The 144,179-nt window shown below is 39.7% G+C and overlaps 1 protein-coding gene across 1 annotated transcript; it reads left to right on the top strand.

Annotated features, from left to right (window-relative positions):
- The first annotated feature begins 52,100 nt into the window (after nt 1-52,100).
- Nucleotides 52,101-133,452, top strand: FRMD6 (FERM domain containing 6). The gene is made up of 14 exons (XM_068964873.1): nt 52,101-52,207; nt 96,293-96,537; nt 102,494-102,584; nt 106,445-106,524; nt 107,490-107,566; nt 109,942-110,128; nt 113,382-113,537; nt 117,403-117,468; nt 118,357-118,425; nt 121,019-121,193; nt 125,317-125,652; nt 126,380-126,511; nt 130,667-130,758; nt 132,144-133,452. Exons 2-14 carry the CDS (start codon nt 96,439-96,441, stop codon nt 132,426-132,428), a joined length of 1,845 nt encoding a protein of 614 aa, XP_068820974.1. The 5' UTR covers nt 52,101-52,207; nt 96,293-96,438; the 3' UTR covers nt 132,429-133,452.
- Nucleotides 133,453-144,179: the final 10,727 nt, after the last annotated feature.

Here is a 144,179-nt window from a genome sequence, read left to right as displayed (position 1 = left end):
GGTTCAGAAAAGCCCTGGGTTTTGTACTTTGGTCAGGAGGCTTCCATTTACACCTATAGTAGTTGGGGACAGCTAGCTCACTGAGGGGAGAGAGGGTGGATGTTGGCAAAATGTAGGCATGTGTGTGATGGATCAGATCTTGGAGGATAATTGTTCCAACAGTTCACCGTGGAGCCTGAGTGTTTTGAATGTCCATTAGAAGGAAAGTGCTAGGCATCCTGGACTTCAGAGCAAGTTACAGTCCCTCATGGTGGATTGAGAGAGGGGACTCTGGGGAGAGATTTTGGGCAATTGATCACTTGTGCATTCACCACATTTTCTAGTTCAAGTAAATGGCATTCCAAGGAGGGCTTTCACACTCAGGCTTTGCAAAAACAAAGATTGTTACAACAATAGACAGATAGATAGATATAGATACAGGTATATGACATGGCCACACCACGTGACATGTGGCATCCCCTGACTGGGGATTGGACCCATGACACCTGCGGTGGAAGTTCAGAGTCTTAACCGTGCCACTAGACCACTAGGGGAGTCATACAACAATATTCTTAAAATAACCTTGTTTTGAGGAAGTGATTGAGTCAGGGATTAAAGAGTCACTAAAAAATCTAAAGATAAATTAGGCTGCTAGATGTCAAGAGCTTAAGAGAATGGGAAAAGGTGAAGAGAAGATTAAACATCAAGGAGCAACCCTTGGGTGGGATAATGCCAAGTAGAAACTACAGTGTGCCATGTTCTTATTTGCCCTGTCCTTCTTCTTTCACAGGGAAAAGCTCACTTTCCACCTTTCCTCTCTCCTGGGCCCTCTCCATATCCATTTGTTCCCAACCTCCTAGACTGGTGCTTACTCTTAACACTGACATGTGAATATGGCCCAGTCCTTGAGATTCTATCCTTGACATGACAATGGCCTGTATGAGTGGTGATCTTGAGATACCTGAGGGGTGAAACAAAAGAAAACTAGGCAAAAACACAACCATTTTTCATAAACTTCACTTTCTCTCTCCTTGCCCTGCATGGCCACTCATATAATATATTACTCAGTCATTTTTTTCTATGCTATATACTTCTCTGGAGGTTTCTTTACATATATTTATAAATAATATGTTTCTTTATAGATATTATTCTAATTTTAGGATGGGTCAGGCAGGCCTTTGCTATATCAAAGAAGAGAAATAAATTATCTTCTCTTGATGCATTCATGTCTGAAGTAGAGTCTCTGTTGCTCATGTCTTACTCCAAAAGATGCCTGGTCTTCTTAAATATTTATTCTCTCTCTATATCTCTTGAGGATACAGAGAGAGAATATATATCATGTTGCAAAAGGCACCCCAGTGAGGTGCCATACCCCCATGTGCAGGAAAGGTACCCAGTAAACCAAGACTGTAGGCTTTACTTATTTTCTACAGGATCCAGGAGAAGGCTCTTTCTATAGCCAGGCCCCTCTATGATTGGAGGTGGTATGTAGAGCTTACAAGAATTGGTAATGAGACAGAGATTGTATTATATACTCAGAAACCTGTCGAAAAGGAAGGTACCTAGAGTCACAACTGTTAATCCATCTGTAAAGGGGATGAAGGTGGGTGTGTCAGGAGGAGCTAGACCATCTGGCCCCAGAACTTGTGTCCTTCCCGCTGCTGAAGCTGGATAATCTGAGCCCCTCCAGGGTGACTATAAATTACCGTTTCCATGCTTTTGTCTCCAGAGGGTCAGAGAAAGTGGTGTCTTCATGAAATACTGACAGTATGAAGTATGTCATACTGGAGTATGATGGGTCAGTTACCAGAAGCAAGTGTAAAGTAAAGACTATTGTCAGTCATATCGCTGAGTCACAGCTGGGTACCTGGGAGACCTCTGCAGAGGAGTCAGGAATGTGTTGAGGTCTTCAGGCACCTTGTCACATCTCTTTAGGCTTCTGGCTCAGAGAAAGAGAGATCCTCCATTCCACACACACACTTACACATACACACATAGATTCATACATTCAGTAACAGACATATAAACATTCACAAACACACATATACACACGGACTCACATATTCAGTAATAGCCATATAAACATTCACAAACACACTCACACATACACACACAGACTCACATATTCAGTAATAGACATATAAACATTCAGAAACACACACACACACCCTCACACATATACATAGTTACCCACATAAACACACACACAAACATTCAAACACAGACATGCTTACGCACACACATCCAGACACCAGCTGGGTACAGTGCAGACCCTCTTCATAGAACTATTTCTAACCCCCAGCCTTCACCCACCTCCTCTGCTCTAATGATACACTGCCCTTGAGGGAGCATCCGAGTGATCTGACCCTCCTGGGTTCACTCTGTAGCTCTAGGGTTAAGTCGCTGAAACCAGAGCTGAAGAGCAAAAAGGTGGAAGTCAGAAAAACCACAAGGGCAGAGGAAGGCACTGTCTTCCCTCCATTTAACTATAGAAATGTTGGCCCCAATGATCTCTTTAATGTCAATGTTCGGTAGGCATGGGAGGTGTACTATGCATCCTGTTTAAAGTTGAGGGGACAGCTGGAATGTTTGTCATGACAATCGAAGAAGGAATTGGCAGTATCGCTGAAGTACAAATTCTGACTGACAAAGAGACAACAGGGGTCATCTCTGACTTTCTTTTTCTCTTTTTTAAACCTACTTGGTTTTGCTTATTTTTCATTACCCAATAATACATGATTATCACAGTATTGTGAAAACTTCCAAAAAATAAGGGTTAAGCCAACATCTCTCCAGTACCTGGCCCCCTCCGCTGAGACAGTTCGCAGACAGTGTATGGTTGTCTAGACTGTAGACTGTCTGGTGGCATTTTTTCCTGACACAAATGGTACCTAATGCACAAACTGTCTTACAATTTGCCTTCCTCCCCCTTAATTACATGTCTTAAAGGTCTTTTTATTAACTGTTTTATTAAGTGATATTTTTATACGAAACAAGTCAGTGAACTCCTAGGGGTGGGGGCTATCCTCATCTCTGCCAAATGCCACGCTGTGCTTGCGGTTCTGTCTGAAATTCCCGATTCTGGGCTCCTGCTTTTTCCCATCAGATGGTTACAACACTCACTTTGCAGCGTCTCTGGGCTCCTGCCTGTCTGCTGTGGCCGTGTGAAGGAAGCAGAGTCGTCTTACTGTAATTATTTGAGGTTCTGGGCAGTTTTCTGTGCATCAAATCCAGTAACACAAAACAGAAGAAAACCATTATGCCCCAAACCCAGCTATTTACTCTCCCACACAGCGTTTTCTGGGAAAGGGAGACTGCAGCCATTTGGGAAAGCCTCAGCATCTTCAGCGGGGTCCCCTAGCTGTGATACCCAGCAAGAGCCAACCTCTGGCAGATGGGACTTTTTTCCAGGAACACTAACCCAGTGATTAGAGCCACACAGATCCCAAATCCATTTTACTAGTTCTAGAACTGTGGGTTAGATACTTATGTGGACACCTCATCTTTTCATTTAGAAAATGGATGCAGTAAAAATTGTAGCTATTTTTGTGGGGGCCTTATGAAGGGTAAGTGAGGGGATGCATGACAAGTCCTTAATGCAGGGCCTGGCACATAGTAATTCCTCACAAAATATTAACTGCTGGCTGAGCTCTCCCCTCCCCTTTCTTCTCTTCCGGTTCTTCTCAGTGGATCCACCCACTTGTGTCTGCCCTGTTTATCACCCCTTCCCTGCTCAGGCAAGCTCACGATAGCTGGGAAGCTGCTTCCTGCTCCAGTCTGGCCCTTTCCCTAGAGGAGTACCCCTGGGATCTGCAGTCACTCCACTTTTCTACAGACCCCAGATCTAGTTACTACAGAACCTCGCTCAAGCCCGAGCCCAGCTGAAGCTTGTCTTCACTCCCTCATGTGTTCATTGTTCTTTCTTTAAATATATGTGTGTGTTAGCACCTACTCTGTGCCAAGCACTGTGAGAGGTGATGGGGCGGAAAGAGACACAGTCCCAGCTCTGACAGAAGCGCAGCCTACTGGGGGTTAAAGATCCATCAACTGGCCATTACAATGCAGGGTGACAGATATATGCTCTGGTGGGAAGGCATGTCCAGGATGCATCAGGGAAAGATATGCATACCAGCCTTGGGTGCCTTCTCCACTTTCTAAGAGTTCCTCTAACTCTCCCTTCCAGATCTCCTACTGAATTTTTTTTGTCATCAATTACATTTTTAATTTCCAAGTCTCCTTCCTTGTTCTGATTATTCTTTTGTCACAGTTGTTCTTTAAAAATGAGTAGGAATCAGCCAGAAATGTGCAGTTGGACCAGGTCAGATTCTAATAACCTGAGCAAGGAGCCTGTTTATGAAGATCCAGTCTCTCAAGGTCAGGTTCTCTGTAAGATCCAAGGAGACAAATGGCCAAGTTGATAAATGCAGTCATTCCCTCCCATGCATTCCACCCAGTCAATTCACTGCTCCAGTGTCATCATAGTCTTCTGTTCCGGTTATGGTTTGGGTGGTGAGGGCATGGTCTGTGCTTTCAAGAGTTCACTGATGAATGGAAGAGCACAGGAAGAGTTGCAACACGAAAGCTTAAGTGCTATGTCCACAGGTGAATGGAACTGATCAGGAAAACATGGAGGAGGAGACTGGGCCAGCGAAGGGAGCAGTGGGCACAGCAGAAAAGATGATTTTATTGCGAGTCTTAAAGGATAAGAAGTATGCACCATTTAGAGCAGGGCCTGAGGAAGTGGCAAAGGGGGAATAGCATTCTTGGCAGAGAGAAAGGCGTGTATTAAATCAAAGTTGTAGTTAAGAGCTTATGGCTCTTGAGACTGGTCAGAAGGTCTCTGACTGGAACCCAGGGTTCAGTGAGTGCAGGAGGATGGATGGGAGAGGACACTGGGAGGAGATGAGGCTCTGGAGAGGTCGCTGGGTCTGGACATGCAGAACCTCACCTGTCATGTTAAGGGACTTGTTGTTTGTGGTTCTTAAGCACTTATCACGGACCCTTTTGAAAACATGACGAAAATTATAGACTTTCTCACCCCTGAAAAATTCACACGCACACACACACACACACGAGCTTAAAGGATCTGAAAATCATTCTTATCCCTCAAATTTGGCTGTGGGGAAGTCCCAGACAATTTTAAGCAGGAATGTCCTATTCAGATTCATGATTGGGTTCTGACTCTTCCATATCCAGCTGTGTCCGTGGCTATTGTGTCATCTCTGGTGCCAGCTGCCCATCCCTGCAGCCCACCTCGAATTGCAGCAGCAGTTGAGATGGATGGTTCTGTACAAGCTCAGACATATCCTCACAATGGCAGTGGTGCCCCCAGTGACCTATACAAGGCAGATCTTGACCTAGGGACCTAGGGGAGAGGGGTATTCTTGCATAAATGCCCCAGCTTCCCTTTGTCCTGGTCACCATCCTTCCAACCACTTTCTGTCTTCCAGAAAATTCCAGAGTATCTCATAAGCTAATTTAATACATCCATCCCATTCTCTTTATACCTCAAAAAAACACTTTAATGTGTTGTGGTTATCAAGAGGGAAAAGAAGTAAGTGCTCGTACTCAGTTGGCAACGACTGATGAGACATCTGTTTAAAATATTTTGTACTACTTAGAGTAGAAAGTTTAAAATATAAGCTTTTAAAATAAATGTTTAAATTTAAAATAAATATCAAATTGAAGTTAAACATTGAAATAAATTCTGGAGAAGGAAACAGCAACCCAGTTTGGTCTTCTTGTCTGGAAAATCCCATGGACAGAGGAGCCTGGCATGCTATAGACCCATGGGGCTGAAAAAGAGTTGGACATGACTCAGCAACTAACAACAACAAATTGCAATTAATTAGAACCAAAATGGCTAAAATCAATAAAACTGGAATTAAAGATGAAAACATTTAAAAATCACTTTTCATTGACCAAATAATAATGCCATGTGTCCAGTGTTCCATTATAACATTCTCTACTAAAGGTGAAATATTCAGAGTATGTGCTATGATTCTAGTTTATGTAAAAAGGGGAAAAGTGCTGAGTCCTAGTTTTGAAAAAGTGTATCCTCCTCCTCCTGGTCCCAGTATTCAGGATGGTTCAACACTCTGCAGGACTAGAGGGCCAATGGCTTCCAAGTTAGCTCAGGTGTTTGTTTTTTTAGTGGTCAAGTCATTGAAAAGAAAACTGAGGAAAACAGCTCATGGCTGTGACCTTGACTTTCCTGTTAACCTAAAAGAAAGTTGTGCCATTGTGTAGGAAGAAGTTCCCAAATCCTCTGGCTTGCCTAAATACAGACATATAGGAGAAATTGGATTTGGGGATTGAAGGTTGGAGAAGGTACCGGAACAAATCAACTTAAGGAGAAGAATTCAAGTATTCTTTCTGCTGCTTCTTGGTTCTGTGATATAGGAAACTTGCTTTTTGTGGTTTCTGAGCAGGATCTCCAGAGTCTGTCATAGACAGGAATCTCTTGGGAGAGGACCAAGAGGAAGAAGGAGGCTAGGGAGGGCCAAAAAGAAAACCTAAATGGGACATTTAAAGAACTTTTAAAATTTAAATTTTCTTAAAAGCACTGTGAGGTCTTTGTTTCCATTGTTGTTCTTTCTCTCTCTCTTTTTTGCTTTGTCTAGTTTTACCAGAATTTCCCATACAAATATATAGGATGACCCTGTAAAAGGAACTCCAGCACTAGGGAGAGGGAGCTGCTGAAACATCTCATCAGTTTATGGTAGGGTCTCAGTGCCTTCTTCTGTGGCTTTCGAGCAGGTTGAAATCACCAGGGTAGCATTAAAAAAGACAGATGCTTTGGTTCCCCTGCCAGAGAGTCTGATTTAGGCTTGAGTGTGACCAGGACATCAGTATCTTGAAGATCTTTCCATGTGATCTAAAGTGCAGCCAAGGTTGAGAACTCCTGTTTTCACTTACTATCTAATACATATTATGTAAACACAGATCACCTGGGTTTCTAGTTTAAATGCAGATTTGAATTCACTAGGTCTGGGGTAGGGTTTAAGAGTCTGTTTTGCTAACAAGCTCCCAGGTGATATAGATATTGCTGCTCTGAAGACAATACTTTGAGAAAGATGGACTAGAGATCTCTGAGGTCCTATTGAGCTATTATTCTACCAAGTTGCTGGATTTCATGCTTTTAAATATCACTCAGTTAGGACTCAAACAACTCTGATTATTATGGTATAATCAGTTGATGGACTGTTATGCAGCCTTGAAAAGTTATGATTATATAGTAATAATGAAGGAATGTTTCTGTCATAGTGGAAATGAAAAAATTATGGCAGGTTAACATTTTATATGCTTGCAAATATGTCAAACAAATAAAAATTGCATCATTGTCATAATGTAGTCCTTCCCACTAAAACATTCTGTTTCTCAGTGAAAATATCATCTTCATGTCTGTTGAATAACTCAGAGAGCATCTCAGATTGTAAGTAGTCATGTGAGACAGGAGAACGATGACTCAGGAAAGTACAAGGACAAATTTATGTGTAGTCTCACCAGGTGACTAGCTATCTATGTGACCCTGGGCACATTGCTTAAATGCAGTGAGGCTTCATTTTTCTCTTTTGTAAAATGGGTATTAATAGAAAAACCTACTTCATGGAGTATCATGAAGATGAAATGAGATAGCAGGCACTCAGTAAGTGATGACTCCTGTCTAAGCGTCTTGATTTGCTCATCAGGGGATGAGAGAGTAGACTAGAAAATCTCTAAGATTCCTCAAACTCTGACTTGTGAGAGTAGAGAACTTTACTTTTGGAAGATTTATAGAAACAAGATTACTTGGAACTGCTCTGGATATCCAATAAGTTCTTATAGTTTTTAGCACTGTACTAGGCAGAGCAGACAAAAAGTGAATAACTTGGAGGAGCTCACAGTGAAACGATTCAATACAATATGATGCATGCCCTCACAGAGGCATGTACAGAGCGCTTTGAGCATCTCAAAGTGGATACAGAAAAGATGATGATAATGTAGGTCTTGAGAGGCAAAGGGAGGAAAAAGCATTCAAGCAGAGAGAAGCACATGTTCAAAGACTTGGAGGCATGACAGAAGATTGTATGTCTGGCGTGGCTGGCGTGTATATGGGTGGAGTGGGGGTTGGGATATAAAGATGAAACCTGGATTAACACAGTTTATGGAGCACACTTGTAGCTACAGTGATGACTTTGTGACTTACTCTTTGAACCAGGAAGTAATATAGTCAGATTTCTGATTTTAAAATGAACTCTGCATTGAGGAAGATGATCTTGAAAAATGGAGGCAGATGGGAGATTATGACAATAATCCAGGCAAAGGTGACAAAAAAACACAAAAAGGCATTTTAGAAAGATCGACAGGCCTTAATAGTTGCTTGCAGTGCTGGTGTGGGCAGGCTGCTGCTGCTAAGTCGCTTCAGTCATGTTGAGAAGAATTCAAAGATACCTGTGACCCAGGTAGAAAATCAAGAGGGCAAGGTTGATGTGAAAAGTGCTACAATAGACATTTTTAGTTGGAGAATCCAGGAAGACAATGCAGATTTGTGGATATGTGTCCCTCTAAGACTGGAGGAAGAGAGATTACAGAATCTGTGTGCCGATGGTGATGTGATAGGTGCATCAATGTTTGTTTCTGGAAACATCATCAGTGTTAGAGGTTTCCACAGCAGCCTGTCTCCAGTGTGAGCCAAGGAGACCCTCACAAACATCAGAGCACCCAGTGCTGGGCTGTTTGCTGAGACAGAATCTGCAGGATGAGAGATAAGCATTTATATCTCAACAAGTCTCTCTTTGCTCTAAGAAAAAGAGGTCTTTAAAAACTGATGAAATGTATAAGCACATTACCATCCAATAGAAATATAAAGTGAGCTAGTAGGTAGTCTTGGTCTTTCTAGTGACTATCTTAAAAATTATAAACATAAGCAGATTAAGATTAATTTTTTTTATTTAATGGGATACATACAAATATTATAATTTCAACATTAACCAATAAAATAGTTATTGGTGAAATATTTTACATTCTTTTTATAACTCTACCTCTTCAAAACCAAGTAAGGATTTTTCTTGAGTTATTTACTTTATTTCTTTCTTTATGCCTGTGCTGGGTCTTCACCGCTGCATAGACTTTTCTCTAGTTGCAGCCAGAGCAGGGGCTGCTCTGTAGTTGTGGTGTGCAAGCTGTTCATTGTGGTGACTTCTCTTGTTGCTGAGCATGGGCTCTAGGGCACAACGGCTTCAGTAGCTGTGGCACGTGGGCTCAGTAGTTGTAGCTCCCAGGCTCTAGAGCACAGGCTTGATAGTTATGATGCATGGGCTTAGTTGCTCTGTGGTGTGTGGGATCTTCCCCGACCAGGGATCAAACCTATGTCTCCTGCATTGATAGGTGGATTCTTTACCAATGAGCCACTAGGGAGGCCCTCCAGTAGGGATCTGAACACAGCATATTTCAATTGAAGCTGTAATATATCAGGGACTCAAAAGCTATGCAGTAGTGGCTACTACATTAGACTGTGTAATTAAAAATACCTCCCACTCCTTTGCTCTGAAAAAAATACATACACACAAAATTTTTCTAGAATTTCTAAGGATGCTTATATCTCGTGAAGCATATCTATATTTGATTAAGAACTCATGTTTTTCAGGTCTTTGGGCTTTTTGAGACTGATTTTGAAAATAGATGGTTTTCTTCAATATTGTGGGGTTGATTTTAAATATTCTAGTCATGTAGAATATAAAGAAAGGTACAGTGAAAAGTGAAAGTGAAAGTCACTCAGTAGTGTCTGACTCTTTGTGACCCCATGGACTATACAGTCCATAGAAGTCTCCAGGCCAGAATACTGGAATGGGTAGCCTTTCCCTTCTCTAGGGGATCTTCCCAACCCAAGGACTGAACCCAGGTCTCCCGCATTGCAGGCAGGTTCTTTACCGACTGAGCCACAGGGGAAGCCAGTACAGAGTGATAAGAATTCATTCTTGCACATTAGAAAGGATTAGACAAAGCTTTTTGTTTTATAGTTCTATAGTGGACTATCTACTCTAAAAGGTGGGCTTTTCATTTTCACAGGAGACACTGTTGGTTACAGTCTTCACTTGTTTACTCTGTGGATACTGTTTCTAGGCTGGACAGAAACAAAAGGTTAAATGCAGCATTTTCTAGGTGGATCATTTTAAACACTTTCTAATTCAGTGAATTTAAAAAATTGGTTTAGGTGGTTTCCTTTCCACTCGTCATGGTTATAGACATATCTCAGAGAAATGGCCTGAGGCATCGCTCCTTTTCTAAATTCATATGTACCATTGCTTTAAAGCAGCACTCTTATAAAGACTTCTTTCTGAGTCTCTTCTCAGGCAGAAGTATTTTTAGAGAAATCATCACATTGTATTTGAAAGAATGACCCTTCCTGTAATTGGCCTGTTGGGATGATTTGGTTGTGGTCTCACATAATTACAGACCCGTGCCAACGATCTGAGGGCCATCAGCATATTTCCAAGGCCTCTAAATCGAGGGTATTTGGTTAATTGCTCACAGGTGTTTTCCTGTGCTTATGAATACACACAGTCTATGAATTTTACAAAACTTGGCAGAAGGAAGGGCCATGCAGCCAAGGAGTTTCTTAGATTTACTCAGCTAATTACTCAGGCAGGGTAGGGATTGTTGAGGGAGCTAAGCGTTCAGAGTCCGACTGAGGAGCAACCTGTACTTTTGAAGGAGAGTTTAAGAGGAAAACAAACGGAGATAGGAAACCTTCAGTAAGCGGCTACCGGCAGGAGCTCAGCATGGTAGCGCACCCTGCTCTGGCAGTTTTGCACAGCAGGGTCAGCTCTGCCTCTGCAAAGAAATGGTGCCGGCTTCTAAAATCAAGCAACTGTGTCAGGGTGTGAATTTTAACTTCTAAAACTGCATCTAAAGTACAAGCCACTGTGTTGACTCTTCTTTCTTCTGGTTACCCAAGATCATTATTGCTTGGGCAATGGCCTTGAAAAGTGTGGAAGTTCTGAGCAGAGCATTCCTATATCATATTTGTTTAGAAATTCATCCTGAACAAGTAAATATGACAGTATTCTGTGGCATAATGTGAAATCCAAAAGAATGTCTCAATGATTTCTGTAAGTCCTTTCTGTGACAGTCATTCATGGGAAAAAAGTGTGGGGTCCTGATTAGAGGAAATTCATCTCCAGCCAGCCAGACCACTCATCATTCTGCCAAAGAAACTACATAGAAAGTAGTTTTGCAATTCACTTCAACAATCATAGGTGAATTGCTACAAAAAAGCCAGGAAAGCCAGATACTGATGTTAACAAAGATGAAAAGGACATGGTTTCTGTCCTCAAGGCAGTTACATTCGAGGGGAAAGGAGAGAAAAATGTTTCAGAGGGTAAATTGAATGTATTACATGCTATGGAAGAATCTTTACCCGGCAAGCGAATCTGGGACCCTTTTGGGGAGGATGTAGCAACTGTGTCCAATTATGAAAGATTAATAAGAGGACAGCTGAGAAAGTTTGGTATTCAGGGAGAATATTACAATAAAACAAAGAACGCACCTCATACCAGAATGGTCAGAATGGCCATCATCAAAAAATCTACAAACAAAAAATGTTGGAGAGGGTGTGGAGACCCTCTTGCACTGTTGGTAGGAATGCAAATTAATACAGCCACTATGGAGAACAGAAGGGAGATTCCTTTAAAAACTAGGATTAAAACTACCATATGATCTAATAATCCCACCACTGGGCATATACCCTAAGGAAACCATAATTGAAAGAGACATGTCCCCACTGTTCACTGTAGCACTATTTACAATAGCTAGGGCATGGAAGCAACCTAGATGGCCATTCACAAATGAATGGATAAAGAAGTCGTGGTACATATACACAATGAAACACTATTCAGTCATAAAAAGAAATGAATTTGACTCAGTTCTAGTAAGGTGGATGAACCTAGAGCCTATTATTACACCGAGTGAAGTAAATAAGAAAGAGAAAGACAACTATCATACATTAACATATATATATATATGAAATCTCTAAAGATGGTGCTGATGAACCTATTTGCAGGGCAGCAATGGAGACTCACACATAGGGAACAGACTGTTGACACTTGCAGGGAGGGGAGGAGAAGGTGGGACAAATTGAGAGAGTAGCATTGAAACATATACATTGCCATATGTAAAATTAGGTATCCAATGAAAATTCACTGTGTGACACAGGGAGCTCAAATCTGGTGCTCTGTGATAACCTAGAGGATGGGGTGGGAGGTGGGAGGGAGGTTCAGGTGGGAGGAGACATATGTATACCTATGGCTGATTCATGTTCATATATGGCAGAAGTCAACAAAATATTATAAAGCAATCATCCTCCAAGTAAAAATTAATTAATTAAAGACTACAAAGAACTTAGTGGAGAGTAGATAGATGTGAGGCTGAAAACAGAGATGACAAGCTCCATGGATACCTTTTCAAAGATGTGGTGGACTTAATCTTGCTTATAATCCAAAGGGGAAGATCCAGTGGAGAGGACGAGATTAGAGATACAAGCAGGTCTTGGAAGTTCTTGGAAGATACGGGTATAAAGGACAAAGTTGTCCTGAAGTAGAGGGGTGGCTCAACTACTAAGACCAGAGAGAAAGACAGCAGGGTGGAGATGCATGTAGAAAAGCTTGTGAGCAGATAAGGAATTTGAGATGTTGGTGCTTTACTGCCTCAATTTTCTGATGAAATTGGAAAGTTCTCTACTTTTAAGCAATGGTTCTAATCCTTGGTTGTACACTGGAATCATCTGGGGAGCTTTAAAAGCAAAACCAAGCAAAACTGATGCTTAAATCCCCTGCCAGAGAATCTAATATAGTTGGCCTGAGATGCAGCATAGGCACCAGAATTTTTAAAAGGTCCTGGGGTGATTTTAATGGGTTGCCAAAATTGAGAACTCCTGGCTTAGATTAGAGTAAGGCGCAAGGAGTGTAGTGAAGAGTTCTAGAACAGGTGTTAATGTCTGGAAAAGGGAGTGGAGGAGGAGCAAAATAATTGTGAGGCAACCTTAAAGCCAGGTGAAACTTAATACCTTACCTTGTGAGAGTCCCACTCTTCACCAGCTGATTCTTCCCCCAGTGGCAGAGTTATGCTAGCCAATTAGGCTGGTTGTGGGGCTGGTCCTGAGGTGGGCTTTACACAGGCTCCGGGCAACAGAGAAAGGGATCAGGTCATTTTCTGTGGTCTAGGATGGGCTTGGGGAAAAGTGAGGCAGAGAACAGCCCAGCCCAATTCCACCATACTCCTCTATTTCTACTGGTTGACCTTCTTATGAGCAGGAATTTGGATCAAAAAATTAAAAACCAAGTAAACAACTCCACTGGGAGAAGCCAGGGGACCAGACACTCCAGCACATATATAACTAATTGCTGAATAACCTAGAGGTGAGTGTACACACTGACTATAAATATGTATGCAATTGCATGTCAGGAACTCATTTCATGCCCATCATTCTTTGAAAATCACCTTTCATGCCCATGAAATAAAAAGTCAGGATGTGGGTGCTGGTGGATAAGGCTCTCCCATTTGTCATCGAAAGCTTATCCCAGGTCACAGGAGAGCTGTGTGCCAGTCCCCTTACTTCCCCTGGGGATGAGCAGCGTTGCTCTCACAAGGGCAGTGACCTATTATTGAACTGTTTTGCATGTACACAGTGAGTCATTGTTCTGGCAGAATTCCCCGCTCTCCACACACATTTTTACCCACCTTTGGAATGTGGGAACACTGACCATGTATATAATAGCCTGGCAGAAAAGTGGCTCTGTCAGAGGTTTTCCTACTAAACAGCCGGAGGGGAAGCCAGGAACAGGAGAAGGGATGACAAGAGGTGGGTAGAGAGAGCCAGGGCAAGAGGTATAGAAAGAAAGAAATTTCAAGAGAAACCAGAAATCATGCTCCCTGCAGTGTTCCTCACCATAGGAACACACTGACTGGGTAAAACTCAATGTCAGCAAGATAACCAACATGATTATGTATGTAGACAGCATTTATGTATATATTTAAGATCCTGGGCGAGTTACCTAACATCTAGTTTCTCAAAAAAAAGAATATTACCTACCTAACACAGTTGTTATAGGGATTAAATTAGTTAATATTATTGGAACAGTCCTGGAACATTGTAAGAGAGCAAAAAAATGCAATCATTGCTGTTGTTATTATGATTTTCTATGTATTAGGCAGCTCTGAACTTGAGGACATTGTTACCCTTCGTAAGTTATTTTTTTCTTTAAATCTATTTTACTATCTGTAAAAGGGGGAGAAAATCATCTGGTTAACAGGTATATAAATTTAAGGGGATTAGAACATGTATCCCCCTAAAACTAAAATAAAACATGCAATGTACAAATTCATTACAATGACAATCCATTTATCCACAAGTAGTTATTAAACATTTATTGTATGCCTGCACTGACCCAAGACATGCATGGTGTCTGCCCACATAGGGCTTATAGTCAGCAGGAGAAGCTAGAGTCTACATACAATAGAATAATAAAATGTGTATTATATTATATTATATTATAAATGTAAAAGTTTATAATTGTGATAAGGTTTTGAAAGAAGAACCAGTTGTTTTGTTTGAGCATTATAACAGGAACTGCATTAGTTTGGGTATAAAACTTTTCTTAGTATGATATTTAGTTAAGACATGCTTGATAAAGAAAGTAGATAGAGGTGGGGATGGAGAGGAGGAGGAGGAAATGTCCCGATCAGTTTCACCAAAAAAGGACGAAAGGCAGCTAGGGTTTAAGGAGCCAAGTAGCAAGAGATCTAGGCTTACATTAAGGAATTTGAAATAAGAGCACAACTTGCTCCTGGTTTTTTTTTTTCTCCGAAGGTCACCCTGGTTGTTTTGAGGAGAATAGATTGGAGAGAGAAGAGGGTGGAGGAGAGAAACCAGGTTGGGGAAAAGAAATGATGGTGGTCTGGGAAAGCTGGAGTAGATGGAAATGAGGAGCAGCACCAGTTCAGTTCAGTTCAGCCGCTCAGGCGTGTCCGACTCTTTGCGACCCCGTGAATCGCAGCACGCCAGGCCTCCCTGTCCATCACCAACTCCCGGAGTTCACTCAGACTCATGTCCATCGAGTCAGTGATGCCATCCAGCCATCTCATCCTCTGTCGTCCCCTTCTCCTCCTGCCCCCAATCCCTCCCAGCATCACAGTCTTTTCCAATGAGTCAACTCTTCACATGACGTGGCCAAAGTACTGGAGTTTCAGCTTTAGCATCATTCCTTCCAAAGGGCTGATCTCCTTCAGAATGGACTGGTTGGATCTCCTTGCAGTCCAAGGGACTCTCCAGAGTCTTCTCCAACACCACAGTTCAAAAACATCAATTCTTCGGCGCTCAGCCTTCTTCACAGTCCAACTCTTACATCCATACATGACTACTGGAAAAACCATAGCCTTGACTAGATGGACCTTAGTCGGCAAAGTAATGTCTCTGCTTTTGAATATGCTATCTAGGTTGGTCATAACTTTTCTTCCAAGGAGTAAGCATAGGCAGAGTCAAAACATATTGTGGAGGTGAAATTGGCAGGACTTAGTGATAGACTGAGTATGAAGGGTGAGCGCTGAGAGGTGCTAAGAATGGCTACCAGATTTCTACCCTGAGATGTTGAGAAGATGGTACAACCAGCAACGGAAATGAGGAAGTCTCCTGGAGGAACAGGTTTGGTGAGGAATATGATTAGTACGTGTCATTTGTTTTCAAAATCATTTCATTGAAATGCAAACTATTTTAATCCATTGCAATCAGTAAAGAATTATTATAGTACAATTATTATGTTTTAGAAGTTGTAATATAAATGTTATAACTTTTAGTATATAAAGTTGTAATATTAAGGAAATCTGGATGATTCTGGGACTCCATTTGTATGAAGAACTTCAAGTAATTAGTTGTGAGGTGAAAAACAGAATCAATCATCTGGTGACTTAGTATCCCTTGACTATTGTTTTGGTATCATTTAAACTTAACGATTATAGCTCTGCAAATAAAACCAAAATTTCTCATGACAGGAGTTCTGTACTAAAACCTCCTAACCTTGATAATTTAGAAAATGAAGAGTCTTCCTATATTTATATTAAAAGATGAATATTCATAATATCAATATGAAATCTGGACAAAATGAAGGAGCCCTTAAATTTCATCTATGCACATGAGTCCAAGGCTCAACAAGTGAACAACAGATAACAGTATCTCTTCCATAAGCTGTGGCTGTAGGTGACTGTTTATTAAATCACAGTTGAGCTTTGAGGTACAAGGAGGAAAAGGAGGAGGAGGAAGAGAAAAGAAAGAGAAAAATAAGGAAGATAAGTAGGAGGGAAGGGAGAGGGAGAAACGAAGGGTGGTAGTAAGTAAGGAGAGAGAAGGAGGAAGGAAGAAGGAATGAATGAAGGAAAGAAAATGAAGGGGGGAAAGGAATGAATGAAAAAAAGAAGAGAAAATCCCAACTTTTACTTCTAATGACTCTAAGGCCAATACATAAAGCAAAAAAATACCATTTGGAAGAGTTGTCATAAATATGACAAGAAAGATTTCTTCCCCAATACTCCATAAAACAAACCTCCCTACCATCCACCACCTTCAGTAACTACTCTTAAAGCACCAATGACAGATGGGGAGTCAGAGAATATTCCAGACTCAGAGCATAAAGGTTTACAGCTAAAGGACAATTTATAACTGGAACTTAGGACACAGATCAGTCCAGATGTTTGGGGAGTTTATAGTTTCCAACAGCTGGTCCCCTTACCTACCAACATTACACCATCGACTTTGTATACTTTTTGGAATATCTGAAATATCTCATCAGCTGGATTCCACATGTTCTCTTCAGGGATGTAACATTACTCCATGAAAACAAGTTAAAAGGTGAAAAGAAAGATGAAGCTGAGAAAAATAGACCAAGCTTTTGCTTATGACAGCTGTACTTAATTTGCCCGAGAAGATAAGCAGGTATTTTCCCTGTAGTCAACAGTGTTGCCTATGCCCTTTTCACTTTCAGGGGTGACTGGTGATCAGGCAGATTAATTCACCTTTACGAGCCTCAGGTCCATCGTTGTAAAACAAAGTGACTGAATGAAATGGGCTCCATGAGATCTCTTCCAGGTCTGTCCTTCAACTTTGACTAGCCTTCCTGGGAGCACTGTGTTTAAATCTCATGGGAATTGGCTTGACTTCTCTGTGGAGGTCATCCAAACCTTATTTCCACTTAGCTTGTCCTGTGACTTCTAGTTTTAAGTTGGCCTGGGAATTTCTCCTCTAAAATTTACAACTGGATGAAATAAATCCATCAAGGGCGGCTAATTAGAATGAATATCATTGCCAGCACTAACTTATGAAGGAAGTTCTGTGAGGATAAAGGGAAATGATTCTCCCCAGACACAAGGAAAGTTCCACTGATCTGGCACAAGGGTAGGGATCAGGTGCCAGGACGTGGGGCAGAGGGGTGATTACTAGGTCATTTTTCCCTGAGAAAGGCACAATTCCAAAGAGGATAGGGATAAAAGAGGCCCTGTGTCCTTGTATTTAGGATGCAGTTAAACTTCAGCAGTCGGATATTTGCCTGGACCCCTAAAGGCAGGGCTTCCGCAGCCAGCGGCAAAGAGCCATCATCTTTACTTCCAGGGATGTCATCCTTCCCAGGAAGCGTTGCCCACATCACCAGTCTTTCTCAGGCTGAATTTCTCCAATGTGCTGAGCAGTGACTGTGCAGCCTCAGCAGAATCCAACAAGACAAGGTAAGACACAGACTCAGGCCACTTCCACTCCCATCAGCCTCAGCTATTTTCCAAAGGCTCCCACTGAACATGAGTGACCACAGCTACTATCAGCCAACGTCCACAAGCCATGTCTCCGACATATTGTTGTTGGTTTTTACTTTTCCAGAGACAGTTCCCAAGTAAAAGGCAGTAAATTCAGGGAGAAGCAGGATCTGGGCCAACTGACTTGCCAGTTTGCTGATAGAATCAACTTTGCTGCCATGGGCTTTCATATCACCACATTCCAGTGCTATAGTATAATTACTTTAAACACAGAGTGGCATCTAACCACGCCACTGTTTACGTGCCCAAATCAGCACTCAGAGGACACTTTTTGCTGTTACCTCGACATTGCATGTGACCTTGGCAGGGAAAATAAGCCTGGTTTTTTGTGCTTGGCATCTGATTCAGAGGCTCTGAAGCGGTGTGTTGGATCCAGTAGCCTGCCCACCACAGAGCTGTGCTGTCGTCCTCACTAGTTCAGCCTGCAAACCAGCTCCATGTGGGGGCGGAGCTTTCCTGCCTGGCTTTCCTGCTTGTCTTTCTCTAATAGCGACAAACTGACACAGCGTGACCCACCAAGGCCAAGCTATTTCCGGATAACACTTCCTCAACTCCACCAGTACATTCAGATGCAGTGTTTCACCCAAAGGCCAGACACCCAGCTGGTCCTCTTAACTAGGCCTGACTGTCTTACTGCTCCACCCTGTAGGTTGTTGAACACGGGTGGATCCTCATGAAAGCATAACAGAGAGAAGTAAAGCTACTGGATTAGATAGTATTACTTACAGATTCTTGGATATTGAAATGAAAGAGGGCTTACAGATCTTTGACAAATTTGTTTAAGTCTTAATTTATATAATACCAAAGCAATGGCTTTTAAGAAGATAGAAAATACACAATAGGAACCTTCCTTACAACTCACAATAAGTAGGTCAATGTGATTGTCATTGCTTAGTTGCTAAGTCATGTCTGACCATTTTGCAATTGTGTCTGACCCTTTTGCAACCCCATGGACTGTAGCCCACCAGGATCCCATATCCATGGGATTTCCCAGGCAAGAATACTGGAATGGGTTGTCATTTCCTTCTCCAGGGGGTCTTCCCAATTCAGGGATCCAACCAACATCTCCTGCATTGCAGGAGGTTCTTTACCTCTGAGCCCTGGGAAGCCCAGGTCAATGTGATTACCCCCACTTTGAGATTAGGAAACAGAGATTCTACCAGACCCACTTGGGGCAGAAAGGCGATGAAGATGCTAAAGTTAGAATTGAAAGCCCCCACCTGGGACCAGTTTATGTGGTCACAGAGGTGCCCAACATAAATCAGGTGACCATACACTTTATCAGGCAAACCAGGACTGTTTTTTTCAGAATAAAAAGGAAGTTATCAAAATTTAAACATGGACCCATGTCTTATACCACTCACAGAAATTAACTTGAAATGGATTAAAAACTTAAATGTAAGATCTAAAACCAGGACACTCCTAGAAGGAAACACAGGAGCAAGACTCCTCAACATGTATCTTGATGATGACGTTTTGGATTTGACACCTGAAACATAGGCAATAAAATCTAAAATAAACAAATGGGACCACATCAAACTAAACAGTTTCTGCACAGCCATCAATAAAATGAAAACACAACCTAAAAAATGGGGAAAATATTTGAAGACCATATATCTGATAAAAGGTTAATATCCAATGCATATAAAGAACTCAAAACCCTGAATACCTCAATTAAACAACAGGGAAATGACCTGATTAAACTTTTCTCCAAAGAAAATATATGAAAGGTCAACAGGTGCATGAAAAGATGCTCAACATCAGTGGTCATCAGGGAAATGCAAATTAAAACCACAGGAACATCACCTCACATCTGTTAGAATGATCGTAACCAACAGGACAAGACATAACAAGTGCTGGTGTGGATGTGGAGAAAAGGAACCCCTTGTGCACTGATGTGCACTGTGTAAACTGGGATAGCCACTAGGGAAAACAGCATGGAGGGTCCTGAAAAAACGAGAAACAGCGCTTCCATGTATGAGTCCCTGGTTTCCCTTCTGGGAATATATCTAAATGTATCAAAAACACTAACTCAAAAGTGTATCTGCACCACCATGTTCACAGCAGCATTGCTTACAGTAGCCAAGACACGAAAGCAACCTAAGTGTCCGTTGACAGATGAATAGCTAAAGAAGTTGTGATGTATGTATATACAATGGTATATTATTCAGCTATAAAAATTGAAGAAAACCTAACACTTGTGACAACATGGAAGGACCTTGAAGGCCTTATGCTAAGTGAAATAAGTCATACAGAGAAAGACAAACACTGTATGATCTCACTTGTATGTCGAATCTGAAAATGGCAACAATAACAACAGATCAGACTTGTGGTTACTAAAGGTAAGAGGGGGATCGGGAGAGGGGGAATTGGAGGAAGGTGGTCAAAAGATACAAAGGTCCATTTATAACATGAGAGAGTTTAATACTTAGGATGTAATGTACAACATGACTATCGGTGACGCCACTGCCCGATGTTTAAGAAAGTTGTTATAAGAAGATCCTAAGAGTTCTCATCACAAGAAGGTTTTTTTTTTTCCTTTATTCTTTTCTTACTGCTTTTTATTGTAGCTAGAGAAGGTGGATGTTAGCTGAACCTCTTGTGGTAATCATTTCACAACTTATGTAAATCAAACTATTGTCCTGTAAGCCTTATACAGAAAAATATGTCAATTATTTCTCAATGAAACTGGGAAAAATACTTAAACAAGAATAACAGGCATAACCTGGGACTTTCTGGCAAACCAGGACATACATCCAAATCATCCTCCGGCATCTTCTGTCAGTGGTACTGCATCTGGGTGAACCATGAATCCAATGAAGCCCAAGTTTCAGGCTGCTCGCTTGCTCTGGAGGAAAGCAGGCTTGCGGTGTTATAGGCTGAAGGGAAAGCCAAACACAAGCAGGAAGCATCTGTATGGAAGCAATGTTGGTAACTCTCCTTCAGATATTTTAGGAAAAGTCCCAGATCCCCAAGGCTTCAGGTACCTATTAGGATTTCTTTCCTAAATAATTATGTATTTCTGTATTTAATATTTGGCTTCCCTGATAGCTTAGTTGGTAAAGAATCTGCCTGCAATGCAGGACCCCAGTTCAATTCCTGGGTTGGGAAGATCCACAGGAGAAGTGATAGGCTACCCACTCCAATATTCTTGGGCTTCCCTTGTGGATCAGCTGGTAAAGAATCTGCCAGCAATGCAGGAAACCTGGGTTCGATCTCTGGGTTGGGAAGATCCCCTGGAGAAGGGAAAAGCTACTCACTCCAGTATTCTGGCCTGGAGAATTCCATGGACTGTATAGTCCATGGGGTCTCAAAGAGTTGGACACGACTGAATGACTTTCATGCATAATTTTTTTTCTTCCTGAGTATCCTCCTTTCCACCCGTCACCTCTACCCAAGTTATCTAAGCCTCAGGTTTCATATTTAGTGCCAAGAGAACCTGCTAAGGTGGTGCAGTCTTGGGAGAGAAGTAGGGATCAACAGCATCCCACAGGGTACAATCCCCTGAATAATATTCCATTGTGTATATATATACACACACACCACAACCTCTTTATCTGTTCATCTATCAATGGATACTTAGGTTTGTTTCCATGTCTTAGCTGCTATAATCATGCTACTATGAACGTGGTGGTATAGATGTATTTTTGAATTAGTGTTTTTGTTACTTATAGATGTATTCCCAGGCTGTTTCTTACTCTCACCATGCTTATACCAATGAAATTAGGATAAAATGACCACTAAGGACTGCTCAAGAGAAGAAAATCTCCCAGCTGGAGCTGAGGGTCATAGATGACAGAAAAGGGAGAGCAGTCCTGACTCCTAATCCTTAGTTGTAGGAAGAAATACAGAAGAAAATGGTTTATTGTATGGTTGTGAGCTTCAAGTCCTTCTGTAGTCCCTCTGATAGAGTTACTTTCTGCGTTAGTGCTTCACTCAGAATCAGTCCCTGATCCAGCTTCTGCTGCTGCCCAAACCTCCGCTCTAACAAGCTCTCTTCCTGTCAGGGTATCGGCTCATATTCATAGTATTCTAGTGGTTCATCCAGTAAAGAATCTACCTGAATGCAGGAGACCCAGGTTCTATCGCTAGGTCAGAAAGATCCCCTGGAGAAGGAAATGGCAACTCACTCCAGTATTCTTGCCTGGAGAATTCCATGGACAGAAGAGCCTGGGCTGCAGCCCATGGGGTCCCAGAGTTGGACACGACTGAGTGACTAAGCACACACACTCTATCCTAAAGAGTCATCCCCAACCAAGTTTTGAGAACCCTTCAATCTAATCCTTTCCCTGCAGTGACTCATTTTGTGGCTTTGTCATTTGTCATACAATCCTCAGTTTTCTTGAATGTGCAATGAAAATAAATAATGCCAGCAGCTCCCTGAAAAAAAAAAAAAGATCACAATTTAAAATCAGCTGATCTTCATGCATTAAAGCAACACCTTAGGTACATGGAATATGAGAAAAGAATATGTGATTGTCTTGCCAGACTTCCTGATCATACTTCAAGAAATGAGGTAAGATACTCTTGTTTTGTCACCAGCTGGATACTTTGCAGTATCTTTGCCTCAGGGAGTTATGCATTTTTAGCCATGCTGCCAGCATGTTTCCTGACTGCCAGTCAAGGAAATGTCCTTTTAATCAGTCTGGGGAATGCCATAGATCCAAACACTCAAATTGATTAGATTGTGAAAACTGACTGGTGACTCTGAAAGCTATGATTCTGCAAATCCCTCACATCTCTTCCAGTTCTGCTGTCTTTCATATTTTTGCGAAGATCATGCATGTTTTCTCATGCCTCTGGACATGTTGTTTCTCCAGTTAGAATGCTTCTTTATATCTTCTCCACTTGGACCGCTCCTCGTTATCCTTCACAGTTTTCCCAGCTATCATAGTTTCCAGAAAGTTTTCCTGAGCACTGCTGCTCTCCACCTATCACCATTAGCACCTAGTTCCTGATCACATCACCAGACTCTGCACTGTCTGTTATCTGTCTCCTCCGCTGGACTAGAAACAATCAGAGAGTATGGGACAGTGTTCACTATAGTATTGAATAGTCAAAAAATGTTGAATAAATGAACAAGTGAATGAAAGCAAGAAAGTATTGTAGCTCATTAATAAGACATGAACTCTGGCTTAGTGGCTCTAGAAATAGATTCAAAGAATTTCCTTTGAAACTTACTTTGATTTTTCCCCTTTTAGAGAATGTAGCCCTTATTGGGAACAACATAAGGACAAACTATTCACAGATTCAAATAAAATCTCAATGGTCTGGGAGACTCTGAATGATATATAAACAAGTAAATTGGACTCTCATTTCTGGTTTTTAATAGTATTGTCCTCCTAAAAGCAAGATGGATCTGTAGGGTGAGTTTGGATGGGTATGTTATCCCTTGATGGTCTCTTTCTCTCTCTCTCCCCCAATGCTCTTTTAATTTATTTTACTTTTTGAGATTAATTTCTCAAAAATTTCAAAATTTCAAAACTTTCAAAATAATTCATTTTTATTCTTTTGTTTATTTATAATTTTTTAGTTTTTAAATAAAATAAAAATGATTTTTTAATGATAAAAAGCACAATTCACAAAGAAGACAGACATCATAAACCATTAGACACCTAACAACAAAGTAACAAAATTACATAACGCAAAAATCAGAAGAAACATAGGGAAAATAAATATATATATAATCATAGTGAGACATATTAACATTTCTCTGAGAATATTTTATCAAGTACAGAAAAAATAAGAATAGGAGCATCTTGGATAATGTCATTAATAATTTAAATATAATAGATTTCTATTTACATTGATTTATATTATTCTTATATCCTACACAAATATATTTAAAATTTTGTATCTCATATGTTGTTAGTGGATGTCCATAAGACATTTAGAAAAATAAATGGCAAAAAGATAAAGAGCTCTGTGTTTTTAAAACAGTCTCTGCTCGGCACTGCTTAGCCAGTGAGTGCAAGCAGAGTCCGAGGCTTCTTCCATCTAGCCCCAAGAGCCCAGAGGGATGTTTTTCACTTGCCCTTCTAAACTGTAGCACTGAGATAGCTAAACATTAGCACCAAATATTTTATCCTTAACAAGTTAGTAAAATGAATTTTTTAAGTCCAGATTAGAGCCAAGGGGGCTTGGGAAAATTTGTCTGGAAGGCTAACTTGCTTTGTCAAAGCTAACTTACAGAATTGTTCACCCTAATCTTGCACAAATTAAAAACTGTAATTAAACACATTAGAAAGTTTTCAAGTTGTCCAGGTAGCAGGAAAATCATAATGACAATAATTATATTGTATCTAGAAACTGTGCTTGAAGACTATAAAGACAGTTAATGCTATGTCTTCCTGTTACACTAAAAGATGTCAACATTGCCATAATTTAAAAACTACATTATTTACTGCCCACCCTAAGTCCAGAATAGCATGAGCTGTAAAATAGGTATAGGAATGCAGCAGTGAAGCAGGGCAGTCTAGGGGCACTTTCATTACTAAAATCAGTAACAGGAAAATCTCTTATCTCCAACAATCTACATACTTAAAATGGGGTAAGTTTGCTTGTGTGTTGAGAGAAGTGGTGATACACTTTTTTCCCATTTAGCAGAAACTGATTCAGAAGAGGTTCAGTAATTTCTACTGTTGCATTTCAGAGAAGAAATGACTGAAAATGAAAACAGAACCCAGAAATTCTGACTTCTAAACCTATATTTGTCCCACAACCCTTCTGGGATTCCCCTTACTTCTTTTTTTTTTTTTCTGAATGGGGGCAAAAAATAGACATATTTCTACTTATGACAGAAAGCTGTACCTTGGATAACTATTCCCTTGACCCAGACTAGAATGTAACTTCAGTTTTATAACAAGCTGTCACAGGATAAATCACTATAGTGTTAGAATCCTTTTGCTCCCTAGCACAAATTCCATCACACCAACCAGGCTGGTGTCCTTGCTCTTCTGGGACTCGGCATGCTCATTCCTTGTTCTCTGCTCATCTAAACTGTATCTTCTATCAGATTCACCAAGGCCTCACTTCATTTAGGGAGGGTACTCCCCTTCTCATCAGCTCGTAACTGGGCCCCTCTCTGAATTCCTCTAGCACTTACTCTCTAAATCATTCTTCTTAGAACTTCATTCTCTTCTCTTTTTCTCTTCACTAAACTGTGAACCCCATGCCTTACTTTGGAATATTGTCCTTCCCTCTATTCATTAGGCATTAAATAGGCAACTTACAAATGGTTGTTCAAACAGCCCCCAGAATCATCTTATCCTTAGTGGTACTCCAAAGCTTGATGAAGAGTGAGAGAGCATGATGGGAAGCACATGAATTTTGAGTCAGACAGAATTTTTAAATCTCTCTTGGTCCTAGTTTTGTCTCTCTCTCTCTCTCTCTCTTTTTTTTTTTTTTTTTTTGCTGTAAATAGGAATAAGAAGACCTAACTTGCCAAGTTGTCCAGATTAGAAATAATGTGAAATGTCAATTACAGTGTCATCTGTATAGTAGGCTGTTAATAAATGGAAGCTTTTATTGGTTATATAATAAGACCTGGAAAAAAATGATTTTATTTTGCATTCATTTGCCAAACAGATGAATTTTGAGATTACTCTCATCAAAGGAAAATAAAAATTATTTGGCAATATTATTTGAACTCATGATTAGAGAAGTGTGGAGGGAAAATGGGAAAGATTTTGGGCTGTGTGAATGTTTTTTTACTTGTCAACATCAGGCTCAGAACTGGGGTTTTCTGCATTGAACATACCAGCAGTCACATCTTCAGAATGAAAAGTTTTAAAACATATTCCTCTGCAAATCATTTCATTCTCTTCTCAGGATTTGTCAGGCTTCTCTGCTACTCTTGCCTGATGTCAGATTAAGAAGATAAACAATTTTAAAACGTACCAAAGGAATATTTTGAAGGAATTTTGTATATAATGATTTCTCTTTAGCCAAATGAATAGTTTTAATTACTTAAAATATGTGCATAGATCACCATGTGAGAATGTTCTTGATCCATAATCTCCTGTCTTTTCCTCAGTGGAACAGATGCCAAAATCTTTGCATTGACTGTAAACCAAATGAAGTTGCTATTTAACTAGCTCTAGTGACCTGGTAGCCTGAACACAAATGGTCCTTTTATTTTCAGCCACTCCAGTGATTTCCAGCAAATGGAGAGCCTGAAACATTCTGGCTGTCTAGAAAACCTATAACTGAAAGTCAGGTGAGTACCCTCTGAAAGAAGAGAGTCCTATTCAAGAGAGTCTTATAACCTGATGAACAATTTATAAAACACTGAAGAGGAGGCCCACAAGCCTCAAAGACAGAAATCTATGAAAAACTGATTTGATGCCCATTCTTGGGTGAGTCATATGCCCTTGTCCCCTTGTGGCTCCTCCATTTGTAAGAATGAGGGTGATGTTTTTATGAGATATTGTCATGAGGTCTATTTAGACATGTAGCATAGTGACTGAGGACACTGGCTTGGAGTCGGAAAGACCTGAACTTAAATCTTTGATTTGTTACTTATCAGTGGTCACTTTGAGCAGAAAACCTCTTTATATCTTACTTTTGTTGTTTGTAAAATTGGGGTAGTTATTGTTCCTATCTCATAGGGTCATTATGAAGATTAAATAATATGCCTGGAATATCACAATAACTCAATAATTATTAGCTATTATTTATAGAGTACTCTATGCTTCTTCTAGAAAAAACCCATATAATTCAAAATCCAAAGTATTCAATTGGCAGATAGATTTGGGAAGGCATTTTCAGTTTTCAGTAGATTTAAATAGGCTTCCACTTTCAACGAGCACTATATGCCAAATTACCTCAATTTTCTATGTGAAATTCACACATTTTCTGGTCATTTTTTATATGCTTGTAGAATTACAACCATCAGGATTATGTGATTATGCGTCACATTCATCTGCACAACATTTCTCCCTCTCTCGTGAAGATTTCCCTGTGAAACACTAGGCCTAGATGAAGTAAAAGGGAGAATTATTAAATTATCAAGCCCTCAGCTAGTCAAACTTGACTGTTCTTTGGAGATTCTCACCCACATTCATTCTCAATAACGTAATTTCAAATTAATGATCTTAGCTTCTTAGGTATATGTTTGTGAATGAGACCTAGAAAGAACCTTTATAAGTAACTGAAAAGTGATGATTGAAAGATACAGTTTTCCTTGGTTTGAACTGTTTCCTACAGGTGTTAAGACACTTCAGAAAGTCTAGGCAGATGGTACGTGCTGGTGCACAGATGACTGAGAGACAAACAGATGGAGAAGCATAGCCCAGAGGAAGTTGGAAATGAGAAAAAGCAGGACTGGGAGAGGGTGGCGCAAAGAGAGACTGCTGGCCAAGACAGGAAGTGGCTGGATGGGCATATCAGTTTGAAAAAAATCAGTCCATGCAGATGTGTGCTGCCACCTCTGTTTCTGATGTCAATGAGCAGAAGCAGCTCCAGTCTGCTCCTCCTCCCTCTGTGTCCTCTCTTCTGTGGCTGACATCACCCAATCCTGCTTCCCTCCTCCCCTCATAGCTCCATGCCTTACCCAGCTGGAAAGTTGGAGCATTGGAGTTGTTTACCATTAGAGTCAAAGCATAGTGAATATTTGAGCTGAAAGGCAGATGCATGCCTATTCCAGGAAAACACCCTGATTATCATATTCTCCACAACCCCTGGATGCTACTTTTGATAAGGAGATCACCTCATGAATTGCATATAATAATAAGCTGCTTATTTTTTAAACAGCTTTATTGAAGTTTAATTGACATATCATAAAATCTATTTTAAATGTACAATGTAACGACTTTTTAAAATAAAGTCATAGGGTTGTATAATCATTACCACAATCCAGTTTGAGAACATTTCCAACTCTCCAAAAGATCTCTTATGCTTGTTTTCAGTTATTCCTCATTCCTACCCCTAACACCAGGTGTTCACCAATATGCCTTCTGTCTCTATAGATTTGCCTTTTCTAGACATATACATGAAGTCATCAAATATGTCTTTTGCATCTTTCATTTAGCATAATGTCTTTGAGTTTCATCCTTGTTTTTATCATGCATCACTAGTAGTAGTTTTTTTTTTTTTTTTTTGCTAAAGAGTATTCCATTGTCCAAGCACACCTGACAGACATGTGAATTGTTTCCAGTCTTTTGATACTACAAATAATGCTGCTGTGGACATTTACATATATGTATTTGTATAAATATATGTTTTCATTTCTCTTGGGTAGATTCCTAACAGCAAAATTGCTGATTGAGATGGTAGGTTTAACTTCCTAAGAAACTGCCAAATGATTTTTCAAAGCAAAAAACAAATTTTGCATTTCCACTAGCAATGAAAGAGGGTTCCAGTTTCTCCACATCCTTGGCAACACTTACTATTGTCTGTCTTTTAAGTTATACCCATTCAGTAGGATCGTAAGCATCATAAAATGACCAGACATCACTTATCAACTTGAAACAGGTCCTTTGGTGTCCATTTAAGAAGAAATGGAATGCTTATTTGCTATTTCTTGTTTTAGTCAAACAATTAGAATAAGTGTGTGTGTGTGTGTGCGTGTGTACACACACACACACACACACACACCTCTAGCCCTTGATGTGAGCAAAGGTAGAGGCTCAGCGCTGATTGTCTTCTCCACTCGCCCAAGAGGCCAGCTTCTTCTCCTATACAACTCCTCCTCTGCTTCATAAAATTGAAACAGATCCCTTTAGGCTGAGCCTCTCATACCCCATGGTATTATTTCAAAGAAAACAATCAAAAAAATTCAGGGAAGTCATTTATTGATTTTCTTCCCATAAGGATGGAATTAGATGATAAATAATGCAAGCAGAAGCAAAGAGAAGAAAGTAGAGAACCAAACATTTGTCAATTGCCCATGTACTGAATATGAGATAAGCCTTTTCATATTTTTCACATCATGAAATTCTCATAATCTTTGATATAATTTTATAAATCACCATTTCATGGTCAAGAAGTGAAAGCACAGAGAGATTAGGTCAATTGCATAAGGTTGCACAGTGAGTGAAGTTAGGTTTTAAGCCCAGGTCATTAGTTCTGAGCTGATTTTATTTCATTACGCCAACTGACAATAAATAAACAGGAAAGGAAAATTTAAGGAATAGGAAGCAAAAAGTTCATATAAATGTTAACTACTGAGAGAATGTAACAAGATTTATAACAGTTTATACAACCAACAATTGGTTTGTGGTGCAGGGGTTCTGTTACTTCCATGCTTTGAAGCCTATGACATATACAGAGTTCAAACCCTGGGGACTAGGAATCAAACTCGAAGCTTTAGGAAGGATGGGGAGGTATGGTATCCCTCCTTATTTGATTTTCTCCCAGCTAAGGAAAGATTGTTCATTCTGAGCACTTGCCCAGAGAGTGCAGAGAAAATCCAGAGACATTTTTACCACCCAGGGTGAGAAACGGAGAGATTCCAGAATTAAACCAGTACATTTTTTTGAGTAACAGTTCTGCTTCCCTTGGATAAGCAGAATCTTTGCTGATGTCATCACCACCCACCACCACCTGGCACCCCTGCATGGTGGTGGTCAGAGCAGTGGAGAAATGGGCGGAGCATTTAGAAGAGATTACTTGGAGGAGATGTCTCAAAGAATCACATTTACAGATTCTACAGAGAGGCCTCCTTAATCTCTGTCTTTAGGAATAGTTGATGTGTGTCTCATATACCATCTTTTTCCATAAACATTTATATGATCAGCATGAAAGGAAAAGTGGTAACTCATCATCTTTAGGATGCCTAGTTTCAAGGGAAATGGCACTGCCTCCTTTAGTCCTTCTGTTCCTTAGAGCATCAGGTTAGGGGTCGATCATGCTTAGGTTGGGGATATGTAGAGGGAGGATGAGAGATGTGAATATGAGCAATATTCTGTGAAATTACCTTTTCTCTAACAGCCAATACAGTCTAGTATTTGGGGATTATTTAGATTTTTGCCAATTAAAGTCTTCAAATCTTAGGGCTTTAAATTAAATCCTCACTGACAGCAACTTGTTACTTAGCTCCTATTATCGATATGTACTTAATAGCTCTTATCTTTGAATGGTAATAAAAATACCAGTGTACGCCTCAGGATCTCAGAGTGCGAGAAGAAACTAGCAAAAGCGGTTACAAGGTGCTTTGCCAGAACAAATGTTTATTGATGTACCCAATAAAAACAGTAATAATAGTAGCACAGATCAATGCCACTTCCCAAACTCAGTTCCAAAACATATTAATAGGTGATCTGGGGTGGTGGGAAAACCCAGCTCCATAATCAAAGATATTTGGGAAACACCGAGTAGAATTTGTGCAACACTAAAGAGACTTTAATGTATTAAATGTGCTTTATCAGCCTTCAAAAGGGGGATACCATATGGGATTTTCTGAGCTGCTTGAAAAGACAAACATTTAATCACAGGAACAAGATGTAAAACATTTGGGGTAAAGATAACATGGAAAATTTGCTATTGCTTCAGGGGTATATTTCCTTGTCTTATCCAAAGTTCACATATCCAGACCACTCTTCATTTCACCTACCTTCTGCCTAATATCTCCAGGAAGGACCCAGACTGGTAAACATAGAGCATAGGAAGATGCTGAAAGAGGAATGGTATCTATGATCCTTTCCAAATCTGAATTATCTTCTGAAAGCCAAGAGCCAGCTTGATTGAGGCAGTGGTTAATGATGGTTTCATGTGAAAAGGAAATTCTTCATTAAAAAACAAAACTAAAAAGCAAACAAACAAAAACTAATTTATATAATAACTACATCCAGTGCATGGGACTTGTTTGGATCTGGATTCTAACAAACCAAGTGTAAGAAAATATTTGGGAGATGAGTGCAAAGTTTGAAGGCTAAGGAATTATAATTATCGTGTTAAGCATGATAATGGTATCTGGTGCTCTAAAGACATATGCTTAGTAGTTTAGTGTGGAATATCATGATATTTAGGATTTACTTTAAAATAACCCAGGGAATTCCCTGGCAGTCCAGTGGTTAAGACTCCATGGTTTCACTGCCAAGGGTGCAGTTTCAATCCCTAGTCAGGAGTGAAGATCCTGCAAGCCATAAGGCATGGCCAAAAAAAAAAAAAATAGAGGAAACAAATATGGCAAAATATTAACTGTTCAGTCTAAGTAATGGAATATAGAGAGTTTTTCTATTTTTTTTAGTTTGAATGTTTTAATGATAAATAGTTTTGTTTTTTTTTCTTCTTAATGCAGATTTGTCAGTCCAGATCTTCTAAAATCAAACTCTCTAGAGACTGGGCCTAAAAGTCTGCTATTGTTTCCCTCCTCCTCTCTCTCACTCTCTTTTTAAAAAATCATATGTAGTATCAGCTAACTGAGATGCTAGGTTCCCCTGGACTGTGATAACCTTTGCACATTGCCCCATACTTCACAGCCCAGTACTTGGCAGTGAGGTTGGTGTGTGAGGTGATTTTAACACAGGAGAAAGCCTGTTGCAGTGCTCCTGAGCAGTGCTTGGTATGAAGCTTCAGGTCTTTTCCAGTACTGAGTAGGCAAAGTCTGGCATGGTCCAGTGTGTGGACCCAGAGCCATTTTGAATTACAAGAGCCCAGGTACTGGCAAACAAAATCATTGGCATATAAGCAAACGCTTTTGGTTTTTCAATTTTACAGGAAGTATATTTAGAAAGCAATTTTAAAATGCTCATTTCCTTTAAAATTTTAAGTAAATTTTTTCACAAGTCTGTACATTTGGCTGTTAAGAACTATTCTCTGTAATATACAGTTGCATATCTTTGGATTAAGATTTTAAAAGGAATAATTACTTGTCATAATTAGAAGGTAACTATAAAATTATAATAAAAAGTAATATTATATTGTGCAAGTACAACATTTTAAAGCAAAAAATGTAATAACTCTAATCAATTTCTAACATGGGTACCTAAAAATTAGTTCTTTAAAGAGAATGGCCACTCTGAGTGATTAGCATAATAAAATTATATATTATACTTCACATACTAAATGACTGTCAACCTTCAGAGTTGATGTTTTGATATATCTTTTAAAAGAACACAGTGAAGGACACAGAAATTCATTACCTGCAGAATCCATGCTATTAACCCATACCATCTATACTCTCAAAAACCCATATCGTCATAACTTTCTAAATATTCTGACAGAAGGCTTACAGAACAGCCCTGAGTATCATGCTGTGGTGCATATGGTCTGCAGAAAGTGGATCACCAACATAATTAGCCATGTTCTAAGACATCATATCCATTAAATATAGGTTTGTAAGCTGTTTTCATTTTTCTAAAATAGACTGAGATGGCCTTATAGCTGCCTTTTTAAATGCTTGTCTGTTACCATTTAAAATCATGTAGCATACCAGAAGTGGTACATTTAATACACCTTGGGAAGCATCAATCTAATTTAAGTGCAGCAAAATTATATCAGATCCTTTACTAACAGGAAAGAAAGGGGGAAAATGATTCCTAAAGGGGAAGAAGTATGTCACGTATATTATATTTGTTTGACTTGTATCTAGAACAGTGCCTAAAACAAACAGGCATGCAGTACAAGTCTGAGTACATGAATGAATGCTCATCATGTCTCCAAATTATCTCTAGCCCCTATTCTCAAAACCAATTATTTGTCAAGATAAAGGCTTTGATCAGAGCTCTTAGTCCATGAAAATTAAATTGCTGAACCTGGCCCCTTTGTAGGAAATGTAAAACTCATGAAATTCAAGTACTCTTGGGAAATCCAAACACATTTTCATTTACCAGTGTTTCTAATTGAGGCAAAAATAAATTTAGATAAATTTATTTAAATACATGAATATTAGCTTTTGATATTTCCTAAAACACTGGAAAGGGAAGTAGAAAATTCTCTCTCATGAGAATTTGAAGGCTGCTTATTGTAACTGAAAGAATGTAGACAGAAAGCCTGGGCTCGAATGCTGACTCTGCTACTGGTTAGTAGTGTATAACCTGGTAATGTCATGTAATGTCTCTGAGCTTCAGTACCCTCACTTTATACAATGAGGTGAGATTAAACTGTCTATAAGTTTCCTTCCAGCTCTTCTGTTTTCCAATTCTTCTTCTCCCAGAGACTCCTGAGCAGTACTTGGTATGAAGCTTCAGGTCTTTTCTAGTACTAAATAGGCAGAGTCTGGCATGGCCCAGTGTGTGGACCCAGAGCCATTCTGAATTACATGAGTCTGGGTATTGGTAAACAAAATTATTGGCATATATGTAAAGGCTCTTGTTTTTTCAATTTTGAAGCAAGTATATTTAAAAACACTTTAAAATGCTCTCATTTCCTTTAATATTTAAGTAAAATTTATCACAAATCAATACATTTAGTTGTTAAGAAATATTTTCTGTAATCAGATTGTTTGGGAGTGAATTGTAGCTTTAGAACTTGGACACAGATAGATGTGCTAACTAGTCTTATTGTGGTAGTCATTTCATAATATATGTGTCTACCAAATAATCACCCTCTACACCCTGAACTTTCACAATGTTATATGTCAATCATATCTCAAACCTGGAAGGGACTTCTCCACGGCTCAATTACCTCATCTTTTAAAAGTGATTACAAAAAAAAAAAAAAGCTATCTATCTCCTTAAGGGTTTGTGGGAGGCATAAGAACTAAACGAAAAACGAAACTTGCAAAGCACTTCAGAGAGCACCTGACCTAGTAATCACTCAATAAAGCAGCTACTGCTGCTAAGTCACTTCAGTTGTGCCCGACTCTGTATGACCCCATAGACGGCAGCCCACCAGGCTCCCCCATCCCTGAGATTCTCCAGGCAAGAACACTGGAGTGGGTTGCCATTTCCTTCTCCAATGCATGAAAGTGAAAAGTGAAAGTGAAGTCGCTGAGTCGTGTCCGACTCTCAGCGACCCCACGGACTGCAGCCCACCAGGCTGCTCCTTCCATGGGATTTTCCAGGCAAGAGTACTGGAGTGGGGTGCCATTGCCTTCTCCCAATAAAGCAGCTACAACTGGTCTTTTCCAAATATCCTTTATCTAGGAAACAACTTTTTTATTTTAAAGAACACAATAAAAGTGTTCATTTGGTATGTACCTACCCCTTCACTTTGGAGAAGGAAATGGCAACCCACTGCTGTATTCTTCATGGTCCATAGGGATGCAGAAAATCAAATACAACTGAAATGACTAAGCACGTACCCCTTCACTCGGACCTATTTTTGTTACATCTGCAGAATAAGTAAGGAAGGCTGGCGAGGATCATCACCTGACTGTTCCTGGTCTCTCCGACTCTAGAGTTCTGTTCCTCTCTACAACTAAAAAATAGCTTTAGTCATCAAATTTCAGAGAAGGCAATGGCACCCCACTCCAGTATTCTTGCCTGGAAAATCCCCTGGACGGAGGAGCCTGGTAGGCTGCAGTCCGTGGGGTCGCTAAGTCAGACACAACTGAGCGACTTCACTTTGACTTTTCACTTTCTTTTATTGGAGAAGGAAATGGCAACCCACTCCAGTGTTCTTGCCTGGAGAATCCCAGGGACTGCGGAGCCTGGTGTGCTGCTGTCTATGGGGTCGCACAGAGTCGGACAGCAAATTGCAGCAGCAGCAAATTTGCCTAAAGTTGACGTCTGGTTGCATGCTATTGACCCATTCTGAGCAACTCTACAGAAGTGGCCATGTGAAATGCCAACTTGGGTTGAAAACGATGGTTCAGGAAGCCCGTGTCCTGTTTTCATGAGGCCCATGAGATAATACCTGTGGTTTAAATGCTGCAAAATGCTTTTCAAATGCCACTTATACATAAGGTCCAATTGGAAGATAAAATCTAAAGGGAAAAGGCCAGATGTGGAATGTGACCTCTGGAAGATCTCTCATTATGATGAGGCACAGTGCTCATGTCCCATGGATCCCGGAGTGGTTGTCTCTCTGTACTGATTTGGCATAATGAGAGGGATGACCTGAGGGGGAAGAGGAGAGACCCCGTTCTCCAAGAGCACTGGGAACAAAAAGAGGAAGCAACCATAGGGAAGAAATGGCTAGGTTCATTTTGAACACATTCATAAACATTTTAAGTAATTGTATTTTATATTTAAAAATAAATTTTTTTCTTTAAAATAACTGACAGGAAATTCTTATGAATATGTTTCCTATTAAAGGGAATGAATAAACATTTGAATTACCAGCCAATAAATCAAAATCCTTTAAAAACTGGTTTTACTCTATAACTGATGTTTTAGAGTAAGTGTAGATGAATGATGTTAAATATATGTGTCATTCCTTTATTTTAGAAACACATTTTTGCCATTTTTTTTCTTTTTTAGAAGTAATACGTAAGAGTGATACCACTGGCTGGAAATAGTTGCTGGGGGAAAACTCTGACATCAAGCAAAAGGCATGTAATCAGCCAGAACAGTACAATTAGCAGCAGTATTGTGCCCAACCACACAAACTTGCAGTGCCCTGTACCTAAAAACAAGTTTTGAGGGAATGCAGAACAAGGAAAACGTGTTTGGTGTTTTTTTTCCCCCTGCTAATTAGCATAAGTCACAAAGCTAAAGGATTTTAGTTTGAAATAGGAATTACAGATAATGGGAAAATCTCAAAAACTGAGGATAAAGATTAAATTCACAAGATGAGTTGATGTCTTTATGTCTTCACGAAGGTAATCCATAAATCCATCTAAAACCATTTCTAAAAAATCATTCCAATTTAACTTAACTCTCCCCAAATCTCTTTAAAAAGTTTTAATGCCTGGCTTTTCCTGAAACTCAAGGATGTTTAGGTCTCCAAGTAGCCAAGAGTAACAGAGAAATCTTTGATTTAAGAAATGGAACATTTGCGAAATTCTTTCCATGGGTTTGGAGTGAGATAGGATAGCATGGTGCCTTATCCTCATCTTCAGCATCAGTGGGAATAGTAATTCAGTCCCTACCACCCCATTTAGACGGGGAGCCTCCAGCTGTGGGTGGTTCTGCATTTTTCGCATTCCTCCTAGAGGGCTGACAGTCATTCTGCTAGCCGCAGCTGACAGTAGACTCCTGTCGCATGCTGCCTTTTACTGCTCAGCTCTAGCAATGATAAACGAAACCAGAGGGACTAAAGGCGAAGGTGATTCCAGGACAGCCGTCAGTTCCCCACATGGACCCTGAACTGTCCAGCTCTCTCCTTGATGCTGTGTTTATGGCTCAGATGAAGTAACTGGAAACTTGAAAAGGAAAAGCTAAGCTGCCAATAGAATGTGGGGTAAGTGCAGTTTACCTGAGAGCTTTGTCATTCTTTGTTCAGTTTATTAATTTAAAACCCAGGCAGACTTAAGCTGTTAGAGTAGAAGGGGTGCTATCAACCACTGCCCTATTGACACCTTCTTGTTAAATGACATATAATTCTTTATAAATTCATATAATTCTTTATAATTATTTAAAAACAGATCTATCCATTGGAAACAGGACTGTGAATTTTGTCCCCAGCCTTTCTTCTCTCAAATCTAGGTTTCCATCTGTTTGAGTGGGCACATATCTTGGGTACTTCTCAGTGTTTACTGATACCTACCTTGCTCTTTGAATATTAAATACTTTACTAAAAAAGTGAACCCTGCAGCATCAGGTTTTTAAATTTTTCTTAAATGTAGGTGTTTCCATTATTTTCATGTCACTTTTTCCATTTTGCTTTAAAACATTTTTTTAGAAACTCTAAGGGTCTATTTAAATTGGGGTATGTTATCTGTACTCTGGTTTCCTTATTTATAAAAAAGGAATTATGTTGTTACCTATTTCATAGGGTAACTGTTACGATTAAATAGGATGATAAACAAAAGACCTGACACAGTACCTACAACACAGTAAGTAATCAATAAACAATCAACTGTCATTACTATTTTAAATGCATTCCATTCCCAGAAACCACTCTTTTGAAGTCACTTGTCATTCATAGACAAAATAGTATCTATCCATGCAACCTTGTACTTATCTATGAGGTATCACCTTCCAAAGCCCTGAGTGGGTCAGTTCAGTGGGGATGAAATTTATAGATATTGATTAGACAGCATTAACAGAACAAAGGTATAAAATAGGAAGAAGTAAAAATTGGGATGCTTATATATTCTATTCAATCTATATTCTGTTTCTCAGAGTTACCCTGCAGCATACTTATGGAAATGTTAAGTAAGACTGTGATTCATTTATACACTATTAGATTCCCATGGAAGTTTCTGAGGATTCAGTATTATTGTGATGTTTCTGGGGATGCATTATTCACTTTATTCAATAAGACTAGTGGGTTCCATTGCTTTATCTTTAGTGAATGACTTTGTAAAACTTAATAAACAGAAACCTCAATTAAAATAGAGTTGGGCTACAATGTGCTACAAGGAAAACAGCCCAAAAAGAAGAAGAAAAACTTCCTCTTCTTGCCTGAGGAGAGCTCAGCCAATGAGAGACTCAGCCAATCAAATGCTACTATACTTTGACTTCTCAATTCTTCCAATGGACTCCATTTACGGGAATCCTCCCAACTTCCTTTTACCCTTTATAAAAGAGATATCCTCTTCCAGCTGTGTGGGACTTTCAAGTGCTTGCCATGGTCGCAGACCGCACATTGCAATTCTTTGCTGGTCCTGAGTGAACCCATTTTTGTTGGAGAAATAGCTGGCAGTCTGTTTGTTTAAGGTCAACAGTTTCTTATTGACCAAATTAACTATCACAGTTTTAGTTACTCCATTCTCATCACAAAAAATTAAAAATAGGCAACGCTTCCTGAATTTGAATTGGATGCACTGACATCAATGTCCTTATTGTGAAAAAAAAATTACTAACACATCAACACATTACCTTCCCCTCATAATACACATTTTATTCATTGGAAGAAGATGGTGAAGTAACAGTACCTAAAGTATATGGGGGCTTTAAAATGAAACATTTCAAAAGTATCTTTAATCTGGCCTCTCCATTTAAATCTTACTTTCAGTTCAGTTCAGTTTAGTCGCTCAGTCAAGTCTGACTTTTTGTGACCCCGTGAATCACAGCACGCCAGGCCTCCCTGTCCATCACCAACTCCCGGAGTTCACTCAAACTCCCGCCCATTGAGTCGGTGATGCCATCCAGCCATCTCATCCTCTGTTGTCCCCTTCTCCTGCTCCTAATCCCTCCCAGCATCAGAGTCTTTTCCAATGAGTCAACTCTTCACATGAGGTGGCCAAAGTATTGGAGTTTCAGCTTTAGCATCATTCCTTCCAAAGAACACCCAGAACCAATCTCCTTTAGAATGAACTGGTTGGATCTCCTTACAGTCCAAGGGACTCTCAAGAGTCTTCTCCAACACCACAGTTCAAAAGCATCAATTCTTCGGTGCTTCAGCTTTCCTCACAGCTTTTTCTCACATCCATACATGACCACTGGAAGAACCATAGCCTTGACTAGATGGACCTTTGTTGGCAAAGTAATGTCTCTGCTTTTGAATATGCTGTCTAGGTTGGTCATAACTTTCCTTCCAAGGAGTAAGCATCTTTTAATTTCATGGCATCAGTTTTAATAGAACATCTACCTAAGTGGTCACAAATGGGTGTCAGAATAATTTGGTGAGTTTGCCACTTTTTTTTTAGATTCCCAACTCTTTCACTAGTTCTTAAATGTTTCTGATCTGTTTATAGGTTTGGAAACCATTATCTAAAAGAAATTGGCTAATAAGTCTAAGTGGAAATCAGGCAATATTTGTGAAATGTGCTTAAGTATGTCTTTTTACAGCTATTCTTCTTGGGTTTTGCTTTCATGAGAATTTGAATATACTAGAATTTATACATATATTCTTTATTATAAGTGATAGTGATATAAAGGATAATGGAAGAAAGTAGAGAGATTAGGAAGTTGTTGGAGTATGTGCTTAACACAACTTATGCAAATAATACTTGATAGCCCTAATAATCCTTTCAAAGTTTATTTCTGTATAGTATTTGGTATTAGTTATTTATTCAAAATATACGTTTTCAATGTTTAAGCTAAATACATTTCTACCACACTCAGAGAAGGCAATGGCAACCCACTCCAGTACTCTTGCCTGTAGAATCCCATGGACAAAGGAGCCTGGTAGGCTGCAGTCCATGGGGTCGCTGAGAGTCAGACACGACTGAGCAACTTCACTTTTACTTTTCACTTCCATGCATTGGAGAAGGCAATGGCAACCCACTCCAGTACTCTTACCTGGAGAATTCCAGGGACAGAGGAGCCTGTTGGGTGCCGTCTATGGGGCCACACAGTTGGACAAGACTGACGCGCCTTAGCAGCAGCTACCACACTACTTTAAAATAAAATTTAGCAAATTATTGAATATTTGCTATTGAATATATTGAAATATATTGAATATTGAATAATTACAATCATGATATATTGTATGAGTTAGTAACTAGTCAGGTCTGGTTAGATTATAAAATTATACTTTATTAATGTAATTTTTCCTTAAGACTAATTTTATTTCAGTAAGTTGATTCTTCACTGAAGTGAAAAGCTTTAGTATTTCCAACTTTTAAAAATGTTTATTTATTCATTTGTTTATTTGTTTTTGGCTGTGATAGGTCTTCATTGCTGCATGAAGGCTTTCTCCAATTGCTTAAAGCTGGGGCTACTCTCTGGCTGCGATGCGGGGGCTTCTCATTACAGTGGCTTCTCTTGTTGTAGACCACAGACTCTGGGGCACGCAGGCTTCAGTAGTTGCAGTGAGTAGGCTCAACAGTTAAAGTTCCCAGGTTCTAGAGCACAGGCTTCATAGTTGTGGCACATGGACTTGGTTGCTCCCTGGCCTGTGAGATCTTCCCGGACCAATGATTGAACCTGTGTCTCCTGCATTGGCAAGCAGATTCTTTACCACTGAGCCACCCGGGAAGCCTTTCCAACTTTTTTCATTTCTGACATCACTGTCATTTAATATGAATTAAAATAAATCTTGCCATACCTCTGCTGACAAAGAGGATGTGTTCTACCACCTTAGAAATGTTATTGCCAGAGATAGAAATTACGCTAATACAAACAAAGCTTTCAAGAGATGAAAGTTTATCCTATTTTCTTTCCTCTTCAAAGTCACTGTATACTTAAAGAAGTGATACAAGACAAAATAAAATGTGTATCAAGTCTTGGGGCTAAGAAAGAGATCCAGGTAATGTTAGAAGAGTAAATGGAGAAACTGAGCCCAAAAACCTCTCTCTGTAGGTCCCAAATGATCCCTCATCTCTAGCGGTTCTTTTCAACAGATGTTCAGCAGAATCGGCTAGCATACTTGGATAGTAGCCTCCCCTCAACCCAACTCATGGAGCACTGAAATGTTCCAGTCAAGATCACCCTTTAGATTGGCAGTTCTCAACTGCTGCTGCTGCTAAGTCACTTCAGTCGTGTCCAACTCTGTGCGACTCCATAGATGGCAGTCCACCAGGCTCCCCCGTCCCTGGGATTCTCCAGGCAAGAACACTGGAGTGGGTTGCCATTTCCTTCTGCAGAGCATGAAAGTGAAAAGTGAAAGTGAAGTCGCTCAGTCGTGTCCGACTCTTCGCGACCCCATGGACTATAGCCTACCAGGCTCCTCTGTCCATGGGATTTTCCAGGCAAGAGTACTGGAGTGCAATGTCATCGCCTTCTCTGCAGTTCTCAACTAGGGGCAGTAATTCTTTTTCAAGAGGTGCCCTGCACTGTAGAATGTTTAGCAGCATTTCTAGCCTCTATCCACTAGATACCAGTAGCATTATCCAACTCATTCACTACCATCACATTATGACAACTAAACACGTCTCCAGACACTGCCAAATATTCTTTTAGGGTCAAAATCACCTTCTGATTGAGAAGTGGCAAAATAGGGGTTTGAAAATTGCAAGATCTCACAAATGTGTGTCCATGCTAAGTTGCTTCAGTCACGTCCAATTCTTTGCAACCCTGTGGACTGCAGTCCACCTGGTTCCTCTGTCCATGGGATTCTCCAGGCAAGAATACTAGAGGGGGTTACCATGCCCTCTTCGATCTTAAAAATATCTCTCCTTTTAAAAATGCTGAAATTCCTGTAATAAGGCCTTGTGTCTTTCTTTCCACAGGCACAGAATACAAAGCTTACATGTGTACCTTTTCTTATAGAGGTACCAGTGTGAGGTAACTCAGTGGGAATGGATTTATTTCACTGAAGTGCAACTAGTCAGTGAATAATGAAAAAGGTTGATTTTCAGAACCTTCCCAGTTGTGCTCAGACAGAAAAGTGGTAAGAGCTAGAGGCTCATCTCAAACGAGCCACTTTTCAGAAAAAAAACTAAGAACAAACATCCAAACCTTGATGATCTTACCTGGAATTTTTCATTCACCTATCCAACACACACCTGCTGCCTTGTAAAGGGTGGCGTTGAATGTAGTATGAAATAAACAGCAACTTCAACATTCTGTAAGTGGGAAGAAGGGTCTAGGAGAGGATCCGATTTTGGATATTTAATAGGGAGCATGGATAATTAAAATTTAACTCCAAGGTGGGAGATTAGGTCTTGTTTATCCTCTGTGTCCCCAACACCTAGCCCAGAAAGTAGGGAAAACCACTAGACCATTCAGGTATGACCTAAATCAAATCCCTTATGATTATACAGTGGAAGTGAGAAACAGATTTAAGGGACTAGATCTGATAGATAGAGTGCCTGATGAACTATGGAATGAGGTTCATGACACTGTACAGGAGACAGGGATCAAGACCATCCCCATGGAAAAGAAATGCAAAAAAGCAAAATGGCTGTCTGGGGAGGCCTTACAAATAGCTGTGAAAAGAAGAGAAGCGAAAAGCAAAGGAGAAAAGGAAAGATATAAGCATCTGAATGCAGAGTTCCAGAGAATAGCAAGAAGAGATAAGAAAGCCTTCCTCAGCGATCAATGCAAAGAAATAGAGGAAAAGAAACAGAATGGGAAAGACTAGAGATCTCTTCAAGAAAATTAGAGATACCAAGGGAACATTTCATGCAAAGATGGGCTCGATAAAGGACAGAAATGGTATGGACCTAACAGAAACAAAAGATACTAAGAAGCAGTGGCAAGCATACAAGGAAGAACTGTACAAAAAAGATCTACATGACCAAGATAATCACGATGGTGTGATCACTCACCTAGAGCCAGGCATCCTGGAATGTGAAGTCAGGTGGGCCTTAGTAAGCATCACTATGATCAAAGCTAGTGGAGGTGATGGAATTCCAGGTGAGCTATTTCGAATCCTGAAAGATGATGCTGTGAAAGTGCTGCACTCAATATGCCAGCAAATTTGGAAAACTCAGCAGTGGCCACAGGACTGGAAAAGGTCAGTTTTCATTCCAGTTCCAAAGAAAGGCAATGCAAAAGAATGCTCAAACTACCGCACAGTTGCACTCACCTCACGTGCTAGTAAAGTGATGCTCAAAATTCTCCAAGCCAAGCTTCAGCAATACGTGAACCGTGAACTCCCTGATGTTCAAGCTGGTTTTAGAAAAGGCAGAGGAACCAGAGATCAAATTGCCAACATCTGCTGGATCATGGAAAAAGCAAGAGAGTTCCAAAAAACATCTATTTCTGCTTTATTGACTATGCCAGAGCCTTTGATTGTGTGGATCACAATAAACTGGAAAATTCTGAAAGAGATGGGAATACCAGACCACCTAACGTGCCTCTTGAGAAATCTGTATGCAGGTCAGGAAGCAACAGTTAGAACTGGACATGGAACAACAGACTGATTCCAAATAGGAAAAGGAGTACGTCAAGGCTGTATATTGTCACCCTGCTTATTTAACTTATATGCAGAGTACATCATGAGAAACGCTGGACTGGAAGAAACAGAAGCTGGAATCAAGATTGCTGGGAGAAATATCAATAACCTCAGATATGCAGATGACACCACCCTTATGGCAGAAAGTGAAGAGGCGCTAAAAAGCCTCTTGATGAAAGTGAAAGAGAAGAGTGAAAAAGTTGGCTTAAAGCTCAAGATTCAGAAAACGAAGATCATGGCATCCGGTCCCATCACTTCATGGGAAATAGATGGGGAAACAGTGGAAACAGTGTCAGACTTTATTTTGGGGGGCTCCAAAATCACTGCAGATGGTGATTGCAGCCATGAAATTAAAAGACGCTTCCCCTTTGGAAGGAAAGTCATGACCTACCTAGATAGCATACTGAAAAGCAGAGAAATTACTTTGCCAACAAAGGTCTGTCTAGTCAGGGCTATGGTTTTTCCAGTAGTCATGTATGGATGTGAGAGTTGGACTGTGAAGAAAACTGAGCGCTGAAGTATTGATGCTTTCGAACTGTCGTGTTGGAGAAGACTCTTGAGAGTCCCTTGGACTGCAAGGAGATCCAACCAGTCCAGTCTAAGGGAGATCAGCCCTGGGTGTTCTTTGGAAGGACTGATGCTAAAGCTGAAACTCCAATACTTTGGCCACCTCATGCGAAGAGTTGACTCACTGGAAAAGACTCTGATGCTGGGAGGGATTGGGGGCAGGAGGAAAAGGGGACGACAGAGGATGAGATGGCTGGATGGCATCACTGACTCGATGGATGTGAGTTTGAGTGAACTCCAGGAGATGGTGATGGACAGGGAGGCCTGGCATGTTGCAGTTCATGGTATCACAAAGAGTCAGACACGACTGAGTGACTGAATTGAACTGAACTGAATAATTTGCTAAATGAATAAACAAACGCATGATGGATAAGGCCCTCAAGCAGTGGGGTGACTTGGGATACAGTTTTGGTAGGAGGAGATTGGCTGAGAAGAGTCAAGAACAAATGGCCCAAGAGGGAGATACATGGAAGCTTTAAGGTGGAGAGGACTGAATCCCAAGTGAGAAAATGCCTGATCAACTCTGCACCAGCAGCAAGATAGTTTAGAGGGAAACCGTGAACTTGAATTCAGATTTCCTGAGTTCAGATACAGACATAACCACTTGTTTCCTTTGAGATCTTGGGCATCATAAACCAGGGATAATGACAGTATCTCCATCAAAGGGCTGTCATGAGCATTCAATGAGGTCATACTTATAAACCTTTTAGACTGGTCACCAGCCAAGAGTCAGTCTAGATCGACTGTTGAGAAGTGGCGGTGTTTCAGAGTGGGATGAGGGTCTTGAGAACCATAAAAGTCTAAATGGTTATCATGGTGAAAGGAAAAGGGAGCTACCCAGGAGTGAGTAAAAAGTTGACCAAGCATTTGTGAGTGCTTCAGTGAAGCAACTGTTGTCTTGGTGATGTGACTAATAGACTCATTTATTTGATTTTCTTTAATCTTCCTCAGTGACTTTAAAGTAAAATGGATGATTAACTTGACCTGAATTTGGGGATTGTTAAGACTGCATTAAAAGATCAAGGAGATATGGGGCAATGAAACTAGAGGGAGCATATATTCAAAATTGTGAGCCCAGGCATTAAGCTCAAAGGGAAAGAAGGGAAGCCAAAAACAGCTAACAAACTGAAAGAACTGGGGGCGGGGGGTTGCGGTGACCGAAAGTCTCAAGGTTAAAGAACAGCTCTGGTAGAAGAGGTGGAAGGCAGGACGTGGTAGACAGAGCAGTTTCCAGTATTTCGAGATGGAGCAGGTGACGCAAGGGCCAGTGAAGCTGCACATGGAGTTGAGGGCACTGAGCAAACAGGAGCAAGGCCACGTAGGTTCCCCTCGCTCAGCTCAAACCACTCTGTTCCCAAGTTATCTCATCAGAACGTTTTTGCTAGCAAGGAATCCAATAACTGATCAACTGCTCTAGCAAAATCTTTCTAACATTCTTCTTAGTATTTCAAAAGGCAGGGGGAAGGCTCAATACAATATACAGTATACACTAAGAATACAATGAAATACAATATACATTATTGTATATTATTGTATACAAGAAATACAATATACATTAAGGAATATCAGTAGAGATAAAATACTGATAATTATATGTATATTTTTACCTCAAATATAAACATTAGGTGAACTGGCTGATGTGTGAAGCTACATTCAAGTCAACCAAAAGTCTTCTTAAGGGATTGATCTTTTCTCATCATTATCTGGGATATCTCAAAAAATGTTAATCCTTTCCCATTCTCCTCTCAGTGCCTACTCTCTTTTCTCTACCCTACTCTCAAGGCAGCTGTGTACACACACACACACACACACACACACACACACACACCCTTCTTACACATAGTATATGGGATTCATTCATTCAACAAATAGGTACCAGACACTGTTCTAGATGCTGGGGCCATGATAGTCAGAGAGGCTAGATCTGTGCTCACATGAAGCTTACATTCTAAACAGACAGTTGAGGAACAAGTGAACATATTTACAAAAAATTTCAGATAGTGAAAATGCTACCAAAAAAAGTGATAATAATAAAATATTTTATATTCATTTGTATATTGTCTGTATGTCTATGAAATTATCTTATAGTGGGTATATATCCCCATTATCCTTTAAGAAATTGGAGTTCAAGTGACAAAAATATTATCCAATATAGAACTACTGGCAGAAGAGAAAGTCATTAATTTTCTGATTCTCTTTTTCTGCTCAAGAAATCACATAGAATATCTGGCTTAATGATAAATGAATCACAAATACTTTATTAAAAGTTTTTAACAGAAATCAAGTTTAAGAAAGCCTATTCTCCCCCAACCCCAAAGGATCTTACCTTCAAAGCTAGATCTAGTTAAGAGTGCTGCCTACCAACCAGCGCTTTATTCTCCTGGCCTGTCAAAACTGAACTTCAGAGTCTGAGGTCCTTTGGGAACAATCTAAAATCTGTGATTCCTAATTCTAACTCCACAGTCTAACTACTAGTGTTCCTTCTTCAAAGAACTCGAGCCTAAGAATTCTGTTTAGGCTAATAAAATGATACATTAAGCCACTCTTGAAAAAGAAAAATGGAACCATTGCTTTGCCTGTAGAACTTCTTAAGATTTTTTTTGCATTGAAGTTCCACAGCCAAGCCAAACAAAAGTGAATGTAGGTTTTGTTTCTAAACTAGGATCAGGTGAAAGGGAAACAAGGGCTCTAATGTGGGTATTCACAAATACTTTTTCCTTTTTATCATACCAACTAATGTAACCTTGTGTTATAACCAAAATCCCAGCCACTGCAGATTGGTAGGGTGTCTCTTGGAAACCTTCAACAAAGTTCTTTAGCCTCAGTGAACTTCCTGTGAAATTCCAGAGCAACTACGTCTTATTTGCACCTTTGTCCATCATTACTTTTTAAGCAACTGAAATCAAGCTGAAGAGCATGTTTGTTATGCCTACAATCTACTCAGGGTAACCAAATTAAAACAGACCAGACAGATTTCATAAATCTCCTTCACAAATGGAATTTCTGTCAAGAAGACCAGCATTGACCAGGCTGTAAGTCTGGGTTTGTTTCCCTATTCTAGTTCAGTGTGTTTCATGGGTCTCAGGCACAAATCAGTAAGATGGCATCACTACACATAGAAGAGAATTTCAGTGACATCTGTACTGTTATCATTTCTGCTTGAAAGTGATGCCACCTAGGATGCCACCCAAGATAAAAAATCTTCAGAGTGTGCCTGAGGCATAACTCAGAGTACCCAGTCTGTTGCCAGAGTCCTGCTTGCTTTCCTTTCTCAACTGTCTCCCCCAATAGGGAGTGGAGAGTGTTGCCTCCCACCTCTAAGGGTTAGGAATATTTTCTTTTAGCTTTTCGTAGAGTATTCAAGGAATCAGGCAGTTGAAAAACTGCTCTAGGACCTTTAAGGCCCGTTGCATAAACATATGAGTGACATACATCAGGTTTTATTCTATAGGGAGTCTCCCCCCTTATCTTGTTCTTCCTGCTAGACATTTTTTGTTGTTGTTGTTTAAGGGCCCTTCTGCCTGTCCTTAATCTTCTCTAGAATGTGAAGCCCATGCATAAGGCAGCAGTCAGTGCTCTTTTCATACTTAATTCCTCACCCTGTTTGAGTGGGCAGCTGTATCCCTCAAGCCAGCACTGTCTTTGTCACTGTGCCTTTCAACTAGAAAACCTCAGGGCAGTTCTCCATGCTGGGCTGGCTGTCCTACTTCGTGTAGCTCATGTCTCCTCTGCACCCCTTAGAACAGCCTCTCCTGAAGAGTGAATGGCCTGGCCTGTGAGCCCCCGCACCTCCCCCCATCCCAGTCTTATGGAAACTTTTGTCTGGAGTATTCAAGTATTCAAGCCCTCAAGGAACCGGAATGTGGTGTTTGTGGTGAAACTAAAACCATACTGGAATAGGAAGAAAGTAACTCTTCAAATATGTCTCCTGTAAACTTTTATATACTATATTAAAACCAAACTTTGTCCCAGGATAATCAAGTTAAACTATTTTAAAATAGTGTCTCAAAACTTGATGGCCAAGAGAATAGAATTTAATGAATTTAAGTTTTTTTCAATTTTTTATCTGTAAATTGGATAAAGGTAAATCTTTCTGAGTTAGATTGGTACGTAATATTAATTCCAGTGCTGTGCTGCCTCTACAAAATACAGCTGACCCTTGACCAACAAGGGGTGGGGTAGGGTGTAGGGGCACCCACCCTCCATGCAGGCAAAAATCCATGTGAAATTTACAGTTGGCCCTCCAAATATATACATATGCCCTCAGTTCTCCATATTTGTGGTTTCTCTGTATCTGCAGTTCCATGTCTGCTGCTGGAACCAACAGTGGATCCTGTTGTTCAGTCACTTGTAATCCCATGGACTGCAGCACACCAGGCTTCCCTGTCCTTTACCATCTCCTGGAGCTTGCTCAAACTCATGTCCATTGAGTCAGTGATGTCATTCAACCGTCTCATCCTCTGTCATCCCCTTCTCCTGGCTTCAATCTTTCCCAGCATCAGGGCCTTTTCTAATGAGTCGGTTCATCACATCAGGTGGTCAAAGTATTGGAGCTTCAGCATCAGTCCTTCCAATGAATATTCAAGATTGATTTCCTTTAGAATTGACTGGTTTGATCTCTTTGCAGTCCAAGGGACTCTCAAGAGTCTTCTCCAACACCACAGTTCAAAAGAATAAATTCTTTGGCACTCAGCCTTCCTTATGGTCCATCTCTCACATCCATACATGACTACTAGAAAATCCTGTAGTACTGTAGTATTAATTAGTGGGGGAAAAATTCACATATAAGTAGACCTATGCAGTTCAAACTTATGTTGTTCAGAGGTCAGCTATAATTCTTTCTATTCCTGATCATGGACTCCTAGTACATGACAATGAGCCAGCTGGATTAAATGACTGTTAATCAATTCTCCTGACTTCCCTTGAGAATCAAAATCTCTTTTGGTGTTTTATTTTACAGAACATAAGTTATATACTGCTACTGCTAAGTCACTTCAGTCGTGTCCGACTCTGTGCGACCCCATAGACGGCAGCCCACCAGGCTCCCCATCCCTGGGATTCTCCAGGCAAGAACACTGGAGAGGGTTCCCATTTCCTTCTCCAATGCGTGAAGGTGAAAAGTGAAAGTGAAGTCACCCAGTCGTATCCAACTCTTAGCGACCTCATGGACTGCACCCTACCAGGCTCTTCCATCCATTGGATTTTCCAGGCAAGAGTACTGGAGTGGGGTGCCATTGCCTTCTCCAAAGTTATATACTAGCTGAGAATAATAAGGAGTGCACTTTGAGTTTTTGTCAGTGAAAACCAGGACTACATCCCTGTACTATTTGTTTCCACGTGTGATTCTTTTTTCTTTCAAAGTAATATATGTTAGCTAAAGGGACATTTGGGCTTCCCTGCTGGCTCAGAGGTAAGGAATCCACCTGCAATGGATGGATTACAGGAGACTCGGTTTTGATTCCGGTGTTGGGAAGATCCCCTGGAGAAGGGAATAGCAGCCCACTCCAGTATTCTTGCCTGGAGAATCATAGAGAGAGAAGCCTGGTGAGCTGCAGTCAATAGGGTCGAAAAGAGTTGGAAAAGTGACTTAGCATGCATGCAAAGGGACGTTTAAGACCTTCGAGTAGGACTTTTAAAGCAAATTTGCTTTAAAATGAATAGTTTTGCTTTTTCAATGAACTTTAGTAATTACCACAGAGAAAAAGGAGCCTAATTTCTTTATTATGACCTTCAGTCAGAATGATGAACAGAATTTAATTTGGATGAACAGAATTTAATTTAATTTAATACTTATTCTTTAAAAGCTAGTATGTCAGTTTACTGGCATCTCCCTTTGACTAGAATTTATATTTCAGCATTAAAATATACTGTAAGTTCCAAATTCTCTTGAATTATGTATAAAAGATAAAAAAGAACTAAATTATTTTCTTCTAACATGCTGAACTGAGCTTAATTCTTAAGGTACTCTTCTGGTGTTTGGAAAATACTTTGTATACGGATGTAAATTATAGCAGTTCACATCTCTTCATTTTCTATGTAACTGTGTTTCTTACATAAATATGTGTAACTATCACCCACCAAAGCTTAAGCATGTTCAATTACAAAATGAGGCTACAGCCATTGTCCTTGAAAACTATGCCTTCATGCGCCTGTTCATTCTGTGCTCTTTTCCTGAGATACTGTAACCCATAGTTCCCACATGTGTCTCCACATAGAATAATATGGGCCTCCTGAAAACATCCCCAAGTCCAGGTCACATCCTAGGCTAATTAAACCATATTCCTGGAACACAGGCATTGGGAGTTTTTAAAATCCCCAGGTGGTTGCAATGTGCTACCAAGTTTGAGAACCACCACTTCAACCAACTTGTTCTCAAATTTTCTTTCATCCTTCCCATCTCAGTTGATAGGGAATATCTGAAGCCTGCTCTTGGCCTTCCCATTATCCCTCCTGCCTATCTCTACTATACCAAGCATAAAGTTCATCTGTTCCCTCAAACTATAATAAGATGCTATTTTTAGGTTTAAATCCCAGAGTCTAACCCTGGGCTTGTGTAAGGGAGTACTCAATAAATAAATTTATGGGATGAATAATATCTTCCTAATAAAACTAAAAAGCAAAACCATACAATATTTATATTGCTATGGAGAAAGCTTAAGATGTGTTTTAGGACAATGTTTCACTTGATGGTCAACATCTCATATTTAGGAAAACATATCATCATACCAATGAAAATAAATCCATACCTAAACATCAAAGAGAATCATAAAATATAACTTTAATTACCTACAAAACTGCATTATTTATTATAATAAGCACAGAAAAACGTTTCCTGTGGTAAGAAACTTCTAAAACAACTCATCCTTTCTCAGTTCCAGTTCCATCTTGAGTGGACTGTGTTTTCCAAAGCAGTGCTTCCTGAATTTTATGTTGTTTCAGGCGTTTATAAAACTGATTTTTAAGAATTTTAAAGTACTTAGTTCACAAAGTATAAGATGTGAAGAGTCTATGTTTATCATGGTATTCATATTAATAACATGATCATTATGATTTTAAAAATTCATATAGTAAATTTTGCTATAATCAAATCCTAGACAATAAATCCAATCTTAAACACATGTTTTTAAAAATTAGTTTAAAATATTTTACTCCCTGGGTTATCTAATTACTTCAAATTTCAGCAATACTTCACAATCCAACGTTATTCTTTATCTGCTAGATTTTTATGCATGAAGCCTGAAAAAAATAATCAGATTTAGGAACTGTTTTCCATGATAGTGTTATATTCCTCACTTGTCTCATTTATGTTCACATATGAAAACTTGGGTTGTCTCATTAGATATCAAATTAAGACCTTGTCAACTATTGTTCAATATGCACTGATTCTGAATGCATATTAAAGTCAAAAATGAGAGGAAAAAGTATAAACCTCCACTTTTAAATATCAACGTTGTAATCAACTACTAAACAAATTTTTAATTTTAGTCTATTAATTAAACACAACTCATTCAAATGGCAGTCTTTGGAACATAGTTCGTGTCTTCCTTCCCACAATGGAGTCATGACTTTATCCGAAATAAGCTCCCAATGGATAAATGGATTGCGGAAAGACAAAAAACATCACCATCCCCAATATTTCTAATGTCATTGTTCCCAAAATGTAAAAGCTGTGAAACAACTATTTCTAGTAAGCTTCGGCTGTGAACACAAAACGGAATTTCTTTTGCCATGTAAATAAGGCACAGAGGCATACCTTCAACAGGTAACTTTATTTTTGGATCAAACTATATATTTGGATCAAAAGAGCAGGGCAATTTTAAAGCTGGCTTCTGTTAGCATAAATCTGATTTGGGGTAGTGTCCTTTGTCAGGTCCTGTTTCCTTGTCTCCTTGTCACTTCCAGAGGCACCTCATCACTCCCTTAGTGAGGGGCCCCGTGGGCGTTACTGCCGCCCCTGGCGAGGGCTCACCGGATTAGCAGGCACCAGAAGACCTAGGAGGGTAGAAGCCCCGGCGCGGGGAGCGGGTAGTTCTGTGGATTGCGGGCCTGGGAGCCAGGTGGAGGCTGGTTCTTCTCTCTTGTCTCCAGTCCCCAAAAGCTGGTCCAAGTGGCGCGGGCTGGCTGGAAAGGTGTAAATTACTCCTTCCCTAGACCCAACAATTAAAAGGCGACCAAAAAAAATCTCCATCTCCTATCTTGAGTCTTAGTGACCTAAAAATACCTTCCATTGGCCTTTTGCATCACTCCCTCGGCTACCAGCGAGAGCAGAGCGGGTAAAAATAATTTCCGAGAGGTCACTGGCGCTAAAACCACAGCGGACAGAGACTGTGTCTACCTGAAGACCTGGAGAGGCAGTTAGCGGGGAAGGCTTGACTTCCTCGGCGGGGCCTCTTCCATCCAGCAAAAAACCGGCGAAAGACCGGCGTCCCGAGTGGTGGATGGGCAGGTGGGTGTGGGACAGGACTGGAGGGAGTAAGGAATCGCTAAATTGCCTCCGCTGGGACCGCCTCCTCGCCCAGTGGCCTCCCCTGAGTCGTTCCGAATTACTAAAACGAAGCTCAGGCCAAACTTGCCGCCCCCGGCCAGCCCGACTGAGCTCGGGAGGTAGAGATACAGGGGAGCGAAGGCCGGGTGTCAGAGGGGGCCATTAGGCAAGAACTAGGGGGAGCTGACAGTGTCCCCTCGCGCCTCCGTCTCCGCTTTGCTGGGACGAGCCTAGATGGCTGCGGTCCTAACATAGCATCCATCTGCGGCTCGCCTCCCTCCCCAGGACCCCGGAGGCGTGGCGAGCTCGGCTTTCTCCCGCCTCTGACTCGCGGCACCCCTCCGCGGGACTCTTGGTTGGGCCCGGGGCGGGGCCTGCAGGCGCTCCACGTGCGGTCGCGAGCTCCACGCTCCGCTGCAAAGGCTTTGCCACTGCCCCCGCCACCTCGGGGCGGGCTGGAGGCGGAGCCTCAGGGGGCGGGGCGGGAGGCGTGGGCGGGGCGGACGCGGAGCGCTCGTCTGGCTGCCCAGGGCAAGGGGCTGAGAGAGTGGGGCAGGCGCGGCGCCGACAGGAAGGCAAGGAGAGCTGGGAATAGTCCGACGCCCTGTGCTGCGGACCTTCTCCGAGGTAAGAACAGGAGCCGGGTACCCGGGGACTCCCCTAGCCGACCTCCAAGACCGGCCACCGCGCCCCCGCCGCTCATTCTGCCCCCTGCCGGCCGGGCGGCAGCGGCGGCGGCGGGACGCGACCTCGGGAGGGCTTCTGGAAGTCGCGAGCCCCAGTCCAGGCGGTGTCCCTTTCTCCGCGTCTTTCTTCTTCTCGCTCTCTCAGCTCTGGGCGTCGGGCACCGGACTGGAAGGAAGGTCGCTTCTTGGCGAGTCGGAGCTCGCCCACGCCGGGAAGGGAGAACGGGGCCTCGGGGCAGCCGAGCCGGGCAACGAGGAAGGTGCAGAGCCTTGGGCAGCCTCTGCGGCGAGGGGGGAGGCCGGCCGGGACTGTGGGCTGCGACCCCGGGATCGGTGCTCGCGCTTGGCTCCCGGGTAGTCGGGCTGGGGACGCCTGCCCGTCACACCCCGTTGCTGTGCCCGGGCGGCGGGGCCAGCTCTTGAGTCCCGAATTCCTGGGTGCCGCCTGTTGTGCGCGCGCCGGCCCGGGCAGCCCGGCTGCGGGAGGGGACCTGAGTCTGTCCCACCGTCCCCGTGAGTCCCTGGTCGGGGGAGCCGGAGACTGAGCTCTCTCTCGGCGACGCCGGAAGGGGGCCTCGGTGGGATGGGAGTGGGGGGCGCGGCCTGCAGTAGTTGGGATCCTGGAGGAGCTGGCGACGCGCAGGCCCGGCTCCGGGCCGAGGAGACCCCCAGCTTGTGCCCGAGGAGGGCCAGGAGCTGTCAGGGATGGACAGCTGGGGGCCATCCGAGTGAGGTCCACGGGAATTACAGCAGCCCCTCTAGTCCCGGGACAGCATAATCTAATGGTGAGGGCGTTTTCTTGAAGGCAGGAAGAAATGGAAAGCTGTCAAAATAAGCACATTTTAAAGTTGAGGTGAAAGTTGGCGAATTTTCAGGCCGTGCAGTTGTTTAGTTAGTGTCTAAAGAAATATTAGCTCCTTGACATCCTTTTCGTTTGGAATTCTAGCAAAAATCTGTTTTGCCAGTATTTCCCTCAGGAGTTGTGCATTGCCCACAGCAGGGAAGCAAAACTTCAGCAAGCATTCTCAGGTTGCTTTTAACTTCAAGTCTGTGCTCTCTAACCTTTTTTGAGTGTTCAGAAAAAGTATCTCTTGCTGGATTTCTCATGTAGGATTCCGTCTCTTCTTCTCTGGCACCTGGCAATGTTTGTTTATTGGTTTTTATAAGCATCTATATAAATTTAGTCCTTGCACGAAATACTCCCCCGTTGCCACAGGGTGTAGTTTAGGGATTAGAGAATTCTATTGGAGAAAGCTGCTAGTGGCTTCATTTTCCAAGAATGTAAGTCATTTCCTTTCTGTGATTTCAGGGAGTTGATATTTCACAGCATCAAAACTTTGGGGAAAATTTTCCGTAATACATCTGTCATTAAAAAGGCTTTTGACTTTTGGATTTCTCTTCTTAGAACAAAGCATAAGTTTAGGCTCAGCACTGTTAATGGATCAGAAGTTTTTCAGAATCTACAGCATTATGAAACCATTGTAGAAAGTAATTTTAACAGGCACCAAAACCTACAGACCGCCTGCTGGGTAGAAGGTGGGGGAGGGGAGAAGAACAGAAGAGAGAGGCAGGAAAACAGATGCCTGTGCTGTTGTCTTTTGTAGTAAAAAAAAAAAAGCTTCTAGCACTTAATCATTTTTCCTTGGGTGTGGTTTTGAGAAATAGAAGTATTATGTTAAAAATGAAAATACTCCACAATATGAGACAGCTGACATTTGAATGCTCTTTCAGTATGTTTGTAAATATATTGGATTTATATTTCATATTAAAATGGACTTCTGGGATTATTAGATGAGAAGGGTCCCCCAGGGAATATCTGCTATCCAGTTATCTGCGGGATATCTTTTCCAGAAAGCAGACTGTCTGTAATATGAACTAATTCTCCCCCCAGCACCCCCACCCCCTACCCCCAAGCCCCCACTTTGAATTGCTTGTAAGAGTGCCTGAGATCTGACACTGATGGACCACAGTAATCACCAGATCTTGCAGGGCCCCAAACACTTTAAGGGACAGGAAATCTTTCTCTGCTTCTACCCCCCTCCTTTTGAGGGGCAACAGAGGTGGGTAGGCTACTAGCTTCAAATACATAATTTGAACTTGAGAATTAAGATGCTCCTGGCTCTACCAGAAAACCTAATGGGCCAGGATTAAAACTGTTGCTTCTGAAAGGGAAATGTCCATGTGCTAGGTAGTAAGTTTTAGCTACAAGTTATTTTAAAACTCATTCAAATAGACTAGCTAAATTGGGTGGGGAGCTGGGGAAGTGTAGCGCTTTTTGAGATTCTGAACTTTGTTTCCACTTTCGACTGCATTTATAAAGCTTTTGGCTTTCAAAACTTATGACATAATAGACTCTGTAGCCTTTTGTGGCAGATGCTTGAAATGAAAGTTTCAAACAGAATTGTTTTTGACTAGGCTATCAAGTTCAGAGTTTAGTGTAAATGAATCCTGTCTCACAACTAACTTTTTTGATAAAGGAATTCTTTGTAGTTTTCAACTTGGATGTTGCACATTTTGATTTCTGAGGCTGTGGGTTTTAAAAAAAAAAAGCTAAAACCTGCAAATAATTATTTTAATACATGAAAGCCCGTACCAAGGAAAGATTCAGTCCAGATGTAAAAATGTATGTGAATTTTAGATTTGTATGATCTCAACCAGTTTCCCCTTTTGTTGATGAGGCTGCCTGGATCCCAGATGGTATTTGTAAATTATCCTTTAGGTGGTTTTCAGAGTTCAGAACTAAATTTCACCAGCCTTCTCCAGTCATTTTAATATTGTCTCAAGTCTTCTAAAGGATAGAAAGTTTTCTCCATTTATGGAGAGATGAATTTTTCCTACTACTCATTAATACCAACCCCATAAATGCCCTGGTTTGGTAGATGAAGACTATGGGGAAACTGGAGGTATTAAGTAATTATTATTATTAAAAAATAATATATTAAAAATATATTATTAAGAGGTACAGACCTCCAGTTTAAGTATTATGTATCCTTTGGGCAGATTATAGAAGCTTTGGATTTTGTTTATGCAGTTACAACTTCTTTTAAGGAAAAAAAAAAAGTTTTAAGTGTGTCTACAATCTTCAATAGAATCTTGTAACACAGTTTGAATGGCTTCTGATATAGCAGTTGTATGACATACCTCTACCCTTCTTTCTCAACAAGAAATGAGAAACACAACTTAAAAGAAAACTCCAGTGTTTTTTTATCTTGTACTCCCAATAACAGAGTTATAAAGGGTGTGTGTCATACATTAGCAATGATATATTTTTAGGATGTCTTTGTATGATTATAGAATTATACATTTTGAGTGTTTGATTACATTGTAATTGTGTGGGAAACAATTTAGTGTAGGAGGAGGAAAAGGAAAGATTTAGTGGAGAAATTTATGAGTGGTAAAATTTTAGTTAAAAGTATCTTTCCTGAAACCCAAACAGGAAAAATTGTATTGTTGGCCTCTGTAGTTAAACTTTGGTATAGGGAGTAGTTGAGAGGGCCTGTTGAATTGCACATTATCCTGAGGAAGAGGCTTTGGGGGCCTATAAAAATAAGTAGGAACAAGTTAAAGGGATAATTTGAGAGGAAGGAAGAAGTAGAAAATTGGGCATTGAATTGCAAGGAAAATGTAAACTTAGAAGGATGAGTATTGAGGTAAAGACTGAAGTAGGGAAAGCTTTATATTTAAAAGTGGAAATTAAAGAATAAGATCTTCTCCGCTGAGAGAAAAAAGGTTAGAACTAAGGTGCACTATAAGGTCTATATACAACCTGAAATAGTGCTTCTGTCCTGGAAACCTTGCCTGCGTTTGTGTTGAATCACTAGTTTGGTGTTATAAATATTGCATTCAGAGATTGGATGCTTATCACTGTCCTTTCTTCCCCTACACCCCCGTCCCACCACTTCGCATTTCAAAGGCTGGAAGCATTTTTCATCTAAACTCTGATGATTTGAGAAATATTTAATTACTTCTCTAGCATTTGGGAGATCTGCTAATGCCTACCCGCTATGCTCTGGGTCCAGAGGGACTCTCCAGCTGTAAGGGCTGAGTTTATCATTAAGTTTTGAGTGAAAACAAGCAATCTGTGGTTCCAATTATCTTGTATGATTTAGTGGTGTAATTTCTTCTGATGGAGCTTTGTGTCCTATCACTTTTCATATGTATCAGATGGACCAGTCATGCAGTGTACACTGCTGATCAAAGAGGGATCACAGAACGCTGGGGAAGGGAAAGAAATCAGTGATCTGACAGCTGGTTGAGAAAAATGTTGTGCTGAAACATTCACAGATGAGTCAAATGCTGCGCAAAGGAGATGGCATTGTTTCCCAGAGCTTCCTTGGTGTTGTCTGTATCACAGCATTTTCTGAAATGCCTTTCCCCAGCAGAGTTTATCTATACAGCAAGAATCTAGGTAGAGATGTAGTCATTAACCAGGTCATTTCATTAATGCGATATAATGATAACTCTTGACCAAAAGTATCTACTTGGAGCCTCAGTATTCCAATTAGATTATCTTTTGATGTTTTCAAATGTTTTCTAATAACATTGCCTTTGTTCACAGATGTTATAGAAGCTTGAGCAATAATGTTTTACTGGCATACAAAGATATATGGAAAAGCAATATTTTATACTCCCTTACAGCCACACTTTCATGTGAAGGAGGAAATCATTATAAAAATCAAGCAAATTCTGCATGAAGGTTTTAGAAAAATTAATGAAGCTTCTCATTTAACTTCTCAGGTAGTTCTTTGTCTGATTCACATTAGATGAAATGTAATTAATTTTCTTCCCCTCTGTTAGCAGCACTTATGCTGCCCAGTTTTAGTACATGGTTTTTGTTTGAAGAGAGTGGGTGTCCCTGTGGCTTTATTTCTTTGAACTTGTTACTCAGTAATTACATACAGACAGAAGAATGCACTGATCAGAAGTATACAGTACAAAGTGATCACATTTAGGCAACCAGCACCCAAATCAAGAAACAGAACATTTCCAGGTACACATCTCCTGCCCCCATGCTTCTCCATGCAGTCTTAAACCTTGCCCCAAGGATGACCGCTATTCTACTTTTTATTGTCATGTTGTCGTTCAGTCACTATGTCTGACTCTTTGTGACCCTGGGACTGCATCATGCCAGGCTTCCCTATCCTCCACTATTCCTGGTGTTTGCTTAAACTCATATCCATCGAGTTGATGATGTTATTTTAACCTGTTCTTGGACTGCATTTAAATGCAATCAAATGTAAGTTCTTTTTCGTGTCTTCTTTAACCCAACATAGTGTCATGTCCATATTGATGTAGGCAGCAGCACTTCTTTTTTCTTTTATTTCTATGAATAAATATACTGAGTTTATCCATTCTGTTGATTTGGGTGCTGGTTGCCTAAATGTGATCACTTTGTACTGTATACTTGGGTGGTCTGGGGCTGATCTGTGGGGCATGACCTTTTGATGGCTCAAGAAAGAGCACTTTGGAATTGAAAGAATAACCTTAAAATTAAAAAAAAAAAAAAAAGATGGGGGGGAGGAAGAAGAGTAAGAAAAAAAATGCATCAGAAACATGAGAGAAAAAAATACAATATCCCAGAAACACTAAAGGCTCAAGTGTCTAGATTCTGGCTAGGCCCACAGAATCCTAGTGTTTCAGGAACACAGTTTGGAATATACAACTGGTTGTTGCCTTTCACTTGAGAGTTGGCAAGAAGGAAGGGACCTTAGGTGTCAGCTAGCCCCTTCATGTTTTAGAGGTGAGGGGAACTAAAGATCCAAAAGACTGAGTGACTCAGTCTTCCAGCTCACGATAGCACCAAGAGTGGAAGCTGCTTCTGACTTGCAGTTTCATTTAGACTACTGCCATCTGAAGGCTGGAACTCAGCCCCTGACTCTGTGGTCCAAGCAGTGAGTCCACTGGCCTGGAGGATGGGGTGCCCCTTCCTGAGCCACACAAAGGTATCCTGTGGCTCTATTCGGATAGAGGCAGACCTACCTAGAGGAAAGGGAGCTGTGGCCAGTGAAGCAGAATTGCACTTCCTCAAGGCTGCTCTATCTCTGTCCCCTACACAGAACCCTTGGAATTTTTCTTTAATCCCCTTTTCCTTCTGCCCTCTGTCTTAGGGCTCTCCAGTGAGACTTTGGGTTGTAAGTGCCAAGTAGGTGACATCTTGAGGTCCTTCCTGGCTCATTGTTTTATTCATCCATGAATAGTCTAGCGTGCATGCTAAGTCACTTCAGTCATGTCCGACTCTGTTCGACCCCATGGACTGTAGCCTGCCATGCTCCTCTCTGTCCATGGGATTCTCCAGGCAGGAATACTGGAGTGGGTTACCATGCCCTCCTGCAGCGGATTTTCCTGACCCAGAGATCAAACCCACATCTCTTATGTCTAACCTGCATTGACAGGCAGGTCCTTCACCACTAGCGCCACCTGGGAAGCCCAAATGGTCTAGGATGGACCCTAATTTCAAAGGACTGCTTTCTAAATATTTTCAGAAGTTCATTCTTGAGAATAAGAATATATGTAAATACACATACATTTTTGCTTCTTCTTGCCATTATGTCCCCTCTTCTATACACTTTTCTCCTCTATCCCCCATAATCCCATCAAGTTATCATTTCTTAAATATCCTTGGAAGTATCCAGTTTCTGATTTCTGTCTACTGAAAACAACAGTGAATTTCTGATGCTGAAGTCTATGGCTGTCCCCAGGAAGAACTTATTGTAAAGCATAGGGTTATGAGAAATCTAATAGATAAAGTGCTTGTGAAGGAAGATTTTTTTTTTTTTCCATGTGTCCCTCAAGAGAAAAAAAGACATTGTCATGTTTTAAGAAAAGACTCAGAATTTCAACTTAGGCTCATTAGCAAGATGGGGAAAAGGTTAAAAAAAGGACACAAAACCTGAAGTTTGAAAAATGGGAGTAAATAATGTAGCCTGCTCAGGTCAGATATTGCTTATAAAAGCAAAAACTTAGCATATATGATTTTAAAAAATAAAAGATACCTGGGAAAAGAATGTTCAACATAGGGCCTGACAAGCTACTCACTGAAATTGCTACAGAAAAGAGTAATAAGTTCTGAAGACAAAATGGAAAAGCGGCAATAAAATATAAATGTTAAGAACAAGATTTTTGAGATTAGTTCCCTGGGGTCCAAATCTAGGCTCCACTGTTCTCCAGTGTGTAATCCTTAGGGAAGTTATTTAACTCTCTGAACCTCTTTTCCTCATCTATAAAATGAAGATAATAGTAGCAGCTATCTCATAGGCTTGTTTTGATTAAGTGAAATAACAGATGTCAAGCAAGTGGCAGTGTATGACATATAGTAAACAAAGTTAGTGCTTATTTAAGACAAAAAGAAATGATGTAGAGGAAGATTTCTAGTTCTTGGAAGTCCCTAAGTTTCTGTTTACAAGCAGTTGTTCACAGATTTTGTATTTTGATCACATTAAATAGGCAACAAATTGTAGTATTTCTCAGTCACAGATGTTGGGCAATCTATACTGTTACACTGAGAACAGCTGGCATGTCCCACTGATCTCTAATTGATCAAGTTATTTTTCCTAACTCCTATTTCCAGCAGTCTCATTCCCCCAACTTCTGCCTGCTTGCTAATGATTTCTTTCCAGCTGCCAAAAAGTAAATTCACAGAGTTTAAAAATTCTCTTTGTAACAAATAATGTTATACAAAGTACTTTTAGACTTAAAGAGTACCAGTGGTCCATGTCTTTTTATCTTGTACCCTGTAGATTTCATGTGAGTCCTTTTTAAGAAAGCCACTATTACTGGGATGAGGCAATTATTATCCCTCCAGCCCCAAGCCCTACCATTATCACAGTTTATATAATGTGGGTCAGACCATGTTACGATTTTCTGTTAGGCCCAAAGCTTAAGATTTTTAAACCATTCATTAAAAAAAAATTAATAGTCTGAAAGTTTCAAAGAGATATTTAAGAAAAACAAATTTAAGCACATTAGAAAGACATTTACGGCGGAGCCTGGTGGGCTGCCGTTTATGGGGTCGCACAGAGTCGGACACGACTGAAGCAACTTAGCGGCAGCAGCTTAGTTACAAACCCAGTCAAAATAGGCACAGGATGCTCCAGGATAATCATGGAGTATCATTCATTAAAAGGATAGCATATACCTCAGATAACCCTGTGTCCTGTTACATGTTGTATAATATCTTAAACATAATAAACCTAGTACTTCAAAAATGTTCGCCAAGTCCATCAAAAAACAGCTTTTACTTCTGCATGAGGTACTGAGTACTCTGCTGACTACTCAGTGAAAATCTTGCAGAATTGTTTCTTATCTAGGTGGGAGAGTGAAATATATGTGTTTGGAGATGTATTAGATGTTTCCCGGTGAGGACTAAGTGGACTCTTGGAGGAGAACTAATGTTGGCTAAAGATAAGATGGCTCTGGCTTCCCTGGGGCTGCTGCATTTGTGCTGGGTCAGGAAGTCAGGCTGGGATCTTTGTAGTCTTCAAATACAAAGAAATTTTTTTAGGAGCAACAAAAATGTTCAGGATTTGGTAAAAGTCTCAACTTTTAGAAGAATAATGAAATTGAAATTATTAAATGTTTAATTAGATTCATTCATTCATTCAACATAATACATGCCTTCTGTGTGCTAGGCATTGTTCTAGACCCCAGAGCTACAGACAGTGAACAAAATAAAGAGAAAAAGTCCAGCCTTTGTAGAGCTTATATCCTATTAGGAGATAAACACTGAACAAACAAAGCTAGATGGTACTTTAGAGAGTAGTAGGTGTGTTTGGAGAAAGATAAAGTAGAGCAAGGTAAGGGACATTTGGCGTGCTGAAGAAGGAAGGCAGAGCCTTTGGCAATTTCAAATAATGTGGGCATGGTAGGGCTCACTGAGAAGGTGATTTGAGGGAGGAAGTTGGCCATGCAGAGATAACTGGGGGAAGAGTGTCCCAGCAGAGGGACCAGTGAAGGCCTTGGGCAGAAGTGTGCTTGGTCTGTTCCAGGACCAGTGAGGAGGCCGCAAAGTAGTAGTAGATCAAGTTATGGATGTTCAGGGGGCTCATCGTGTAGGTCTGCCTGGTGGATCATTATAAAAACTTCTGCTTTTACTCTGAGTGAAAAGAGAAGTCACTAGAGAGTTTGAAGCAAAGGAGCAAGGTGCCTTGACTTGCATTTTTATAGAATCACCAACCAGTGTGTTGAGACAGAAAAATAGAGTGGGGTAATCAAGGCTGGAGGCAAAGACAAGTTAGCAGCTGTTCACAATAATCCAGCTGAGAGACACCATTACCAGTAGAGGAGGTAGTGAGAATTGACCAAGATTTATTTTACAGGTAGAACCAATAAGATTTCCTGGCCAACTCTTTGAGGAATATCATAGAGAGATCAGAGGAAGGATAGCACCAAAGCGTTTTGCATAGTTACAGAGTTGTCATGAACTGAGATGGGGCTCTGATGGAGGAACTGGTTTGGGAAAGATAACCAAGAGCCATTTGAACATGTTATGTTCAGCTTCCAAGAGAAGTTGAGCAGCTTGTTGGATTCAGGAATCTGTAGTTTAAGGAAGAGATCCAAGCTAGAGATAGAAATTTGGAAGTTGCCAGCAGACTTTGGATGAAATCATATAGGGAGTGTATGCAGACAGGGAAAACAGTCCATGAACCAAAGCTTAGGTCATATCAGTATTTATAGTTTGTGGAAAAGAGAAGAAATTTTGTAAGAATGTATCTTAAGCCAAAGGAAATATGCACGTATTTCTGACATAGTGGACCTAATTGTTTCCATTCCCTAAGTAATAGTGTTATTATTAGTAGATATTAATTCTATTGACCCATACTATGGGAGGAAGGAACTATGAGTTACTTTTTATGTGATGAAGGACTTGGGCTGAGCTTGAGGCACTTCAGGCTTTAGAGGGTGAGTTGATAAGATGCTAAGTTGCTTCAGTCGTGCCTCACTCTTGGCGACCCCGTGAACTGCAGCCTGCTAGGCTCCTCTGTCCATAGGAGTCACCAGGCAAGAATACTGGAGTGGGTTACCATGCCCTGCTCCAGGGGATCTTCCCAGCCTAGGGATCGAACCTGCCTCTCTTACATCTCCTGCATTGGCAGGTGGGTTCTTTACCACTAGCACCACCTGGGAAGGAACAAGTAAAGATTACTGAGAAGGAGCAGTCGGAGGGACAAGAGGGAAATTGAAAGAATATACCTGAAGACAATAAAAAAGGAATCTCAGGGAGGAGAGAGTGAATCAGTGATGTCATGTCAAGTAGCTTGAAGACTGAGAGTTGCTTATTGGATTTAGCAACCTCAGGGTCACTGGTGAACTTGACAAGAGTTATGATAGTGGAGGAATAGGGACAAAAACCTGATTGGAGTGGGCTCAAGAATGAAAAGCCAAGCCTCAGAATGTGAGAAAATAGTAGCAAATGAAACAAAGGATTAATTTCCAAAATATACAAGCAGCTCATACAACTCAATACCAGAAAAACAAACAACCCAATCAAAAAGTGGGATAAAGACCTAAACAGACATTTCTCCAAAGAAGACACACAGATGGCTAACAAACACATGAAAAGATGCTCAGCATCACTCGTTATTACAGAAATGAAAATCAAAACTATAATGAGATATCACTCACACCAGTCAGAATGGCCATCATCAAAAAGTCTGCAAACAATAAATGCCGGAAAGGGTGTGGAAAAAAGGGAACACTCTTTCTCTGTTGGTGGGAATTTAAATTGATACAGCTGCTGTGGAGGATGGTATAGAGATTCCTTAAAACACTAAGAAGAGAACCGCCATAGGACCCAGCAATCCCACTCCTAGGCATATACCCTGAGGAAACCAAAATTGAAAAAGACACAAGTATCCCATTGTTCACTGCAGCACTATTTACAATAGCTAGGACATGGAAGCAGCCTAGATGTCCATCGACACATGAATCGATAAGGAAGGTGTGGTGCGTATACACAGTGGAATGTTACTTAGCCATTAAAAGAAACACATTTGAGTCAGTTCTAATGAGGTAGATGAACCTAGAGCCTATTATACAGAGTGGAGTGACTCAGAAAGAGAAAAAGAAATATCGTATTCTAACACATATGTATGAAGTCTAGAAAAATGGTTCTGAAGAATTTATCTATAGGGCAGCAAACAGACATAGAGACAAACAGACATAGAGAATAGACTTATGGACAGAGGGGAGGAGAGGGTGAGATGTATGGAAAGAGTAACGTGGAAACCTACATTACCATATGTAAAATAGATAGCCAACGGGAATTTACTGGATGGCTCAGGAAAGTCAAACGGGGGCTCTGTATCAACCTAGAGGGGTGGGATGGGGAGGAAGATGGGATGGAGGTTCAAAAAGGAGGGAATATATGCATACCTATGGGTGATTCACGTTAAGGCTTGACAGAAAACAACAAAATTCTGTAAAGCAATTATCCTTCAATTAAAAAATAAATTTTAAAGAATCAGAAAGGAAGAAGTAAAATTTAAAACAAGAGAATGAAAAGCTTATTAAGATAATTTTTATTTTCAGTTAAATTTCTTATACTATAAATATTCAGTATTATAAGTGAATATATTTTAATATGTCTGATAAAATGTGGGTAGGGACTTCAGAATGCTGGAGGCTATGAGGGTCTTCAACAGGTTCTGACAGAAATGGGGAGCCTCTGAGTTTCCCACTAATAGAGTTATGGTAGAATCGTTTTGTTTCTAGTGATATGTTCTTTAATTCAACCCATGATCATTTCTTATTCAAAGGATACGGTAGAGCCAAGGTGACACACGTGCTTTAGCTTTTCTTCAGTAACGAAGATAGATTTGAGTTGACCAGTCTACACATCATGGTACCCTCCAGGCCTGAAAACTTTCATTCATGGAGTGGATGACTCAGGTTAGGGGTTCCCAGGGACCAGAGCAAATTGAGTAGTAGAAACATTGCTTGTTTAATGTTTCTCTTATACTTTGATGACTCTCATAGTGAATATTATTTCAAGGCATGTGATTAAGCAATTTTCATAGTTCTGTATTTTATATCATAATTATGCACTAAGAATTTTCTCACCTGGGAATTACCTTTGAATTATAATTCTAACTTTCTGTAATACTGTCATCAAAACGAATCAACAAGTCTCTGATACTAATTTTCTTTTCTTTCTCTAAGCTTATTGAAATGCTAAAGCATAGGCCTTTAATGCTTAAGTATTGTTTTTGGATAGTTAAAAGCTTATAGTGATTGGTAGAATTAAAACATTGTTACATTTATTTGAGTGCTACTTGGTAATGAAAGTATACTGTATAGTAAGTCTTTAGAAAGTTGCTAATTATGGGAAAATACTGGAAAGGGTATGAACTTTTCCTTTGTAGTAGATTATGGCCCATGTTTTTTGAGAAGTGGAGCTCCAGTGATTATATGTGTGTTTCTAGTGGGTTGTGGTATACACATATAATGTCGGCATTCTCAGGTCCTGCTCGTCAACACTGTTTTATTACTGTCATTTTGAATGTTATTTCAGCTGAGGCTTATAAGTCACTCTTCAGTTAAATGAAAGAAATTGGCCTATAATGGAGAAATACTTACACAGGGCCAATGTGAAATAATTTGGCAGTGCTGAGTGTATTACATGATAAATACTGGAGTGTGCAGAGGTATAAAACTAAGCAAATTATGAAATAAATGTGAAATCTCTGAAGTCAGTGACTGCAGGATGAAGTCCAGATCTCTCATCGTGGAATTCCACATGGCAAAGCAGTGTTGCAAGCCTGTGGTGCACCAGCAGGATTGGCTGCAAACATGTTTTGGTTTTAACATGGTGTTGAAAACATTTATTTTCTAGCATTTAAAAACCGAGAAATTTTAAATTTAAAAAATTGAATTTTACACCTTTTGTTAAAAAATTGGGAGGTGTGTCAGCGATCTATTGGAGCAACGTAACAGCTTCCCTTTTTATACGGGTGTGTGCTCCACAGTCCCCACTGTCCCCAGCAGAGATCCTCTTGCCTCCAACATTGAGGCCAAATGGCTGTTGGTGTTTTTCATCCTGCAGGCTTCACTCCTTTGTTAACTGCCCCTGTCAGTGAGTGAGTTTGCTACCCTTCTGTTGTAGATACTTATTTTCTAGTGTCATCGCAAAGCTCCTTAAGTCTTCCCAAATTGTTCTCCTCTTTGTCCCGTCCAGCGCATACACACTTAGTCTGGGTCCTGCATCCTCCACTCCTTCCGCTGAACTGAGCTGTTTATTGCCTGTATCACTTCATGGGAACCAAACACGTGCTGTTGTGTACAATCACATATACAACCTTTTATATGTATATACTGACTTCTCAACTGTGTTAGAAGTCTCTTGAGGGCAGCGACTGTATCTTTCAGTTTACTAGTGCCTATCAAATTTTTAGGTTTAATCGATTAACTATTGTTCAGATTTAGCTTCCAGTATATAGTCATATATGATTATGATGCTGTAAAAAGAGAAAATATTAAAATCTTGTATAAAATCTACTTCTTCAGATAAGCTTTTCTTAATTTACTGTGTCCATTCCTCTGTAGCTTTGTAATCACATTGATGTACTGTAATTGAGTATTAATTCACTAAACACCTCATTTATTGCCGATTCTCTGATTCAGGGACACAGATGGATGACGTTTCCAAGTATATAGGTCATTATACATAGCATTTTATTTATTTTAGACATGCCTCTGAAGGCTATTATTGTTTCACACATCTTACTTTCCCATTCATGTGGCAAATAGTGTGTCCACTATATGGGAAGCCTTGGGGGTGTGTGAACCTGACCAACATGATGTACTGGCTCTTCAGAAGCTGTCACCCTTTAGCTGGAAAGGCAGGTTTAAATAGTGGAGTATATAATTGTTCAATTTGGATAAGTATTACTAAGAAGTAGGGCATTCTCTGAGATCTTGTAACAGAGCACTGTGATCTGGAGGCCAGGGCTATAGTGCGGAGTATGACATGATGCAACTGAATTCTAAACACCTGGATTTTTCATAATTCCATAGCATTTTGTAGAATATTCTGAAGGTAAAAACCTTACCTTAAAAACAAGTAAATTAAAGGGTAATTTCTTTAACAAAATAAGAACTTAAAAAAAAAACTTTTCTAAAGGATATACCATTGGCTATAGATCTTTCATTAATGATAAGGAATTATAATTTATAGCACTGTAGTCTTTGTTTGATACCTGAGTTGAACTCTGTTTGAATATGTAAGCAAAAAGAAGTGGGTTGGAAATTTCAGAAATAGCTAACTTGCAAAACAATTTTTGTTTTATGAAACTATTTCAAAAGTGTAGTAAGAAGTTATGGCTTTCAAAAATAATATATAACAAACTAAACTGATTTATTCCTTTGAAACTAGCTAGTGGATAGTACTTTTATACTTCCAAGCCCATGACTGAGAAATATGAATGGGTTTATCTGTCTGATCTTGGAGTGAGGTAACGTGGTGTTCTGAAAAACCTTAGCACTATAGTCAGTGACAAATGCAAGCCAAAAAAGTGGAATTTTGTGTGGTTGCATATATTTTATTGCAACAGACATGCTTTAAGTATTTTTTTCTAAAGAAAATAGAATTTTATGCTTAATCTATCGAATATAGTGGTAAAATTAATTGTTTGCATGGTTTATTGTCACACTGAAACAAAGGTCAGCTGCACTGGTGCCATTTCTGAAGTCTTCATTAAAAAACTCATATTACTTGTAATTATAGAAGATAATTCAGAAAAATAAACATGATTAAGGAAATTTTAGTTCAAATAAACCCAAGATTTTTAAATGTGATCGTAAAGAAATGCAAGGAGATCAGATCAGGGAGACATTTTTAAGAAATGTCAAGTGTCCTATGGAATTTAAAATAAATTCCAAATAAGTCTGTTTAAAATAAAATCTTTTTATCTTCAAATACTGATTAACTGAGCCCACAATCACTTTCGAATCAGTGGAAAGGCTGTTGAACTGATGATTTGTAATTTACTAAATTATTTGCTTTTACTGATGCCTGGAAAGTGAAAGTGAAAGTCGCTCAGTCATGTCCAACTCTTTGGGCCCCTGTAGTCCATGGAACTCTCCAGGCCAGAATATTGGAGTGGGTAGCCTTTCCCTTCTCCAGGGGATCTTCCCAACCCAGGGATCGAACCTAGGTCTCTCGCATTGTGGGCAGATTCCTTACCAGCTGAGCCACAAGGGAAGCCCAAGAATACTGGGTAACCTATCCTTTCTCCAGCGGATCTTCCTGAATCAGGAATCGAACTGGGGTCTCCTGCATTGCAGATGGATTCTTTACCAACTGAGCTATCAGGGAAGCCCAGATAAATAAAGAAAGAAAGGTAAGCATTTCTTTCCTTCAGCTAGATTTTCTAGCATCATAGTAACGTATATCTGTAGCACATTTTGTATTTTAAGTGGAACTTTTGCTTGTTTACTTTATTTGATCCTCAAAGCACTAGTCTCCATGTTATAGATAAGGAGGTTAAATGACTTGTATGACTTGATGCCTTTACCTGACGCACCTCGTGACAAAACCGGAACATGATACTCTCCTGTTTCGGAGACTTGAGCTTTTTTTGCCACCTCAGTCATAGCCACTCTGTTGATAAATCATTTCGGGAGTGTTCGCAACATATGATACAACATTTTGATTTGTTGTTGTTTTTTGGCTGCCTTATGTAAGTTTAGTTTCTGACAGATACTAAGTCAATTTGTGGTCCTGAATTAGCTTACACTAATTTTACCATAATTTTGGGGTCACTCTGAGCTAGGTAGGAAAATCTTTTCAAACATATTCTACTTCCCATGATAATGCATTAAACCTGGTACAAAATTCCAGATCGTCAGATCTTGTTTTAATAAAACAAGATATGCATGAAATTTCACACTTTGTTCAGAACAACTATTATCTTGAAAAAAACTCTATTAAGTGTAGGATTGGTTAATAAAAGGGAAATTAAAATAGAGATTTTTTTTTAATGACTGCACATTATGTATTTAAAGGTGAGACATTAAATACAGTTGTCTGATTTCTCTTTAGAACTTTATAATCTTTAAATTGAAATAAAGAAGGCTCTGAAGCTTGAATGAATAGTGCTAGTGTTTCATGGAAGCATATCTACACACATCTGTAGGGAGTTTTACTTACATGTGGACTCTTCAGAAGAAACATAATTTAGCACGAGAACCTCTGCAATTCATCTTTTATTCAACTATCATTTATGTGCCAAGCAGTTTGCTGGAAACTCACTGCATGGACCTGTCCTCTATATAGCGGTCCCCAACCTTTTTGGCACCAGGGACCGGTTTCGTGGAAGACAGTTTTTCCCCAGACCTGGGGAGGGTGGTTTGGGAATAACTCAAGTGCATTACATTTTTTGTGCACTTTGTTTCTATTGTTACTACATAAGCTCCACCTCAGATCATCAAGCATTAGATTCCAGAGGTTGGGGACCCCTGCTTGTAGAAGTTAGAGCCTGAACTAGAGAAGTTAGAGAGGAGAAAGGCAAACAAATGAACAGTTGTACCATGTGACAAGTGAAATACTACCTATTAAAAATTCTGCTATTGCAATTTTTGTTTGCCAAGAAATTTTCTTTTGCCTTTCCAGAATTCTTACTGGATGATAAACTTTGTAAACATAAAAGACCAACATTTATTTTTACTTAGTATTCTTTAAACTTATAGATCTATTTTCAAATCACTGTGACTTCCTACATTTTAGTTCTAAGGTCTGTTTTAAACTTTTTGAAGCCATTGCTTTAGCCAGTTTACCTAATGTATTGTTTCACTTTTGATTATACCCTCCATCATGCAGCAAAGGGTTTGAGATGACGTATTACTTAACCCTGAAGGCACTTTAGTGAACTTGTAGATTCATTAAAATTTTTTAAATCAACTTTATTTATTATAATTATCTACAATAAAGTCCACAAATTTTAAATAGAAAATTTTGTGACTTTTGACAAATGTATGTAATCAGTGTCACAAACAAGATAAAGATAATTTTTGTCATACTAAAAAGTTCTTTTACAGCTCCCTTTTAACTTCTCCCCTGCCACCACCACTTCCTCTCTGCCTTTTCCCCTTACCTCCCCATCCCTGACAACTTCTCATCTTTAGTTTTGCCTTTTATATAATTTTATATAAATAGAATCGTATGGCATGTAGTTTTCTCTGCCTTCCTTTTATATCTGGCTTCTTTCACTTAGCAAAATATTTTTCAGATTCATCAGTTTTGTTGCATATGTCAGTAGTTCCTCTTTATTGTTGGATGGTTTTCAGTTGTTACAATATGTTTATTCATTCATCTGTTATTAATGGGTATCTGGATTGTTTCCAATGTGGAACTATTATGAATGAAGTTACTATGAACATTCATGTGTAAGTCTTTGGTGGAATATCTTTTCATTTCTTAGGGCAAATACCTAAGAATGAGATATCTGTGTTACATGGTAAATGAATTTAATTTTATGAAAATTGTCAAATTGTGTTCCAAGGTAACTGTACCATTTAACATTCCCACCAGGGGTATCTAAGAGTTCTAGTGGCTCTAAATTCTCAACAAGACCTGGTATTCAGTCTTTTCATTGTAACTGTTCTATTGAGTGTGTATCTCACTGTGGTTTTTGTTTACACTTTCCTGATGACAATAATATGGAATATCATTTCAAATGTTTATTTGCTGCTTCTATATCTTCTCTAGAGAAGTGACTATTTAAATCTTTTGGCCATACTTTTAAGAGAGTTATCTTTTGTTGGTTGTAAGAGCTATTTATATATACTGGATTTGAGTCTTTAATCAGAGAAGAGATTTTAAAATGGTTTTTTCAAGCCTGAGGAATGCCCTGTCATTTTTATATGACTTTGAAAGAGCAGAATTTTTGATGTTAAAGAAGTTCAATTTCTCTTTTTTTGAAAATGTTTCATGATTTTTTGTCCCCTAAGAAATAGAGGAAAACAATAGGATGGGAAAGACTAGAGATCTCTTCAAAAAAATTAGATATACCAAGGGAACATTTCATGTAAAGATGGGCACAGTAAAGGACAGAAACAGTATGGACCTAACAGAAGCAGAAGATATTAAGAAGAGGTGGCAAGAATACACAGAAGAACTATACTGACCTGGATAGCCACAGTGGTGTGATCACTCACCTAGAACCAGACATCCTGGAATTCGAAGTCAAGTGGGCCTTAGGAAGCATCACTATGAACAAAGCTACTGGAGGTGATGGAATTCCAGCTGAGCTATTTCAAATCCTAAAAGATGATGCTGTTAAACTGCTGCACTCAATATGCCAGCAAATTTGGAAAACCCAGCAGTGGCCACAGGACTGGAAAAGGTCAGTTTTCATTCCGATACCAAAGAAGAAGCAATGGCAAAGAATGTTCAAACTACCATACAATTGTGCTCATTTTACCAGCTTCCTTGATAGCTCAGATGGTAAAGCGTCTGCCTACAATGCAGGAGACCTGGGTTCAATCCCTGGGTTGGGAAGATCCCCTGGAGAAGGAAATGGCAACCCACTCCAGTATTCATGCCTGGAAAATCCCATGGACCGAGGAGCCTAGTGGGCTACATACAGTCCATGGGGTCGCTAAGAGTCGGACACGACTGAGCAACTTCACTTCACTTCACTTACATGCTAGCAAGGTAATGCTCAAAATTCTTCAAGTTAGGCTTCAACAGTACATGAACCGAGAACTTTAGATGTACAAGCTGGATTTAGAAAAGGCAGAGGAACCAGAGATCAAATTGCTAGCATCCACTGGATCATAGAAAAAGTAAGGGAATTACAGAAGGGGACGACCGAGGATGAGATGGTTGCTTAGCATCATCCACTCAATGGACATGAGCTTGAGCAAACTCCGGGAGATAATGAGGGACAAGGAAGCCTGGTGTACTGCAGTTCATGGGATCACAAAGAGTCAGACATGACTGAGTGACTGAACAACGAACAACAAGAAACCCAAGATCACAAAGATCTAGAAATTTCTGTAAGTTTTGTAGTTTTAGCTTTTACATTGGGATCTGTAATCGTTTCAAGTAATTTTTGTATATAGATTGAAGTTAATTTTTTTCCATGATGATGTCTAATTATTCCAGCACCATTTTTCGAGAGTTCATTCTCATTGAATTTCCTTGGCACCTTTGTCAAAAATCAAATGACTTTTTATGTATGGCTCAGTTTCTGGACTATTTGTCCCATTCCATTGATCTAGATGTCTGTCTCTAGGCCAGTATAATAGTGTTTGGTTTCTGTTCGTATCCTTTATAATAAGGCTGACAATCAGCTAGTAAGTCCTCCAGCTTTGATTGTAAGTTGTGAGAGCAGAAATCCTTATCTTGTTTCCAGTATTAGGGGAAAACCATTCAGTCTTTCACTGTTAACTATATTAGCTGTAGGTTTTTCATGAACTGTCATGACTTCTTACACTCTTAGAGCAAATAATTTCCAAATTATAGGCAGATTAATTCCTAACCCTAACAGGAAGATGATTTTGAAAGAATCTTGACAGAATTTCAGGATTTTATCTCCTGAATTTCCTGAGACTTTTACTGAAGTTGGAAAGCCAGTAGATAACTTACAAGCTTCCAAATCTTGTATTAGAAAAGGAATTCTCCTCCAGCCTTCCCTAGAAAGCCCGTTCTAGGACCAATACCATGTTTTCTTAATTCACTCTTCCAAATAAGAGTCATGAAGCAAAAGAGACGCCTCTCTTCTAATGAGTGCTTTTTGAACACTTGAATAGTTTTGCCTCTGGACCTAAGATGAGATGATTCCACGGCAGTTGCTGGCAAAATATAGCCTTTTGCAGGGGTAATGCAGTGATGTACTATTGGTCTCATTCAGTTGTCCTGCTAGAAGTAGTGGAGTGTGACCTTAGAGTAAACTGCTCATCTGGTTTCTCTAGGATGAAAGTGTGTAGGTCAGTCTCAGGACTAGCTGCCTTCTCAGCATGGTTAGAGCTGTATAGAAAAGCAGTCCTGAGCAGAGCCAGGGTGGTTCCTGTTTTTTTTGTTTGTTTGATTGGTTTGCTTGTTTGTTTTTAACATTAACCTTCAAGGCTGTGCTGTGGTTCCATTTTTCATAGAAGATTAATCTTGTTAGTGTAGGGTAAGGTGTAATTCTGATTTCCTTCCTCTACACCCTTTAAAAATCAATCTTTAAGTCTTTCTCACAGCTTTAGAGGATGATTACTGTAAGAAGCAGTGCTCTCTTTTGGCAACAACCAAGGGGGTTACACAGCAGAGACCAGAAAATCCAATGAATAGGCAGGTCAAATGGGTTATTTAGTGACTCACTGTTGGGTTTTGTTGACTTCACACACCAGGAATCCCAGAGGTTCAATGTTAAGTGGCTTTTATTTCTATTCCCTTTGAAATATGTGGGTAATAATTTAATTGACCTTGGTTCTTATTTTATTTCAAAGTCCTAGTTGAGAAGAGTTCCAGAAATAAGGCCTGTGGATTGGTATATGGGAAATAGAATGTTAGTATATAGGTAAGTACCACTGGAAAATGAGATTACACACTTGATGAAACTGACAAATTCATGGTAGCTGTCTTCCAGAAGCTATGGGAATTAAACACTGGATGGCAGGTAGAGGAGAGCCAGCTTCTCACTGATGATTCCTTTAGGAAAGACCTAAGGCTACAGCCCTGACTCCCAGTGAAGTTCCCCAGATCAGTCTTAACAGTCTTGGATTCATGTTTCTCCAGAATAATACTGGCCACTTCCATCTCCTTAAGTAGACTGGCTAATGATTTGTTGATGCATCAGGGGAATGAGGGGTGGGGTGGATGTGGGTTATTGTTGTTCAGTCTCTAAGTCCCACTCTTTGCGACCCCATGGACTACAGCATGCAGGATTCCCTGTCCTTCAGTATCTCCTAGAGTTTGCTCAGACTTATGTTCATTGAGTCAATGATGTCATCCAACCATGTCACCCCCTGCCCTTAGTCTTTCCCAGCATCAGGGTCTTTTCCAGTGAGTCATCTCTTTGCATCAGGTGGCCAAAGTATTGGACCTTCAGCTTTAGCATCAGTCCTTCCAGTGAATATTCAGGGTTGATTTCCTTTAGAATTGAATTCCCTAGAGTCTTCCTCCTAGAGTCCAAGGAATTCCCAAGAGTCTTCACCAGCACCACAGTTTGAAAGCATCAATTTTTCAGTGCTCAGCCTTCTTTATGGTCCAGTTCTCACATCTGTACATGACTACTGGAAAAACCATAGCTTTGAGGTCAGCAAAGTGATGTCTCTGCTTTTTAACATGCTATCTAGGTTTATCATAGCTTTCCTTACAAGGAGCATGCATCTTTTAATTCCATTGGAGCAGTTAACCTCGAGGTAATTTTGGAGCCCAAGAAAATAAAATCTGCCACTGTTTATACTTCTTCCCCATCTATTTGCCATGAAGTGATGGACTGGATGCCATGATCTTAATTTTTTGAATGTTGAGTTTTAAGCCAACTTTTTCATTCTCCTCTTTCACCTCCATCAAGAGGCTCTTTAGTTCCTCTTCACTTTCTGCATAGATAAAATATGCATATCTGAGGTTATTGATATTTCTCCTAGAAATCTTGATTCCAGCTTTTGATTCATCCAGCCTGGCATTTCACATGATGTACTCTGCATATAAGTTAAATAAGCAGGATGACAATATACAGCCTTGAAGTACTCCTTTCCCAGTTTTGAACCAGTCCATGTCTGGTTCTGACTTGTTTCTTGACCTGCATACAGGTCTCTCAGGAGTTAGATAAGGTGGTCTGATATTCCCGTCTCTTGAAGAATTTTCCACAGTTTGTTGTGGTCCACACAGTCAGAGGCTTTAGTATAGTCAGTGAAGCAGAAGTAGATGTTTTTCTGGAATTCCCTTGCTTTTTCTGTGATCCAGCGGATGTTGGCGATTTGATCTCTGGTTCCTCTGTACATGTATGTGCTCAGTCACGTCCTACTCTTTGCAACCTCATGGACTGTAACTCACCAAGCTCCTTTTTCCATGGGATTTCCTAGGAAAGAATACTGGAGTGGGTTGCCATTTCCTCCACCAGGGGATCATCCCAACCCAGGGATCAAACTTGCATCTCTTGCCTTGGCAGGCATATTCATTACCACTGTGCCACTTGGGAATCCCTTTATAAATTCAGCTTGTACATCTGGAAGTTCTTGGTTCACATATTGTTGAAGCTTGGTTTGAGCATTTTCTTGCTGGCATGTGAAAATGAGAGGAATTGAATGGTCGTTTGAACATTCTTTGGCATTGCCCTTCTTTGAATTTGGAATAAAAACTCAGCTTTTTCAGTCCTGTGGCCGTTGCTAAAGGGGGGTGGGACATGTTTTTAAAGTTTAGATTGTTGGTCTCTGGTAACTGAAATGGTATTGAAATCTTTGTTAGAAATGATGTCTTTTAATGTATCAGAGATGAATCCCTATATGACAATAGCAATAGTAAATATTTTATAAAACTATAATAAAGTCTAGAAAAGACATATACATATATATTGCATACATATATTATATATATTCTGCATATATCTAGAAAAGACAAAAACTAGTTTAAAAAGATACATGCACCCAAGTGTTCATAGCAGCACTATTTACAATAACCAGGACATGGAAGCAACCTAAGTGTCGAATGGACATGTCCAATTAATGGATAAAGAAGATGCGGTGTATACACACAGAGACAGACACACATACACAATGGAATATTAGTAAACCATGCAAAGAATAAAATAATGCCTTTTCTAACATATGTATGGACCTGGAGATTATCATACTAAGTGAAGTCAGTCAGGCAGAGAAATATAAACATTATATGTTCTTATATGTGGAATCTAAAAATTAATACGGATGAACTTATTTACAAAGCAGAAATGAATTCACTGACATAGAAAACAAAGCCATGGTTGCCAAAGAAAAAGGGGAGGGATAAATTAAGAGTTGGGATTAATAGATGCACACTACTATACATAAAACAGAAAAATAACAGGGTTTACTATATAGCAATGAGAACTATATTCAATATCTTATAATAACCTATAATAGAAAAGAACTTGAAAAATAATATGTATGTAAGTTTATGTATGTTTAAATATGTGTTTAAATATATATGTATAAATAACTGAATTACTTTGCACTACACCTGCAACTATTACAATATGGTAAATTAGCTATACTTCAGTCTAAAAAAGGAAACCATGTGTAAAACAAACATTTATCATTTCTCTTAAGGGTCTTTCAAACTGTAAATCAGAGTTCTAAGAAAGGTTTTTTTTTATGATTAAAATAATCATTGTTTTTCTTTGACTTTTTAAATTGATATTTTCAGGTGTTTTTATGTATTTGTGTGACAGTTTGTTTCTAACTTACATAGTTACAGTAAAACCCCCAAAGGAATGTTAAATTGAGACTTTTGTAGCACTGTAGAGCCTCATTAGATTGTCCAGAGGAATCTTTTACTTTGAAGTCTATAGACTATGCTTTTGATCTTTTACTGTAGAGTGTGCCTGGCCCTGTGAGTCTCATTTCACACCATTCTGCACGTTTAACACATGCATAGTATGTGTGCGAGTGTGAGGGTGTGTCCAGGTAATACTGCTCATTTGGGTGTGCCCAGTCAAAATAATTTTGGCCCATAATTTATATGTATAAGTGTAAAACTGGATTCTTGGCATTTCAAAGTCTTTTTCTGGCTTTGTAAAATTTATTTTTGACGTATAAAATTCTACAACTAGTAGGATGAAAGGCAGGTTTTGCTAGCATTTGGATATGTTTACTTGAGTGAATCATTTTAGCATGTTTCTTAACTTTTTACTCAAATGTATAAAATATGAGCTCTCTGAAAAGAGACTAGTTTAAATTGTTTCTTCCCCGTGAGAGTTTTTGCTAGAACTTAGAGAAGAAAAACTCTGGAAGGAAAAGCACACCAGCTACCTAAACCTACCTGGTATCATCTCGGTCCAATCATTCTCTTGAAGCGTCAGTTTCTTAACCTATAAAATTGAGGAGTTGGACTGCTGCTGCTAAGTTGCTTCAGTCGTGTCCGACTCTGTGCGGCCCCATAGACAGCAGCCCACCAGGCTTCCGTGTCTCTGGGATTCTCCAGGCAAGAACACTGGAGTGGGTTGCCATTTCCTTCTCCAATGCATGAAAGTAAAAAGTGAAAGTGAAAGTGAAGTTGCTCAGTCGCGTCCAACTCTTAGCGACCCCATGGACTGCAGCCTACCAGGCTCCTCCGTCCATGGATTTTCCAGGCAAGAGTACCGGAGTTGGACTAGGTCATCTTTAAGATCTGATTTATTGGTAAGATTTTCATTTGATTGCACTTTATTGCATTACTTTTTCATTTAGTAGTAGATGCCCATGCACAATCCGCTGCTGACGTAAAAACACACAACGTGAGAGTTGTGAGTTTGTCAGTTTAAGTTTTATTCTCACCGAGAACTGTATAGCCCAGGAAATAGCCATTCAGTAGCTCTGAGTAAACTGTTCTGAGGAGGCAGGAGAGGAGCCAGTATATATGAATTTGGGGGCTAGGAAATACAGATAGTCAAGCATACATCTTGGTAAAACATTAGTACTAATCACAAAGAACAGCTATCACAAGTTAATGATTTTAGTGCCTTTGTGAGAAGATACAAGAATCTGGGGTCATTGAAATTCTTCCCGAGATATGCATCTAACTCTCTATGAGTTTGTTTATCTAAAACAGAGAATGCCTCCTTCTGTTTTTTCATCCTAAATTCCTTTCAGTTTGCATTGTTGGTTGGTGACTACCTGAGTTCTGACTTAACGCTTGTATAACTTGCTGTTACATATCTTTTTAAAGTTTAATCAGTAGTACGTGGTTATTCACAACATTTTAACATCAGTACCTCTGACTTATTTAACTTTGCTAAATTGTGAAATGTACATAGTAGAGTGTTTATAAGTTCTCTGTGCATTTTAAGCAGTAATAGTTATGAAAGAACACCATTGTATTTACTTCTAAGCTTAAGAAAAAGACCTACTGTAGCACCTTGGCAGTCCCTGCCTGTTTCTGAAGACATTCCCTACCCCAGCCTCTTACATCCCTCAGGACCACTATTGCAATTTTAAAGTTAATTGTTCCTTTGCCTTTCTTTATAGTCTTACCACACACACACACACACACACACACATACACACACACACACACACGTATTCCTAAGTGAATGATTGGTTGTCTGCTTTTGAACTTTCTCTTCGTAGAAAAGTATCATAGCATATATAGTCTTTTGCAAGTTGGCTTTTTTTGTTCAACGCTGTTCTGGGGATTCATATTTGCTACTGTATAGCTGTAGTTGATTGTTTGCTGCTGAATTGTTTTTGTGTACTGTACTTTTTATTTTCCTATTCTGCCAATGGACTTTTACATTCCTAGTTTGTATGTTTATTTCGTTCTTGTTAATTAAGTTCCATTTCATGACATGTAAAATCATTTTCCAGTGTTATAAGAAAGCTAGCAACTTCCCAAACACTTAATTCATTCTTTAAACATCTCAACCAGATAATGAGAATTTCACAGCAAAATTATTATCTAGAAAACTGCAGTTCCTGTGTCAGAGGGAATTGAGTGCAAGCCCCATGAATGAAGGAATCAATGATTTCATTGTGGAAATTAGAAGCAGATGCTTCTAAGTTGGGGGATTTTCCCTGAGAACAGCACTTTTTGTTGGCTGTGTCATGCTAAAAATTCATCTTGGTTGAAAGGAATTTTTGCGCCTGGTTGCTAAACCTGATATGACTTTTGAATACAGATGACTATGAAAAAATAAAAGTTTATGTGGTTTGAAATTCATGAATTTTCACCGTTGCCTTTTTTCTTCTTCTTGGTTGCTTATCTAGCGTTTCCCCTCATCTCCCAACTTCCCAAAGGCATCCATGTTTTTGTTTTGATGTCCACGCACTTCAGGGGAAGTTGCTCCCACCTCTGGCTCTGGAAGTGGGCCTTGGGAGGCCTCAGCTAATCTGCGGAGTCCATGCCCCTCTGTCCAGTGATAGAGAGCTTGTAACCCAAGACATCCAGTCAGATTGAGTATCAGTACTCTTGTTTGCCTCTGCATTCTGGTTGATTAAACTACTCTGAGACGCCAGCCTTAACGTGGAGTTATTCCAAGGTACCAAGAAGAAACGAGGCCCTGTATGACATATCAAGCTACCATATCAAATCACCCACAAGCTTACCCATCCTACTTCTAAGCTTTAAGTTACTTTAGTTTTTATAAATTCCCCTTATGTCATTTAACTAGTTTAATTATCAGTAGTTAACTCTCATATAGGGCCTGCCATATGCCTTATAGCATCCTTTAAAATAGATACAGTTATTATTTCTATTCTGTAGATATGGAAGCTGAGATGTGGAGAGGTGAAGGGACTGGTCCAAGATCATACAGCTAATAAATAGTCCAATCCAGGCAGTGTGGCTCCAGAGTCCAAGTTCAATTTAGGTATCTTGGATACTTGCAACTTAGTGCATCCCAACCGATGTATCTTTATATATGTTTGCTTTCACACGAGTTGGCTTACCCTGATACACATGGAGACTTTCCCCAAAACTACTTTGTTGACAGTACTGACATTATGTTTGTTCACTAAATTTAAAGACAAGAAAAAAAAGGTGCCCCCTTTCACCTGTAATTAACATAGACAAAATATTCAAGAAGCTGTAACTAGTATTGACTCCCTTTGCTGGGGTGGGTTCTTCTTAAAGAACCTAATTTTAATCTTAATTGCTAGGGAATTCATTCACATTTTTGGTGAATTTCTAAATAATTTACTCAACACACCTTAGAGGGTAATAGTGTTAGTCGCTCAATCATGTCCGACTCTTTGCGACCCCAGGAACTGTAACCCACCAGGCTCCTCTGTCCATGGGATTCTCCAGGCAAGAATACTGGAGTGGGTTGCCATTCCTTTCTCCAGGGGATCTTCCTGACCCAGGGATCGAACTTGAGTCTGCTGCATTGCAGGCAGATTCTTTACCGTCTGAGTCACCAGGGAAGGGCACGTTTCCTGGGTGCTCGTTACAGACCCAGGACTACCGTAGGCATTAGAAACATAGAGATGCTAGCAGATTCTCCCAGTACTCTTTGGGGAGACAGACTCACCAGCAAGTACAAAGGTGATTAGGAATGCAGGAGAAACTCTCCTCAGCTGCCTGCTGATGTGGAGATGTGCTTCGCAGACCCGTGTCTTGAGTTTTCCAGGGAGAACGAAAATGCTTTGCTTTTGTTCTTTTGGAGGTGGATGAAATAATAGGCAAGGAAACACCGCAGTCAAAACATGGAAATAAGAGAGCAAGACTTGCTCAGGGAACCATAAGGAAAAGAATTTTGACAGTATAAAACTTGAGCGGTCACACTGGGGAAGAGAGGGACCAGATGATAGAGGATGGCTGTGCCTCAGAGTTCAGATGCTGTCCTGTGAACTTGCTGTAGTGCCGAAGTATGTGAGCTGGCTGTGATATGCAAGTGCAGTTTAATGAGGTTCACTCTGGCAGCTTTGCGGGGGTGATAGATTTAAAGAATGAGACAAGACATTTGGAAATCTAGATTAGAACACAGTGAGGAGGTATGACAGAGGAGGTAACATGACTAGAATGAGACTAGACAGAAGGAAGGTCTCTTTTTTTCTTACTAAGTTTATTTTTTTAATGTATATATAATGACTAAATCTATCCCAGTGTTTCAGCCATTGAGGATTACTTGTTATCCTTCCTCTCTCCCACCTTCCTGGGCTTTAGGTTTGGAACAACTGTCTATCAAAATAAATTTCAGTCATTTGTTTTCTTTCTTTCTTTTTTTAAATCTGGCAGGTAAAACTAATTGTGCTGTCAAAATAAGCACTTAAAATGATATTAGGTTGATGCAAAAGTAATTGTGTTTTTTCACTGTTGAACTTTGCCATATGATACTGGAATAGATTCTTAAATACATGTGGTTATGTTATACATCATTTGAATGCACATTTCTTGCTTTATGTTTTTTTGCTAATGACGTATTACTTGCTGTTTGTATTCTATCAGACTGTAGAAATGATGTTAGACAAAAAACAAATTCAAGCAGTTTTTTTATTCAGCTTCAAACTGGGTTGTAAAGCGGCAGAGACAACTCGCAACATCAACAACACATTTGGCCCAGGAACTGCTAACGAATGTACAATGCAGTGGTGGTGGCTCAAGAAGTTTTGCGAGGGAGATGAGAGCCTTGAAGATGAGGAGCACAATGGCTAGCCATTGCAAAGTAACAACAACCAAGAGCCATCATTGAAGCTAATCCTCTTACAACTACATGAGAAGTTGCCAAAGAATTCAGTGTCGACTATCCCACAGTCATTTGGCATTTGAAGCAAATTGGAAAGACGAAAAAGCTCAACAAGTAGTGCCCCGTGACCTGACCAAAAAAAAAAAAAGGGTCGCTTTGGAGTGTCGTCTCTTATTCTATAGGACAGCAAACCATTTCTTGATTGAATTGTGATGTGCAATGAAAAGTGGATTTTATATGACAACTGGCAACCACCAGCTCAGTGCTTAGTCCGAGTAGAAGCTCCAAAGCACTTCCCAAAGCCAAACTTGCACCCAAAACGGTCATGGTCACTGGCAGTCTGCTGCCGGTCTCATCCATTACAGCTTTCTGAATCCCAGTGAAACGATCACGTCTGAGAAACATGCTCAGCAAATTGATGTGATGCACCGAAAACTGCGACACCCGCAACCGGCCAACAAAAAGGGCCTGATTCTTCAGCATGACAGTGCTGAACCACATGCCACACGACCAGCACTTCAATGAGTTGGGCTACAAAGTTTTGCCTCATCTGCCATAACCTCTCGCCAACTGATACCACTTCTTCAAGCATCTCAACGGCTTTTTGCAGGGAAAACACTTCCATAACCAGCAGGAGGCAGAAAATGCTTTCCAAGAGTTCATTGAATCCTGAAGTATGGATTTTTATGCTTCAGGAATAAACAAACCTATTTCTCCCTGGCAAAAAAATGTGTTGTTTGTAATGGTTCCTATTTTGATTAATAAAGATGTGTTTGAGCCTAGTTATAATGATTTAAAATTCCTTGTTCAAAACCACAATTACTTTTGTACCAACCTAATAATAAAGTTTGCCCTCTGAGCTGTTTCAAATCCTGAAAGATGATGCTGTGAAAGTGCTTCACTCAATATGCCAGCAAATTTGGAAAACTCAGCAGTGGCCACAGGACTGGAAGAGGTCAGTTTTCATTCCAGTTCCAAAGAAAGGCAATGCAAAAGAATGCTCAAACTACCGCACAGTTGCACTCACCTCACATGCTAGTAAAGTGATGCTCAAAATTCTCCAAGCCAGGCTTCAGCAATATGTGAACCGTGAACTCCCTGATGTTCAAGCTGGTTTTAGAAAAGGCAGAGGAACCAGAGATCAAATTGCCAACATCTGCTGGATCATGGAAAAAGCAAGAGAGTTCCAAAAAACATCTATTTCTGCTTTATTGATTATGCCAGAGCCTTTGATTGTGTGGATCACAATAAACTGGAAAATTCTGAAAGAGATGGGAATACCAGATCACCTGACCTGCCTCTTGAGAAATCTGTATGCAGGTCAGGAAGCAACAGTTAGAACTGGACATGGAACAACAGACTGGTTCCAAATAGGAAAAGGAGTACGTCAAGGCTGTATATTGTCACCCTGCTTATTTAACTTATATGCAGAGTACATCATGAGAAACGCTGGACTGGAAGAAACACAAGCTGGAATCAAGATTGCTGGGAGAAATATCAATAACCTCAGATATGCAGATGACACCACCCTTATGGCAGAAAGTGAAGAGGCGCTAAAAAGCCTCTTGATGAAAGTGAAAGAGAAGAGTGAAAAAGTTGGCTTAAAGCTCAAGATTCAGAAAACGAAGATCATGGCATCCGGTCCCATCGCTTCATGGGAAATAGATGGGGAAACAGTGGAAACAGTGTCAGACTTTATTCTTTTGGGCTCCAAAATCACTGCAGATGGTAACTGCAGCCATGAAATTAAAAGATGCTTACTTCTTGGAAGAAAAGTTATGACAACCTAGATAGTATATTCAAAAGCAGAGACATTACTTTGCCGACTAAGTTCCGTCTAGTCAAGGCTATGGTTTTTCCTGTGGTCATGTATGGATGTGAGAGTTGGACTGTGAAGAAGGCTGAGCGCCGAAGAATTGATGCTTTTGAACTGTGGTGTTGGAAAAGACTCTTGAGATTCCCTTGGACTGCAAGGAGATCCAACCAGTCCATTCTGAAGGAGATCAACCTTGGGATTTCTTTGGAAGGAATGATGCTAAAGCTGAAACTCCAGTACTTTGCCCACCTCATGTGAAGTGTTGACTCATTGGAAAAGACTCTGATGCTGGGAGGGGTTGGGGGCAGGAGGAGAAGGGGACGACCGAGGATGAGATGGCTGGATGGCATCATGGACTCAATGGACATGAGTCTGAGTGAACTCCGGGAGTCGGTGATGGACAGGGAGGCCTGGCGTGCTGCAAGTCATGGGGTCGCAGAGTCGGACACAACTGAGCGACTGAACTGAACTGAATAATAAAGTTACTTAAGTGAATGATCTTTTAATTTCCCTTGAGATATCACCATGGGTACATATGCCAATTTTATTAGACTTTTAAAAATATTTAAAATAACTCTAAAGATCTGCATTACTTCTTTTATGAACTCCAGAGGGAAGCCATTGTAATTACTGATTAAAATAATTATGCATATAACTGTTCTGTGTAAGGAGAGTATAACAGAATGGTGCTTTGCAGGAATCTGTTTTTAATCTCACATGTTTTTTAAAAAGTGGGAGTTTCATTTCCCCTAACATCACTATTGCCATTGTCCTTTGCTTTGCCTCTGTAATTGAATGGATAAAATGAGTATGGTCATAGCGAAAAATAATGCTAAAGAAGGAGAAATTCAAAAGCCTAGGGTTCTGAATACCGCAAAGTGCAAAACCATTGCCAGAGCTAGAAGACAACTTTGAGAAAAACGACCCACTGTGTGATGTTCCCATGACTCAGAAGCCCCTCAGGGTACTGAAGAAAGTGTCTTAGAATGAGTGTTCCATGACCTGATTTCATCCATCAGGCCTTCCAGGGAGCCCAGGCTTGTGTCCTGCCTCCCCTCCCCACCCAGGGTCTTACCTGTGTTGTTCTCCACCCTTAATTCTTTCTTGTCTCTGCTGCATACAGATCATTTCCCTTCCCTCCATGAAACTGGCCTGGACGCTGCGCTTCCCTCAGTTCTCAGCCTTTTCTCAAATCCCGCAATCTTTATTTTGCTGCTCAGCTTAGCATTTAACCTAAAATACAATTGTATTTCTCTCTATTGTTTCTACTCTGCTAATTTCAACACTTCAAAGAGATTGTAAAGTCTCTAAAGGCCAGAGTTTAGAAATGGTGTGAGAGGCAAAAAGTTGTAAACATTAATGAAGTGCTTTAGACTCAAATCCAGTTGGATTATGATTGTTCATTGACTGATTGCTTGTGATACTTGTCATATTTTTTTATCTCCCCCACCCCCGCCTCTTGGATTTAGAGACTGTTTTTTTTTTTTTTAAGTTCTTTATTCCTGAAAGTTCTGTTCTATGAACAGAACTATATATGTAGTGAAACAGGGTAATTTTCGGCTGTAGTTGGTATTTGTGATTTGAGGGGATTGTGCTCAGTAAATGCAGTTTTTATTATTGATACTACTTTAGATATACCATAATTTACTAATCCATTGCTGTTGTTAGACTATTTAGATTTTTTTTTCCAGTTTTTACTCTGATAGGTAATGGTTTCCTGAGTGCTTTTGATCAAGTGTGGTGCTTTGGTTCAATTATTTCCTCCTTATACATTTTTCAGGTTGGCTTACTCAATCGAAGGGTATGAACATTTTTATGCTTCTTACTACAAACTCATGCTGGTTGCAGTAATTTACAGTGCTAACTGCAGCTTACGAGTACATAATTTTACTTATTTTTTTCCTTATTGCAATCCAAGGCTACTTTGCCTATCTTTCCTATTTTCTCCCTTTTCTATAGCCAAAGACTAGCCATATAATTTTATTCAGTAAAGTATGATGAGTGGTACTTGGCACCAATTCACATCTACTTCAATTGGAAGGTTCTTTTCCATTCCCAGCCCCAAGATACAGCAAATCTCATTGGTTAAATACAAAAATGAAATAATCTATTAGCTACTAATAGGAGAGAAATACTGATTTTTTCTGTAGAACTCAAGATATGATTAATGACAGAATAGATAATGACCAACACACATTACCGAAAAGCAATTATTCCACTTGTTTTCTGTAATAGGAAATCAGGAGGTTACCTCATAGTAAAGGAGTAACCCAGTTAATAATGTCCACAACAGTTCCATTTCAGAAGTAAGAAAAATTGACATGAGGAAGTAAAGAGTCTTGCCCAGGGGCGGTGGCAGGTGTCAGGGCTGGCATCCAAATTGGAGCAGTCAGGCTCCATGGGCCAAGCTTAAGCAGCACATTATATTGCTTCTTTCCTAACCTAAACTTTCCATTGATTCAATAAATATTTTCAAGTGTAGTTATTGCTTGTATTATACATACATATTTACATACACATGCTATTTATATAAAAATAATATGGTTTCCCAGGTGGCTCAGTGGTAAAGAATCAGCCTGCCAAGCAGGAGAAGCAAAAGATACGGGTTTGATTCTGGATCGGGAAGATCCCCTGGAGAAGGAAATGGCAACCCACTCCGGTATTCTTGCCTGAGAAAGTCCCATGGACAGAGGAACCTCGCAGGCTACAGTGCATGGGGTCACAAAAAGTTGAATACAACTTAGTGACTAAACAAGAAATACGTATACTTACATATTTAAAATAGATACATGCATGCGTTTACATATTTTCACACTTTATATAAAATAACTGTATATTACAATGACTACATTTCATACACAGCTACTTATATGGTGTGTTGTTTTTGTTGTTCAGTCTCTAAGTCATGTCCTTCTCTTTGCGACCCCATGGACTGCAGAAAGCAAGACTTCCCTGTCCTTCACCATCTCCCAGAGCTTGCCAAAACTCAGGTCCATTGATCTGATGATGTCATCTAACCATCTCGTCCTCTGTCATCCCCTTCTCCTCCTGTCTTCAATCTTTCCCAGCATTAGGGTCTTTTCCAGTGAGCCAGTTCTTTGCATCAGGTGGCCAAAGCCTTCGGCTTCAGCATCAGTCCTTCCAATGAATATTAAGGGTTGATTTCCTTTAGTATTGACTGGTTGGATTTTCTTGCAGTCCAAAGGACTCTCAAGAGGCTCCAACACCACAGTTCAAAAGCATCAATTCTTTGGCGCTCAGCTTTCTTTATGATCCAACTCTCACATCCATACATGACTGCTGGAAAAATCATAGCTTTGACTAGATGGACCTTTGTTAGCAAAGTAATGTCTCTGCTTTTTAATATGCTATCTAGGCTGGTCACAGCTTTTCTTCCAAGGAGCAAACGTCTTTTAATTTCATGGCTGCAGTCACCAACTGCAGTGATTTTGGAGCCCAAGAAAATAAAGTCTGACCCTGTTTCCACTGTTTCTCCATCTATTCCCCTTGAAGTGATGGGACCAGATGCCATGATCTTATTTTTTTGAATGTTGAGTTTTAAGCCAGCTTTTTCACTGTCCTCTTTCACTTTCATCAAGAGGTTCTTTAAAAACACATAGTGGTCTTTAATAAGAGAGAACTATTCACCCACAAGTTAGTATTCAAGCTGAGATATTCTTTTGTTGCTGAAAATTATTATTATGAATTAATTGTCCTGCATACTCGGTTTGCCTTAAAGCAATGTGTGCATTATACCCATAAAGCACTTGCTCTATGTAGTGCTCTTAGAGAGTGGTGGTATCTGAACAGCAACTCAGTCACCTAAACTTTTCATTTATTCAGATCTATTTTTCCACCTTTTGTCTTCTCTATTAATGGTGAATATTCTCCTTTGTTTTAGAATCGAGAAAAACTTTAAAACTTAGGGCAATGTCTTTTTCAAGTAAATATTGGTACAAGTAACCAGTGATAGTAGGCATTCAGTGAATTAATGAATGAATATATCAAGCAGTAAGTCAGCTTGATTGAATGGACTGTATTATAAAAGACTCATTTAGTTGCAAGGGGGCAAAATTAGCTGAAGAGAAAGGATAGTTTATTAGCTTTACATATGGGAATTCCTTGGGATAGTTTGTGGCTTCAGACATAGCTAGACATAGAAGTTCAAATGATGTAATCAGAATGCTTTCTGAGCTTCTCTTTCCTCTGTGATGACTTTCTTCTTCAGGAAAGTTCTTACCACATAAAGATGATTGCCAGCAGCTCTAGGGTCATATCATTCTCACAAACAGCAATCCAGAAGGAGGTGCAGCCTTCTCCATGTGTATTACAGATTTCATGGAGGAATTCTGGTCTTGCTTAGGTTACATGCTCACCCTTTAGACCAGGCTCTGTGACTGAAGAGTGATGCCGTCTGTTAGACCAGCCTTGAGTCACATCCCTGCCTATATCATCTCTTCACTCTCCCACAGAAGAGTGTACACTGTGTCTGATAGCTCCGCTGGAAATATCTGGGATGGAAGAGGGGTACTCCCCAGTCGAGAGACGGTACCAAACAGATGGAAACAGATGTTTTTTACATCCTGTCCTTTGGTCAGCCAGCACACACTTGAACTTATACACAGATACATACATTTCCTTTTTCAATATATTAAATTTCAAAGGAGTTATCACCTTATATAATGCAGCTGTCCCATTTACAACCAACGATACACTTAACTTCCCCACCCCAAAGTAGACATTCCAAAGTTTAGCCCTGATGCTGCATTTGGCTCTAAATTTTAGCTCTCTAGGTGATATGTATTTTTGTCAGTCATTTGTAGACATATCTTCTCATGAGCTGGCAACTCATGGCTGTTATTTTAGTGAGTATCCCCCCAACAAGCTGATATCTAGTGCTTTATATTCATTATGTTGTTTAATCTGACCAATAATCCAAGCAGGCCAGTAGTACATATTTTACTGATGAAGAGTCAGGCTCAGAGATTAGGTTCCTTGCCCAAGGTCATATAGCTCATATTGTAGATTCTAGATAGGATTTAGGTTTGACTGATTGGTCTATCTCCTTAATCAGTATTCTGCCCATATTGTCTCTAAACATTTGAGGCTCAGTCATATGGGAGGAGAAGGCAATGGCACCCCACTCCAGTACTCTTGCCTGGAGAATCCCATGGATGGAGGAGCCTGGTAGGCTGCCGTCCATAGGGTCGCTAAGAGTCAGCCATGGCTGAGTGACTTCTCTGTCACTTTTCACTTTCATGCATTGGAGAAGGAAATGGCAACCCACTCCACTGTTCTTGCCTGGAGAATCCCAGGGATGGGGGAGCCTGGTGGGCTGCCGTCTATGGGGTCGCACAGAGTCGGACACAACTGAAGTGACTTAGCAGCAGCAGCAGCATTTATCTGCCAAAACAGTGGTGGGAAAGAGACAGCATCAGAGTATCTGATATTCTTTCTAGAGGGTTTGGCTCTGGATAGTCGATAAATATCAGCTACTTTCTTTTTTAGATAAAGCAGTAATTGCAAAAGAGGGCATGAAGTAGAAAATGTTCAGTTTACTTACTCTTCAAATTAAGTGAGGAAAAGAACTCTGTGATTCCAGAATGACTCTTAGAAGCAAATGACCTTTCTTAAGAAGTCCTCATAATAGAGAGCGTACAGACAAATTGATAATCAGGTATCATTTATTTCCAGGTCAGTTTTTATATTTCTAGGTACTGGGATTAAACTATAGGACTTTCCAACAACAAGTACCTGGTAATAACTTCTACTTACATGAGAAGTTTGGCAATACACTGCATTAAAACTTGGAAGTTTCAAGAAGGCTAAATTTCAAAACTGTTATGAAGCTAGTGGCTGTTGAAAAATTTAACTTTAAGGTTAAAGCCAGATTTCTAAGCTTGAAACTAAGTTGCTGACATTTAGTTGGCAAATGTATGTTTGGTAGGAGTTTGATTCCCTGGTGGCTCAACTGGCAAAGAACTGCCTGCAATGCAGGAGATCTGGGTTTGATCCCTGGGTTGGGAAGATCCCTGAAGTAGGGAATGGCAGCCCACTCCAGTATTCTTGCCTGGGAAATCCCATGGACAGAGGAACCTGGTGGGCTACAGTCCATGGGGTCACAAAAGAGTCAGACATGACTGACTAACATTTTTCTTTCACTGCTTAAAAATTAACTGGATGGTAAGAACAGCCTGTTGTGACTCTATAAGGAAACTTGTTCTCAACGATTGGGTCTCAGCAATGGGTAATTTTGCTCCCAAGTTGATATTTGGCAATGTCCGGTGATATTTTGGGTTGTCACTACTGGGAGTTGAGGGGGATTCTCCCTGTATCTAGTGGGCAGAGATCAGAGATGAACATTGAACATCCTGCAGTGCACAGGACAGCCCCTGACGACACAGAGTATTTGGCCCCATAATGTCAATAGTGCCAAGGTTAAGAACCCCTGCTGTATAATCTTCCTTGTCCAAGGACATGTGTGCAGTAAACCAGTCAAGCCACTTTTAATTAGTGTATACTTACGTACCTGCCATTGAAAATTAAACATACACACACACACACACACACTCACACTCTCACAGACTAGTGATCCTGCTCTAAGAAGATCTGAATAGAGGAGCTAGACCAAAAAATAATAATAACAACTACAAGCTACTGAGTTATCCACTACTGAGGCAGAACTTTGAGCATGAGCTAGTCAGAGGGCCAGCTCAGATTCAAGAGAAGAGGGAAATAGATCCTGTCTACCTCTTCACTGGAAGCACGGCAAAGAGCTGTCAGTTTTCTTTAATGTACCATGAATACTTAACATCAGCCTTTAGCTCAGTGGTAGAGAATCTACCTGCTGATACAGGAGAGGCAGGTTTAATCCCTGAGTCGGGAAGATCCCCTGAAGAAGGAAATGGCAAGCCACTCCAGTATTCTTGCTTAGGAAATCCCATGGACAGAGGAGCCTACAGGGCTATAGTCCATGGGGCACAAAAGAGTCAAACATGACTTAGCAACTAAACGCGACAAGTATGTAGTCAATGTTAGCTATAGTTTTTACTGTTATTTTACCTTTTCTGAAGCGTCAGTGAGCCTTGGCACTTATTGTCCCCTCTATTTGGAAAAAATTTCCCTGGGTTGGATGGGGGGAAGAAGGGAGAGAGGGAAGGAAGGAAGAAAAGAAAGAAGGAAAGAAGAAAGGAAATAAATTATATCGCTCTCTTAATTCTTAAATCTACTCAAATATCAGAAATGCTTATCAGAAATGCTTCCCCTGAGTACCCTATATGAAATAGCATCCACATGACCACAGTGTCTTCATCAGCTCTTTCACCTACTCTGAATTTATTTTTCTTCACAGTACATGTCACTATCTACATTATATATTGTCTGTCTCCATTAGAGTTGAATATTTGTTCTATTCATTGCTGTGTGTTCAGCACTTACAACAACACCTGGCACATAGTAGCTGTATATGCTGAATGAATGAATGAATAAATAAACAACAAAGCCATTTTGATATCACTTTTAGGAAAACATTGAGTAAAAGACTATGTACTTTTTATTCCAAAGTGATGTTAGCCACAGTATTCATACACCTGTTATGTCTTCCCGGAAGTGTCCATCTGAGTCTGTGTGCTCATGGGAAGGAGGGACATAATATCATCATCCTAAGCATCCTGGCCCTGTTATATCCCTAACTTGATGGTGAATTCGTGGGAGTAGGGGGCACATCTTCCATTGTTTGTGTGTTCTGCTTTATGCCAAGTAAATACCACAATGCTGTGTATATAATTTGAGTTTCATGAATATGTAGTGATTAAATTAAAAGACAGGGCTGTCTGCCACCCAGCTTTTCAAGATACTATTTGCCTTATTTTTGTTAGGTAATAAAGATGCCTTATTGACTGTTGAAATATGCCTACTAACCATGCTGACATTATAGTCATTTTCTTATCAAATTACCACCTAACTTTTTTTAGGGTGACAGTCTCAGAATTAAGGATCTTCCTTTGACTTCATTCAAAGTGAGACTATACCTGTTGTATGAGGAGGAAATTTCTGGTGACCTAGGGTTTTTTAAATAAACTTAACTTTAGAATGCTTTTAGATATATGGGACAGTGCATTTTAGATATACGGGACAGTGTTCCTCTGTACCCATGGTACCCACTTTCCCTGTTGTTAACCTCTGGTAAGACTATGAGATCTTCATCACAACTGACAAACCAACTGATACATTATATTGAAGTAAAGTCCATACTTTTATTCCAAGGTGACACAGTTTTAAAGGCTATATCCAGTAGTTTCTTAAAACTGAAAATCAGTATTGAATGTGCATACCACATGTGAGCTTCCTGATTCTTGAAAAGAAATGAAGTAACTTTATAATTAATGGGCTTATCAGGAAGTAAGAAACATAATGTGGGTTTAAAGTTTGAGTAGGGAAATTAACAAGTAATTTGAAACTTGGGTATTCATAAAGATGTCAGGAGAAACATTAACAACCTGAGATATGCAGATGACACCACTCTAATGGCAGAAAGTGAAAAGAAACTCAAGAGCCTCTTGATGAGGGTGAAAGAGGAGAGTGAAAAAGCCGGCTTAAAACTCAACATTCAAAAAACAGAGATCATGGCATCCAGTCCCATCACTTCATGGCAAATAGAAGGGGAGAAAGTGGACGCAGTGACAGATTCTCTTTTCTTGGGTTCCAAAATCACTGTGGACAGTGATAATGCAATGAAATTAGAAGATGCTTGCTTCTTGGAAAGAAAGCTGGGACAAACCTAAATAGCATATTAAAAAGCAAAGACATCACTTTGCTAACAAAGATCTGTATAGTCAAAACTATGGTCTTTCCAAAAGTCATGTATGGTTGTGAGAGTTGGACCATAGCAAAGGCTGAACACCGAAGAACTGATGCTTTCGAATTGTAGTGCTGAAGAAGACTCTTGAGAGGCCCTTGGACTGCAGGGAGATCAAATCAGTCAGTCCTAAAGGAGATCAACCCTAACCATTCATTGGAAGTACTGATGCTAAAGCTGAAGCTCCAACACTTTGGCCACCTGATATGACGAGCCAACTCATTGGAAAAGACCCTGATGCTGGGAAAGACTGAAGGCAAAATGAGAAAAGGGTGGCAGAAGATGAGATGGTTAGATAGCATCACTGACTTAACAGACATGAACTTAAGCAAACTCCTGGAGATAGTAGAGGACATGGAGGCCTGATGTTCTGCAGTCCTTGGGGTCACAGAGTCAGACATGACTTAGCGACTGAACAACAACAAAGATGGCAGGATGGGGTTTGATCACCGTGTTAGCTGTTCTTTTGTTGTTTGGGAAATACGGGATTATAACATGGTTTGCTCTTCATAGATAATCTATCCCTAGATTACTGAACACAAGGGCTGCCCTGGAGTAGGAAATGTGCCCCCCTGGGACGGCTTTGGGACTTAGGATACAGAATAAGCAGCCAATGGCTCAAAGGCTAAATTCTGTGGTTAAAATTGGTATACATTTAGTCTTAAGTCTTTCCCCTAGGACTGTCTAACTTTAAATTTTATACTGAAGCATATTAGAGATATGGGAATTTTGCTATTTCAGTGGAACCTTTTAATCAGCTTTAATGCAGGCTTGGGTAAAGTAAATCTTAATATTGTCTCTCTTTCAAGGCTTTGCTAGTTTGCTATCCTTAAAACAGAAAAGCAGCAATGAAGCAGCACTGCTTCTTAACTCTGCTTTTATTAAATTTTCTTTATAATCCTCTTCTAGTCCTTTTTTATACTGTACTATTGAACCATAAAATTTTTAAATTGTTTTAATGAAGCTCTGGAAGCATCCCCATTTCAGAAGATATTTTTCCCTAGTTTGTTTTTTAAATTCTAGAAAGTAGGTCAGTAGAAATAAACCCCCTTTAATTGGTTTAATTAGAAATGGAAAATTGTATGAGTAGCTCAATTTGAAGTGTAGATTTAAATAATTTTACTGGGATTAATATCACTTAATGGTTTGAATTTAAATAAGTTGCATTTAATCATAGCTTGTAATTTCTTGAAAAGATTTTAATATCAGAAAAAGTGAGTCACTCAGTCGTGTCCGACTCTTTGTGACCCCATGGACTATACAGTCCATGGCATTCTCCACAAAATACTGGAGTCGGTAGACTTTCCCTTCTCCAGGGGATCTTCCCAACCCAGGGATCGAACCCTGGTCTACCACCTTGCAGGCCGCTTCTTTACCAGCTGAGCTGTAAGAGAAGCCCAAGAATACTAAAGTGGGTAACCTATCCCTTCTCCAGCGGATTTTTCCAACCCAGAGATTGAACCAGGGTCTCCTACATTGCAGATGGATTCTTTACCAACTGATCTATCAGGGCAACTCATATTAAATATCTCATATTTAATATCAGAGAGGAGGCCTAAGTGTTGGAATATATCTATGCATAGGGAAAAATGTTTGCCATGAAATATAATATTTGACTATGAAATTATTTTAGAACTGTATTTCTCAGATAGTATGCCTGAGAATATTATTCTCAGTTCAGTTGCTCAGTTGTGTCTAACTCTTCACAACCCCATGGACTGCAGCACGCCAGGCTTCCCTGTCCATCACCAACTCCCAGAGCTTATTCAAACTCACGTCCATCAAGTCAGTGATGCCATCCAACCATCTTGTCCTCTGTCATCCCCTTCCTTCCTGCCTTCAATGTTTCCCAGCATCAGGGTCTTTTCAAATGAGTCAGTTCTTCACATCAGGTGGCCAGAGTATCGGAGTTTCAGCTTCAGCATCAGTCCTTCCAATGAATATTCAGGACTGATTTCCTTTAGGATTGACTGGTTTGATCTCCTTGCAGTCCAAGAGACTCTCAAGAGTCTTCTCCAACCACAGTTCAAAAGCATCAATTCTTCATCGCTCAGCTTTCTTTATAATCCAACTCTCACATCCATACATGACTACTGGAAAAACCATAGCTTTGACTAGATGGACCTTTGTCGACAAAGTAATGTCTCTGCTTTTTAGTATGCCATCTAGGTTGGCCATAACTTTTCTTCCAAGGAGCAACCGTCTTTTAATTTCATGGCTGCAGTCACTGTCTGCAGTGATTTTGGAGTCCCCCAAAAATTAAAGTCTCTCACTGTTTGCATTGTTTCCCCATCTATTTGCCATGAAGTGATGGGAGCTGATGCCATAGTCTTAGTTTTCTGAACATTAATTTTAAGCCAACCTTTTTATTCTCCTCTTTCACTTTCATCAAGAGGCTCTTTAGTTCTTCACTTTCTGCCATAAGTTTGGTGTCATCTGCATATCTGAGGTTATTGATATTTCTCCCAGCAATCTTAATTCCAGCTTGTGCTTCATCCAGTCCAACGTTTCTCATGATGTACTCTGCATATAAGTTAAATAAGCAAGGTGACAATATACATCCTTGACATACTGCTTTCCCAATTTGGAACCAGTTCGTTCTTCCATGTCCAGTTCTAACTGTTGCTTCTTGACCTGCATACAGATTTTTCAGGAGTCAGGTAAGGTGGCCTGGTATTCCCATCTCTTTCAGAATTTTCCACAGTTTGTTGTGATCCATTCAGTCAAAGGCTTTAGCTTAGTCAGGGAAGCAGAAGTAGATGTTTTCTGGAATTCCCTTGCTTTTTCTGTGATCCAACAGATGTTGGCAATTTGATCTCTGGTTCCTCTGCCTTTTGTAAATCCAGCTTGAATATCTGGAAGTTCACAGTTCAAGTACTGTTGAAGCCTGGCTTGGAGAATTTTGAGCATTACTTTGCTAGTGTGTGAAATGAGTGCGATTGTGCGGTAGTTTGAACATTCTTTGCCCTGCCCTGCTTTGGAATTGAAATGAAAACGGACCTTTTCCAGTCCTGTGGCCACTGCTGAGTTTTCCAAATTTGCTGACATACTGAATGCAGGACTTTAATGCATCATCTTTTAAGACTGAAATAGCTCAGCTGGAATTCGATCACCTCCACTAGCCGCGTTTGTAGTAATGCTTCCTAAGGCCCACTTGAGTTCACACTCCAGGATATCTGGCTCTAGTGAATGATCACACCATCATAGTTATCTGGGTCATTTATACCTTTTTTTGTATAGTTCTTCTGTATATTTTTGCCACCTCTTCTTAATATTTTCTGCTTCTATTAGGTCCATAATGCTGTTGTCCTTTATTGTGCCCGTCTTTGCATGAAATGTTCCCTTGGTATCTCTAATTTTCTTGAAGAGATCTCTAGTCTTTCCCATTCTATTATTTTCCTCTGTTTCTTTGCATGGTTCACTTATGGCTTTCTTTGCTTTAGAATTGTTTAAAGTGTGCATTATACAGCTGAATGGTTGGATTTGAAGTGCAGTTAGTTTGTGTTCATAGAACACATAGGCTAACCACTCTAGCCGTCCCATACGGGAGAGAATTGTAGCACTGACCTCTGGTGACCCTGTAGGGTGATGTACTGGCTACAGCCTAATGTGAAACAATTGCCATCATGCTTTAAGAAATGTAGAATACTCCTAAGGGGCTTTTGGTCTCCTTCCGAAGGAAATACTGTATATGTTTTTACTTAGGTTTGAGTAGCTCCCTGATGGATGGTGTTTTATTTATACTTTAAAAAAATAAATACTAGTTTACATTTACTTACGGTGCCATCTAAGAGTATATTCTCTCCTGTCTTCCTGCTGATAACAGATGGACATTGCACCTTAAACAAATAAGCCAAGATTCTGCCTCATTTATGGTTTGATTTGTATGAGCAGTGATAATAGCTCTTCTATTAAAACTATATGGTTATGCTTTCTGCCTGATAAAACTAATCCATATTCCTGGAAATTCCTACATATCCTACAAATGTAGCTGTAAAGGAACAATATAAATGATTACTACTGGTTTGACAGGCAAGTTGCCTTAACATACCTTGGTTGAATAGTGTTGTATTAGGAATAATATATGAAACACTAGACACATTCATTAAAAGTAGAAAATATCCACCATTGTTTTAAAATTATTCTTAAAGTCTTGCCAATGCAGTGAGACATGAGACAGAAATAAAAAGTGTGGTTATTGAAAATTGGTGATTAAGTCTTTATAACTTGCAAGCAAAATTGTTTACACTGAATATCTGAGAGAATTTTAAAAGTAAAATTACATGGTTTAATAAACCGGTTAGATATGAGAAGTATCCAAAATCCACCATATAAAATAAATACAAATATTTATTATATACTATCATGTTATTTCTACGTGTTAACTGGTTGGTGAAATAACTGCATTGTCAGGTTAGAGAATGAGAAGAGAGGGCAGCATCATAAAAACTCAGGGAGAAAAAGGTTGTAAGGAGGACTTAACAGCCTCAGTAAGTGTTGTACATACTGAGGTCAATCAAAGTGAATGCTATGGTTTCTCCTCATGGTCTTGAGATCACTGGCTTCCTGTGGCAAAGCCATGTTGGTTAGAAGAAGGAAATGGAAGCCAGACCACAGTGGTTGAAGAAGGAATATAGTGTAAGATCCAAGAAATTTCTTTGAGTTTGATTGTAATGGAAGAAAAAAAGGAGAGGGATTGAGAATTGTGTTGTTATTGCTGCTTTGTCATTTTGTTCATTTATTCCAGAACCCTTCCATATGAGACTGGAAATTTCTCAAAGGCAGGCTCTGCTTTTGAAAGCCTTGCAGTACACAGTACCACCTTGAATGTAGAGACACTCATTGGCTTTATGTTAAATTCATGACTGTGAATGTAACTTTTAAAACAGTTGGCAGTGGGCGACGTACAGAGTACGTGCCCATGTGTTCTCAGTGACTAGACGAGGCCGGCCTCACTGTGAGACGCGCTGTGCCCTGTCCTGCTGCAGCTCCTCTCCCCATCTGTCTATCCACCAATCTCGCCATCTTCATTCACAACCTCCTTCCTTTTGGACTTTCTTTTCTTCACAGCTATGAAACCTACGTAGTCGAATATCACGATGCTTCTCCTGTAGGGAGTGTGATGAGGAGCAGAGTTTGGCTTTGGAGTGCTCGGAACCAGAGGAATTGCCGAGGACTCGGAGCCCAGCCCTGACCACTAGAGAGCCCACAACACAATGAACAAACTGAACTTCCATAACAACAGAGTCATGCAGGACCGCCGGAGTGTGTGTATTTTCCTTCCTAATGATGAATCTCTGAACATCATCATAAATGTGAGTAGATCCTACTTTAGAAATGTTTAAATGATGATGTTCCCACCAGTGGCCACATTCAAATTATGACTTGGCTAATGATGAGATCCTCGCAGAATGAGACTGTTAATAATGCTGGAGAATTGGGGTATTAAGGCTGTCTACACAGGTATAAATTTGAATGATAGCTTAAGTTCAGCTGTCTTTAGCATTCTCTTGTCTGGTAAAATTAGAGAATATCTGTTACTATATTATATATAGAAAAATAAACACTTTGCTTTTTAAAAAAACTTTTATTGAAATATAATTTTTATGGCTATCTGAGTTTGCTTTTTAAATGTTTTTGAGTTGTCACCTACACGCATGAAATGGTAATTCATAATTGCTGACTTTTTAACATGCATCTTGATCATTGTTTTGATGGTAGGCTGCAGCCTAAGTCTAGCCAATTTCAAGAATAGGCTGTGTATTTGCCCACTAAACTTGCTTATGGTTGATGAGCTAGAGTTAACTCTCTTAGTTAACCTGGACATTGAGGAATATAATACTTTTTCTCTTTTGTTTTTACTTTTAAAGTCGAGTTATAATTTACTTACAGCAGAGTATAGGAATATCAAGTGTGCAGCTCTGACTTTTCCCCAGTGTGTACATCCAAGTAACCATCATTCAGCTTGAGATACAGTAGATTTCTAGTGCCTCAGAAAGATCTTTTGTGATCCCTCCTAATCAATAATCTCTACCAAAAGGTAATCTCTATTTCCACTTCTATCACATAGGGTAATTTTTTTATTTCTGAATTTCATGCAGCTAAAATTATGTGGTGTGCTCACTTTTATATCCGCCTATATTTTATATACTCAATATTTGGCCTGTGAAAGTTATCCATGCTATTGCATGTGACAGTAGTTCTTTTTTTCATTATTATATTTCATTGTATGAGTATGCCTAATTTCTTCTCCAGCTATTATTGATGGGTATTAGGTTATTTTAAATTTTGGAGGTATTACAAATAAAACAGTCATGAACATTTTATGTATATACACATACGTATATGGGCTTCCCAGGTGGCTCAGTGGTAAAAGAATCAGCCTGCCAGTGTAGGAGACATGGGTTCAACCCATGGGTCGGGAAGAAACCCTGGAGGAGGAAATGGCAACCCACTCCAGTATTCTTGCCTGGAGAATCCCATGGACGGGGGAGCCTCACGGGCTACTGTCCATGGAGTCGTAAGAGTCGAACGTGAGTTAGCGACTGAGCACACACACATGTATATACATGTCTGGACTTACACCTGGAAATGGACTGTGAATCATGATGTATGCATATGTTGAGCTTTGGTAGAGACTGCTGCACAGGCATGACTGATCACAGTCATGCCTAGCATTTGTCAACCCCTCCCTGCTGTCAGCTTTCATGTTCTTTCTTTGTATTCTGTTGGAATTAAGGGAAAAATTTCCTTAGTTCATGCCTTGAGTTAATTCTTCTTGCTACTGTATTTTTAATCCAATTGCCATATGAAAAGAATATTTCTAAATGTTATACTGAAGCTGTATGACATTTAAATAGCTCCATTAAAAATTTAGAGGAAAAGATTCTGCTTATCATAATTATTTTGGTTTCATTCTGTCAGTCACCAGAGTTCCTTGATTTACTAATGTAGCCTTGTTTTTGCTTAAAGGAATTGTCTGAGTATCAAACCTGCCTATTGAGTGAATTTTATCAGTCTCTTAGGCAGAATTTCTATTGATTTAGCTCTTTTATACTCAGATTACCCAAAGTTGTTTTGGATGTGTAAAGTGATAAACTGTTATTATTCCAGCATTTGGTTTTTAAAACCTAGTTAAAATTGGCAACATTATCTCTCTTCTTCAGTATGGGCACTGTCAGAATATATTAAAAGATAATTTACATGTATACATGAATATGTTGTTTAAGTTCTTTGAACAGTTATATAGAGAAGGTATCAACTAAAATTTTTAAATATACATAAACATATAGTATAAGCACTTAAGAAACTTCTCTCAGTTCCATTTCTGCCTTTTCACCTGGTCGAATATGTCTAAATGTGTTCATATGTGTGCACACACATACAGTATGTGGAACAAAATCTTACTGACCTCAGGTAAGCTAGAAGGAAGACTAATCTTATTTCATGAGGAATACTAGGAGCTGGCTATAATTTCCTAAGAAATTAATTTATACTGAAATCTCAGTTGAGGAAGATAGTTATGGAGAACAGACTGACAGGCAATCCATTTGTTCCTATAGATCAGTATTTTACAACTTGATGTTTAAAAAATTATCTGGAGAGCTTGGTAAATACTCAGACTATTGGACTCCACTCCTTGGAGGTGCTGATCTAATAAGTCTAGGGTGGGACACAGGGATCTATGCTGAAATCCCTACTTCACATCTGCAACCTTGGGCAAAGTAGTTCTTTGGTTTGGTTTTCTCTTCTATAAAGTGAAAATAATCTGCTCTCCTCACAGGGACATTGTGAGGATATAAAGACATAAGATGCTTACATGCTTATGGCCGTGTGTGGCCTCAGTGAGTGAGCACTTAATAGAGTAGCACTTGTTTTCATTTCTTTGAGCTATATGCTCATTCTATTAATGAAACTCAACTTCTGAACACCATGTAGACCTGTTCTTATTCCAGGGTACATGGAAAGCCCTGCCATGTCGACTCCTCATTAGCAAGCAAACTGCTAGACCAAAGGAGGGAGGAGGAGGAACTGGGTTAAGTAGCTTGGGGTCCCCTCACTGCTACAAAGCCAACCAGGGCTGCCAAAGGCCTGTCATTTTATACAAAGTGTCATTTTTGTCTTTAGAAAATAGCAATGTTGTTTGTAGAGTTGTGGTAGAACAGATTAACTATAACAAAAACTTTCATTAATGGTCTCCTTTTTAAAAATCATTTCTAAACACTTTTTTTAAATGAAGAAAATTTATTCCCTGAGAAGTGTAATTGATAGAATATTGCCTTTCTGCATGGGGTAAATGTAGTTTTGATCATTTTCTATTTTCCATGAATTGAAAAAATAGGGATTGTTCTAAATTATTTTAATCATCAGATAAATATTAAATATGGAAACTTGGAAATTTTTAGAAATAAAGTTATGTTAATGTAGGAGTCACAAAATTTTTAAGTGATATAAACTGTGGCTAAGAGATATCTCTTCACTGAGACGTGAGTGAACAATTCTTTTTCTGTAGTATATTTTAGACATTCTTGCTCAACAAGCCATTGACATTGAGAATTAGATGCTGTTTCTATTAAAAAGTTGCATACAAAGTATATTTTTAGATAATACTTTCATTCTTATCCCTAATGCCTCATAGTCTATGGCACCTTTTAAAGTTCCTATTGCTCCTGAAGATTAAAGAACTTGAAAATTTTTAGTCAACTAAAACATAGCCTTCAAGACTCATAATATGCAAATGCAAAAAATTCAAAATTGTTTTCACAGTAGGTAAGACTTCAGAGCCACAGCCTTACTTGCTTGCAGTTTTTAAATAGGAACATTGTCTTTCCTTGATAGTTGTTAAAGAGCTTTATTATGCTCCAGATACTTGATTTAAAACTAGTGGAACAATAATAATTATATAGGATGTATGGATGTATGGAGATTATTTGAACAACAGTTATACAGAGGTACAACATAGTTTATTTTGTATACAGCGTGTGGTTTGGAATTTTTCTTTTAACTTTTTAATCATATTTTATCCAAAGTACTTTGTATATGACATTTTAAAATACAGTCAAAGCTACAGATTAAAGTCCTAGACTTCTTTAAGTCTCAAATTTCTAGTATATAGTTCAGTTTTATTTAACCTTAAATACTTTTCCCATTATTTTATCATTTTCTTTGTTTAAGCTTATTTATAAAGTGTAGTTTCAGTAATACAGAACTCAAATCCAAAGTCTTTTTAGTGAATGAAGGTGACACTGATTTCCTGTTGGCAAATGTATCCCCTCAGTGGTGTTGGTGGACTGTGTATTGACACAAATTCTTGAGTGGCACAGTATTAAATGATCTGCTCAGTGGGCCAGAGTACTGTAGTCTGTAGTCATGGACCAGAAGGAAGGTAAGAAACCCACAGGAAATCAGGTCCTTGGCTTTCATTCATCAGACATTTATTGAATGCCTGCTGTATATTCTGAGTATAAAATAAGACATTGTCCCGGCTTCACGGAATTCCTGTTGCTTCTAAACAGCTGAAGCGGTGCTATTTGGCCTTACATAAATCCTTTTTGCACTTTCTAGTGGATAAGGTGGAGAAGGCAATGGCACCCCACTCCAGCACTCTTGCCTGGAAAATCCCATGGATGGGGGAGCCTGGTAGGCTGCAGTCCATGGGTCGCTGAGAGTTGGACACAACTCAGTGACTTCACTTTCACTTTTCACTTTCATGCGTTGGAGAAGGAAATGGCAACGCACTCCCCTGTTCTTGCCTGGAGAATCCCAGGGACGGGGGAGCCTGGTGGATTGCTGTCTACGGAGTTGCACAGAGTCGGACACAACTGAAGCACCTTAGCAGCAGCAGCAGCAGTGGATAAGGCTCTTTAGATTGCCTGTGTTCTCAGTCTCTTGATGTGTCTGACTCTTTGCAGTCCCATGGGCTGCAGCCTACTAGGCTGTTCTGTCCGTGGGATTACCCGGGCAAGAACACTGGAGTGGGTTGCCATGCCCTCCCCCAGGGGATCTTCCCAACCCAGGGATTGAACCTGCGCCTCCTGCATTGCAGGTGGTTTCTTTACTGCTGAGCCACTGTGAATTCACTATTCACATTAATAGTGAATGTGGAAAAGAGCCATAAACCTGTCTTTCTTACTCCAGTTGACATTGTCACCATTCTGAATTGTTTGACTTTCAATTATTAAGAGATCTCAACATGTTTTATTTTCTGAATCTAAGTTATATATTAAAGTATGATAAGAAAATCATTAATTCAAAGTTAACTAGTTTAAGATTTGTAATCATTAAAACTGTAACTGGCATGATTATTGAAGAAAGAAGTTGCAAGTTACTAGTACAAATATGAGGGGAAATGTCACACATAATATAATGAACTGTTAGGTTGCACATATTTTAATAATATTTACATACAAAAATATTATAAATACACAAATGAGCCAAGTTCTGAGTTACTCTCTCTGTTAATACTAACTATATGACTTCAGGCTCTCTGGGTTTTCTTTTATATGTCTGTCAAATGAAGAAATTGACCTATATGGTCTCAATGTCAATCCCAACACCGATAAGCTTTAGTGATTCTGAGTTCAACAAGGCAGACTCATTACAATTGTGTGTCCCCCAAAATACTTCATTCAGTATTTGAAAAGTCAATAAAACTGTGTCTTTTAAAGACTGTTTTATCTTTCAGCATGTGACTTTTCAGAATAACTTAACCTTAACTCCATGTTCCAAATTAACATGATTTTATTATTATAACTAGGACTCAGAAAAGAACCTGGTTTAGTACTTAAAAGATATGTCAATGAAAGTGACTGATTAAATAAAAGCTAGGTATTCACTCATTGTGTGGTATATGAGCATTTTGTTTAAACCACCATGACGAAAACGTTCCTTGTAAAAATACTTGCCAAATTAGTAATTTTGATAATTAATAATTTCGATCATTTGATTAGATTATTTTAGTTTCCTTCTGAAATACATATTTATCGTGCACCATGGCTACAGAGTAAGGCCTTGTCCATGTGTCCTAAGATTTGTGAGTCTTGTACAAGATTGCACTGGTACTTTATCACCATGTTGTAGAAATTTCTATTGTGATCATCGTTACTGAAACAGCTGTAGTGATTTCCATAAACCAACTGTTGTTTTGCTAGTGTCAGCTTGTCCCTTCGGCATATATTTAGGATGCATTACATTGCCTGGTTGTGGCTCACTGTTTGGACTTGGCTGAATTATTAAGTTGTGTTTGTTTTATTTTTGTCTTTTTTCCCATAGGTCAAAATTCTGTGTCACCAGTTACTGGTCCAGGTGTGTGACCTACTCAGGCTAAAGGACTGTCACCTCTTTGGACTCAGTGTTATACAAAGTAAGTCTCAGGCCCATCTCTGATGGAGTTAGCCAACTGTCCCTAAGGAAATGGCATTTTATAGCTGTAATTAATTGAGCATATTGTTATGTAATTGTGATTGTCAAAGTACTTGTAATCATGGCTTTTAATCTAGTATTCATATTTTAAACTCAACTGTTGTGTATTTCTTCTGTGATTTAGAATTTTAGGTCTTGAATTTATTATCATTTGAACTCAAAAACTGGTTCCTCTTTACAAGTCTAGATTTTATGCATTCACTCTTTTATGTTTTAATGAACCCAACTTGATTTTTGTTTCTTTGCACTATAGGAAATTACCTTGGTTATTTTTGTAATTTAATTTGTTTTGTAATTTTTGACATTAAAAGACATGTAGACATAATAAACCTGACTTTTCTCTATTCCAATTCTCTTACTGTTGAAGATATAGTATAACAAAATGATCTATTAATTTACTCTTATTTTCTTTTTTTCCTTCCTTTATCCCTTCTCTTTTTTTTTCCAGTCAAAACATATAACTTGGAGATATGGGATCAGTTTCTTCTGTATACTTTACATGGAGAAGATTTTCAAGTAAAGGGCTCCATATAAGTTTTCTATGCCAGTGACACCTTAGTTAGAGTTAAGTTCCCAGAGTTTAAGTGTAGCCATTCCTTAAAACTTTTTTCTTTCAAATCATACTTTAAAATTTCTCTAATTTAGTCTTCTAGATGCCACAAAACCTTTCAGATCTTTGCTCAGTTTTTCAAGGAAACCTTTTTTGTGAAATGTAGCTGTATTTTGTGTTTGGATATGAATTATTTTCCACTACTGAAATTGGTTTCAATTTAAAGGTTTATGATATCTTGATAATCTGGTTAGTACCATAAAATGCTCAGATCTCCCAAACTGGAAAGTGTATTATGATGAGCTGATCAATAAGTTCAGCTCCAAAATGTGAGCTGTTTTCATTTATCTAAAAAGACCACTCTGAAGAGGCCAGAGACCATGGAACAGGGAACACATCAAGAAGAAAGAAACCATCTGTATGTCTTCTTTGGAGAAATGTCTGTTTAGTTCTTTGGCCCATTTTTTGATTGGGTCATTTATTTTTCTGGAATTGAGCTGCAGGAGTTGCTTGTATATTTTTGAGATTAGTTCTTTGTCAGTTGCTTCATTTACAAAACCACAATGAGGTACCACTTCACACCAGTCAGAATGGCTGCTATCCAAAAGTCTACAAGCAATAAGTGCTGGAGAGGGTGTGGAGAAAAGGGAACCCTCTTACACTGTTGGTGGGAATGCAAACTAGTACAGCCACTATGGAGAACAGTGTGGAGATTCCTTTAAAAACTGGAAATAGAACTGCCTTATGACCCAGCAGTCCCACTGCTGGGCATACACACCGAGGAAGCCAGAATTGAAAGAGACACGTGTACCCCAATGTTCATTGCAGCACTGTTTGTAATAGCCAGGACATGGAAGCAACCTAGATGTCCATCAGCAGATGAATGGATAAGAAAGCTGTGGTACATAGACACAATGGAGTATTACTCAGCCACTAAAAAGAATACATTTGAATCAGTTCTAATGAGGTGGATGAAACTGGAGCCTATTATACAGAGTAAAGTAAGCCAGAAAGAAAAACACCAATACAGTATACTAATGCATATATATGGAATTTAGAAAGATAGTAACGATAACCCCTTATGCAAGACAGCAAAAGAGACACAGATGTAAAGAACAGTCTGTTGGACTCTGTGGGAGAGGGCGAGGGTGGGATGATTTGGGAGAATGGCATTGAAACATGTATCATATCATATAGGAAACAAATCGCCAGTCTAGGTTCAATGCAGGATACAGGATGCTTGGGACTGGTGCACTGGGATGACCCAGAGGGATGGTATAGGGAGGGAGGTGGGAGGGGGTTCAGGATGGAGAACACATGTACACACGTGGCGGATTCATGTTGATGTATGGCAAAATCAATACAATATTGTAAAGTAATTAACCTCCAATTAAAATAAATAAATTTCTATTTAAAGAAAAGAAGAAAGGAACCAACCATTTGCTCTTCAGTTACTTCCTGTGATAGTGGAAGCAGTAAAAACACAAATGCTCAGCTCCATATTCATATTAGTACACACCTCAGTCATTCTGTCAAGGAAGAGCCTGGGGGAAATAAGATGCCCTACAGAGTTAATTCTTCTTACTTCAACTACAGGCAGACTGTTTATCTTTGCTGTTCAACAAGTCAGTCTCATAAAATCAGTTTCCTTGGTTTTCAAAATAAGAGTTTTTGAGATGTGTTTTTTAGAAGAGAGATTGCAGGATGGTGCAAGAACTTTGGAACAGGCATCAGATGACCTGGTTCTGATTCAGGTTCTACCACTAGCTAGCTATGTGGCTTTAGACATGTCCCTTGCCTTCTCTCCATTTCAGTTTTCTCTCATGTCAAATAGAAATTACTGCTTCACCTGCTTTGCAGGACTGATGTGTGCTTGAGAAAGTATACAGCTCTGGTTAAACTGCCAGATGGTAGAAACATAGTGGTAGTTTAAAAAACTATGCTTGTGCCTTTATGGCGAGCAGTCTCAGTTCTATTCATTATGTTGCTTCTTCAGACAGGAACGCAAAGCAAAAACAAATCAGTTTCAACAGGAAGGTTGTCTGATCTTGTCCATTTCATGTTTAATTGGTAACATAGTAGAAATGGGAGATGATTTTAGTTCATGTGATAAATGGATTTTAGTAGCATCTTCTTATCTCTCGGACTTCTTTGCCCCTTTCATCCACACTTAGTTGACTTATTATGACATTCATTGACAAAGAGTGGCTTTACCCTTCCTATTCTAGTCAAACGTTTGACTTGTTCTGTCAAACTCCAATATTCAATCATGAGTGACAGTGTGGGCGTGTGTTATTCTTGGAGTAGTCAAAGAGAGACACTTTTCTTCCACAACAAGTACATTTTTATGCAGGACTTTCCATGAGCATGACCCCAGGGTGATGGTGAAGGAGTTTAAAAAAATTTTTTTGAAAACTTTGTACAAGATAGGAATACTTTTCATATGAAATCTCTCTCTTTAAAAGAGTCCATTTGGGAAATCTGAAAATTTTTACACTTTTTACCAGCTAGTTTTCACGTTTAGATCATTTTTACATGAGTTACTTAGCAGTCTTATTTTCTGCTCATCTTAAGAACATCATTCCCTTGAAGAAATATTTTGGCATCCATTCTTGTTTTGCATAAGATTATTTTTTTCTTCCCACAAGATCAACCCCAAAAGCAGAGCAAGTAACGCTTTACCATTTTGTCATTCTGTGCTTTATGTGGATAGCACAGAGAAGGAATAGTATTAGAGACTTCTCTTCACAAAACACATGGGTCAAGCTCCTCACTTGGAAACAAATCGGTTATCATCAGTTTTTTTTTAGTTTCTTACATAGCAATTAAGATGCTGTTTCTGCCCTTTTTTATTACTTTGCACTTATGAGATGGCTCCTCTGTGAACCAAACAAAAGCATGTTTTTCTAAGACTGAGTAATACCACAGTGTTGGAGGTTAAACTATAAGTTATAATGACCATGGAAACTAAGTAAAAGCAAGAATAGAAATCTAATATTTCTTCTAAATGTTAACATTTTCAATGATACATGTTCTGTATTGCAAAAGCAAAATAATAATGTCATTAATAGCTATCTCACAGAACCTTATATCTTTTTATGTTTTCAGTTTTCTTGGTGATATGTGTGTTTAGAGTACATTCAGAAAGCATGAGGCTTTTTTTGAAAAACCCATTTCTTTGTATATTCTTTTCTTTAAAAAAAAATCTATCCTTTATCACCTGGTCTCCTTTTTTTTTTTTTAATGTGCAGATAATGAACACGTGTATATGGAGTTGTCACAAAAGCTTTATAAGTATTGTCCAAAAGAATGGAAGAAAGAGGCCAGCAAGGTACGACAATACGAAGTCACTTGGGTGAGATTACATTTATCAGCAAAATTATTTTGATTTTTTAAAAAGGTTTATTTTAGCTGTTATACATTAGGAAAACATCTTAACACTTTATATAGTAAAGATTTGGAAAGGGATATGAATTATAAGTTCTAAAATATCACATTAGTGAAGGATTAATAGCTTATAGCACATAGCAAAAGATTTTTAACATCTGCTAAAATAATATTAGACAATAACTTTTCCATAACCTTGGGATAATGTTTTGAAATGAAAATCATGGGAAAAGTATTTGTTCCTCTTCTTTAGCCACATTAGTTGTCAAAACTGTCTAGAAATTATTAGTCATTTTAAAATCTGCTTTTACTATCTCTACATTGACATTTTATTACTTTATTGAACCCGTGCCTTGCATTTGCATAGAAGAGCGTTCACTAGGAACTTACCTAGTGTTCTCAAGATCACCCTCAGAAAACAGTAATAATCCCCAGTGTGTAATCCTTGATCCTCCGATTTGTATTTAAGAATTCTTGGAGTAAACTGAAGGCTACTTCAAAGCCAACTACAAAGTAAGGAACATGAATGTCTAAATAAACAGCATGTTAGAATTTGGTATGTGGAATGTCAGAGGAACAGGAGAACATTGTAATGAGGAGCAAATGGTCACCACAGGGGACAGAGCTGGGAGAGGAGCTGGATCTCAGCTAGAACTTTCCACTGGCATTTATTTTTATCTTCCCTTATGTTGTCACTGGTATTACAGTGAATGAGTATCAGATAGTGATGATGCTTTATAACTTCCTGTTTCTGCATGGACAACTTTACACCTACTGGACGCCCCTACTCATTAGAAGTAAATCAAACCTTTCAGTGTTTAAAAGGTGTCTTAAAAATATTTGTTGTTTTTGAAACCCACTTTTGAAGTAACTAAAAACAGCCTGATTTTTACACGTGTCTTTGTTTAGGGAATTGATCAGTTTGGACCTCCTATGATCATCCACTTCCGTGTGCAGTATTATGTGGAAAATGGCCGATTGATCAGGTATGAGGACAACGAGAAATTCCAAACCTTTCATTTTCCACAGTACTCATCTTCTAACGTATCAAATAAAGTACTTATGTTTATTGAGGTTCTCCACCTGCTAGAATATAAAAGAGAAGGAGATTTTCTTTTTTAATTAATTTACTTGGCTGCACAGGGTCTTAGCTGCAGCACACAAGCTCTGAGTTTCAGCTTGTGGGATCTTAGTTCCCTGACTAGGGATCAAACCTGAACCTGCTGCATTGGGAGCACAGAGTCTTAACCACTGGACCATCAGGGAAGTCGCAAGAAGAGGGGTTTTTTAAAAAAAAACACTTTTGCACACACATGTATCTTCAGTCCCTAAAACAGAGGTGACAGTAGACACTCAATACATACTTGTTGATGAACAAGTGGTAATGTTAGACTATCAGTGAAGTTGTTAACAGTATCACAGCTCACATTTTCTCTACTCCACATTTTCTATAACAGATCAGTCACTGAAAAGGTACTTCCTTTAAGGAAGAACTAGCACTTTTGTGAAAAGAGGAGAGGTTGGTTAATGCATTGTATTCTTTTCTGGTGGTGGGGTGAGAAAAGGGACAGCAGCGAGAACTCTGTCCTATAAAAATGCATGGGTGTTTGTATCACCTGGTTTTCTTTTCACCTTTGGGGTCTTGCTTCTGTTCTTGGCAGTATCTTTAAAGCTAAGATTACACCCAATGGAGCTATCCTGTGAGAATCTTAGATGCAGTTCAGCAAGGGCAGGTAACATTCCTTTTCTGGAGGTGGGTGCCTGAATACTACTCTGCAGATGATACAGACCCAGAAGTCACCAGTTCAGAAGCTCAGATTAACATTTGTATACAAGGATTCAGTGCTGGAAGACTTTCAGAGGTGATTTTGTCACCTGGTAGAAATTAATAGAAATGTGAACTCTGTGTTTCACTTACTTATTTTTAAATTTTGAGAAACCCCATGTAAAAGGGACAAAGATACATTTAACTAATGAGTTGAATCTGAGATTTGCTCTTAATATTTATATTATTGCCACATGCAAATTAAAAAGTAAAAAATATGAGCCCATAAAGGATGTTTTTAAAGGCAGAGAAACCTTTTTAGTTATTCTGTTTGTATTAAATCTTTACTCAGTGTACTTAATTGGAATGGAATGTGCTGGAAAGAAGAAAAATATAGTATTGAGCCACTAATTAGCCCCCTGGGACTAATGAATGTTTCATTAACCCCTATACTTCTGCCCTTTTCTCCAGTGATGAGCTAGTCCAAACGCTGTGTACTCAGCATTATACAAAGAAGTGCTCTAAAAAGTACTTTGTCCCAAGGGGGAAAAATTACATAAATGCTTTATTTTTAAATTCTTTATTCTTAAACATGATCTTGGTTAAAATAAACCCATATGTTTTTATTATCATCAACTAATGAACTATGAATCTCAGGTAAACATTCAACCTAAAATAATAGGGAGGCAAATACTCATTAAATATATAACACAAACACACATATTTTTTTCCCCTTGCATTTTTACTTTGATCACAGAGGTGTCCTGTTTGCCTGTGACATTTTTTGGAGCTTGACTATGTTTTTACCCAGTCAGCACTCTTTCGTGTATTTAATGGGGACTATATTTATTTCTGACCTCAACAGATTGTAATGAGTGCACTATTACTGTTTCCATTTGTGAGGACTATCATGATTTTGTGGCATGTACCTATAAAAGCACACCCATAAAGTAACATCTGCTTAATTTTTTTTTTAAAAAAAGGATTTTAAGAGAGTTTTCAGTTCATTCATTTTTAGAGGGAAAAAAACTATAGTCAAGCAAATTTTTTCTAGTAGAGCATATAAATAGAAATATTTTTTAAAGGGCCTAATGTATTTGTAATTTCCTCAAATGAAAAACAAAACGAAAAAGGACGCATGACATTAAAACCAGGATTGTCCCCAGATTTGTCCTTATTTATGTATGTGCAGCATCATGGTAGCAAAGTTATTTTAATACAGACAACGAATGCCTAGATTTCTCTTCTAATACTTGTTCAACGTAGTATTTATTTACCACATTGGAGTGGCATGATTCAGATCTTGTTTCCGTCCTCTGAATGAATCGAATGCCGCAGGCCTCAGGAAATGTTGCTTTTGCAGTCTGGGTCCTCTGGCCTGAGGTCCTGTCTCCCTGAGGCCTGATGGAAGCAGCAATCAGGCAGCAATCAGGCATTGACACAGCCTCCCCCTCTTCAGCAAGTGAGGCGGGGGAGCAGGAGGGGGCAGAGCAGAAGAGCTCCCGTCCCCAGATGGGCAGCAGGATTTGCGCTCTGTTTATATGCGTTTAGATTGTTCCGTCAAAATGTGAGTTCCGCTTTCTTTTATTTTCCTAGTGACAGAGCAGCAAGATACTATTATTACTGGCACCTGAGAAAACAAGTTCTTCATTCGCAGTGTGTGCTCCGAGAGGAGGCCTACTTCCTGCTGGCAGCCTTTGCACTGCAGGCTGATCTTGGGAACTTCAAAAGGAATAAGCACTATGGAAAATACTTTGAGCCCGAGGCTTACTTCCCATCTTGGGTAGGCACTGTTTTCAGATCTAAAGCATTTTCTCTAGCACATTTCTAGTTCATTGTTCTAGTTCGTTAGAGACATATCGACCCCTAAAATGTCTACCCTCTATGTTAGACACATTGTGAGGCGCAATGGCAATGACAAAGAAACCAGTAGCAACCAGAAATAGTCAAGCTACTCATGCAGCTTCAAGAACTGGGAAGCTAGGTGTTTGATGGCCCACACACCCTCCATGACACCCGGGTACACTTTCCACACTTCAGAGCGTGGCACACACAGTCTCTCCACCAACTCGACCTGTACATAGGTAATGAGGAAGAGGATGGCTGTCCATCCTAAAGATGCTGGAACTGGGAATTTGTCAGCCTTCTTTTGAGATTTACTCAGCCTTGACTTTCTTATTTACTCTCAATTCAAGCAGCATTTTTCCCCTTCAGAAGGAGAAAAACACTATTCTTTAAAAAGTGACATCATTCACAACTTTTCCTGTGCTGAGAAAACAAATATAAGTGAACAGCTTGTGTTGACCACCATCTCCTTCACCATCAAAAGAGGAGCCACCCCCTTCCTTCAGCAAGAAAATGTAGGTTATTTGAGCACTGACTGTCTCAGCCACCCTTCCTCCACCGTGCTCTGCTGACATCACTTCCTGTTCTTCCTCCAGGTCTCTGCTGAGGCATCTCTCTCTTCTGTATCTTCAGCCTCTACTCGAACTAACTCCTCTTAAGTTAGAACATACTTCAGTTCACACCTTCCTATCTTCAGGGGAGGAAGGAGGGAGGGAAAGAAGAGCTACCAATCTCTCCTTCCCTTCTCAGTAAAGCTTCTTGAAAAAGTGATGTAAATTTGATGTTTTAGCATCTTTACTTCAACACGTACTCCTCAACCAGCATCTCTCTGCCTTCTTTCCTCACCAGCCCCTCCACTCATGGCATTGTCCTTAAGGCCACCAGTGACCTGTAAGTTGCCAAGTCCAGTGGACACTTTTGACATCTTTTCCTGGGTTTCCCTGCTGTGATTGACACTTAGTCACTCCTATCCCAGGAGATCTCCAAATTGATGCTTTTTACAACCACTTATGTGCTGGCACCTCCCGAATCTTTTCTCTCCCTTATGTCTGTAGGACAGATGTTTACCCATAGGCACCTCAAGCTCGCAGTGCCCCAGGTCAGATTATCTGCTTCCGCCTCAGTTCTGTGTGCTCCTAGCTCCATGTTCACAACCTCAGCCAGTGGCCCTGGTCACCTAGAAACTTAAGACTCGTTCAGGCTCTTCCTTAACACTCTTCTTTTACCTTGCCCCATCTGATCAGGAGAACATCCTCTAATACAAACCCTTGATTGCCCATCCCTCGACTTCTTGTATTTCTGTTGCTGTTAACTTCCTAAACATTACTGCATCCCCACCCCAACCCAGGTCATGATTCCTCCCATTTCCCAGGTGCCAGCTCTCGTCAGCACTCACCAGTGGACACTTGTCGCTGCTCCAGGCTTTACTTCACAGCTTGCAGAGAAGTCGATTTTGCTTCTGATTTAAACCTTCACCTGCAGTGAAAGCCTGAGTGCCAAACATGACCTAGGAACTTCTCAGCTCATGGTCCCTGCCAGATTTTGCACCTTCCTCTCTGGCTGTCCTGCACCTCGTGTGTTGTGCTCCGGCAGCACTCAGCATTATTGTGTCTCCACAACTCCTGTCGTTTTGCACTTTGGGCCTTTCTGCCTGCAGCTTCTTTAGCTAGTGAGGCACCCTCCCTGTTTTACCTGGCTACTCCTGCTCATCGGCCCAGATGTGTTCTCTGGACGGACTATCTAGGTGCCCAGGGCCCTTCCTCTGGGCTCAATAAGACCCTGAACAAAAGTATTTTATTTTCAAATATTCTGCTTATCTCTTGCACCCAGTAATCTGAGTGTTTCTTAAGATATCCTAAAGAACAGGTGTAAACCTTTTCTGTTTCTTCAGCATTTCACATCGTGGTGCTCAATACAAGCTTTTTTTCATGGACTGACTGTGCTTCAGTTGTTGAAAAAAAACCACAGCGGGCATCAAGCTATTACATAGCAGTGCCTGTGGGACCAAAAGTAGCCAGTATTTCCATTCTCTAGTTATCGTCAGGTTCTCATGGACTCTTGGTCTTTAAAGCAGAGCTTCCCAGTTAGTGTGCCATGGTGCCCAGGGTGCTGAGAGACCAGCTTCCTTGACCCTTGTGATCACCAGAACCACCTATTATATATACTTCACTGCCCTTTTAAATACTATTTTCTATGGGTTCTTTGACCTGAAAAAGGTTGGTAAGTACTGATTTAAATGATCTTCATGTAAAAGGAATCTAGAAAGAAAAAATCTTTAACGAGTTATCAGCAAAACTTGATTATTGGGCAATAATTCATCATGTTTAATTCTCCTTAAAATATTCATAGGAAGAAAAATATGTTAATAACTATATAAAAACTGATAAAACTAAAAGTTCTCTAATTTTTAAATTCTGATCATTTTGAGCACTAAAAATGCTTTTTGTGCACTTTGCATACTGTTTCCATCTCTTATAATCTTCATGAAGTCAGCTAAGACGTTTAACTTATCAACACCTTTTTTTTGAGCCTGTAGCTACTGGACCCTATATTTTTGAAATCTGAAAGCTTAGACTACTGTCTGATGAAAACTGAAGTCGCAGTAAATTGAAATGAGTATTTGAGTGAAATTGTTTTCTCCTAAGCATTTGAGTAGAGTGTTCATATCAACCTCTTATGCAGAAACCAGAAATGTTTCTAAGAATTCCTTGCAGTCCTCTGCCTTCTTTGGATTAACATTGAGAGCCTCCCACTTTGTGGCTGTAATTTTAGGAGAGTTAAGTAGGATCCAGAACCTGAAGATGTGCTAACAGTAGCTGTATTTCATAGTACCAATAATTCTGTAAGTATAAACAATGATGTGGACAAAATTGTGCAAGTTTGCATGGTTTTTCTTTGTTAGTGATTTTAAAGCCAAGAGAACATATTTTTCCCATTTCTTATGATTTTTCTTCTTAGATATGAAGTACTGCAGCTAAACTGACTCTGTACCTTCTAGTATTAGCTTGTTCAGCCTAGTAACATCACAGATGGTCAAAAGAGAATCAGTGTGAGAATTTCCTAGTGGAAATCAGCCAGTTTCAAGGGCCTATTTTTGGTTCTCGGCCTTTCATCATTTGTGGGGTGAGGGTCGTGTTATACTTGAACCCTTCCAACAAATGTTGCATTGCGCTCCCCTTGTATCCCAACAGGTTGTTTCCAAGAGAGGGAAGGACTACATCCTGAAGCACATTCCAAACATGCACAAAGATCAGTTTGCACTGACAGCTTCTGAGGCTCATCTTAAATATATCAAAGAGGCTGTCCGACTGGATGACGTCGCTGTTCACTACTACAGATTGTATAAGGTACAAAACTGCAGTAAGTCTGCAGCTGTATCTTCTTGATCGGGAGAAGTTTTTTTAAGTTTTGGTTGTTTTTAAAAGAACTTTTATTTGAACTGCTGTTTGTCGTCATAAGTCAGTCTTGGAGTCAGTGATATTTTCCTTTGGGCCTGGAAGCAGGAGTGAGTCTTTTTCATGGTTCTGATATTGAGATGACAAGTGGCTGTAATTGTGCTTTTGATTTTTCAATGATTATGAAATAGTTATTCTCCTCCTTCCCAAATCTGCATTTCTGCCTTGGGGAGTAATGTTTACTACTTCTTTGAACAGTAATTATTTAATAAGTAAAGCCACACCTGCATTGTATCCATTAGTAATAAGAGCACCACCATAGCAGCTAATGTTTATGGAGTTTTGTATTTATGGGAACACTTCATATCTATCCTTTCTTAAAAAATACTCATAACTCTATAAGATAGGACTGTAATCTTCATTTTATAATCAGGGATACATACCAAAGATCACAAAACTAGTAAACGGCAGGAGTCAACCCATGTCTGCTTACAAGAACCTTTGTGCCTGAATCACTGACTTTCTTGCTTCTCTTACTCTGGTTTGTTCCTTCTTTTGTCCTGTGTCCTCGTGTTCTGTGTTCTTGTGTCTCTAGCCTCATTTTTCCATTCTGAGTCAGAGGTCACACATCCAAATAATAACTGGGGCGGGTCTCACAGAGAATCACTGGCAAAACTGTTCACCACATTCTGTCTTCTCTCCCTCTTCTCCGCCACACTCCTCTCACTTTTCCACAAGTATCACTTCCATGGTAAGAACCCCTCAGTTCCCACCTGAGTATCCAAAGGCATGTTTATTCTCCTACCAAACAGGATGAGGTGGTTCAGAGTGTGGTCTCTTGTATCCAGCTTGCTGGGATTAAATCCCAGCTTCAGCCCTTACTGGGTAACCTTAGGCATGTTACTGTGCTTTGGTTTCCCCACAGATAAATGGAGATGGTAACAAACCCAATAAATTCTGAGGTTTATTAAAGACTAAAGGAATTAGTGGGTGAAAAGTGCACACATTAAGTATGATGTTAAATGTGTTTCTGTTACCACCATCTTTGTTATTGTTAGGTTTGTTATCTCTGCTACACCCTTGTGGTAAGATAAGCATAATTAGGCCATTAGAAACTGGACCATAGATCAGTTATATTGCTGGGTAATTTTCTTGGCTGGTTCAAAACACTTAAAAAGAGAGCAAAGGATGTTATTTTTTCCCCTTTCATGCCGAAGAGATGCTTTGTTAATGCCCTGTCATCTTTGAAAGGCAAAGACTTCCACAAGATCTCCTCAGGTAAATTCCTAAAAGACTGAGTTCTTGTTTTTCTTTTAAGAGAGTTCATTGTGACACCTCAACTTATGAGAGAAAATGAAAATTAATGACAGTTTTGACAATAAGTTTATATTTTAAAGTGTATCAGAAGTATGAATGATACATTGGAGAGAGTATGGCTTTAGAATCAGATCATCAGTTAGAAACGCTCCGCCGGCACTCACTCTTGCTGGGATCCTGGGGGACTGTCGCTGCAGTACTGGGCATCTCTTCAGTGGAAATTATCTTATACATGTCACAGGTCAGGAAGGATTCAACAAGATGATGAATCTGAAATGGCCAGATGGCCTACCTGGCACATTAGTGAGTGCTCAGTAAATATTGGTTGCTTTCTGTTTCCTAGGAAAGCTTTGATATTTTAAAGAATCCTATTAAGAATCCTTTAGTAGATAAAGTAGATAGCTCTAATTTATCTTTCATGTAAAAATTAATTTCTCAAGCTGCTCAAAGTGTGCTACTTTTACATGGCATAAAAATCACTCTGGCCTCCTTAAAACAAGATAATGCTAATGAATGATTGAGGTGGAAAAATAGACATTTTTTTCCTTATGGAGAGATTTTTCATTATTTAAAGAAATTAAGTGACTGCCATTAAAAGTGCTTCATTTAAGACCTGTTTATAAAATGGAGACAGGAGATAGGAAATTTAAAACAACAACAAAAAACTTCTGTACCTCTTGCCCAGTGATACATACCTCATACACACACAACCAGCATTTTTATGAATACAGTCTTATTTCTGGAAGCAATCAAAACAGCCTTGAAAGGGATATTGGCCTAAATTCATAGAGATGAATTGGTTTCTCCTGTTAAACCTATACTGTATGTGCCTTTCTTGATGTAAAGAATATTAGTGGGAGAAAAAAAAAATAGCCCCAGTAGTGAATATAGGCTCTATCTACTATGCCAGCTGAGGATACATTTTCTAAAAATACTTCTTTCCATGATCATGCAAAAACTGGCACTGAACATAATAAAGAGCTGTACATACTCATTTTTTTAATTGAGAAATCTCATACTGAAAATAGTGACTTAGCAATTTTATTTTCTATTTTGAACTTTACATCATACAACCACTTGTTACAGATGAGTGCTTAAAAAATGTGGCTAAGTACAGTATTTTTCCCTTATACTTGTTGTGGTGTATTTTTTTTTCCAGTTTATGGTTTAGCTGATTGAATGTATATCATATTGGCAGGTGGTAATTGAACTTCTTAAAAATAAGTGCTTTTTCCAAACTAACATAATGTAAAGCTTTATAGCTTTCAACTATCTTCATGAGAGAGCATTAACTATTCACTTCAGTTCAGTTCAGTCCGACTCTGCGACCCCATGAACTGCAGCACTCCAGGCCTCCCTGTCCATCACCAACCCGTGGAGCTTACTCAAACTCATGTCCATTGAGACACTGATGCCATCCAACCATCTTATCCTCTGTCGTCCCCTTCTCCTCCTGCCTTCAATCTTTCCCAGCATTAGAGTCTTTTCCAGTGAGTCAGTTCTGTGCATCAGGTGGCCAAAGTTTTGGATCTTCAGCTTCAGCATCAGTCCTTCCAATGAATATTCAGGACTGATCTCCTTTAGGCTGGACTGGTTGGATCTCCTTGCAGTCCAAGGGACTCTCAAGAGTCTTCTCCAACACCACAGTTCAAAAGCATCAATTCTTCAGCACTCAGCTTTCTTTATAGTCCAACTCCCACATCTGTACATGACTACTGGAAAAACCATAGCTTTGACTAGATGGACCTTTGTTGGCAAAGTAATGTCTCTGTTCTTTAGTATGCTGTCTAAGTAGGGAAGCCCATTAACTATTCAGGCTTGCCTCTAACTTTTGTTTCCGAGTTGGGAGATTTAACCAGTTTTAAATACACAAAATCTACTGCACCTCAGAATATAACTAAGACATTATATTCAAGATTCTAACATCTGAGAAAAGATGTTAGATAGAAGGTTAAAAGGGGCTTCCCAGGCAGCGCTAGTGATAAAGAACCCACCTGCCAATGTGGGAGATATAAGAGACACTGGCTCAATCCCTGGGTAGGCAAAATCCTCTGGAGAAGGGCATGGCAACCCACTATGGTGTTCTTGCCTGGAGAATCCTGGGCTACAGTCCATAGGGTCACAAAGAGTCAGATACAACTGAAGTGACTTAGCATAGCATAGAAGGTTTAAAAAAAATTGATGTAAAAGTAGCAAATAGTCTTACCAGAGTTCTCAGTAACACACGAATTTAGAATATTGTCAGATATGAAAGTGTTTACTATATAGTAAAAACATTAAAACTCTGAAGTCTCAAAGACTTAAAAAGTAGAAAATATCATTATTGATTTAATATGTACCCATGATTTTCTTGTATCTTACAGGAAAAAAGGGATGCAGAAAGGCAAAGCTATTTTAAGTAAAAAGCTTTCTAATACTGAAATTTATCTTTCATTCTTTGGTGCTGAATTGTTTCTTACAGAAGAAAGATACACTTTTTCATATAATTTTATTCCTACAGGATAAAAGGGAAATTGAAGCTTCTCTGACGCTTGGATTGACCATGCGGGGAATACAGATTTTTCAGGTTAGTTAATGGGGAATAGGTGTCAAATGGTATCCACTATGTCTTAACTCTGACAGTGTGCCTGCCTGGTCTGTGCTATGATACTGTTCACTGGTCCTATTTCTAGCCATTGATTGGTTACTACTTCTTATTTGTCCAGCACAGACATGGATAATGTGGGATAGACAAAGTGAAACAGTCTGATCCTTGACATCAGTAAGTTCTCTAGAACAGAAAATAGCAAACCAAAGATTGGCCCACATTTATCACTCATAGATCATTAATATCCAGACATTTTTCTTTGTATGTCATTAATTTTTAGCATTCTTTTTTTTATCATCTGGTGCATCTGTAACTATGGAAAGAAAAATGACTTTGTGATAAAGTATCTGACCCAGACGTTTTAATTTCCGTTACAATTTTCCGATAAAACTCATCTGTTGAATAAGCAGTTCCTGTCATCCTTCTGCAGGTGGGATGGTGTTATCATCCCACCATCAACAGGGGAAAGAGGAGGTCTGTGAGACCTGGGAGAACATGAGGGTGCCTTATCTTTGGTATAGGCAAAATGCCCAGTTATGAAAGTCTGAATGCCTTATCTCATCTCTCGAATGCCTGAGTCTTCTGGACTTTTTATTTAAATTTAGAGATGGGCCAAAAGGGAAAAGATTACCTTGAAAGGCAACGTAGTCACTGAGGAACCCAAAGTGGCAGAATTGTATCATTTCTCTCTTAATTACTGTCTGCATGTCTCTAAAGAGAGTTGGGGACCTCTTTCAGATTTTAATTACTGTATTTTAGTTTTCTGGGAAAGAAGTTAGAGCTATTTTAGAGTATCTGTCAGTTTCCTCGGTAACTCTATGTGCATAACTTATACGAATTATAAGTAACTCATCATTCTTTCCACAGAATTTAGAAGAAGAGAAACAATTACTTTATGATTTCCCTTGGACCAATGTTGGAAAGTTGGTGTTTGTGGTAAGTTTAAAATAACTGACTAAAATACTCATCTGTTCGTTTTTGTGGACTTTTGTTTTTTAAACAAAATATTGTTTCAGGCCAAAACTTGATGTTTTCTCAAAGTTGAAGATGAAAATAGCTTTCTTAGATTCTTACACATGTGCTGTAATTATAATCCTTGCCACTTTTCAGTAATGAACCTGAAATCACAGAGTCTTAAAGCGAAAGAAATCACTAATTTTAATTTGTGTGTCTGGTCCCTACCACTCTACCCTAGTTGCAGAAAAAAATGTGATGGGAAAAGTTCAAGATGAATTCATCAAACAGAATTATTTTTTAAAATGTACAGCAGAGGGATTAGAAAACAGAAAGCTGTAATCAGAGGGTAAATTATTCTTAGCTTGGGGGTTGGCCCGTTCTTTTGGAAGTTAACTTCTCTTGAATAGAGAATAAAGAGTGATATAAAAAGATGTTTCTATTAATATCTGTCTGTTCCAAATCATCATTATAAGGAAAGGGCTACAACTCTTAACAGGAAAAGTACTTTGGTTTTTAGATTATTGAGAACAATACACTTTCTTTTGTCAGAGCAAATTCTTGTTTTTCCCAGCTGTTTCACTCTTTTGCCAAGCTGTATCCATTTTGGGGAAGAGTTCAAAGAATTACAGTTAATTATATGTCTTTCTAGTGGTCATTAAAATTCATAATTTTGCTTTGTTCCTAAATTACTGGAAGAAATACACAAAGAGAGGAGGAAGATAAGGATTAAGACACATGCTTCTTTCCAGCAGGAAGATGGCCTACATAAATAAAGAGCTCTATTGCCAGATCGCATTTGGGCACTGATCCCACACTGCCCTGTGAGTTAAAAGACCTGTTTCTGACTTTAATTCAGATTGGGCACGGTTCAATCTGATTTCACTTTACGCATACATTAAATGGGGCCTGACCTGCCTCCTCCTCACTGGCTCTTTCTCCTTCAAGCTTTTTGTGAAAGGAGTGGAGCTATTTGTAAATGAGAAAATTATTAACCCACTTGCCCCCTTCATGTCTCCAATTAAGTAGTAATAAAATATATTTATAGAAATTGAATTTTTAAGGGTCCTGCACCAAGTGGTTCCTGAATCTAGTTGTGCATCACCTTCATCTGAGGAGCTTGTTTAGATTTCTGGGCCTCACCCAAGAGATTTTTGATTCAGCAAGTCTGGGGCAGAGACTAGGAATCTGTTTTGGCAAACTTCCCAGATGATTCTTCTTTCAGCCAGCCCAGCCCTGCCTAGTTGTATGACTCTGGGCATATCACTTAACATTTCTGTGCCTTGGTTTCTTCCTTACAAAATGGGGATAATGGACCACCCCCTTGGGCTTCCTTAGTGGCTTAGACGGTAAAGAATCTGCCTACAGTGCAGGAGACCTGGGTGCTATCCCTGGGTCAGGAAGATCCCCTAGAGAAGGGAATGAGTACCCACTTCACTATTCTTGTCTGAAGAATTCCGTGGACAGAGGAGCCTGGTGGGCTGCAGTCAGTGGGGTTGCAAAGAGTCGGACATGACTGAGTGATGAACACTTTCACTGGCCGTAGACTTGTGAGGACTGAGTAAGTTAATACATGTTTAGTGCTCATGAAGTGTAAGTTACAAGCATTCTATCATAGCATTGAGATCCGGTGGTGGTTCCTTTTAAAATGGAAAGTCAAGGGGTGAGAAATTCCATCCATGTCTGAATTGCTTTGTGCTGACTTTCAGTGTGTAGTAAAATACACCTCCTTCTTTGCTTTACCTTTCATCTCCAGCTGGGAATCACTGTGTCTGGAAGACTCCTTTCTGTAGTCCTGCTATCCTATTCATTGTCAAAAAAGTTAAAGGAATTCATAATATTGTGTAACTGGAAGGAACTTTGCCACACCCTCTCCCTCAATGAAGAACTTCAGGTTAATGATCCCAAACCTGGTGAATGAGGTTCCTCCACTGACAGAGAGATACTTACGTACCACTTGCATATCTTATTTCTCCTTCCTGTCTCATCCCTCCAGCTATCCATCTGGCTTCCAGTTCCCTCTTTTATCTGACTGAAGAGTTTCTCATTTTGTATTTCCACCCCATAGTTTATCATAGGCTGTAGTTACTTGATGTATTTATTCATCATCTCTACCCCAGAATGTCGCAACAGGAGGGTAGGGACTTGGTCATATGACTGTTGTTTTCTCAGCAACTAGAAAAGTGTTTGCCGTCTTGTCAGCGCCCAACAAATATTTGAATGCATTACTCTTCTAGGGCTTGCGGTCTTGTTTACTGAGTTAGGGTGCTGGGATTACATTTGAGAATGCTTTCATGATGGGCCCTTCTCTTCTCCATTGCGTAAATAGCCTGGCCAGCCAGAGAAACCACAGATGGAACCAGAAGACCCTGGCTTGGCACTTCCCTGAATTTTTGGTAATCCTCTATCCTGTGACATTTTTGAAAGGGAAGACAGTAATGTACTCCTCAGGGAACTTTGGATGGAGCCTTAAGCATCTATTTCTGAGTCTGTAGTTTTCCTTACTTACTAGGAAAGAAAATGGACCTTGACACATCAGAGACTTGTCTTCCTGACTTGTTCTTTCCCTCCACAGGGTAAGAAGTTTGAGATTCTCCCAGATGGCTTGCCTTCTGCCAGGAAGCTCATCTACTACACGGGGTGCCCCATGCGCTCCAGACACCTTCTGCAGCTCCTGAGCAACAGTCATCGCCTCTACATGAACCTGCAGCCCGTTCTGCGCCACATCCGGAAGCTGGAGGAAAACGAAGGTATCGCAAGATCTTGGGTGGGAAGTAGGTGGTACTTTCGGCACCCATGGCCCCTTACTCTATAGCTGCCAAGAACTGGGGCTTTAGTCTCCTGAAGAGTGGGACCTGGGGACCCCCAGCCTCTCCAGGTTCCCAGCAGCGTTGCTTTTTCCATCTCGGCAGTCCTGGAAAGCCCACCCACAGCCTGGTCAGCATATCTGAGATTATCCCTGCTATTTAACTATCCTAGCAAACAGTCTCTTTAAAGTTTCCCTGCACTCAACTTGAAAGTCCAGAAAGCCACTACGTGGAAGCACAGGCTAAGGTTTATCTGCTTACCAGCTTCTATCTGCATCTCAGGGTTTTGTTTATATACTGGTCCACCTTGGGGCTGTTATGTACAGGCTCTCTGAAATTCCTTGCAGTGTGATTATTCCTTCTGTTAGAGTGACAATAAAGGTGGACCACAGAATATCTCCAGCCTCTGTTGACAGCTAGGAAGCCCCTTGTCTGGCTCAGCAAGAAAGACCAACAAAGGAGAGAAAATTTTACAATTGAGGATCTTGTTAGCCTGTCCTATTGGGGAGCAGGGGCTGTTTGCTGAGACACAGAATAGAGCAGTGCATTTGGGGCTTTAGAGTTCTGAGCCATGAGAAGGGAAAGTCTTGGTGAGGAGAGGAAGACAAGGTAGAGGCTTCTAACAATAGACTTCAACTTCACAGTATTAACCTGATGGTTAGCTCTTTATCTCCTGTGGTTACTCTGTACAGCACACTCCAGTTTCACACCCCAAAATGCTACTTTGCATATTTGGTCTTTCAGTGTCTTCAATTTTTTTGCAAACTCATGTTATAGTAATCGTTGGTAATTTTGTTGGATTTGATTTGTGGTATTTGCATGAATTAGGATTTAGATGCATATTAACTTAGGTCCATGTTGGAAATACATTTTGACCTCTCAGACCACACTTTTCCTATAGAAACAAGACAAGTACCTGTCCTCTCTTAACAAACAAAGATCCTTATAGAGGTTTAAACACAATCTGATGGATGTTTCTCAAAAGCTGCCTCTCAGTTTAAATGAGGCCCAGTTTGGAGATGCCATTGTAATTTAAGTAGCAAGTAGAACATGAATCATTTTCCACTGTCTGCCACCAAACTGCATTTGTCTTTGGAGAGAATTAGTCTCACTGTCTAGTGTATTGGCTTCCCCTGCTGCCAGACTGCCAGTTCTTCCCCATGATGACTCATCAGTATAACAAATGCATGTATCTGTCTGACGCTGACATGAAGGTTAGGAATTTAAATGGGCAGAAGCACCAGAAAAGCTTGTGAGAATAGGTGACTTAGGTGCAGAGCCCATCATTTGCCAAGTTGGCTTCATTCCTGAATGGCCAACTCACAACTTTGGGAAATTCATTTATTCCAGCAGCTCTCTGCCCACAGCATTTTAGTAAATTCTTGTTTTGGTGACTGTAATGTGAGCCCCTTGTACCCTGAAAGAATTAATGAACCTCCTCTATAGGTTCTAAAGAAAAATTACAAAGAATGTTGAGTTCTTAAGAGGGGAGGGCTTTGTTATCAAGTGTAGTACCAAGTGCATGTGAGGGCAGATTGGATCTTTGATGTGGGTATGTGTAGATACATTTTGCAGATATGGCTTTTTTTTTTAATTCCACATCTTTACATTCTGCTTAGAAATCCCTGCAGATCTGAAGAAAACCTGAAACTAAGTTCTTTTGGATTAACGTTGGCCTGAATTCAGTTATTTCACCCACACTTAAGGACTGCAACATTTAAAAAAAAAAAGCTATTAACATTAGCCAAAATCACAGCATGAAAAGAATCTTTATTTTTTTTAATTAGATTTCATCTAGTGTCACCTTGTCTGAAACACTATTTTTGCATTTTATAGTAAAAATGATCACAAGAATCCTATTGTTTTAAAAGAGATGGATACAAAAATGCTTTCTGTCATTAAAATCTTCAACTCAGTTTTACTCAATAGCTAGGGCTTATTCTCAGGTTTTACGTCAAGAGGGTGCATTGACTTGCATTATGGTCCAAAATAACACGAGAAGTTTGGTGTTCTGTGGGCTTTTACAACAGATGATTTGCATTGTTGACACCAGTGATTGCTAGGGGGTGAGCGGTTGCATTTTGTATTCCTTAGAATAAATTTCAAAATTATTTCAACATTTCCCTCATTTTGTAACTGATTGGTGTGAAACTTCTTAAATGTTTGCAGAAGGTCCAAGAGATGAAAAGCACAATGACAGGAGTAGAAGCCAGCACGTGGAACACCAAGGCTGTGCTGACATGTTGACAGGAAGTAATTCAGGCTAGGCTCTTATTAGCTAGAGGACAAGTTGGCAAAGTACTTGTTTTCTAGTGAGTATGTGTGTGAGTATAGAATAACTAGTTGACTCCAAATCTGTCAGAAATTTGGGAGTAAAAGGGCTATTTTTAAAGATATAGAAAAGTTTTTTTTAATAGAGCCACTGTTATCAGTTGTCTAAGGGCTTAAGACTTTTTTTTTTTTTCCACTTTTTACCCTTCCAAGGGCCATGTGCCTATTGTACTGAAACTACAACAAATAGAAAGTATATGGGAATTTTGCAAACCCCTTTTAGCTCTTCATCTCAACTCCTGCTGCCTTAGAAAATAGGACTCATTAGAACCCAGCCTAGCCCTAAAAACATGGGCTGTAGATGGATGTACTTTTGTAGCAGTGATGCATGGTTAGGCCCTGATGTCTGGTTCCATTCTGCCTCACTGTGAGTATTGCTACACCTCTTTGCTTCAGCTTGAGTCCTTAGAAGTAACATGAATAGGCTGGAGCCCAGAAATGTACACACCATCATCTCCAAGCATTGTTGCCATTTTGCATCCTGGAGTGCATATCTTCTCTTTCTGTTGATGTTCCTTTCTTCCCCTGAGAAGCCTGTGGTGATTATACTTCAGGCTGGATTCAGACACCTAAAGTACAAGTATTTTTACTTAACCAAGAGACAAGACAAATCCATTAGCAGACCCTTGAGAACCCAAATAGTCTGGTTTAGTTAGCAGTTTCTAAAATAGTATCAATTCAACATTCCCCAAGTGCACTCTTCCTTTTTAACATTGTTCTGATGTGTTATTTCTCATCAGTATTAAAAATACTCATCATCAGTATTAAAACAAAGGCTCTTTCTTTGTTTTAAATTTCTGACCTCAAGCACAAAAATAGTATGTTTGTATCAGTTGTATACCTGTAGCCCAGTTGTAAATTTGTGCCTTTATGTAATGGTTAGTCTAGCATTTGATAAAAGGGACTTTCCGATATTGTGTCTTTGTTTGCATTAAAGATCTGCACCAACTTGTTAAATAACAGTTTTATCAGTCAGAGGCTATGTGGGTATAAATCATCAAACCAGAGTGATTACTATGTTTTCTTAATAGATCATGAAGTCTCATTAGTTCAGCCTAAATGGAGAAAATCAATCTTAATCCGTGAACATCTCAGTTCTGGAATTTTTTGAAAGAAATTCTCAGAAAAATAAATAGTTTTATTTTAAATTGTCTTCAACAGTTAGAGCTAAGTTAACAATGGACCAAACTGAATAGATGAACAAATCAAATGAAAGACAGTTAGCATAAGTGTACTTATGAAACCATTTCTGTAGCAGAGTTTCTGAAATTATCTGTGGGGAAGGACCAGATTTTTTAAAACTTCTAATCCACCATGCACTGATACTTTTGCAAAGTTCAAAGTCTCATTAGTGGATGTGCTGGCAATATCAGATCGCTCTGTAAGTTTCTAAATGTTTATTCTCAATTCCTAAACTTATTCCATTGTGGACAAATAACAGTTTTCAGACAAGAAGTGGTCTTACCATCCACATCGAGTAGCATTCTTCTGCAGTGTTTGAAACTTTAAAGCTTTTCGAATAGTCAAATGCCTGCCTCAGATCTCTTGTACTGGGATTTATTCATTTTGCAGTCTTCTTACATAGAGTTCCTATCAGAATTATCAGCACTTTCCAGTCATTTACTTCTAAATGTGAAATTGTGCTTGTTCGTGGCCTGATGACTGCCCTAGGCTAACCAGCCATTCCTCCTGCCTTGGTTGACTGTAATGACGAGCTGTGTTCCTCACCGCACAGAGAAGAAGCAGTACCGGGAGTCTTACATCAGCGACAACCTGGACCTTGACATGGACCAGCTGGAGAAGCGGTCGCGGGCCAGCGGGAGCAGCGCCGGCAGCATGAAGCACAAGCGCCTGTCCCGTCACTCGACCACCAGCCACAGCAGCTCCCACACCTCGGGCATTGAGGCCGACAGCAAGGCCCGGGATGCAGGCCCCGAGGACGCCTACCCTGGCAGTGCCATCCACCGCAAGCTGAAAACCTGCAGCTCCATGACCAGCCACGGCAGCTCCCACACCTCTGGGGTGGAGAGTGGCGGCAAGGACCGGCTGGAGGAGGATTCGCAGGATGATGGTAACCTGCCCCCCAAGCCCTCCAAGCTAACGGTGCTGACCCATTGTCAGGGCCCCTTCTGCTTTTTCTCTCCCAGTGCTTTCCCCAGTGTTGGTTCCATAGGATTAATGTTGTAATAGAGAAGAGGCAACACAGCATTGGCTGCTTCACCCTGGGTTAAGGAAATAAGATGAGATCTATAGCCTGTATCAGCATTTGGGTGCATCTTTTTTATTGTTTTTCTGTTTCAAATAATTGCTGTAGCATTCAGGTTTGGGGAAAAGATATACTGACTCCATTGAGGAAAACTGAAAAACATATGTGTGCTTATCATGGAATTCATGTGGATCTCAGATCTCGTTGTTAAATGCTCCAAGAGATGGCACACGTGGGAGACGGAGAGCTTCATGCACTATTCATTCTGTCTTTGTCAACAGTCTGCTTTGGCATGAGCCAAACGACCCATCAGCCTCAGCTGGCCCTTTGTCGTCACAGCATGCTAGTACAGTTTTTCTTAAAGAGAAAGAATAATTGATAATCACATCATAGCATTAGCAGACATGTAGATAACACAACAGTCCTGAGAAAAAGAGAAGCAGGATCTAGTCAAGAATTGTCACTGGAATTTCCTATTGTGGAGTCTCATTAGCAAATTTATTTTTACATGTAAATAATTGCATAACCTCCCTCAAGGTGTGGCTATGAATGGTGACCATTTCCTGTCACTAAATGTCTTTCCCTTCTTCAGAAATAGAGATGTTGGTTGATGACCCCAGAGACCTGGAGCAGATGAATGAAGAGTCCTTGGAAGTCAGCCCAGATATGTGCATCTACATCACAGAGGACATGCTCCTGTCACGGAAGCTGAACGGACACTCTGGTGAGCTCCCACAGAAGGGATCTCCTTACCCAGGGCGTGGTCCTGGACTGGGAGCAGGCGGCCAGGAAAATAGAAGGAGTGGGTTGGGGGCTCCAGGTCAGTGTCACAGACTGTGCGATCGAGTGCCTTCTGTGGAGGAAAAGGAAAGGGAAGCTGGAGAAGCACTCAGCATTGGAATTAGCATCCTCTACCTCATGCTTTGGACAGAGCTGTGTAATTGGCTTTTATCTTTCTTTCTTTGCTCTTTTAAATGATAATCCGAGAGTTATGTGATGTATCTGTTAAGAGGCTTGGAAGCCCTTCAAACTGGCCTCCTCCTTTGCATAGACAAGAAAACCCATGGATTAGAGAGGACAAATGGTGTGTGGAGAAAAACAGCAGCCAGGTCTCCAGGTTTACTTTGTTTTGTTTTCACCCGTGCTATATTATATGGACTTCCCAGGTGGCACAGTTGGTAAAGAATGTGCCTGCCGGTGCAGGAGACGTAAGAGCTGTGGGTCCCATCCATGGGTCAGGAAGATCCCCTGGAAGAGGAAATAGCAACACACTCCATTACTCTTACCTGGAAAATCTCATGGACAGAGGAGCCTGGTGGGCTTCAGTCCAAGGGGGTCACAAAAGAGTTGGACACAACTGAGCGTGCACACACACACACACTATATCATATAGGGTGTAGGAATCTGTAGAAAAAGTGTTAAAAAAGGTTGGCGTAAAAAAAACTCTTAAATCCTATATTTGATGACATCTTCAAATGTATTCACTATAACCCTTTTATAGAGTTATATAATAATATATATATTTCTCTCAAATGAAAGTTGGCATCTTAAAAAAACAAAAGTAGTTTTTTTTAAAAAAACCTCAGACTTGTAATTGCTTTTGTCACATGTCATGAATTAGTCTCTGTTCTTTACAGAAGATGCCTTAGGCGCCAGCTGTCGAAATGACTTCAGTGCTAAGTGTCTTGGTACTGAAAGCACTGCTTGAGTGAGAGATCCTCCTTCGACTGGAGTGACCTGGCATTGCCCTGTCATGACCTACAACCTCTGATTGTGATCCTCTGCCATGCATCAGGGGCAGAGAATTAGTGATGAAAAGGTTAACAGACACAGTCTTTGTCATTCTGGCAGTTCTCTAAAGAGTAAGAGGAACCTTTGATGACAGAATTCCACTTGCTAACCTAGCAGAACCATGGCCTTCAGAAGCTTAGCCAGAAACAAACCTGCGCATGATTGCTGAGAATCACTCTGAGCAACAAAGACCAAGAGGCTGATTGCGCTAGTCTTGTACCAGACTTTGCCCCTTTTTGTCCATTTACTTTATTATGTTGAATTTTTTCCTTACAAATATGTTTTAATATATATACATACATTATAACTGTATAGAGAACATGTCATCACTCCCTGTGTGTGTGTGTTTGTGTAAAGAAAATTGTCTAAAGTGGGCCTCTAGGAAGGGGAGATGAGGCAAGCAGACTTTTACTTTCTATTTTTTTTATTTCTGTTTGATTTTTATAAATTAATTTTGTAATTTTAAATAGCAATTAAATTTGTTTAAAATTTAAACAAATAAGATGGCTTTTGAAAAGATTTATATATAAAAAATGTGTATTTAAATGTCAAATATAATAGCAAAAAGAAAAAAGAAACTAAAGTTTAACAATGAGTAAAGTTATGTTCTGTTCATTAAAGTAGAATATTATATAGCCATTCAATGATGAGATTTTCTTTCAGAGGATACTTAATAATATAAGAAACATAGGTAAGACTAACAGTATAAATTGTTTAAATAGCATGATCTCAAATTATAAAAATGTTTATACACCTATGATAAAAATATTAGTAGCCTTTTTGCTGGGTGATGGGGTTATCGATGTTTTTATTTTCTTCCTTGCATCATCCTAGTTTGCCAAAATCTCTATAATCTGAGCCTTTAAACATTGTTTTAAAAACACAGAGCTAAGGTTGAGTGGTGATGCAGTGTACTGCTCTATCCTTCACTCTTGTGGAAGTTGGCAGGAGTGGGTTCAATGTTCTGATCATCAGGCTTGATGCTGAGTTTTCTAGTGCTGGTTCTGGGTTTCAGAGCAGGTGATTTACAGGCAACCAGGGCACATTTGGGCTCCCCTCATGGCTCAAACAGTAAAGAATCCACCTGTTTACGCAGGAGACCTGTGTTCAGGAAGATCCTGCATTAGGAAGATCCCCTGGAGAAGGAAATGGCTACCTATTCCAGTATTCTTGCCTGGAGAATTCCATGGACAGAGGAACCTAGCAGGCTATAGTGCATGGGGTCGCAAAGAGTCAGACACGACTGAGCGACTAACACACACAGATGGGCACATTTACAAGGAAATCCAAAAGGAACCATACCAAGTGCCAGCCGGTACCCTAGTCCACATCTTCCTGTGAAGATTCACTCGAAAGTTTAATGCTGGTACTTCCCGGGTGGTCCAGTGGTTAAGAACCTGCCGATTGACATGAGTTATATCCCTGGTCTGGGAACTGAGAGCCCACATGCTGCAGGGCAGCTAAGCCTGTGCACCCTAGAGCCCGTTCTGTGCAACAGGAGAAACAAACCACTGCAGTGAGAAGCCCACACACCACAACTTGACAGTAGCCCCCTCTCGACACAATTAGAGACACCCTGCACAAAATAGCAAAAACCCAGCAGAGCCAAAAATAAATAATTTTTTTTTAAATTTAATGCTTTTTAAAAGATTATGAGCTTTCTAGAGAAAGATCTTCTGCTCAGGCAGTTGGTACCAGCTCCAAAAACATGAGTGTCATCTGAGAATAAACTGTCTACATATAAGCCAAGGAATGTATGTATATCATTTTTTAATTGAACTAATCATCAAACAATACATGCCAGACACTGAATTATCATGAGACCTTTTTAAAGAGACAGAATACAAAAAGTCATTTCTATGGATTACTAGCAGTGGCTGAATAAAAATCATATTGCTTACTCAAGGTTCTTTTTTTTATCAGGTGGAAATGTACTTAAGCCATTTAGCCTTAAGGCTCTGGGGCTTGACCTTCACTTGCTCCATCTGTTTGCAAGAAACATGAGTGGTCTTCACTTACATCGCCAGTTCTTGTTGACAGTTTTACCTCCTTAAATATTTTTTCTAGATGCTTTATTCCTATGCCACAGTCCCTTAGGAAAGTTTTATCCCTGGATTTCTGTTTCTAAAATACCATCAGGCCCCGTGAGCCCTCAGTGACAAGGGGCTCTGGTGATCTCAGAGGTCCAGAGCTGACTTGTCACTGTAGCCTCTCATTTTTGGTGTCAGGCCAGTAAAACCTGATGCAGGAGGCCTGTGCCATGGCCCTGTCCTCCCAGAGGAACGTCTGGAACGGAGTGTGTTCCATATGCAGGCCCTGAACCTTGCCCTTTGTGGGCATTTGCTCTTCAGTTGGATGGGTGCTGTGCTCAGCCCCATTTGTAAGAGGACACTGGCCAGGACACACAGGTCCTTACTTGCCTGGACCCAGTTCCCACCCATTTACCCACTGCTCATTTAAGTAGAACCAAACCTAGAGGCTGTGTCACTGTTCAGAGAGTTATATTCAAAGTCAGTGTTGTATGGAGAGTAGGGGAGCTTTAGTGATACAGTAAAGAAACGACTTTCACCTTCAGCCTTTGTTTTTGTTTTTAACTGCATCCTAAACAGCTTAATTAGAAGTTTGTTTTAGAGAATGCAGTTTTTAACCTCCATGCTATGCTCTAACCCCTCATGGATCTCACCACTCTCTGCAACACAAGGAGTGATTGTGATCCATGCCTGTTGTCAGCCACCAAAGGGCCACAGGGAGATTCATCAGCACTGGCTAATATTTGCACTTTAGTTCTTGGTAGTAGGGTCGCTCAGCGGTAAGGAATCTGCCTACATTGCAGAAGACGCAGAAGACCCGTTTCAACTTCTGGGTCGGGAAGATCCCCTGGAGAAGGGCACGGCAACCCACTCCAGTGTTCTTGCCTGCAGAATCCCCATGGACAGAGGAGCCTGGCAGGCTACAGTCCATAGGGTCACAGAGTCAGACATGACTGAAGTGGCTGAGCACAAGCACACAGTAGTTCATGTCAGATGCGTGTCAAGAAGGATAAATAATCTGAGGTCTTCACTGGTTTTTCCTCTGTGTTTTACTTTAGGATTGATTGTGAAAGAAATTGGTTCTTCCACCTCCAGCTCCTCAGAAACGGTAGTCAAACTGCGTGGCCAGAGCACCGATTCTCTTCCACAGGTATGGGAGGAGTTGAAAAACTTAAATCAGGAGCTGAAGTTATAGACAGTTTCAAATAGGGGCTTACATTTATAATTATGTAAATGAGCACAAATATAAAACCTTCAGGAAATGATTCCTAGTAGATACATACTTTCTAGTTTTAGTCTGAATTTATTTCCATTTATTTGCTAGTTCCATTTCCCTTTGAGTGAGATTTTTATTTGGATGAACTGTGTACTTTGTTTCATGCTTCATATGAGAAGCCTCTGGTCTTTAGGTTTCAGGTTAATTCTGTGTGTGTGTGTGTGTGTTGATCTCAACAACTGGGAGAGTAATTTTCTTGTCAGGTATGTTGTGACAGAAGCATTTCCACACTCTTAATTATTCCATTCAGTCTGAATTTTCAAACTGTGCTAAGCTAGTGTGTTTGATTACCCGTAATCACTGGTTAGACGATTAAGCGATCAGAAGATACAGACAAATTAAAATACTCCGAAACTCACTGTTGCAGGATTTGGATGGAATCTACAACTGATACTCACCTCTGACTTCTGAGCACTCTCTTTCTCTCTCTTTATATGCCGTCTGTCTCAGGTGCTCTGTAGGTTAGAGCTGTAATGGCTCATTTCCATAAGTAACCCATTGAGGATTTTCTATTCATGTAATTATTGGAACCATTTTTTAACCTGCTTATATTTCCAGCTGGTACCACCTCTTGGGATAATGAGTTTGGAAAGTCTGTAACCTGTTGTGTACAGCATTTGGTAGAGTACAGCCTCTTGCACTGTTTAGGAGCCACCTCTTCATCCTGGGGCTGCCTCCCAACCTTTTCTACACCAAGAACACTTCATGTTATTTTTCTACCCAAGAATTCTAGCTTTTTAAAAAAATAGTGTTTTAAATTGTGTTTCTTGTGTAATAATTGGTTTGTTTTCCCATCTTGTATTAAAAGAATAATAGACCTCAGCACAAGAGTGTTGCTATGCTGAATTGCCATATCCTCATGGAAAAGCAAAGAAACAGTACCTTTACCTGTGCAACCTGATTTTAGGAGAACTGCTTGGTTTCTGAGATGCTGGAGACGGTTGGATTCATGTTGCATTGACTTCTCTGAGCCTTGGGTTATTCTTCTAGGGAGTGGGTGGGGAAGATCATTGAGTTCCTAGGGCCTAGCACATAATAATGGCTCAGGAAATGTAAGCTACTATTATTGGTGGTGGTAGCATGTTTTCCTCACAGGGCTTCAGGGCCCAGAAACCACAGATTGGAAGCCACCCTCTAACAGCTAAGGATTCCTTAACATTTTCTGATTTGGCAGCTTTTCTCTGTGCAGGGCACAGAGTGCTGAACTTTCACACTAGTCTACACTCTTAAAGTCGTTTCAACCTTCCCTTGTCTTGTAGACTATATGTCGAAAACCAAAGACCTCCACCGATCGACATAGCTTGAGCCTTGATGACATCAGACTGTACCAGAAGGACTTCTTGCGCATTGCAGGACTGTGTCAGGACACTGCTCAGAGTTACACCTTTGGGTGTGGCCATGAACTGGATGAGGAAGGCCTCTACTGCAGCAGCTGCTTGGCTCAGCAGTGTGTCAACATCCAAGATGCTTTTCCAGTCAAAAGAACCAGCAAATACTTCTCTCTGGATCTCACCCACGATGAAGTTCCAGAGTTTGTTGTTTAAAGGACCTCTGCTTGCAGCTGTCCAGACAGCCTGCTGCTTGCTAGAGGCTGTGAAAGCCATGGGTTCTTTCTTTACCTATTACTTGTGCCATATTTTCTTCACCCCAGACATATCTCTTTCTTTATAATAGTTGTGATGGAAATAAAAGCCGTGGGACAGTTGCACTTTAAGTATTACACAGGAGGGAAAGGACTACAGAGAATGTACAGCAAGACAAGTGCCCGGAAGTTCACTGATCCTTTGAAAGGAAATGTGCTTTACTGGTTACCAGACCTTCAGGATATCAGACTGCGGTGTGCGTGTTCATTGTTTTGTTTTCCAGTTCAATTACGTGTAACATCACTTTTTTTTTTTTAATCATGTGAACGATGTTGTTGTGTTTCTTTGTTTGCTTGTATGTTTTTTTTCTACCACCCCCTCATGAAATGCTGGTGGTTTGAGGGAGGAGAGAGAGAAGAAGTTCTCATCTTTTTAAAAGAGAGACTGTTGCCCAGTCGTAGCCATTGCCACCCCGCTGGGGCTGTCCCAAACTGAACAGGAATGAAGCGGTTGAATCAAGTGGTTCCAGCACGCCAAAGATGTGTCATCACAGAAGTGCAGCCCAAGGTCAACAAGATGTGAATCAAGCAATAACCAAAAGGTGGTGGAGTGAGGCCTTTGACTGCTTCACGCTGATCAGTGCCATGTCCTTCTCCTGCTCTTCCAGAAAGCTCTAGGATTCAGCCGAGTCCCTTGTCCAAGTAACAGATCGGTTGTGTTCATGCCATAATGAATTTTGTGGAGTTTCTAAAACCAGTTTCTGTTAAAACTGTAGAAATGTCTTAGAATATGTTTATACTTGGTGGTTTGTTTTTTTTAAATCAAGAATAAATTATGGTAATGTTGGTTTCTGCTTAACCAAAATATCCCAACTATACATATATGTTATACATATATAAATACATAAGATTGTGTGTTTATGTGTGTCTGAAGCTTACCACATTTTCATCTATGAAAGACAGCTCCCATGTCTATCTTACACGCATGGTCTTTCTTGTCTGGTGCAGAGGATAATGATGTTTGGTGTCACTGAATGGATGATGCCTACAGACAATCAGTTGATAGATACACAGTTAAGAACAATTGTTTGCTCATGTGTCTTTTGCCGTAGTTCTCAACCCTGGTTGCATCATGGAATTATCTGGGGAGCTTTGAAAAAACTAACAATGTCTGGGTACCACCTCAGATGAATTAAATCAGTGTCTTGTGGTGAGACCCAGGTGAAAATTGCCTTTTCTTTTGAAGTTTCCAGATGGAGCTAGTATGTAACAGGATTGAAAACCACCAGTCCCAAGGATGTCTTATTCATTAACTTTGACGTATATAGAAAGTGTTAGTGTTTGAAAAAAGGCCATTTTTAGGACAGTTGCTGCCACTGGTGTTAGGATGTATAATAAAATCAAGTCAGGAGAGTGAACTTACTCACCTTCAGATGTACAGTAACAGTGTTGCTCGCACTTCAGGAAAGTACTTTAGCACAATGTCTTTCTACGAGATGTTTTTAATGATTTCATATATTTACAACATTTGTTTACCATATTTTGATATACCATTTTTTCTATCTACCAAGTTTTATTAAAAAAACTATATTATTTTCTAAAGAAACTCATATTTTTATACAAAATTAAGTTTTCAGGTAACAAAGAAATAGTCTTAGGGTACAGCAGAACCTACAGTGTTCCCCGTGGATGGGGGTCAGTATTATAAACACGTGGAGGATGAGAACAAGCTCTACCTGTGTTGCCCCTCACATTTCCGCCCCCACTGTGGATATGAAAGGGTAGTGGGTACACACAGGCCTGGTCAACTTGGTTTAACTTGACACTTTAAAAGGAAACAAAATTCTAGAGTGCTATAGTCAGGAAATTATTTTGCTTTTATCAAATGTTTGAAAGAACCAAAGTTTCAGATATCAGAATGTATTAAAGTATCTCAGTCTTTGTATATAAAAGGATGAAAGTATGAAAGGATCATCTAATGACTGTTACTAAGTCATTAAATAATCCATCATTTCTTATAGATGCTTAAGAGACAAATTCTGATGAAGTTTGACCCTAAAAAGCCCAGATCATAAATGTGGTATATTTCCTTAGCTCTTAGTGTTTCTTGTTTAAACATCAAAAAATATATATTTAATTAAGTACATAATGCTTTATACTTTTATTTTCTCTCTACTTCAAACAGAATCAGGTCTTTAGGGTTTTGCCAGCATTGTTAGTGGTTTTGCACGCCCTCTTTCTAATTGGATTTATGAATAGTCTTGTGGGTTTTCAAAAATGAGACATGCTAAGGACAGATTTTTGCTTTTTGATCCACTGCGGCAGAATTATATATATGTATATGAAAATCCATTTTGAATATCTACATTTTTGTATTTGGAAATTGTTTTAAAAAATAAAGGAAAAGTATAAACCTGATATTTATTCTGCATTTGTTAATATCCATTGCTAGTCAGTATACCAGTTTGGTATATATTGCCTCTACATGTCTGCATTTGTATTTGCAACAATGAACTTTATATCTGCATAAACTGTAAATAATCCTTTCTGTGAAAGGATCATCATGTTAAGATGATACCAAAAGTGTGTTTTAAAAAACTGCATTATTTTGTAATTATTCTTATAAGGATTTCATGGTAAGATTAGCAGTCAATAAAGTTACTTTTTATTTGTCTTTGAAGTGCCTTTTTAAAAATTATAGAGTTCTCCATGATGCAAGAGTGACTGTTCTCTTTATGTTCTTCTTTCCTATAATAGAGCACGTTTAAGGACAACCTGATAGAATTCTGACCAAAGTAGCCCTTGTGTTGATGCTAGTAGCTGATGCCAAGCCCTGCCGTGTGCCAGAGCCTGCTCCACGTGTGTCAGAAGCTCGTGTGTTAACTATTGAATCCTCATATTCCCATAAGGCAGGTACTGTTATTCTTTCCAAGTTAGAGATGAAGGAAACAAGGCTCTGAGAGCCTCAAGGGTGTGGCAGTCAGCCACTATTCAGTCCCGAAGTGTGGGGCATAAAGGTCTCTACTTATTTTCATTTTTTTTTAATAACTACTTTAACTTTTGCCCATTCAGCAGTCATTATTGGAGTGTTCTAGTTTCAGAAAAATGAGTGGTTGCATTTAAAAGCAGGCATTCACAGATCGAATGTGAGGGTAGCATGGCATAAAGCATAGAGCCCAGAGCTTAGAGTCAATAGATAGGATTCTGTGAAGCCTGGCTCACCTCCTAAAGGAGAATCCAGTGTCTTGTCTTTGCTCCAGCTTTCTTGGCTATAAAACAGGAATAATTCAAAGGACTGTTGTGGATTAAGTACAGTAATGGGTATAATATACCCCTGATGACTAGGGTGGGATGACTCAAATCTTCTAACAAACATTTAATTTCTGTAGAATTGAGCCACTTGATCATTTTGAAGCAAACAGTACAAAAACAAACTTTCCAGTGGGGTGTCATTCATGAACTTTGCAGCATAGCTGGTAAAATGTAAGTTGGAGGCAAGGGGAAAAAATATATGGGCACTGTCTGAGTGTCTGATATTACACATATATCTAATCCTCACAACCCTTCAAGGTGTTGTCACCCACATTTTGCAGCTGAGGAAATGGTTCAGTTTGCCCAAGATCCTGTAGCTAGTAAGTGATAGAGCAAAGTTTTCAACCTAAATTTGTCTCCAAAAGCTTTCCCTTTTTTTTTTTTTTTTTTTTTACTGCATACACGATGTTACCAACTTAGAGAAAACTCAGAATCTAATAGGAAGGACAAAATTACAATTTTGATAATGTGATAAATGGAATTTGTTCACAAACTTTTTTTTTTTTTTTGAGCACCCACTGTCTGCCAAATATACATAAGGCTTAATCAGACATTGCTTGGCATAGACAGTGAAGACCTTGGAGATGGGAGTGGGAGGTGGGAAGAGCAGAGAAGATTTATTCAGAAGATCGCTGAATGGAGACTTCTGGCAGAATGGGTGAGGTGCAAGCTGTCCAGGCAGGGGCTTAGAAGCTGGAGATAGCAGTGCTCATTCAGGGACCTGCAAGGGACCCTTTAACTCAAATAATGACCCCTCAGCCTACTTGAGAGAGGCTTTGGATGCCCAGATGAAGACACTTGAGTGTTTGCACAGCAGGGAGCCACTGGAGGGGGTTATAAGAAGAAAGAGACAAATGTCTGGAGTTTGAGAGAATTAATGGAAACAGTGCAGGTAGAAGTGGAGACTAGGGAGAAGATAAGGATTTGAATTAAGAATGTGGCAGCAGGCAGGAAAAAGATTCAAAAGCTGTGTAGGAAGCAGAATAGCTGAATTTTCTCTCTGTGTGTCCCTCTCTCACACAGAGTTGTCACCTCCAAAGCTAAAAACTGGAGAAACAGGCAATTTTGCCATACTTGGCAATAATCTTGAGAGGACTGTAGAGTTAATTACTGCTTTACATGATGAACTAAAATCTACTCTGCATGAATACTTTGAAAATTGGCACAATGGCTTCAACTACTCTAGTCTCCAGCAGTGGTTTTCAGCCTTGATTGCACATTAGAATGACCTGGAGAACAATGCCTGGGGCCCAAACCAGAGCTGCTGATTGATTTGCTCTGGGGTGGGCATGGTGCTGCTAAAAGTTCTGCAAGTGATGCTAACGTGCATCAGGGTTGCAGCCCAGTGGTCTATAGATAAGCCCAAGCAATATGGACCAACCAGCTATCTGCTCCTGAACTGTGATCCCCACTTGGGATGGGTTAACTCTCCAGTGTATCCAGGTGTGTCGCATTTTGTGAGAGCTGACATTGATTTCTTTTTGCCAACATAGCTGTCAAGGAGTGAACCTGTGTTGAGTGAAGTACTGAACCCGTTTCAGAAAGTCTGAATGCACTCACATTCTAGAGCCCTGGGTGTTATATACGTATGACTGTCTGACTAAGTATGAGGGTGGAGGTTATACAAATACCAGGAGGTGTAATGAAAATAGTAAGCTAAATTCCACCCAACCCTTTGATTCTTACATCATATATTTTGATTAATGGAGCAGCCTGTGCTCTGAAACATCCTGCTTAGATGCTAAAAGCCAATGTAGGTGATGGAGTTATATACGCTCAAGAGATTAATCAAAGGTCTATAAACATGGCGCAGCTATAATGAACCAACTCATTATTTAGGATGGGTGTTTACCCATCTGGTGTCAGCTGTAGTCAGTTAAGGTCTGTTCAATTTATTACTGTCATTATGGCAAGAGGTGGATTTCATAGGAGGAGACAGTTCCTAACTTAGGAATGAATTACATTCCAAGTTTGCTCCTAAATTTGTTGTTTGATATTTAGAATAAACATCCTCAACCTCCATAGTTAGCCCGCAAATGCCTATTTATCCTAGAAGTATTACTAGAGATGATTTATTTTCTGTACATAAGGAACCATCTATCAAAGGAGAGGCCCAGTGTATAAATAAGGCAGTTGGAGTGACCCACAACCAGATAGAGATGATAGCACCCCCAGTAGACCAAAAATTCAGTCCTTAGGTTCTTCTCAGAGTACATTCATGCCCAACTATACATAAAAGTAGAAGCAAGCTTCAGGCAAACCATGCCAAAATGGAGCAACTCTAAGCAAGTTTCTCCCTTGGGTTACATAAGGCATGATTCTAGTGTTTTCTCATGCATACCCCAGGCTCCATTCTCAAGCTGCTCAACCCTTACCTGCCATCATGAAAGAGTCAGCTGGATTGAGGCCAGCTCTTAAGATCAGGTCACAGGCTCTCTTCTGATCTACAGGCATGGGATGAAGTGGGTCATTGTAGGAGCTTCTTTGCAAAGCAGAAGCCTCTGGTCTTCTTAGACTCTATCCCTTATTTGCTACAGGATATTAATAAGGTGCTATAAGAGAGAAGTCAGGGAGTCTATACTGGGACCTTTAAATGCAACATCAGTATAAATGTGGAAGACCATAAAATCCACTGGAGAAATTAAAAGAAGGCCTAAATAAATTAATATATCATGTTCCTAAAAGGAAAGACTCAATAATCTGTGTTGATTTTTCCCATCAATTCCAATCAAATCCCAAGTGAAACATTTTAACCATAGTGGAATAATTGGAACCAGTTTTACCCTCTTAACTTAAACAGATAAAAACCCACCAAAGGCATGTAAATGTTTTTTAAACATTCAACAATAGATAATGCAGTAGAATAAAGCCCCCAAAGGAGAAACAGATGAACCCAATCATCCAGCTTACTGCCTGGAGAGCATTTCCGAGCCACAGTGAGGGAGGAGGGGTCTCCCTGAGAAGGCAGAGTGGAAAATTTGGGAATGCTAAGGTAACTAGAATTACTCTGGACAGAGTAAGAGAGAAGAGAGAGCAGTACAGAGCAGGGCAGGGGAGGAGAGAGAGTGTGCTCTAGAGATTTGCAGAGGGGTCCCCTCCAGTTTTCAGCTGAGCACTTATCAGCATGTACGTGTGAGGGAAGCTCTGTGGAAAGGGACTAAACCATCTCCTTATATAGGACCAGAAATAGTGTGTGTTCCCACCAGCTAGAGTGAAAAAATCTTGCAATACATGGGGCATCTTATAAAGTACTCAGAAGGGTATTTCCCAAGACTAAAGGTTGTTCTGGCCCTCCTAACAAAGCATAAAAAGCAAGCCCTTTTCAATTTTGAAAGAAAAGTACCATCAACTTGGAAGTCTATACCCAGCAAAAGTCTCTTTCAAAGATGAAACTAAAACTTTTTCAGGCTTACAGATGATGAAAAAATTCAATACCAGCAGATCTGCACAAAAAATGTTAATAGAAATCTTTGGGGCAAAAAGAATATATCAGATGAAAAATTTTATCTGCACAAAGAATGAAGAGCCCCAGAAATGGTAAATATGTGGTTAAATATAAAACACAATTTTTCACATTTAGATCTAAAAAGATAATTTAAAATAATTGATAATTGAAAAATGTTAAAATCATTGATGATTTAAAGCAAAAGTAAAAATGATGTAGTGTGGTGTTTAAAACACATATTAAAAGTAAATTGTATGGCCTTAATAGTAAAGAAGACCAGGCAGGGAAGAAAAATGAAAGCATACTATTATAAGTTTCTTATACTATACTGTACTTGAAGTGATACAGTATTATTTAAAGGTGGATTATGATAGCCTAAAGGCATATCATATAAACTCTAAAACAACCACTAAAAAAAAAAAGCATAAGAGATAAAATAGAATAATAAAAATTACTAAACCCAAAAGAAGACAAGAAAAAAAGAGACCAAGAACTACTAGGACAAGTAAAAAAAGCAAATAGAAAGTTGGTAGACTTAAACCCAACCATATCAATAATCAATTAAATGTAAAATTCACCCAAACACATTTGTAAGGAATAGCCAAGAATTTTTCAAAATACAGACCCAGTGAGAAGATCCAGCTGCAAAATACACAATAGAGGCCCTGTTATTGATAATACTGATGCAAGGATTGACTCTTTTTTTTTGTAAAAGACCAAATAAATATTTTAGGCTTTGTGGGCCATATGATCTGTGTTGCAATTAGTCAACTCTTCTATTGTTATGTGAAAGCAGCCATAGAAAATATGTTAAAAAAATGAGCATGGCTGTGTTCCAATAAAACTTTATTTACAAAACAGACAGCAGGCTGGAGTTAGCCCACAGACTGTGGCTTGCCAATCCCTGATTTAGAACAGAGAGGCCAGAAGTGGGCCAATCTGCAAAAAGGAACTTAGTGTATAAAATAGGTGGCAATTCAAATCATAGGATACTGAAGGATACTCAGTAGCTAGTGTCAGAAAAATTTGCTATTTCTTTTGAATCATTCACAAAAACAAGAGGTAAGCATTAAGTGAAAGTATTAGTCACTCGGTTGTGTCCGACTCATTGCGATCCCATGGACTGTAGGCCACCAGGCTACTCTGTCCATGGAATTCTCCAGGCAAGAATATTGGAGTGGGTTGCCTTTGCCTTCTCTAGCATTAAAAAAACAACAACTATAAAAGTAGAGAGTGGAGAAAAATCTATTTATTCACTTGGGGTAGGAGAAGCATTCCTAAAGTAAACACAATAGTCACAAGTCACAAAAAAGAGTTGATAAATTTGAATACAAGAAATATTTTTTAAAAAGAAATATTTTTAGACTTTTCTGTATACCACCTAAAGGTAGGAGAGACAAAAGGAGAAAATATCTGCAACTTTTTTAAAACAAACAAATAATTGGCATTTATAGTATAAAAAGGCTTCTATAAATCAATAAGAAATTGCAACAGTAGAAATATGGGGGAATTATTATTGGGAAATTCATAGAAGGAGAAATTTTTAAAAACAGCCTATATAAATACATGAAAAATTGTTCAACCTTACCAATAACAAAGTAACCCAACCTTAATTAATATACTTTTAGTCTTTTTTTTTTTTTGGCTATTGGCAAATTGGCTGACCAAATTGGCAAAAATTAAAACAATTGATAATATCCAATATTTGTAAGACTGTGAAGAAATAGATCCTTTCATAATTTTTTACAGGAGTATAAACTAGCATTATAGGACAACCCTAGGACATTAACTTACAACCCAGCCACTTATTTCTAGATATTTATCCTATAGAAATAAAACATATTTTAAAATAAGACTTAACAGTTTTGATCTGAAAAGAGAAACACATAATGTGATCTGAATGTCAATTAAATATTGGCACAATCTTATTTTAATGTAGTTTATAATAATAAATAGTTAAGATGTACAGACATTAAAAGATTTTCAGCATATGTTAATTATGAAAACAAAGGCACAATGCAGCACGTTAGTGTAGCATGAAAAAGGCAAGGTATGTAATTATATGTACATGTTTAAATTAACTAAGCGCATGAAAAATGACCTTGAAAAACATCTACAAACTAAACTATGGGTAATTCTGAAGGGGAGAGTGATTAAAGACAAGGTAGGAACGGGGACGTAGCCTTTTTTGTTTAAGTCCATACTCTTAGAAAACAAACAGAGATACTGCAGGGATTTTGTTTTTCTGGAAAAAAAATGTATTGTTAGTATTCTCAGAGAGAGAGAAAATATTGCACTCAGAAAATTGGAAAAAACTATGAAAATAGACATAGAATTGTAAGAGCTCTTTGAAATATGATAGCCAAAATAAGTGTTCCCATGAAAGGGAGCTGGAACATAAAGTAAATCTCTCAGCAGAATAAAAACATCCAATCATAGATGTTAACATACTTGCATACATATGAATAGATAGCTTATGTACATACGTGAAGACCAATTAAAAGAAAAATTGTCAGAACCAAACATGCATTTCCAAACTGGAAAAAAAAAGTGCAAGTAATGCCCATAAAATAAATAATAAAGACCAATCCAGGACATACCATAAAATCTTAAATACTAGGGATAAAGAAAATATCCTAAAAGTATCCATACATTCCCTCCCTCACCCATGTTTGACTTTATTGGGGTGGGGGGGAGTTTTAGGTTAAGCAAAATTGAGTGGAAAGTACAGAGATTTCCCATATACCCTCTGCCCCCACACATTATAATTTTTTTTTTTTTTAGGAAAAAAGGAAGGCAAGGAGGAGGAAGAAAGGGAGGGGAAGAAAGAGGGGGACAGGGGAAGGAGAGAACACGAGAAGGGAGAAAAAGACAGAGAAAAAGAAGATAGTCATATGTAAATAATCCAGATACATAATGAAATTAGTGTTTTGAACAGGAACACAGCAAACTGGAAGCCAATGAACAATGCTTTAAAAATTGAGGGAAGACTTCCCTGCTTGTCCATTGGCTAAGACTCTGCGCTCCCAATTCAGGGGGCCTGGGTTTGATCCCTGGTCAGGGAATTAGATTCCACATGCCACAACTAAAGGTCCTGTGTCTTGCAACTAAGACCCAGAGCAGACAAATAAATAAAAATAAATTTTAAAAATTGAGGGAAATGTTTTCAACCTAGAATTGTAAAATAAGTGTAGAAGTACAATAAAGACATTGAAGTCTTTTAAAATTTATATTCCATAACTTCATACCTAGAAAGCTACTGACGGATATACTCCCACAGGATGGGGAAGTGAGTCAATTAGGAGGCAGATAGATGAGAGATCTGGGAAACATGAAACCAGTACAGGAGAGAAGCAAAGGGAAGATGTAGACTGTCAGCCATGCAGCAGACTCAGGGAGCAGCTAATCCACATAGAAACAGGAAAGTGGCGTGTTCTAGAAGCTTCTCCAAGGAAGAAAAGAAACTGACAGCTTACTCAGTGACCAAGTAGAACCAAGTACAACAGGCTATTTTCTTAAAGAAGTAAAACTGTTTTTATTCACAAAAGGCATGAGTCTTATATATAGAAAATCTGAAAGAATTCACTGAAAAAACTTAGAATAAACAAGTTCAGCAAGATCATAGGATACAAGAGCAACATACAAAATCAATTATATTTATATACATTAGCAACAAATGATACAACAATGAAATTAAGAAAACAATTCCAGGAGAACAAGATGGCGGAGGAGTAGGTGGATGTGCAATGCAGTACATCTCCCTCCATGGAAATATCAGGAATACACCTTCAGGCACAGAAGTGCCTGCAGAACACCAGCTGAGAGTGGACAGGAGTACCTGACCAGCAGTGAAGAATACATAGAAACACGCAAAACTCAGTAGGACGCAGGAACTAGGGGAGAAACAGGAGTGTTAGTAGGATTGGGCCTGCCCTCAGTGGGTGGGGGAACTGAAGCAGGGGTCCCATCCCCACATCAGGGCAATTGTCTGAGTCAGAGGAGAGATATTTAAGGCTGAAAGTAAAACAGCTGATCTGTGGCAGCCTAATTGGAATGAGAATCAGACAGTCCTTGCTGCAGCCATACATACCCCGGATGGGGACACAAGTCCCCTGGAAAGTGCAGCGGCTGGAACATGGAATTTAGGGATTGTGGAGCAATCCCAGGACAAGGGCTGCTGTTGACTGTGGAGAGATGGATTGAGGGGATGTGAAGGAGGAGACTGTGGTAGGAAATGCCTGTGGAGGAAAGCTGGGAGGCATGGAAGCAAGGCCATGGCACTGAGTCACATGTAGAGGGTGGAGCCATCACCATAACCTCTCTCTCCCACACTGTCAGCATCAGTAGCTGAACAATAGAGAGGCTGGCCCATCAAATGCCTGACCTGCCAATCTACAGAGTAGGACCCCAGCCAGGGGAGCTCCTCTATGTGCCTGAGGTGCTGAGCAACAGAGAAGGACCTCAGGCAAGGGAGCCCTCTAAGTTCCTGAACTAGCAGAGCTATGGAGAAAGACTGAACAAAGAGGCCTTCTGATCGCCAGCTACAAGAGGCTCAAAAAAAGACTCTGATAGGGTCATAACTTCTGCAACAGAGGCAGTCAGTGTCCCTGTACGCTTGGCACCGCCATGGTCCCCACAAGCCAAGCAGCTGCGCCACCTTCACACTCAACTCTCACTGGGGCAGAGCTGCCACAGGCAAAAAATGTTTTGCATCTATGCATGCAGGGTCGCTTCAGTAGTGTCTTATTTGCGACCTTGTAGACTGTGGCCTGCCAGGCATCTGTGTCAAGGAAGGGGGTTCTCCAGGCAAGAATACTGGAGCGTATTGGTCAATATTTGTTGCCATACCCTTCTAGAGCACTATATTTCCTGCTGCCCTAGCTGCCAACTCCCCTGAGTACCTGGTGCTGCAAGAACCCCTGCAACCCAAGCAGCTTCACCACCTCCAGACCTGTC

This window comes from Capricornis sumatraensis, chromosome 2, assembly GCF_032405125.1.
Source record: "Capricornis sumatraensis isolate serow.1 chromosome 2, serow.2, whole genome shotgun sequence".
Taxonomy (NCBI): domain Eukaryota; kingdom Metazoa; phylum Chordata; class Mammalia; order Artiodactyla; family Bovidae; genus Capricornis; species Capricornis sumatraensis.
Note: the sequence above shows the minus strand (reverse complement) of the source record. Positions and strands in the feature narration are given on the sequence as shown.

What these genes read in the sequence shown, in the direction of transcription:
- FRMD6 (XM_068964873.1), top strand. Translation starts at nt 96,439, where the DNA reads ATGAACAAACTGAACTTCCATAACAACAGAGTCATGCAGGACCGCCGG. An exon ending in GGAAGAAAGAGGCCAGCAAG is followed by an intron (nt 106,525 to 107,489) that starts GTACGACAATAC and finishes GTCTTTGTTTAG; the next exon opens with GGAATTGATCAGTTTGGACC. An exon ending in GCACCGATTCTCTTCCACAG is followed by an intron (nt 130,759 to 132,143) that starts GTATGGGAGGAG and finishes CTTGTCTTGTAG; the next exon opens with ACTATATGTCGAAAACCAAA.